The sequence below is a fragment of the Lepidochelys kempii genome, chromosome 8 (genome assembly GCF_965140285.1).
Source record: "Lepidochelys kempii isolate rLepKem1 chromosome 8, rLepKem1.hap1, whole genome shotgun sequence".
NCBI classification, from domain to species: domain Eukaryota; kingdom Metazoa; phylum Chordata; order Testudines; family Cheloniidae; genus Lepidochelys; species Lepidochelys kempii.
Genome location: NC_136387.1, coordinates 44,953,802 through 45,097,980, shown reverse-complemented (window position 1 = coordinate 45,097,980; position 144,179 = coordinate 44,953,802). Strand labels below are relative to the sequence as shown.

Below are 144,179 nucleotides of genomic sequence, written 5' to 3'. Positions count from 1 at the left end.
TTATTATGTATATGTTATGCAGGGGGTCAGAATAGAGGATCTCATAGATTCATAGATACTAAGGTCAGGAGGGACCATTATGATCATTTAGTCCAACCTCCTGAACAACGCAGGCCACAGAATCTCACCCACCCACTCCTGCGAAAAACCTTTCACCTATGTCTGAGCTACTGAAGTCCTCAAATCGTAGTTTAAAGACTTCAAGGAGCAGAGAATCCTCCAGCAAGTGACCCGTGCCGCATGCTACAGAGGTAGGCGAAAAACCTCCAGGGCCTCTTCCAATCTGCCCTGGAGGAAAATTCCTTCCCGACCCCAAATATGGCGATCAGCTAAACCCTGAGCATATGGGCAAGATTCACCAGCCAGATACCCAGGAAAGAATTTTCTGTAGTAACTCAGATCCCACCCCATCTAACATCCCATCACAGGCCATTAGGCCTATTTACCATGAATATTTAAAGATCAATTAATCACCAAAATCATGTTATCCCATCATACCATCTCCTCCATAAACTTATGGAGTTTAATCTTAAAGCCAGATAGATCTTTTGCCCCCACTGCTTCGTTGGAAAGCTATTCCAAAACTTCACTCCTCTGATGGTTAGAAATCTTTGTCTAATTTCAAGTCTAAACTTCCCAATGACCAGTTTATATCCATTTGTTCTTGTGTCCACATTGGTACTGAGCTTAAATAATTCCTCTCCCTCTCCAGTGTTTATCCCTCTGATATATTTATAGAGAGCAATCATATCTCCCCTCAACCTTCTTTTAGTTAGGCTAAACAAGCCAAGCTCCTTGAGTCTCCTTTCATAAGACAAGTTTTCCATTCCTCGGATCATCCTAGTAGCCCTTCTCTGTACCTGTTCCAGTTTGAATTCATCCTTCTTAAACATGGGAGACCAGAACTGCACACAGTATTCCAGGTGAGGTCTCACCAGTGCCTTGTATAACAGTACTAAAACCTCCTTATCTCTACTGGAAATACCCCGCCTGATGCATCCCAAGACCGCATTAGCTTTTTTTATGGCCATATCACATTGGCGGCTCATAGTCATCCTATGATCAACCAATACTCCAAGGTCCTTCTCCTCCTCCATTACTTCTAATTGATGCGTCCCCAGCTTATAACTAAAATTCTTGTTATTAATCCCTAAATGTATAACCTTACACTTCTCACTATTAAATTTCATCCTATTACTATTACTCCAGTTTACAAGGTTATCCAGATCCTCCTGTATGATATCCCAGTCCTTCTCTAAATTGGCAATACCTCCCAGCTTTGTATCATCTGCAAACTTTATTAGCACACTCCCACTTTTTGTCCCGAGGTCAGTAATAAAAAGATTAAATAAGATTGGTCCCAAAACTGATCCCTGAGGAACTCCACTGGTAACTTCCCTCTAGCCTGACAGTTCACCTTTCAGTAAGACCCGCTGTAGTCTCCCTGTTAACCAATTCCTTATCCACCTTTCAATTTTCATATTGATCCCCATCTTTTCCAATTTAACTAATAATTCCCCATGTGGCACGGTATCAAACACTTACTGAAACCTAGGTAAATTAGATCCACTGTGTTTTCTTTGTCTAAAAAATTTGTTACTTTCTCAAAGAAGGAGATCAGGTTGGTTTGGCATGATCTACCTCTGCCTTTAGAGCCATAAGTTCTTCAGTCCAATCCACTTCCCTAATTAATTTCCTTAATTTTTGAAAGTCAGCCCTTTTGAAATCAAAAACCCTAGTTGCAGATTTATTTTTGTTAATCCTTCCATTCAGTTTGAACTGAATTAGCTCATGATCACTTGAACCAAGATTATCCCCTACAACCATTTCTTCTATGAGGTCCTCACTACTCACCAAAACCAAATCTAAAATGGCATCGCCTCTTGTTGGTTCAGCAACTACTTGGTGAAGGAATCCTTCAGCTATCGCATCTAAGAAAATCTGAGCCCTATTATTATTACTAGCACTCGTCCTCCAGTCTATATCTGGGAAGTTAAAGTCTCCCATGATCACACAGTTTCCACTAGTATTTATTAAAAACATTAAAAAGGGCTCTATCCATATCCAGATTAGATCCTGGCGGTCTATAGCACACCCCAAGCACTATCCCAGGGGAGGCTCTAATAGTTTTCTTCCCCAATGTAATTTTTGCCCAGATGGACTCTGTCTTATCCATTCCATCGCTTCTTATTTCTTTACATTCTACCTCATCACTGAAATACAGTGTACTCCACCACCTTTGCCTTTATTTCAGTCTTTCCTAAACAGCACATACCCTTCAATACCTGTAGTCCAGCCATGACGACTATTCCACCATGTTTCTGTTATCTCTATAATATCTGGTTTCACTTCCTGCCCCAGTAGCTCTAGTTCCTCCATTTTGTTACCTAGGCTCCTCGCATTGGTGTACAAACATCTTAATTTTTGCTGTTTGGCCTTGCTCACATTCTGTACCCTATTAGGCACATTCATTCTACAGCCAGTATAACCTATTAGACTGGTATGTACGCTATCCTTCCTCCTTGTGTCCATTCTCCTACCCACGGCTGTATCCTTGCTTACTTCGTTTTCTTCTCTTTCAATGCTAAAATCCGGCGTGGAGATTACCTGGACATCTCCCAACCATCTCCCCCAAATTCCTAGTTTAAAGCTCTCTTAATCCGTTGTGCCAGCCTCCATCCTAGAAGTCTATTTCCTTCCCTACTCAGATGAAGTCCATCCCGAGAGAACTGTCCTCTATCCATGAATGCCTCCCAGTGGCCAAAGATCCCAAAGCCCTTCTTATAGCACCACTGCCTAAGCCATCTGTTGATAGTCATAATCTTGTCACACCTTTGTTGCCCTTCTCTAGGAACAGGCAGAATCCCACTAAAGATCACCTGAGCCTCGATTTCCTTAAGCATCTTCCCCCTCCTAGCATAGTCTCCCTTAATACTTTCTAGCGAGAATCTAGCCATATCATTTGTTCTCACATGAAGGATAATTAGGGGATTCTTTCCTGCTCCCTTTAGGATCCTTTTCAACCTCAGGTCTACAAACACCGGGACCATAACAAAGCGTGGCAGCGTATGGTCCCGGTGTTTCTATAGATTAATTAAAAGCACCTGAAGCTAATTAGAACACCTGAAGCCAGTCACCTGATAAAAACCCCCTGCTTCAATCAGCCAGGGGAAGGAGTTGGAACAGAGTGGTTTGGAGTTGGAGCAGAGAGCAGTTTGAAGGAGTTGGAGCAGAGTGCAGTTTGGAGGATTTGAAGTAGAGGAGAGTTTGGAGACGTGCCGTGGCTGGCTAGACGACCAAGACCCTAGGTAAAGAGACACCCGGCTTGTGCAGAGAGAGGGCAGAAAGCCCCACAAGCTGAAGAGCAGGAGTGGGAAGTAGCCCAGGGGAAGGAAGCACTAGTTCAAGTGGGTTGCCACTCTCCCTAGGGCCCCTGGGCTGGGACCTGGAGTAGAGGGCGGGCCCGGGTCCCTCCCTCTCCACTACCCTTCTCTGGGTTACTAGTGGAACAGTAGATACCCTAGTTCAGGGGCAGAAAACTGTGCCCTGAACCCCCCACAAGAAGAGGAAGCGTGAGACCCATCATAATCATGCCAGCAATTTGCCACATATCACACAGGTAGATGTGCAGGTGAATGAGCCCTTGATGGTGTGGCTGATGTGGTTAGGTCCTATGATGGTGTCCCTTGAATAGATATGGGGACAGAGTTGGCACCGGGGTTTGTAGCGGGGTTTGGTTCCTGGGTTGGTGTTTTTGTTGTGTGGTGTGTAGTTGCTGGTGAGTATTTGCTTCAGGTTGGGGGGCTGTCTGTAGGCAAGGACTGGCCTGTCTCCCAAGATCTGTGAGAGTGAGGGATCATCCTTCACGATAGGTTATAGATCCTTGATGATGCGCTGGAGAGGTTTTAGTTGGGGGCTGTAGGTGATGGCTAGTGGCGTTCTGTTACTTTCTTTGTTGGGCCTGTCTTGTAATAGGTGACTTCTCGGTACCCTTCTGGTTCTGTCAGTCTGCTTCTTCACTTCACCAGGTGGGTATTGCAGTTTTAAGAACGCTTGATAGAGATTCTGTAGATGTTTGTCTCTGTTGGAGGGATTGGAGTAAATGCGGTTGTATCTTAGAGCTTGGCTGTAGACAATGGATCATGTGATGTGGTCTGGATGGAAGCTGGAAGCATGTAGGTAAGTATAGCGGTCAGTAGGTTTCTGGTATAGGATGGTGTTTATGTGACGATCACTTATTAGTACTGTAGTGTCTAGGAAGTGAACCTCTTGTGTGGACTGGTCCAGGCTGAGGTTGATGGTAGGGTGAAAATCGTTGAAATCCTCAAGGGCCTCCTTCCAATGGGTCCAGGTGATGAAGATGCCATCAATGTAGCGCAAGTAGAGTAGGGATGTAAGGGGATGAGAGCTGAGGAAGCGTTGTTCTAAGTCAGCCATAAAAATCTTGGCATACTGAGGGGCCATGCTGGTACCCATAGCAGTCCTGCTGACTTGAAGGTATAAATTGTCCCCAAATCTGAAATAGTTGTGGGTGAGGACAAAGTCACAAAGTTCAGCCAACAGGTTTGATGTGATGGTATTGGGGATGCTACTCCTGATGGCTTGTAGTCCATCTTTGTGCGTCTGACTTGTATTTAAAAATGCATCTTTCTGGGAAGAGATCCGTTTACCACTAAGCCTCTTTATCAACATACAAGTTTATGGGATTTCCAAATATGTGTACTAGAAGCCAAGCCAGGAGAGAAATCAGAGTAAATGATAAAGTAAGGAACAAGTGGTGCCTCTTTAGAGGGATTGCCCTGAGAAAAGAGAAGGTGCATCATATGAATGGTATTTGGCAACACGTACCTCAAGTTCTTGATGCAATGTAGTTGTTGGTACGCATGTATGGGTCAGAGTTAAGCTTACTTGTCCATTTTGATTTCTAATTTATCCTTACATGTGAATGTAGTGACTGAAAATAGAATATACGAGAGAACCATAGAATCATAGAATATCAGGGTTGGAAGGGACCTCAGGAGGTCATCTAGTCCAACCCCCTGCTCAAAGCAGGACCAATCCCCAACTAAATCATCCCAGACAGGGATCTGTCAAGCCTGACCTTAAAAACTTCAAAGGAAGAAGATTCCACCACCTCCCTAGGTAACGCATTCCAGTATGTCATCACCCTCCTAGTGAAAAAGTTTTTCCTAATATCCAACCTAAACCTCCCCCACTGCAACTTGAGACCTTTACTCCTCGTTCTGTCATCTGCTACCACTGAGAACAGTCTGGAACCATCCTCTTTGGATCCACCTTTCAGGTAGTTGAAAGCAGCTATCAAATCCCCCCCTCATTCTTCTCTTCCGCAGACTAAACAATCCCAGTTCCCTCAGCCTCTCCTCATAAGTCATGTGTTCCAGTCCCCTAATCATTTTTGTTGCCCTCTGCTGGATTCTTTCCAATTTTTCCGCACCCTTCTTGTAGTGTGGGGCCCAAAACTGGACACAGTACCCCAAATGAGGCTTCACCAATGTCGAATAGAGGGGAACGATCACGTCCCTCGATCTGCTGGCAATGCCCGTACTTATACAGCCCCAAATGCCATTGGCCTTCTTGGCAACAACAGCACACAGCTGACTCATATCCAGCTTCTCGTCCACTGTAACCCCTAGGTCCTTTTCTGCAGAACTGCTGCCTAGCAATTTGGTCCCTAGTCTGTGGCGGTGCATTGGATTCTTCCATCCTAAGTGCAGGACTCTGTACTTGTCCTTGTTGAACCTCATCAGATTTCTTTTAGCCCAATCCTCTAATTTGTCTAGGTCCCTCTGTATCCTATCCCTACCCTCCAGCGTATCTACCTCTCCTCCCAGTTTAGTGTCATCTGCAAACTCGCTGTGGGTGCAGTCCATGCCATCCTCCAGATCATTAATGAAGATATTGAACAAAACCAGTCCCAGGACCGACCCTTGGGGCACTCCACTTGATACGGCTGCCAACTAGATATGGAGCCATTGATCACTACCTGTTGAGCCCGACAATCTAGCCAGCTTTCTATCCACCTTATAGTCCATTCATCCAGCCCATACTTCTTTAACTTGCTGGCAAGAATACTGTGGGAGACCGTGTCAAAAGCTTTGCTAAAGTCAAGGAACAACACTTCCACTGCTTTCCCCTCATCCACAGAGCCAGTTATCTTGTCATAGAAGGCAAGCAGATTAGTCAGGCATGACTTGCCCTTGGTGAATCCATGCTGACTGTTCCTGATCACTTTCCTCTCCTCTAAGTGCTTCAGAATTGATTCCTTGAGGACCTGCTCCATGATTTTTCCGGGGACGGAGGTGAGGCTGACTGGCCTGTAGTTCCTCGGATCCTCCTCCTTCCCTTTTTTAAAGATGGGCACTACATTAGCCTTTTTCCAGTCATCCGGGACCTCCCCTGATCGCCATGAGTTTTCAAAGATAATGGCCAATGGCTCTGCAATCACATCCACCAACTCCTTTAGCACTCTCAGATGCAGTGCATCCGGCCCCATGGACTTGTGCTTGTCCAGATTTTCTAAATAGTCCCGAACCACTTCTTTCTCCACAGAGGGCTGGTCACCTCCTCCCCATGCTGTGCTGCCCAGTGCAGTAGTCTGGGAGCTCACCTTGTTTGTGAAGACGGAGGCAAAAGAAGTATTGAGTACATTAGCTTTTTCCACATCCTCTGTCACTTGGTTGCCTCCCTTGTTCAGTAAGGGGCCCACACTTTCCTTGACTTTCTTCTTGTTGCTAACATACCTGAAGAAACCCTTCTTGTTACTCTTAACATCTCTTGCTAGCTGCAACTCCAAGTGTGATTTGGTCTTCCTGATTTCACTCCTGCATGCCTGAGCAATATTTTTATACTCTTCCCTGGTCGTTTGTCCAATCTTCCACTTCTTGTAAGCTTCTTTTTTGTGTTTAAGATCAGCAAGGATTTCACTGTTAAGCCAAGCTGGTCGCCTGCCATATTTACTATTCTTTGTACACATCGGGATGGTTTGTCCCTGTAACCACAATAAGGATTCTTTAAAATACAGCCAGCTCTCCTGGACTCCTTTCCCCCTCATGTTATTCTCTCAGGGGATCCTGCCCATCAGTTCAGAACAGAAATATTTATTGGCCCCTTTTGCCTTTTGCTCACTATTAACAGTTCTACCATCTCCAGCCAATAATGGCCCTATACTATTGTTAGGATTTATTTTGTTCCTAATATACTGAAAAACTCCTTATTGTCCTTAGTTCTGCCCTCCATGGATTTTTCCCTGATGTCTTTAGCTTCTCATATCAATTTTCTATGCTTTATAACTTCTAATTTACATTGACTCCTTTTTTCCATTTGTTCTATATTTCTTTTTTTATTTCTCATTGCTGCCTTTACTTTGCCATTGAATCAGGATGGGCTGTTGGCCAAAATCATCCTCTCTTGATTGTGGAATCTTAAAGGACTCACAATTTTCATTCACATTTTTATGTCTACGTTTTTCCTCCTGGTGAATTTCATTCATAATTTTCCTCAGCTTTGGAAAATTAGCCCTTTTGAAGAACCAAATTTATATATTACTGGTCAGGACCATTCTCTGCCCATATTAAACGTAATCAGGTCATGGTCTGTAGGCTACCACCAACTTCCAGTGATCAGTTACTCTTTAGCCATTATAATGAGCTCCACAATAGTTACTTCATGTTGGGTACAATACCTTCTGTGCTAGAAAATTATCATCTATAGTTTTTACTAACTCTACTGATGATTTACTACCGGCTGCATGAGATCTCTGGCCTGACTACCAAACTGCAGTGCCCCATAACAACACAACTTTTGGTTCCACCCATTATAGACAGGTGCTTAAGGAATAACTTGCCCTGCTCTTTCGTTTGATTTGACTCTCTGTGACAGACGCCCTCATCAGAACCCCCTGCTGGGTTTTGTTAGTACACATAATCCATATGTAGCCCACTGAATGCATGTGCATGAATAGACATGAACTACCTTAACACTCCAGGCTCACACCAGTTTTCTGGTGGAGTTTCCATGATCTCTTTTGTAGGGTGCAAATGAAGATTTCCTAACACCGTGAACACACTGATCTAGGCTTAAGGTGTGTGATGGAAGATTTTACTAAGAAAATACCCAGGGACTCAAACTGAACCCAAACCTGAAAACTGGGTCAGAGAGATTTCCTAAGTGAACTGTAACTGAACCCGGACCGAAAACCTCAGTCACATTGAACCCAAACTGAAAGCAAACACTAAAAGCAAAACCAGTAACCAGTTCAAAACAACAGGTTCCATGAGCAGGAGCCGAGGGAGGATCTCTCTGCTCCAACCCTACAGAGAGAACAGCAGAGACTACACTTCACAGGAAACCACTGGAGGAGATGAGAAGAGAGGGGTTCTGGGATTGGTAGGTCTCCTGTATGCCCTGGTAGAATCCTGCAAGGAAGTTCTTCTCATTTGACCAGGCCAAGAATATTTCTACTTGTAAATTTGATAATTGCAAGACTGTTATGACAGAAATACCTGCATCAAATTTAGAGCAACAGATACAAAGACATCACCCTGATGAGTGTACTGTCCTTACTCAAGAGAAGCTATCCCCAAGTGAGACAAGTTCATATAACAATTATGATAATCCAAACCCTCAGAGCAAAAACAATGAACCTGTCCTCAAAGCAATGTACTCTAGATTCTGTGTTGAAAAGCAAGATAATAAAAGTGAAGATTGAGGAGTCTACTTTACTTACTGCTTGCCTTGAATTAGTAACAGTAAATGGAAGATTCAGGCTTCCAAAAATTCTTAACCCTCTTCTTGAAGGTTTTGCAATAAACTGTCAATAATTTCTGAAAATATTCAAGACAAAATTTCTGCCCTTGCAACCCGAGTATGTCATGAAATTAAACAGGAGGCCAAGGGCAAGCTTATGTCTTTGAAAATTGATTGTACTACTCATCTTGATAGAGCCATATTAGTAGTTAATATGCAGTATACTGCAGGTGGAAAATTATCCTCAATTATACTCAAAGTCATAAGCTGTTACGGAATTTCTCTGAAACAGATCTATAGCATAACTTCTGATAAGGCGGCTAATATAGTCAAATCTGTCAACTGCATGATTGCAGATCAAGAAGAAGAGGAAAAAGAAGATGAAACTGGTGATAAGCATCAAAAAGAAAAGGAAAATAATGAGGACTTTTGTGGAAAAGAGACTCCCGGAGACGTTACACAAGACCAGCTTCAGAAGAGACAGATTTCAACATGGCAGGTGCTAATGGTGTTGCTTTGTGAGGAGTTCTCCATTCTGCTCATACCTTGCAACTTGCTGTTGCAGATGCTATGAAAGAATGCTCTGTGAACCATATAGTTGGAAAAGCATGTTTGGTTTGCCAAAGGCTTAGGAACCCAACAGTTATGGTGATTATGAAAAAGCTTAATTTTAAAAAATGAATACAAAATTGTCCAATTAGATGGTGTCATAAATATAAAGGGAAGGGTAACCACCTTTCTGTATACAGAACTATAAAATCCCTCCTGGCCAGAGGAAAAACCCTTTCACCTGTAAAGGGTTAAGAAGCTAAGATAACGTCACTGGCACCTGACCAAAATGACCAATGAGAAGACAAGATACTTTCAAAGCTGGGGGGGGAGGGACAAAGGGTCTGTCTGTCTGTGGGATGCTTTTGCTGAGAACGGACAGGAATGCTCTTCAGAACTCCTGTAGAAAGTTAGTAAGTAGTCTAGCTAGAAGTGCGCTAGATTTCCCTTTTTTTAATGGCTGGTAAAATAGCTGTGCTGAATGGAATGTATATTCCTGTTTTTGTGTCTTTTTGTAACTTACAGTTTTGCCTAGAGGGATTCTCTATGTTTTGAATCTGATTACCCTGTAAGATATTTACCATCCTGATTTAACAGAGGTGATTCTTTTACTTTTTCTTTAATTAAAATTCTTCTTTTAAGAACCTGCTTGCTTTTTCGTTCTTCTTAAGATCCAAGGGTTTGGGTCTGTGTTCACCTATGCAAATTGGTGAGGATCTTTAGCAATCCTTTCCCAGGAAAGAGGGTGTAGGGCTTGGGGGGATATTTTGGGGGAAGACGTCTCCAAGTGGGCTCTTTCCCTGTTCTTCGTTTAAAACGCTTGGTGGTGGCAGCATAGGGTTCAAGGACAAGGCAAAGTTTGTACCTTGAGGAAATTTTTAACCTAAGCTGGTAAGAATAAGCTTAGGGGTCTTTAATGGAGGTCCCCACACCTGTACCCTAGAGTTCAGAGTGGGGAATGAACCTTGACATGGTGGCAGAGTGGTGGGATCATTTTGAGATCACTTTGAGATTTTTTTTTAGATCATTTTCAACCAGAATCACAACAGGATTTTAAAAGGGTTTTGTAAAAGGGGACAGCAGCAAGCATAACAAAGGGATCTTCCTTTTGTGAGCTGGAGTTTTCTCTACCTGCAGGGAAATTCACAAGTTTTTCACAGACCTGAAGAGTTGCTTTTTTTTTTAGCTAAGAGCAGCTAGAGGGGTTTTCTGTCTATTTGCCTGGAGACAAAGGCATTAGGTTTTTTTAAAGGATTTTTCTGTAGGCTGAGAATAGCTATCAGAGAACATAGGTATCACATTACAGCACAGCAAAATTTTACAAGCCAGCTTCTTTGTGGTTTTCTTTCTAACTCTTGGGTGTAAAGTTAGTTAAAAACAGAGAGGCTACGATGACAGAAACCAAGGCAAAACACAGACTGGATTTAACCAGAATGGAGGCAGTGAAAGAGGCAGAAAAAGCCCTAGAGGCTGCCCACAGGAGAGCTATGGAGGCAAGGGGAAAAGAACTGGAGGAGAAGAAAAAAGAGAGGAAGCATGCACTGGAGATGGAGAAGGCAAAGGCTCAACAGAATATACTATCAAACCCTAGCAATCCTTCTCCAGGTACCATTTCCCATCCCAGAAAGTTCCCCACCTACAAGGCAGGTGATGATACTGAGGCCTTCTCAGAAAACTTCGAAAGGGCCTGCCTTGGGTACAGCATCTCTACAGACCAATACACGGTAGAGCTGAGGCCACAGCTCAGTGGACCCTTAGCAGAGGTGGCGGCTGAAATGCCTAAGGAACACATGAACAAGTATGAACTGTTTAAAACCAAGGCGAGAGTCAGAATGGGGCTAACACCCAAGCATTCCCATCGGCGGTTCAGAGCCCTAAGGTGGAAACCAGATGTGTCATTCACCCGACATGCCTACCACATTGTGAAACATTGGGATGCCTGGATATCAGGAGCAAGTGTTAAATCTCCAGAAGAGTTGCCCTTCCTAATGCAAATGGGGCAGTTCTTAGAGGGTGTTCCTGAGGAAATAGAAAGATACATCCTAGATGGGAAGCCCACAACTGTAATCAAGGCGGGGGAGATTGGAGCCAAATGGGTGGAGGTGGTAGAAAAGAAAAAAACTAGAAGCAGTTGGGGTGAATATCAGAAGGGGCAAACCGGAACAAAACGGGTGGAGGGAGGAAAGAGGAACAATCCTGGTCATAGTTGGAGCAGAGACCAGAAGGGACAACCTCCGACCTCACCCTATTACCGGGAACAGCCCAAGGCCCCAGCTACACACCAAGGAACACTCCAGACACCTTATCATCCTGCCACACCATTCTCCAGCAACCCACCTCACCCCAGTGACCCGTCAGCTGGACGATGTTTTAAATGTAACGAGCCGGGGCATGTAAAGGCCAACTGCCCCAAGAACCCCAACAGATTACAGTTCATTGCACTGGAATCACACCAGAGGTCCTCAGGCCCAGATGCTTCCCAGATACCCTCGGAGTTGAGGGAAACTGTGAGTGTGGGCGGAAAGAAGATCACCGTGTGGAGGGACACCAGAGCGCAAGTGTCGGCTATCCATGCTACCTTAGTGGACCCCAGTTTAATCGACCCAGAGATCCAAGTAACAATTCAACCCTTCAAGTCCAAATCTTTCAATTTGCCTACAGGCAAGTTGCCTGTCCAGTACCAGCGCTGGTCAGGAATGTGGACTTTTGCAGTCTATGATGATTATCCCATCCCCATGCTGTTGGGGGAAGACTTGGCCAATCATGTGAAGCTAGCCAAGAGGGTGGGAATGGTCACCCACAGCCAGGCTAAGCAAGCTATCATGCCTAGCTCTGTTCCAGAAACTTCTACCAGGACCCAGTCAGAGGTAATGGAACCAGACCCCATGCCAATGTCAGCAACAGCAGTAGTGGATCCAGTCCCAGAGACCCAGACAGAGCCAGTCCCACAACCAGAACTGGCGGAACAACCAGCACCAGAACCAGTGCCAGCACTGAATCCAGTGCTTGCAGCCCCAACACCAGAGGGCCCCACCGAACCTGCACTGACAGCAGCAGATAACCCTACACAAGAGGCTCAGCTGGAGCCTGAACCTCAACGTAGTGCACCAGCGGAAAGTGGTTCACAGTCAATGGAAACAGCCCCATCCCCTACATCGCTTCCAGAGGGACCAAGCCCAGATCCACAATCCAATGAGGAACTGATGTTTCCAGCATCAAGGGAACAGTTCCAGACCAAACAGGAAGCAGATGAAAGCCTCCAGAGAGCTTGGATGGCGGCACAGAGCAACCCACCACCTCTCAGCTCTTCTAATCAATCCAGGTTTGTTGCAGAAAGAGGACTTTTATACAAGAAAACTCTTTCTGGTGGACACCAGGAAGACTGGCATCCTCAGAGACAGTTGGTAGTTCCAACTCAGTACCAGGTAAAGCTAATAAGTTTACCCACGATCATCCTAGAGGCCATGCTGGGGTGAACAGAACCAAAGACCGTTTGGGAAAGTCATTCCACTGGGAGGGAATGGGCAAGGATGTTTCTACCTATGTCTGGTCTTGTGAGGTGCGCCAAAGAGTGGGAAAACCCCAAGACCAGGTCAAAGCCCCTCTACAGCCACTCCCCACATTGAGGTTCCATTTCAGCGAGTAGCTGTGGATATTCTGGGTCCTTTTCCAAAAAAGACACCCAGAGGAAAGCAGTACATACTGACTTTCATGGATTTTGCCACCCGATGGCTGGAAGCAGTAGCTCTAAGCAACACCAGGGCTAAAACCATGTGCCAGGCACTAACAGACATTTTTGCCAGGGTAGGTTGGCCCTCCGACATTCTCACAGATGCAGCAACTAATTTCCTGGCAGGAACTATGGAAAGCCTTTGGGAAGCTCATGGGATAAATCACTTGGTTGCCACCCCTTACCACCATCAAACAAATGGCATGGTGGAGAAGTTTAATGGAACTTTGGGGGCCATGATACGTAAATTCGTAAATGAGCACTCCAATGATTGGGACCTAGTGTTGCAGCAGTTGCTCCTTGCCTACAGAGCTGTACCACATCCCAGTTTAGGGTTTTCACCATTTGAACTTGTATATGGCCACGAGGTTAAGGGGCCATTACAGTTGGTGAAGCAGCAATGGGAGGGGTTTACACCTTCTCCAGGAACTAACATTCAGGACTTTGTAACCAACCTACAAAACACCCTCCGAACCTCTTTAGCCCTTGCTAAAGAAAACCTACAGGATGCTCAAAAAGAGCAAAAAGCATGGTATGATAAACATGCCAGAGAGCATTCCTTCAAAGTAGGGGACCAGGTCATGGTCTTAAAGGTGCTCCAGGCCCATAAAATGGAAGCGTCGTGGGAAGAGCCATTCACGGTCCAAGAGCGCCTGGGAGCTGTTAATTATCTCATAGCATTCCCCACTTCCAACCGAAAGCCTAAGGTGTACCATATTAATTCTCTAAATCCCTTTTATTCCAGAGAATTAAAGGTTTGTCAGTTTACAGCCCAGGGAGGAGATGACGCTGAGTGACCTGAAGGTGTCTACTATGAAGGGAAAAGTGCTGGTGGTATGGAAGAGGTGAACCTCTCCATGACCCTTGGGCGAATGCAGCGACAGCACATCAAGGAGCTGTGCACTAGCTATGCGCCGACATTCTTAGCCACCCCAAGATTGACTGAACAGGCATACCACTCCATTGACACAGGTAATGCTCACCCAATTAAAGTCCAACATTACCCGGTGTCTCCTCAAGCTAAAACTGCTATAGAACGGGAGATCCAGGATATGTTACAGATGGGTGTAATCCGCCCCTCTGACAGTGCATGGGCATCTCCAGTGGTTCTAGTTCCGAAACCAGATGGGGAGATACGTTTTTGCGTGGACTGCCATAAGCTAAATGCTGTAACTCGCCCAGACAACTATCCAATGCCACGCACAGATAAACTATTGGAGAAACTGGGATGGGCCCAGTTCATCTCTACCTTGGACTTAACCAAGGTGTACTGGCAGGTACCGCTAGATGAATCTGCCAAGGAAAGGTCAGCCTTCACCACACATGTCGGGCTGTATAATTTAATGTACTCCCTTTCGGGCTGCGGAATGCACCCGCCACCTTCCAAAGACTTGTAGATGGTCTCCTAGCGGGATTAGGAGAATATGCAGTCGCCTACCTTGATGATGTGGCCATATTTTCGGATTCCTGGGCAGAACACCTGGAACATCTACAAAAAGTCTTTGAGCGCATAAGGGAGGCAGGATTAACTGTTAAGGCTAAGAAGTATCAAATAGGCCTCAACAGAATGACTTTCCTTGGACACCAGGTGGGTCAAGGAACTATCAACCCCCTACAGGCCAAAGTGGATGCTATCCAAAAGTGGCCTGTCCCAAAGTCAAAGAAACAGGTTCAATCCTTCTTAGGCTTAGCCAGTTATTACAGGCGATTTGTACCGCAATACAGCCAAATCGCCGCCTCACTGACAGACCTAACCAAAAAGAAACAGCCAAATGCTGTTCAGTGGACTGAAGAGTGTCAGAAGGCCTTTAACCAGCTTAAAGCGACACTCATGTCTGACCCTGTGCTAAGGGCCCGAGACTTTGACAAACTGTTCCTACTAACCACAGATGCATCCGAGCATGGTGTGGGGGTAGTTTTAATGCAGGAAGGACTGGATCGAGAATTCCATCCTGTAGTGTTTCTCAGCAAGAAGCTGTCTGAGAGGGTAAGCAACTGGACAGTCAGTGAAAAAGAATGTTATGCTATTGTTTATGCTCTGGAAAAGCTAGGCCCATACATTTGGGAACAGCATTTCCACCTGCAAACCGACCATGCTGCACTACAGTGGCTTCATACTGCCACAGGAAATAAGAAAAAACTTATTCGGTGGAGTTTAGCTCTCCAAGACTTTGATTTCGACATACAACACATCTCAGGAGCTTCTAACAAAGTGGCTGATGCACTCTCCCGTGAAAGTTTCCCAGAATCAACTGGTGAAAATCGTCCTTGAGATGTGGAAAATATTGTTAGTCTTTATACACTGGTAGTATATTTAGAGGTGCATGTGTCTTATTAACTCTGTTTTCTCCTAGAGCTCCAGGAAGAAATCACAGACAGTGTTCCATCCTATCTGTGATTTGGGGGGGGTGTCATAAATATAAAGGGAAAGGTAACCACCTTTCTGTATACAGAACTATAAAATCCCTCCTGGCCAGAGGAAAAACCCTTTCACCTGTAAAGGGTTAAGAAGCTAAGATAACCTCGCTGGCACCTGACCAAAATGACCAACGAGAAGACAAGATACTTTGAAAGCTGGAGGGCGGGGGGGAACAAAGGGTCTGTCTGTCTGTGGGATGCTCCTACCGGGAACAGACAGGAATGCTCTTCAGAACTCCTGTAAAAAGTTAGTAAGTAATCTAGCTAGAAGTGCACTAGATTTCCCTTTTTTTAATGGCTGGTAAAATAGCTGTGCTGAATGGAATGTATATTCCTGTTTTTGTGTCTTTTTGTAACTTACAGTTTTGCCTAGAGGGATTCTCTATGTTTTGAATCTGATTACCCTGTAAGGTATTTACCATCCTGATTTAACAGAGGTGATTCTTTTACTTTTTCTTTAATTAAAATTCTTCTTTTAAGAACCTGCTTGCTTTTTCGTTGTTCTTAAGATCCAAGGGTTTGGGTCTGTGTTCACCTATGCAAATTGGTGAGGATCTTTATCAATCCTTTCCCAGGAAAGAGGGTGTAGGGCTTGGGGGGATATTTTGGGGGAAGACGTCTCCAAGTGGGCTCTTTCCCTGTTCTTCGTTTAAAACGCTTGGTGGTGGCAGCATAGGGTTCAAGGACAAGGCAAAGTTTGTACCTTGATGAAGTTTTTATCCTAAACTGGTAAGAATAAGCTTAAGGGGTCTTTCATGCAGGTCCCCACATCTGTACCCTAGAGTTCAGAGTGGGGAAGGAACCTTGACAGATGGCAACTTAGAACTTAAGGATACTTGCGGGGTTATGATTTAAAAATAAAATAATTTCTTCAACCCAAGACATTTATATGAGCGATGAGAAATGGAAGGCCATTAAAAATATTATGGAGGCACTAATGTCTTCTATATTAACAACAAAGGCACTTCAATCAGGACAATTTACTCTGGATGATTTTTACAGAGCCTGGCTAAATGGCCAACTCGACACATCAAAGGAGTCTTCTTCACCTTTTATTGAAATGCTGTGGCCTCAGTGAAGAACTGTAAGAAAATGTTATTGGACAATGATACATTTTGATCCTGTAATTACCTTGACCCCCAGGTACAAAAGGCTTCTCTCATATGAGGACAAATAAAAAAGTAAAATTCATCTAACTCAAACATGGGCTAATTGGGAATTACTACAATCTGATATTCCAAATGTTGAATTTACCGATTTTTCAGTCTGGACAGTCAGATAACAGCCTCTTCAAAGCATCTGAGAAGTCCAAGACGCCAGAGACAAATTTTGGTTGAAGCAAGGTCAAAAAACATATTAGTCCCTTCCTGTGTTATTTTGTTGATGAGCCTTATTTCAGTAAAAGTGAAAATATTCTTCACTACTGGGAGCAGCAAAAAATAATGAGACCTGAACTATATCAATTGGCTAACATTGTGTTTGCTCTTCCTGCTAGGTATGTCAGCACAGAAATGGGATTTTTGTGGGCTGAAATTCATTTTGTTACCATAGCGGTCAAATATGACTGACAGAGTTCTGGAGGACATTGTACTAGTGCATATAAATAAAAAAAATTTCTCCAGTGAAAGAAATATTTGTATTTGTATTCTTTTGCTAGGAGTTACAATGCAAGCATAAGAGTATGTGACATTAATCTGCAAGAAATGTATCTGAATCAGTTCAAACAGGTTACAAATGGTTGAACTAGTTACCAAAACATCATTCTAAGTTAGTGTCTGAACCGGCACTGAACCGGAGAGTTAGAAAATACTGATGAACCTGAATTAGACCTGAACCAAAATGTTTAACGGTTTGACTCATGTTTAAATAGTTACTCTGGGAGAGATGAAAAACAGCCATATTCAAATCCCTCTTTTTCTACCAATCAACAAGAAGATCAAACTTATTTTGGCCTTCTCTAGTGAAAGAAGACTTCTGGGGAATTTCCTCCTAGAAACCTAGTTTACATAGTGACCGGATGCTCTCAAAATTATCTCTATGTGCAGCCATAAATAATTTAAGACAGAGCCAAAATGGAGATTAACCATAGACTTCCCATTACATAGGTTGGATAGGACTGTTGGGAAATTGAGCTCCCAATTTGCCAAGGTAGTAATGGGGGAATATGGGCAGTCATTGAAGAAGCAAAACACAACAACTTGTGTCTGCAATACTGCCCCCTCCTGGACAGATGGGACCTACTCTGACACAAAGCTGGATGCTCCATCTCTCTTATGCTTTAGCAGCCCTAAATTGCAATCAACACCTCCAGAATGTCGTTCTTTCTAGGGACAGAACGTACTAGTGAATTTATATCTAGTGGAAGAACTGCTTAGCTATTGGACCTGATTCACTGTGTCTTTGGCCCCTGTGTAGTAATTTATACTTGCACAAAAAAGTGTAAAGGCACCACCAATTCAGGATGCTAATGCTTTACACTCTTTTTTTGCACAAGTGTAAATGACTAGACACGGGGTGGAAGGTAGTGGAGAATCAAGCTTTTTAAATGTATTTTTTACTTAGGTGCCGTTTTAAAAATTATTATTATAATTATTTTCTTGTAGCACCTCATGTCCCTAGTCATGGACCTGAACCCTGTTGTGATAGACACTGTACAAACACAGAACAAAAGACAGACCCTACCCTAACGGGTTCCCAATCTCAGTAAATATATTTCTAGGGGTATAGCTCAGAGTTCTTTTAATTAGCAGGTCAAATGAGCTTTGTAATGTAATACTTTAATATAATTAGTGTGTGAGCTCTTTCTCTGCTTCTGTACAATTGACCCATGTTTATAACTCAAAAACATAAGCACCAGTTGCCTGGTGTTGAGTGATCGGTGTCTGTGGGATGATTGTGTCTGATGGCTGGAGCAAGCCACTCTGAATATTCTCTGCCTGCGTGCGTGTAGATATAAATAACTAGTTAGATCTGCATATGAATATTTTCAGCCCTTTTTCCTTTTATATCAAAAATGCAGAGGGAAATAAGCTAATATTGAGAATTTGGTATGACTAACCCAAAAGGTCTGGGGTTTTGTTCTTTCTTCTCTGTATTACATATGATACAATTCACACCATGTCGTGGTTTGAACTGTCCGGTGTCTTGAATTCACTTTGTTTCCAAAGCGCAGCCAAAAGCAGTTTCAAGGAGTTCATTTTCTTTTGAAAGCCTGAAGTTAGCTCTAACTCACGCTGGCTGCCACGAGCCACGAGGGGCTGCAATGACCGATTGTAGGTACATCCTGGCCATTGGGGAGTAACAGAATCTACACCGGCCAGGGATTCCCCCCTTGTGCTGGGTTGATTCTTCCAGGATTAGATATGTTGGCTGCATAGCTGGAATCCATTAGTGGTACAACACAGAGCAGTCGTGCTGCACTAGAGGAGCCAGCTTTTGTGTGTGTCGTGCAAATCAGTGCCTGTGCGCACAGACAGCTCTTACCCATTTATTGTGGGTCCAATCCTGCAGCCCTCACTCCTGCCAATAGTACTTATACAAAACATCTTGTCAGGCCTGATTCCACTGGCACTAAGGCCCCTTTGGACCACTCTGGCACTGCAGAATGGCCTGATGTAAATAGAATTTACCCCCAAACTACAGCCCGTTAGGCTGTTAAACTGATGTAAATGCCAATGTGAATCAGGCCAATTGAACCCACCTGGGCCTACAATTGCAGAATCGAGCCCTCTGCCTGTGGGTGTGCACAAAGACCTGGTTTCATGCGCATATCTTGTGGGCACTGCTCATTTCAGCGAATTGCTTTAGCCACAGCTCTAGGGGCAAAGTGTAAAACATACAAGAGAAAAACAAAGCATTCGGCATTAAACCGCCTGTTGCCCCACCTCCTCCAGAAGACGTGGAAAGGCAGGTCTTCCCAGCACTGCCAGGACCTTTAGAGAGCCGAATATGTGTCCATTGCCCCGCCTGCAGCTCCTTCCTGTTCGTGAAGGCTTCAGCGCTGACCCCTCCGCCGATCGCTGCAATGCAGGGTAGTATTGTACAGGGAGAGAGGGTGCTTCTCAGATAAGCAGGTCCTAAGCCATGCAGGGTTTTACGAGGTAAGGCCAAGACCTCAGATTCGTCAGCCAGTGCAGAGCACGGAGAACAGGTGGGATGTGCTCTCTGTGTGAAGCTCAGCTGGTCTCAGGATGCCACTTCACTTTCCACTGGCATCTGTTCCTACAATCCAGGACTGGTATCTATAGCATGGGCCCCAACCAAAACAAACAGGAGAACTCAGGTCTACCACTGCTATCTGGGCACGTAGGTTCAGCTGAGCCTCTCAGGGTCTGTCTACACAGCAACTAGCCACCTGTGGCTGGCTTGTGCCAGCCAACTTGGGCTGTGGGGGGGTTTCATTGCTGTGTAGACTTACGGGCTCAGGCTGTAGGACCCTGTGAGGTGGGAGGGTCCCAGAGCTATGGCCTGAGCCTGGAGGTCTACACAGCAATGAAACAGCCCCTCAGCCCAAGCCCTGTGAGCCTGAGTCATAGAATCATAGAATATCAGGGTTGGAAGGGACCTCAGGAGATCATCTAGTCCAACCTCCTGCTCAAAGCAGGACCAGTCCCCAACTAAATCATCCCAGCCAGGGATTTGTCAAGACCTTAAAAACCTCTAAGGAAGGAGATTCACCACCTCCCTAGGTAACCCATTCTAGTGCTTCACCACCCTCCTAGTGAAAAAGTTTTTCCTAATATCCAACCTAGATCTCCCCCACTGCAACTTCAGACCATTACTCCTCGTTCTGTCATCTGCTACCACTGAGAACAGTCTAGATCCATCCTCTTTGGAACCCCCTTTCAGGTAGTTGAAAGCAGCTATCAAATCCCCCCTCATTCTTCTCTTCCGCAGACTAAACAATCCCAGTTCCCTCAGCCTCGCCTCATAAATCATGTGCTCCAGCCCCCTAATCATTTTTGTTGCCCTTCGCTGGACTCTTTCCAGCTGTCACAGCCCAGTCAGCTGGCACGGACCAGCTGTGGTATTTCTTTGCATACCCTAACAAGAGCCCTGCATTGTGAACCTGTGTCACAAACAGTGGCCACCTCCACTCAGTCATAGGCACTGATAACATCTTTGCAATCTCTTCTGGTTGGTTCCCCCCTCCATAGGTGCTGGAACTAGGGGTGCTGGGGGTGCTGCTGCAACCCCTGATTTGAAGTGGTTTCCATCATATACAGGTTTTACAGTTGGTTCAATGGCTCTCAGCACCCTGCCTATACAAATTGTTCCAGCACTCCTGGCCCCCTTCCTAACTACTGCTCCCCAAACCTAAAGTCAACTCACCCTCAATCCCCACCCTTATGCAGGGCTGCCCAATGAAATCTGGCCCAGGGTCTCTGTCCTTATTGTCAAGGTTCTCAATAGCTAAAAAGTCACCTGAAGCTAAGAAGAAGCCCGTGGTGGGCAGCCCTGCTCCCCTGGGCACTGGAGAGTATAAGAACTGGAATAGAACAGAATAGCCTGTAAACCGTGAGGACACTTGTTCAACCAGGTGAACTTGAATGGAATGTCTACATAACCTGCTTGCTGATCTCATGTGACTGGATTTCAGGTACAAATGTCACAAACTCTTTCTGTGGATTGAGAATGCAGCTTTTTTGTTTTTTTTCTGCAGATGTTTCTGAGTCATAGGAAACAGGTTTGGGATACCCAAAACAGGAGACCATGGTGATTTTCTTATAAAATATGTATAGTCTTCGTGCTTCATGACCTCATGGGTATGTTATCTGGTTAAGAGCTTTCTGGCATTCATTACGCATTAAGTATTCTTTTCCTCTTCCTTTTTGTGTGTGTGTAGTGTGGGTTTCTTTTTAAATAATGGCCTCGGCATGGAATTTTGTATGGGTGTTATTTTTCAGTGTGTTTAATAATCATCTTGTGAGAATGGATTTATCTTGAGTTCTCAGATTTCTGAGTTGCCATAAACAAAAAGCTCTTGTGATGTTTTTCATAGAATATCAGCATTGGAAGGGACCTCAGGAGGTCATCTAGTCCAACCCACTGCTCAAAGCAGGACCAATCCCCAATTTTTGGCCCAGATCCCTAAATGGCCCCCTGAAGGATTAAATTTATAACCCTAGGTTTAACAAGCCACTGCTCAAACCACTGAGCTATCCCTCCCCACTCACTGAAGACATTTAAAAAATCACAAATGCTTGCCTAAATCCAGCAGGGCCTTTACAGCTCAGCGACTGCAAAGGGAACTCTCAACATTCCAGTGTTTTTTTTTAAACACAGCTACTCCCCACTGCTGGCCCTGTGCTAATTAGTGGATTCTCCATCACTAACCATTTTTAAATCAGGATTGGCTGTTTTTCTTAAAGATCTGCTCTAGGAATTATTTTAGGGCAGTTCTCTGGCCTGTGTTATACAGGAGGTCAGACTAGCTGATCACATCAGCCTTGGAATCTTTGAATGAATTATTCCATACCCTGTCCTGCTACTTCCCAAGCTCTCAAGGCCAAGGGATGGGTTGAGAACCATCAGCTGCCAGAGGCAGGTCACACTAGAGATGCTGACTAATCCTCTTGAAAGTTAAATGAACTATGTGCAGTCTTTGTAATCAGTCTCATCTCCCTCTGCTCCTCCAGATGCTGCCTTTGGACTCTGAGGGCCCTGGGCAAGTTCTGAATTAGTCTGTTTGAATGTTACATAACCCTCAACCCTTTGAACTCTGTCTCTTTGACCTCTGTGAGCCCAGCTGACCAGTTGCAATGAAACAAGCGTACTTGATTCTGGTTAGGGATGAATACAGACCTAGCCTGTGAAGGGTCTCATCCTCCGGCTGAGAGAGCCACGTGAACAAGTGAGCATGGGGGAGTTTGGTGGGTGTGGGAATCAGGCATTTAAATTAGACCACTAAAAGCCCCCATTGTCTACTGAAAGAAAGGTTAGCCTTGGTCTTAGTCCTCAGTCACATGGCATAAACCGCAATCTAATGGTGGAGGTAAAGGACCAGCAGCAGATGAGGTGGGGAAGGGGCTACTCCAGTTACCACAGGTGCAGAATGGATGACTACTTACCTTGTGGCCAAGAGGCATCTGTCTGCAGCTGGTGCAAGCAGCTCAGGGCCTCCAGGTGGCATCTTGAGGCCAGAGTTGCTGAATTGGATATGCAAAGAAACAGAACAGCATATAGGGTCATTACTGAGCAGGCCCACTCTAGAACTGACTGCCCCAATCCACCAGCTGAGGAAGCCAGTCACATGATGGAAGGGCATGTAGGTAGAATGGAGAGTCCTCCCTTGGATGGCACCCACTGTTCTGGCCACGGCATGCACACAGAGAAGTTAGATAGCAATATAAATGCTCCTGTTAGAAGGCTGAAGCATTACATGACTATATTTCTTGGAATTCAGAACAATAAGACATAAGAACCACAAAACAGAGGGAGATAAAGCAGGCTGCTCCCTAAAGCAGTGAGGCACAACTCATCCCACCTCACTCCAGGCTACTGATTCTGATTGCACACTTCCCTACAGAGCCCCCTGCTGGCAAGCAGGACCAGGAAGCCCCTGAGAATTTAAAGAGATTGATCACAATTTTAACACAGGTTTCAGAGTAACAGCCGTGTTAGTCTGTATTCGCAAAAAGAAAAGGAGTACTTGTGGCACCTTAGAGACTAACCAATTTATTTGAGCATAAGCTTTTGTGAGCTATAGCTTCATCGGATGAAGTGAGCTGTAGTTCACGAAAGCTTATGCTCAAATAAATTGGTTAGTCTCTAAGGTGCCAAAAGTACTCCCTTTCTTTTTAATTTTAACACAATTTTCCAAACACACCACACCCACATTCTGACTGGGGTAAAGGAAACTGACAATTAATTCCTCATGCCATAAAGGGGGCACTCCAAGAGATGGGTTGTGGCTGGGAGATAAAGACAGGTTAGGGGACAGGATCATTAGAAACTTAGATAGCTGATTATGGGGTGACAGCAAGAATACACCAAAACTATTATAATGCCATTACAAAACTCAATGGCACTGCCTCATCAGGAATACTGCATTCACTTCCGGTCGTCCTACCTCAAAAAAGGATCTGACAGAAACAGGAGGGATTCAGAGACAGGCAAATGGCATCATCAGAGGCATGGGGAAACGGAAACAGAAATGTCCATGAAAGGTTGAAAAGATAGGGACTGGTTACTTTGGAGAGGAGATGAATAAGAGAGGAGGTGATAATGCTACACATAATAGCGAGTGGTGTAGTGAATGCAAATCAGGAGATTCCACTTACCTTGTCTCATAACATGGGGCTATGAAGCAGCACTGGAGAAGTGGCAAATTCAAAACTGATCAAAGCAAAGACCATTTCACACAAAGCACCATTAGTCTGTGGAACTCATTGCCACATGATATCATTAAAGCTGGGAGTTTAGCAGGATTATTAAAAGGATTGGCCCTTTATATGGCTAATAAGAATATTCAGAGGTTACAACAGTCATAATTAATTATAGAGGCTTGGAAAGGATCTAAACTCTCCTGCTGGAGGGGAAACCCCAGCCTTTAACTTATAGGAAGCAATTTCCTACGTGGAAAAGTTATTCTGTAACTGCTACCATGGGCTTTCTTGTACCTTTTGTTTTAAGCAGCTGCTAGGGGTATGGAACAGCTTCTGTATGAGGAGAGATTAATAAAACTGGGACTTTTCAGCTTGGAAAAGAGACAGCTATGATTGCGGTCTATAAAATCATCACTGGTGTGGAGAAAATAAATAAGAAAGTGCTATTTACTCCTTCTCATAACACAAGAGCTAGGGGTCACCAAATGAAATTAATAGGCAGCAGGTTTAAACCAAACAAAAGGAAGTATTTCTTCACACAACGCACAGTCAACCTGTGGAACTCTTTGCCAGAGGATGTTGTGAAGGCCAAGACTATACTAAGGTTAAAAAAAGAACTAGAAAAATTCCTGGAGGATAGGTCCATCAATGGCTATTAGCCAGGATGGGCAGGGATGGTGTCCCTAGCTCTGTTTGCCAGAAGCTGGGAATGGGTGACAGGGGATGGATCACTTGATGATTATCTGTTCTGCTCATTCCCTCTGGGGCACCTGGCATTGGCCACTGTCAGAAGACAGGCTACTGGGCTGGATGGACCTTTGGTCTGACCAGTAGGGCCATTCTTATGTTCTTATTACTGGTGGCCACTATTTAGAGACAAGACGCTGAACTAGAAGGACCCTGATCTGAATGGATATTCCTATGAGGAGCATTTCTGCTGCAGAGGACAAAAAGGGCACAGAGGGACTCATTCCACCCTCCAGCCCTGCTGTCATTTGTTTCTGGGCAGCCCTCCCCCCGGCCCCTTTGGGACAGTGCTATCTCCAAGACACTAGCCAAACAGTTGCCCACAGGCAGCATCCACCAGGGGATCAGTCAAAGTCTAAGTGCAAATGTGTGACTCCAGTTAAAAGATAAGGGTTTTCATGGAACTAGAACCCTGCCTGGGCTGTCCTTCAGCTTTGTGGGGCTCCAAGCAACACTGAGGCTACAGAGGTGGGTGAAATTTGGCCGTCAGTTGCTCCATAGTGGTAGGGGTATGCCCACCTTAACTATTCTGATGGGCCTGAGCTGTGCATTTTTGAGTCTAGGGAGAATCCCAAAACATCCACTGGTTTTACTTCTGCTTCAGACCTGCTCTGGTTCCCTGGGGGACTCACACTGAGCTCACTACAAAAAAAACAATGCTAAATCTCTGGAATGTCCCTGCCAAAGGAGGATAACCTGTAACCTTTGTCCAGAGTCCTCCTCATCCAGAAATGAGTATGAGCCACCGCCTCCATTCTCACTGTACACTCAGTTCTAGATCAAGGGATAAAGGTGACCAATTCTTCCTGGAATGTAAAATGACTCTGCTCCTTTGATAGTAACATTGAAACCTCAGGGGGATCATTAATGGACAGGAGAGAGACAAAAATTTCCACTAGACACCTGCCTCTCTCAACTGACCACAGCATGAAGACTCATGTGATTTCAGTACCATTTTGCTGGCTTTTCTTACACATGGAAGTAGTCCCATTGAAGTCATTGGGACCTAATTGCATGCTTAAATGCTTTCCTGAATCAAGTCTGTAATTCGCAAATTTTGCCCTTGCTTTTCTGTGTGTGAATTTTCTGTAAGCTGGTTGCAACATTCTCCCTTGTATTCCCTGCTCAAAACTATTTGTAATTTATTCCACAAATTTTGGTCAAAATTATGTGTAAGTGTTACGTTCAAATAGCACTCTCCAAATGAGCAGTGATGGCAATAGCTGGGCAGCTATAGTTTCTGCTCTCTGGCTGGATGATTTATGTAACTAGCTAGCAAACTGGCATCAACTGCCAGTTGCATGTCTGACCGTAATATACACATTCCACATTCTACGCTGGGTTGGTTCCCATTAAGTGTGATTCATGAGTTTTACAATCCAATTTACAAATACAGTTTATTTTTTGGCAAATATTCCAAGAATGCGAGCTAAACATTCACCACACCTGGATCTGGTGCTTGGAAACTGACCTGTGAAGGTGGAACCCTGTTTCTACAGAGCCCCAATGGGATCTGCTCGTGTGGATCAGCTGACAGGATCAGGGCCTTGTCCGTCATTCCTTATTGACCCCACAGTGATAAACTGAATTGTGTTCCGAGTCCTTGTCTCTGCGAACCACCTCTTACAGTTTATCTATTGCTAAATGATTGTAAACCTACCCTTTTGTACATTCAATGATTGTTTCCGCATAAATATCAAACTATTTCCTTGTTTTAATCCCTGAGTTTAAAATCCAGGATTGCCCACCCCGAACATTTGAACATCACGAGTCAGGTCCTAAAAAATCATAAGCCTGGTCCCCCAATCGGGAGATTTTGTTAAAAAGATTCTATTTTGTCTCGTGGTCTGTCTTCTCCTTTCTGAACTCCCCCTGCCTTCCCTCAGTGTGTGACAATGTCAGGGCTGCCGTCTTTCATACATGGACAATGAGGAACTGAAGTTGCTGCAGAACTCTCGCTGAGAATCCCAACTGAGATTGAAGCTTTCAGTTTCTCTCCTAACCCAAAATCCCAAGTAGCTAACGCTGTGCCCCCCAGCTGCACATCTGCCTGTCCCCCAGCCAATCAAGTATAGAAGCACTTGTCCAACCCCATGTCATTTCTGTGCCCCTCATCCCCACATAAATTAATTTTGTGTCTCTCCAAACCTCACGTCTGCCCCACCCTACAGAGCCACATCAGTTCTGCACCCCAGCCCCACCTCTTCTCCTCCTGCAGCTGCAGGGTCTTTTCACCTCCCTCCCCTCCTGTGAAAATGGTAGTCTGCTCCCGCAGCTCTCTCCCCTCATCAAAAACTTATGTTGGCTCCTGAGGGGAGCCAGGGAGCACTCTGTGTCCGGGAGCACGTGGGAAAGACAGCCCGTCAGAGCTGCCGGGTAGGGCTGACATGCGCGTGGCAAGATGAGCTCCAGATAAGGCCAAAATGCCTTCAGGATAGTACACCAGGCCATGCTACCCTTACAGTAAATGAGCTCATTTTAACTGTTAATGTTTTGACTTATTTTGCTCATTTAAAATGCTCTCAGCAGACATTTGCCAGTGTTGAAATGGAAGGTACTACTTCAATTTGAATAGTATTGCTGTCACATAACGAATACTGAACCTTATTGTTTCTGTAGAGGTACAGGCAGTATATATACACTGTGTGGCTGCAGCCCACATAACACAGAGACAGCTGGAAATGCGCCCACAATGGTAAATAGGTTGAGAACCACTGCTCCAGCATGTCACCTCGTGCCATGATCTAGGTCTCCAGCTGCCGAGGTCTGACCAGACCGAGAGCGTGGCTGCCCCTTCCCCTTTCATGGTTGGGTTTCATCCAGGGGGTTCTCAGGAGTGTGTATGCTGTTTCTGCTTGTCTCAATATGATGTGCAATTAAGTTCAGCTATCCTTAAGAATACATCCTAATAGTTAATAGCTCATGGTTGTCACCTATCAGGGCGGCATTCCTAAGACCCTATAGGCGACTGCTGTTACTGCTTTGACCCATACCTGAAACAAGACATGTTGGTCATTGCTTGGGAAGCAGCAGCATTGACTGCCCTCTGCTGGATGTTCAATAGAGTTCTCTCCACTAAGGAATGAGTTCCACTCAACAACCAGCAACAAATCTTGCTACCTCCTGATATGAATCAGATTCAAAACCCCATTACCAGAGCTGGGAGCCAGCCAGTCTCCCTGCTAGTCTCATATCGAGTGTTCGCTGTGCATGCACTTCCCTGACAATAGATAACAATCAGTTTAATTCTCAGAACTGCAACGGTCCCACCAAGGAAAGTGATCAACTGCTGCAATCTGCAACTGACCCATGGAGACTAAAATAAGAAACCATTTTCCCTTTACAGTACTCACGGGCCGACAACAACCCAGGATGTATCTATATCTCCCTGTTGCTTTGACTCAACTAGGTCAACCGAACTCAGTAAATGAGTGAGGGTGAATCAAGTCCTTTCTTCATGGGGTTGGTGGTTGCTTTTATTTAACCTGTAATGGTCTCCTTATCTGTTTGAGATTCAACCTGCCCTGGCTGGGTGATGATTGCGTATTCTGCTAATCCGAGCTCTAGGAGCCATCCCAGCTATTTCTAAAGTACCTATCTCTGTGCTATCTAAGCCACCATCCGATCACTGATGATTTTCAAACTAGCCTGCAGGGGTTTTTTCCCATTTCCCGGGCCCCATGCCCAAATCTCACTCCCTATCACTGTTACATTTCCTCTGCTATTCTAAAACCACCACCCCTGGCCCTAAGCTGCTGAGCAAAAAAAAAACCAACCTGCCAATGAGCAGAGCAAAAACGGCCAGCCAATCAGAGTGGAGCCAAAAGGCGAGCAGCACAACAGTGCAGCACTTCTTGGAAACAGGCACCCAGAATGACTGCCCTGCTTGACCACTCCTAGAATAAGCCTTGATGGCCAACTGTTGAATATCCCCTCCTTAGCCTCCCTAGCCCATTCATTCTCTGCTGGGTGCCACTTAGTGCCCAGTATGATGGTGGTTTATTGAAATTTAATTGGTCTAAACCCACCAACTTCTTTCAAATTTGTGCTCTTCCTGTGGTAAATCAGTAGCTTGTGGTGTCGAAATACCTTACAGTATTTGGTGTCTGGGGAGAAATAATCCCAGAAAAGTTCAGTTGCTAACATAGAAAACTCATCTGAGTACTGACGGGATATCATGCAGTCATGACACTACAGCCCAGCGATACCATCAGTACTAGTATGACTAGTTTAGAATATAAGATGGAAAAAGAAAATACATCAGACAGAAATACCCCACCCCTATATTATTTTTTAGATAATTTGGGTGTCCTGGATGTACAAAGAGTTTGCCATGAATGGCATGAGGTGGTAATGACTCCCCCATATGTCTGGAAAGGTCATTAGTAGGAATAATTCCATATCTTTCCTCATCGTGTATTTTTGACCCCTTCTCCTTTTGTCCCACCACTTTTGTTATCCATTGAGTTGGCAGTATGGTTTGGAAAGTTTCTTCTACCCTTTCCACCACTTCTAGGGCCCCTAGCTATCACTTCTGGACACGTGTATTTTTGGTATCATCGGACAATTTGAAAAAACAAACAAGACTTATTTTAAATGTCATTTAGTTAATCCTTACTGAAGATATTAAAGCTAAATGAATAAATATAGATTTCATGCCTTTTGCTCATTTTAAGGAGAAAATGTGCTTTTCATACCATTAGTAAATGGTGGTGCAAAGTCTTAATGACACAGGAATAAAGAAGAATTGCTAATACCTATATATAATATATACATGCATGCATATAATTTTCTTGATTTTTCTAATATTTTAATGATCCTTGTATGGGTAACAAACAGGCAAGAACCATGCTCTCTCTGCCATCTTCATATCAAAGCCAGTGCTCCAGACATTATCCCAATGTGTTGGGTTGTGCAACTAATACATAAAAAGAAGAGACCAAATGCATACTTCATGCACTGATCAGGAATAAGCTTTGCAGAGGATACCAAACCAGTAGGAGATGCTAATACCAGGAGGACAGAGAAATAATACAAAAGGAGTTGTTGAGATCAGAAACTTAGATCAAAAATAGCAACATGAGACTGAGCTGAAGGAATGCAAGCTAATATATCAGTGGGCAACTCATCCAAACCAGGGATAGTCAATGGGAGAGGGAAACTATGAAACCTAGCAATCAGTAATGCTGTAGCAGATGTGGATGTGATAATGGGGAAGCAAATTAGGCATGAGTTTGTAATCCAATGTGACCCCAATTCAGCAAAGTAATTAAGCCTAATTTTAAGGGCATGAGCAGTTTCACTGTCAATGGGGCGACTCTCACATGGAAGTACCTTGCAGACTTGGGGCTCCGACAAGCAAAAGAAGCTAGTGCAGTTTTGGGCTGTTACCCAGAGATAATAAAAACAGAGAATTTTTTACTCTTAAATAGCCCCAAGGTCACCCAATAGGCCAGGCTGGGAATAGAACCCAAGTGTCCTGCATGACAGTTTAGTGCTCTATCCATTAGAAGACACTACCTCGCTTTCAGGACAACCCCTTTCTTGGCACCTCATTAAAAAAGGTTAAATAGATATAGTTCAGCAAAGAGGCCTAAGAGTCTATGAATATTTGAAACTAATAAATACGAAGAAAAGGGAGGAATTTATCCGCGGGGAGACGAGGGGTTAATGCTAGAAGTGATGGGATCAAACCTGGAGAGGCTGCTCATCAAGAACTCACTGAGAGCTAGTTGCATTGGGCTGTGCCAAAAATTGTGAGAAAGTTGTTAAATCCCCTAGTATGGACTGGACAAAATTAGAACATGGACTGTAGGGAGTAACTCTGCTGTGGTGGGGGAGGGGACCCTACCAGATCTTCCCCAGCTCTAACAGCAATAATTTCATGTCTCAAACAGATGCAATTTTTCAACTCATCCTATTATGTGTACAAGGCCCTTAAGCCTCTCCCTGCTTTCTCTGCCCCTGGGTTAAGCCTAAAGATTAGAGATTTAGGCCTGGTCTATACTGGGGGGGGGGGTGATCGATCTAAGTTACGCAACTTCAACTACATGAATAACGTAGCTGAAGTTGACGTACTTAGATTGACTTACCGCGGTGTCTTCACTGCGGTGAGTCGACTGCTGTCACTTCCCCGTCGACTCTGCCTGCGCCTCTCATGGCGGTGGAGTACAGGAGTCGACGGGAGAGCGCTCGGGGGTCGACTTATTGTGTCTAGACTAGATGCGATAAATCGACCCCCGGTGGATCGATCACTGCCTGCCGATCCGGCGGGTAGTATAGACATACCCTTAGGGTTGCCAACTTGGACTGAAGCTATTCCGGGAGATTTTTTCCACAACATGACGTAATGTCCTTTTCTTAAAATCTCCTGGATTGCTTTCAATAGTCACTGGGAGATCAATGCCGATTCCGAGAGACTCCAGGCCAAACCTGGAGAGTTGGAAACCCTATAGAGACTAGACACTGGTGTCTAGTTCATTTGTGTCCAACTGGGTGACTCTGGACTTCCTTCCTTTGGGGGACACTTTTTGGAGTCTATGGAAGCTTACAGCCTTTTGGAGAGCTAATGAGGGTCTCCATAGGCAATGATCGGCAGTGCATTGAGGGGCTGGGCCTGTTTGGCTGCTGGTTTTAAAGAAGAATTGTGTTACGGTAGGTAGGGACCAGTTTATTTCTCCCCATTCCCATCTCAGTTTGCTTCCCCTGGTACCTCTGGGGGAGCTGAAGGGGACTAGCTTTGCATGGTCGCCTATTTCTGGGATGTCAAATTGGATTCAAGACAATGGGCCACATGCACCAAAGTGGGGGCAGGAAGGTATAAAGTATGCTGCTCTGTGGCAGCTAATTCCTCAACATGCTTTGCCCTGAGAGAGGGGCAGCTCCTATAGGGGTTTCACCCTAGGAGAGACGAGTTTGTGGCCAGGATCTGTATCATGAGAGACTGCACTGATGCAGCATTGACCTTGCTGTGCCCTCTTCCCACCTGCTTGTTGGGCTATACCCGCCAAGCCACTTGACACCACCAAGACCCTGGGCAGAAGTCAGCACAACTTGAGGTGGAATCTGACCCCAGGTCAGGTAGTAGGCTGCATAGGACAGAGCTTGTGAATGAAGCTGTCTGACTGAAATTGTCTGGTTGTTATTATACAGCCTTTGCATTGCAGTAGCAGGTAGAGGCCTCAGTCACAGCTCAGGGCCCCCCTGTGCTAGGTCTGCCTCTGCCCCAGAGAGCTCACAATGAAGGATATGATGGGACACAACAGATGGATGGGGTGACTGATGAGGGTGGGGAATATGAAGAAACATTAAAGTGAGCAAATTTTACAAAGCTCACCACCTACCCAGCCCCTGTTAGTTATTTTTTCTGGCTTGTACATTTTCTTTGGCTGTTTCACATGGGTATACAAGCCCATGCTAGAAAGAAATTAGGCAACGTCTTTAGCAAGAGCTCCTGCCCCTTTAAGAGGATCTTTGGGTGCTTCCATGCAGTTTTTAAGTAACCTATTTGGAGAGCAGTTACAACAGACATGGCTCCCAAGGCTAAGTACAGTAGTTAAAGATACGCTCTAGGCAGAGAGGTTTCAGATGGTCGGAAGTATGTCGTGGGTGACCATGGGTCTGTGCCCCAAGCTGTGTTTTGTGTACAGGATCTTGGAGGTGGTGTGCTGGGGGGCTGGGACTGCAACGCACTGAAATTGAATGAGTCTAGCTGCCAAACAAAAGGGCAACAGTCCCAGGGGCCTGCCCTGGCTGGGGAAAACCAGTCTGATGCAGAGGGAAAACTTCATATATAGGCCCTGGGAGAAAGGCCATTGAGCAATGTGGTAATTTGGCCCACACAAACACCAGAAGGGAGATGGGCTTTGAAAAAAGGGCATTTCACAGAGAATGGGGAGAGCAGGCTGGGTGAATCCCATTGTAGAAAGGAAACGGAGATGAGGCTGGGTCCAAAAAGTAGCCCCCCTCCCCTCGAACTTACTAAAAGAATGTAAGGTCATAGAATTTAAGGCCAGAGGAGACGACCAGATGAGATCCGCTAGACTGACCCACAGGCCACCAGCACCACCCAACCCCCGAACACTAAACCCAACAACCGAACGTAGACTGAAGGATTACAGCCCAGAGGAGATTGGACTATTATGTGCCCCAGGCAGAGAACAGGAGGGACTGAGGTGCACCAGTTCCTGAGGCCCCTGCAATGGCACGGAAATGAGGAAGTGAGATAGACCCAGGTAATCCTGGCAAGTGACCCACACCCACACGCTGCTGAGAAAGGCAAAAAAACCCCAAGGTCACAGCCAGTCAGACCTGGGGGAAATTCCTTCCTGGCCCCACACGTGGCAATCAGTTAGACCTTGAGCTTGAGAGCAAGAACCAGCCAGCCAAGCACCCAAGAGAAAGGGCGCTCAGTGCCACCTCAGAGCTTGGCCCTCTCTGTCCAATGTCCCATCTCCAGATGTGGCCATCCTTGTGAGGAAGCTGAGTCAGTTCCCTTCCTGTAACACAAGGGGGCATGTTTCAGAGTAGCAGTCATGTTAGTCTGTATCCATAAAAAGAAAAGGAGGACTTGTGGCACTTTAGAGACTAACAAATTTATTAGGGCATAAGCTTTCATGAGCTACAGCTCACTTCATCGGATGCATACAGTGGAAAATACAGTGGGGAGATTTTATATACACAGAGAACATGAAACAATGGGTGTTACCATACAGACTGGAACAAGAGTGACCAGGAAAGGTGAGCTATTACCAGCAGGAGAGCCGGGGGTGGAGTGGGAGGGCCTTTTGTAGTGATAATCAAGGTGGGCCATTTCCAGCACTTTACAAGAACAGTAGGAGAGGAAATAAACAAGGGGAAATGGTTTTACTTTGTGTAATGACCCATCCATTCCCAGTCTTTATTCAAGCCTAAGTTAATTGTATCCAGTTTGCAAATTAATTCCAATTCAGCAGTCTTTTGTTGGAGTCTGTTTTTGAAGTTTTTTTGTTGAAGAATTGCCACTTTTAGGTCTGTAATCAAGTGACCAAAGAGATGGAAGTGTTCTCCAACTGGTTTTTGAATGTTATAATTCTTGACATCTGATTTGAGTCCATTTATTCTTTTATGTAGAGACTGTCCAGTTTGGCCAATGTACATGGCAGAGGGGCATTGCTGGCACATGATGGCATATATCACATTGGTATATATGCAGGTGAACAAGTCTCTGATGGTGTGGCTGATGTGATTAGGCCCTATGATGGTGTCCCCTGAATAGATATGTGGACACAGTTGGCAACGGACTTTGTTGCAAGGATAGGTTCCTGGGTTAGTGTTTTTGTTGTGTGGTGTGTGGTTGCTGGTGGGTATTTGCTTCAGGTTGGGGGGCTGTCTGTAAGCAAGGACTGGCCTGTCTCCCAAGATCTGTGAGAGTGATGGGTCGTCCTTCAGGATAGGTACTCCAACGAGAGACTGCTGAATTGGAATTAATTTGCAAACTGGATACAATTAACTTAGGCTTGAATAAAGACTGGGAGTGGATGTGTCATTACACAAAGTAAAACTATTTCCCCATGTTTATTTCCCCTCCTACTGTTCTTGTAAAGTGCTGGAAATGGCCCACCTTGATTATCACTACAAAAGGCCCCCCCACTCCACCCCCGGCTCTCCTGCTGGTAATAGCTCACCTTTCCTGGTCACTCTTGTTCCAGTCTGTATGGTAACACCCATTGTTTCATGTTCTTTGTGTATATAAAATCTCCCCACTGTATTTTCCACTGTATGCATCCGATGAAGTGAGCTGTAGCTCATGAAAGCTTATGCTCTAATAAATTTGTTAGTTTCTAAGTTGCCACAAGTCCTCCTTTTCTTTTTACAAGGGGGCATGCCATCTATCTTAGCTTGTGGTGCCATGTACAATTACTCCAAGTATGTGTGTCAGCTGTTTGGCATTATATCACCTGAAGCTGCACCTGCATGGTAATAAGCAGCTGGCACAGCTGGTGTGTAGCACCCAGATCCTATCTAAGGGTGGGAGAATTGTGGAATTCCAACCCCAGATCAGTGAGGGCATGAGGAGGGGCACTCAGAGAGATGAGGTGCATAGAGAAAGGGGCCAATCAGCCCCATAACTGTGACATGTATGATGTGGTTACTATTGTTTAAATATATTACCATTTATTCTGCTTATGCGACAATATGTCCAGTTAGAAACAAAGGCCAAGATTTTCCAAACTGGGTGCCTAAAGTCAGGTGCCTAAAAGTCCTAATCCAGCGTTGAGAAACTCATCTTAAATCCATATTTAAGCATCTAAATAACCAGGCAGATTTTCAATAGTGCTGGGCACCAGCAGCTCCCCCTGACATTATTTCTACGGGGGAGGCCGTTGGATGCTGATTTGTCAGGCTTGCCGTAGCACTCGCAGGGTGTCTAGCTTCTCCACCTATCAAAACCTTGTGCAAGGCTCTGTGCTGGCTGAAAAGTGAGCCTGCCAGCCGGTAGGGTATGTGTTCATGTGTCCATTACATTACCCTGAGCCCCTTCCACGCTGTTGGCAGGATGTAGGTAGTTTCATTAGGACTGTAGCAGGAAGCCAGCTATAATTGGGCTAGGAAAGATTTTAGGCAGAAGCTCTATGGTGAATCAGAGAGAGAGAGAGGTGTTGGGGATATCCCTGCTCTCCTTTGGCTCCTTGTTCTTTGTTCAAGTTTGGAAGAAAGTGACTGATTCTTTGCATTGGTCCCCAGTGATTCCTGTTCCGGGTCAAGTGTGCCCCATTGAGAAAGAGAGTGGTAATAGCAATCATGTGTTTTCTGCAAAAAGAATTCAGATTGTCCAATGCACTCAAATGAGCAAATGCTTACTGGGACTGGCGCAGGTAGGCGCTTTGTTAAGACCATATTTATTTAATAAAATCAATGGTGAAAAGCTATTAATTATGTCTGGGATTATCAAAGGGACTGAAGGGATTCAGGCACCTGACTCCCATTGACTTTCCAAATGCTCCCAGCCCCTTTTGAAAATCCCCTCCCATATCAGGTTTATAGATTGCTATGATTTATTATTTGCCATAGCAGGCCGAGACCGCAGCTCCATCGTGAGGGGCACTGTACATCTATAGAACACAAAGACAGCCTCTTCCCTAACGACCTTCTCTCTCTAGTTGTAGGAGTCACCAAAGCCAGTGCTTCTGCCTCGACCCTTCCCCAGCCCAGTCCTGCCTGGCTTTCTTCTAGAGGTTTAGAGAACAGGGTCAGGATTTTTCAAAGTGATCAGTGATTCTGGGTGCCCAAACTGAGGCACCTTAGAGAGGCCTGATTTGGAGGAAATGCTGAGCACTGGCCCTCCAAAAATTAGGCCTCATTAAGGGGTCTCAAATTGGACACCTTAAATCCGAAGTCTTGGCCACCGTACATATATCCCCTTAACTGGAAATACTGTACTGGTGCTCACTCTTTGACTTCCTACTGCAATGTTTTTGGGAATAAAAACATCAAAGGTTTCTTTGGAAGCAAGCAAAAGTGATCAATGTTTCAGTGGGGATGTATTCAGATCATGAATCACAACAGGAAAACACTTGATTATCAGCCAAGGATGGGTACAGGGAGTTTGCCTATTCCCTTAACAGGGCAGAAGATAGCTGTTTATGTTGCTTTATACAGGATGGCCCTGATCTTGCATGTGTATCCACAAACATGGACTCTCTACTCCTGGGTGAAGTACCAGTGACTTGAGTTTTGGCTGCGTAAGGACTATGTAGGAACCTTTATTGATGCTCAACCTGACTAGTTAAATACTTTATACCCTGAATGCTCATGTGACATGTGAAACTATGGTGACTCGTTCTCCTGGAGAGGTCTATATATAAGTATATGGCTGAGCCCTCGCTGACTGCATTGGTAACCAGGCACTTTGTTGGGACCTCATATAGATGTTCCAGCCACTTGAGTATAAAGCTGGGGAGAACGGTTTTTTGTTTAGTTTTTTGGTTTGTTGCCAGTTCTGAAACAAATTGAGGGGAAAAATTGATTTGGGTGAAGCCGAATTGAAAAATTGTTACACATTTTGGCTCGACTTAAATGGGTTGGGGGCCAGCAGGGGTCTCTCCCTTATAACCTTTAGCCCAGTGGTTAGAGCACTCAGCTGGAATGTGAGAGACCCAGATTTGATTCCCCTCTCTCTGGCAGGTGGGGAGAAGGGATTTGAAGGCCACTTCACTGTAGCATTCCCACATGAACAAATGCATCCTCACAACACTCTGGGGAGGCAGGGAGACATTGTTATCCCCTCTTGGCAGATGGGGAACTAACACAGAGAAAAAACCAAGGGCCAGGTGCCTAGTTTCCATTGAAATCAATGTGAGTTAGGTGCCTAAATACCTCTGAAGATCTGCGCCTAAGTGACTAGTTCAGGGTGGCACAAGCAGTTTGTTGCACAGCTAAGAAATTAACCCAGACATCCTGAGTCCTGAATCACAAAGCCATGCTTCTTCAGAAATATGTTTGTGGGGGGGGCTGGAGTGAGGGCAGGGATTCCTGTGCTATGTAACTTATGCCACATGATGCCCATGCACTTTGAGTGGGGAACATTGGTTGCTGTAGCCCTGTCCATATGGTGTATGACCCTGGAGTGACCAACAAAATAGAATCTGCATAAATGCCATAACAACATGCAGCACAAATGACTAACTCCGTTCTTTGGGGGTTTTACCCACGTTTCATTTCCTTCTGTTTTCCATGAAAGCAGGCACTATGGGCACCAACATAAGATTTGTTAAAGGGAGGTGAAACATGCTTGCAGTGTTTGGAGCTGGATTACATGGAGGACAGGGCTCAGAGTTCGGGGCTCAGTATGGGCTAGGGTTCCGTTCTGGATTCAGTGAGACTGAAATCTCATAATCCAGTCTCATTGGCTTCCACCTGAAATTAAGTAAATCTCACCAGATCAACTGTTCCTGAGAGGCTTAACCTACCATGGAACACATCTGATCCAGGTCTGGGAAAAGGGCATGTTCTGCTTTTTGGATCACCCCAGGAACCTAAACGATAAGTGGGTAGAATTCAGAGCTGGGGATTCCACTCTGAATTTACCCTAACCTTCCAAAAATTGAGAAAGGGGACAGTCAGATTGGAATTTCCACCTCCAGGTTAGGTCTATCTGTAATTAGCAGCTGACTGGTAAAATATGCCACGTTCATCACAATTACAGTCTGTTATGGGGTGAAGCCTCAGCATGGGTGAGAAAGGGTCAAAGTCTAGTTTGGTACATTCTCTCCATCTGGGCGGTAATTAGAGTGTCACTTGTCAGTCAAGGAGGGTAGGACTCAAGAAGGACCAAGTGATAACTCAGCAGACACCTGGGCCTTATTAATAGGATTCAGCACATACTTCCATCAGGGGAGAAGTCGCAGGGAGAAACCAGGCTGGCTGGCTTAGATTGGGCAGAACAGTGCATGAGAGCAGAGGTGGGGAAAGGCAGTGGAACCCCAGGAAAGCATTGCACACAGGGCCCAGAGGATAGGTTGGTTCCCTGGGACTTTGGATGACACTTGGACCTTTTCTTGTTACCCTGGAAGGGGTCTAAAGTAGCTCCTTCTCAGCTGGAGGGCTGAGTGGTGCACAAAGACAGATGGCCTGAAGGGGGTGCTGTAGATGAAAAGCCCTGCAACCTCACACCCTGACAAAAGGGGGCGCTTTCAAGGGTGCGGACTCACCACTGCACAGTCCAAATGCGAAGATGACTTACATATACATCTATTAAGAACTGGATTTCACAAGAGCATCAAGAACAGTGAAAGTGACCTGTATGCAGTTTAGGAAGATACGTCATTTATATCAGCCCCATGTGAGATGTCTAGCTCCTCTGTTGAGCTACTCTGCTGTCCAGTGCTTGAATGCTACAGCTAGTCACTGAATGTAGTCTGCATTCAAGCTGGTAGGGAATTTTTTGACTAACCATGCCAATTTGTCAAAATCCCGACTGTTCACATAACAGGTTTGGTTACAACTAATCTCCCAACTCAGAACAGTTTTGGGGGGGAAAAAGTTTAGAATTTGTTCAGGATTTGTTCTGGGATTTTCAAAATGAAAAATTCCAATACAAAATCATAGATTCGTAGGATCGGAAGGGACCTCGAGGGGTCACCTAGTCCAGTCCCCTACACTCATGGCAAACAGAATTACTTTGTTTTAAAATGTAAGTGAATTAGACTGAAAAACAAAATTGAAATTGAATGTTTCAAAATTATTGAACCAAAGCGTTTCAATTGACATAAAACAAAAAAAACTATTTTGTGAAAATTTGACATTTTGATCTTTTGTCCCAGTTTGGGACAGTAAATATATATTCAAAAACATTTCCTCCCCAATTCTACTCTGCATGCTGAGGTCAGACTGAAATGGTCTACTCTCACCAACACTGAGTTGAAAAGAGTTTGAGTGACAGGGAACTAGGGACAGGAACAGAGAAGTTCTGAAGGGAAAATCCCTAGGCACAGTAAGACAAAGAGAATGTTTGCTCTGAGGTGTCAGCTGTGTTGCTATTTCACTTAACAATACAGGGAAACCCCTGAGGGAGAGGGGTGGGACATGTCCCATGTGTTTATATGTTATAGCATGTTGGGACCTGCCTGTTTATAGACCCATACACAATGGGACAAGTTTTGCTGTCAGTTCCACTGGCAAACAGCTTGAATGTCTTTACATATTGCCTGTAGCTGTGAGGCTGGGAGTACCTTCCCCAGATCTGAAGAAGAGCTCTTTGTGGCTCAAAAGCTTGTCTCTCTCACCAACAGACGTTGATCCAATAAAAGATACTATCTTCCCCACCTTGTCTCTCTAATATCCTGGGACCAACACAACTATAACAACACTGCATACGTGTCTTTCCTGAAGTCAGTGGAGTTGCTTTGGATTGGTGGAACTGAGAACACAATCTACCCCCTCACGGTTTTGACATCAATCCTGTATTCCGGCATCAAGGGTGATATTTGCACAATCACCCAGCCATGGAGGAAAGTACTAGGGACAACAGTGAATATTCTTATGTTGACAGATGTTAATGGCTGTCATTGGGGGTGGTCTTAGACCCCAAGACAACCACAGACCCCATTACAGCCAATGGGTGTCAAACATTCTCTTCCAGGCTCAAGAGAAGGAGCAATCTGTTTCATTCACAAAGAGAGATGCTGAATGCAAGTGAAGTTGAACAAGTAGAAGTTTATTAAACCCTGTGGACTGCTCCGTCCCTATGGCTGAGTTGTTTCCAGCCTGACTCCCCTATTCCCCATTTCCTTGGTATTCCCTCAATAACAGTCTCAGGGAACATGGGCCCTCTGGTTTCAATTCTATTGATCATGATATGCAGTCAAGCCCCTTCATGTCATAAAAACAGCTGCAGATAATGGTGATGACCACCCAAGGCAATAGGCCGCCTGGCAGGCCAGAGCTAGCCCAGATAGACTAACAGGAGTTACCCTGGCCTGCTAGTGCAGTGGCTTGGATGTTGGGTGCAGCACGTGTGTTGGAGAGGGAAATCAGTGGAAGGAATTGTGAGTGTGACTCTGAGAGGATGCCAAGGGACAGGGCTCCTTGAACATAGGGCTCCCTGCAGTGGCAGACCTGGGGATTTCTGAGGACTTTGCTGTGTTCTGAGACACAGGACTTTTTAGACATGCTTTCTATGATTACAAACAAGATTACACCAAGAACAGACCTAACTCCTATCACTGATTTCCCCTCCTGAGAGAAACAACCCTGCAAGGCTCCAGATACTGGCTAACTGTTTGGGCCAAAGTGGAAACAGTATGATTGGGAATACAGTTGCAGAAGAGGCCAGAACCATTGCCAAATATAACCCGTATGACTCCAGAGGCCACAGGGCAGCAATTCCAGACTAACGCCACTGTGCATGTGAAAACAAAACAATATTCTGTCCCATGGCCCAGTTGCCATCAACAGAAACGCTTCACTTACCATAGGTATTTCTCTGTCAAACAATCATTTGGATGATGCTTTTGGAGAACAAACATGATGCAGACAGATCAACATCAGATGTGATTTCGGTAATAGAACTGGCCTTGATTTTAATAATAAAAATTAAAAGATTTACCGGGTGCCAACAAGAATTCTTTACAAACCAATCATTTCTGGAAAGGCGTCAGATCTGACTCTCAGTCTCCATAGAAAACAGGGCTATGTAGTAAAAAGGGACCCTATTATGTGATGACTCATCAAATTAGAGACAAATTTTCAAGTGCAGTCCTGCTCTGAAAAGTGACTCTTTGCAATGAGCATCATGGGGTTCTGTGCTATTGCTTCTCAGGTTCAAGGTTCCCAGCTAAAACGGTGGTGTGGTTTTCCTTAGTGCCTGCCTGGCCTCTGAGAACCAAGCCCGGTTCTTTCCTCTCAGGCATCATCACGAGAGTAAAGATCCTGCAGTCCTCGGTAGGCATCTGTGCAAGGTAATGGTCTTCTCATTATGTCTCCAGTGACACGGGTGAAACCACACTGCTTTGAACGGGCTAGCTGGTGACAGAAACAGGGGCCAGCCCTTTGCTGTACTCCATGCCCCTTTCTGCACACCTGACCCTTCAATGCAGGCAACCTAAATTCTGGCCTCTCCTAACTTATGCGTGCATGACCATACAACCTTAATAATGATCTTTTCATGTAGTTGCAATATATATAAGTATACTGTATCCTATTAATATGGCACATAAACGTCCGACCCCTAGTGGCTGTAATTAAGATCTATACCAAAGGTCTCAAACTCGAGGGCCACATAAGGACTAGTTTCAGAGTAACAGCCGTGTTAGTCTGTATTCGCAAAAAGAAAAGGAATGCTTGTGGCACCTTAGAGACTAACCAATTTATTTGAGCATAAGCTTTCGTGAGCTATAGCTCACTTCATCGGATGCATAATGTGGAAAATACAGAAGATGTTTTTATACATACAGACCATGAAAAAATGGGTGTTTATCACTACAAAAGGTTTTAGCTTATCTAAAGTGATCACTCTCCTTACAATGTGTATGATAATCAAGGTGGGCCATTTCCAGCACAAATCCAGGTTTTCTCCCCCCCCCCCCCCCAAAAAAAACCCCCACTCTCCTGTTACCTGGATTTGTGCTGGAAATGGCCCACCTTGATTATTGTACACATTGTAAGGAGAGAGATCACTTTAGATAAGCTATTACCAGCAGGAGAATGAGGTGGGGGGGGGAGAGAAAACCTTTTGTAGTGATAAACACCCATTTTTTCATGGTCTGTGTGTATAAAAACATCTTCTGTATTTTCCACAGTATGCATCCGATGAAGTGAGCTGTAGCTCACAAAAGCTTATGCTCAAATAAATTGGTTAGTCTCTAAGGTGCCACAAGTCCTCCTTTTCTTTTTACATAAGGACTAGTACATTGGCCCGAAGGCCTCATCACTGAATCCTTTTCATACAACGATATAAAAGTATAGTCAAAAATGAAAAAAATGAAGAGTAATACAGTATGCGATTAAAAGTCACTGTATTAACTTTTTAAAAACTGTAATGTGAAGAGGGTTTTTAATAAAATATAAACACTCAGAACAACAAAACACACATTTACTCTTAGAATTACTTCAGTTAAAGCCCCCCCCCACCCTCAGCCCCGCCCCCACTCCATCCCCTCCATGAGGCCCCACCCCTGCCCTGCCTCTTCCCACCCCTTCCCTGCCCCCATTCCAACCCCTTCCCCAAATCCCTGCCCTGGCCCCACCTCTTCTCCGCCTCCTACCCTGAGTGCACCGCGTCCCCGCTCCTCCCCCCCTCCCTCCTGGAAAGTCCTACACACCGCCAAACAGCTGTTTGGCAGTAGGAGGTGCTGGGAGGTAGGCAGAGGAGTGGGGACATGACATGCTTGGGCGGGGAGGGGAGCTTGGCTGCCAGTGGAGTCAGCACCTATGGCTGGCTGCAGCGGCCCACGGGCCGCATGTTTGAGACCCCCGATCTACACAATAGGTTTGTCACTAAAGAAAAGGTCACGAGAAGACTACAAGTGGGAACTGGATAGAAAGGGGAAAGCAAAATGAAACGTCAGATTGATGTCTCCTTGCTACAAGAACAGTGTTCAGAGACCCATTCTGCATTGGGAAGCCTATTTTGTTAGGTTGTCTGGTTTGAGTAATATTCAAGAGAGGGATATTATGGCATCTTTGGTAGCTTGTTCCATCGCTGAATTGCTCCAATATAAGCACACAATAAAGATTCGCATTCACCAGAATCTCGTCATTGCAGAGAGTCCCGGAGAGCTCTAGATCTTCTATAGCTACAGGACTCACTCCGCCACTGAAACACAGCCATGACTGCCCTACGAGGGAGGCAGGCTAACATTGCACACTGCATAACAGTGCTGGGAGAGGATTTATGGATGGGGCAGATCCCAGTGCTCCTGAGAATCTTTAATCTCCACACAGAGGGAATGTGGGGTTTGAAGGTTCTCTCTGAACGACATACAGTCAATTTATCCAGCCCCCTTCACCATTGTGTCTCAGCACCTCACACACCTTCTGTTAATTCTCTCTAACCGTGTGCCTGGGAGGGAAGGAAAGAATATCCTCATTTTCCAGATTAGGAACAGAAGCAAAGAGACTAAAGGTGGTTTGTTCAGAAAGCCTCAGCATGGATCTAATTCTGCATCTGTTTAAGTCAACAGGCCAGTGCTGAGGGCCACAGAAAATCGGCAGCTGACCAGTCCGAGGCCGCATGGGAAGTGGGCAGCACCCGAGCCCAGCTCTCAGCACAGGGCCTTAGCAACAAGACCCCTCGACTCATCCCACTTCTGAAGGATGAAGGACTGAGTCGCACGGCCACATTGGGAAAGGCTGGGTTCAAGGCCTAGCTCTGCCACAGACTTCCAGTGGGACTCCAGGCAAATTGCTCAGGGTAAGGTTCACCAAAGCGCTCAGCGTTGGCCTGTTGACTCTGTACCAATGGGCCTATACACCACAGTCCTCATACTTAGCCAGTCAGCCATGTCCCTTGATGCTGTGATGCTACATCTTCTAATGCTTAACCTCACTTCTCCCAGCCGCACCTACTGAGTATCCCTCCACCGACGAATGGGAAAGGAAGCAAGTTTGGTCCTCTGGATCAAATCCCTTCTACATGCCTGGAGGCAGCTTTCATGTCTCCCCTACCTCTTCCCTCTAGAATGAACATGCCCAGACATGCCCGTCAAAAAGAAAACCCCCAGAATCTTCAGCACTTTTTCCCTTCCTGCTCTCATTTTGAAAGCGTGTCTATAATCTTTCATCCTCTGCCAGCAACAGGAAGTCCGATTGCCTCTGCAGTCTGGCCAAAGCACACCACAAACTGGCAGAGCAGCTCATTCTTTAGCAACAGACCCCCTTGATGCTAATCTCTCTCTCTCCTGAGAAGTCAGATCTTTCAACTAGACAGAGGGAGCTGCAGCCCAGAGCCAAATTTTCCAACTGTCAGGAGTTTTCTGACCCAGGCTCCTGGTTCGGTGCTTTATAAAGCTAGGGGTCGTCTGCAAAGTTCACAGCCCAGCTCCCTAAAGTTCTGTTCTCTGCATTTGACTCAACCCACTTCCATTTGTCAGCTGGCAGAAAACAAGTGTATGAGAAAATGTTCCTGCTTCTACCAAGCGAAGCCCCAGTCCAACAAATCACCGAGGCTGAGATTTGCAAGTAACCTGAGGGAGTTTTGCTGCCCCAGGCCCTCTGATTGTTCAACAGGCCTCTTTGCAACACCCATTCTTAAGTACTTGCTGAACTTTTCTAAGAGATGACTTATATGCGTAGTCAGTGGGACTGTTCACATGCTGAAGGTTAAGCACGTGCTTAATCGCTTTGCTGAAGCAAGGCCTGAGTCAGTGACCCTCTGTAGACATGTGTGACACCGACAGACCCCGGTCATCGGCAGGCGGGATGGAACCTGGGACCACTAGAGCTTAGTGCATGAGCAGCTCTCTTCCCCCTGAAGAACACCACACCCAGGAGGTGTGTGGGTTACATATGTATGCACCAGTGTGTGTATGCAAAAGGTGGTAAATAAACACAACAGGACTCGGTGGAACAGCAATGTTTGTTGTACTGCTACAGTGTTTTAAGGGAGGGGAGACTGTAACAAGTTACTCTAAAGGAAATGTACTGGTGAATCAATATCTGCCGGCCCAGTGGGAGAAGCGGAGTTAATGCTGTAATTCCCCTGGAGTGTAGAAAGTCATGCTTTAAAACACTCTACATTTTTGGCTTGAGGATCTGGCCTGCAGGAAATGGAGCGCGCGAATGATGGACACCACTTTCACACAGGGTTTAGAGCTGTGGTTCTTGTAAAGTTTCAGATCAACTCTGCGGGCTAGAACCTCAGCTGCTGCAAATCCACATTGTTTACACCAGCTGAGGATTTGGTCCTACAGAAACAAAAGCTTCCCTTGCACAATGAGGAAGAAGTTAAAAGAATAAGGGGGGGGGGGGAACGACCAGTAGATCAGAAAGAAGTTGGAACATGAACCCACTGTCTTAGAATAAGCCAAATTTACTTCACAAGGGAATGGCAAAGACCAGAATGTTTTGAAATGAGACTGGAAGCTGTAACAAGATTGTGGTAGCTAGCAGTTGCACATTCAGTCCCTGTGGATGGAGTAGGTGGCCACTTCTTTCCGTTTAAGATCATCAAGAAAGGAAAACATCTGCTTTGTTTTGCATACTCTCTCTGATGAGTTACCAAGGCTCAGTGTCATCTGTTATCAACTTCTGTTATGTATAGAAATGAGCTTATGCTGCAAAATATGGATTCAGCTATAATATATCAGGGCACAAAACGATCAACCCTTAGGACCTAACCTCAGCCACAACATGGGCTATCACGAGCACATCAGTGCTGTCCTTCCCTGGCTACACTGGCTTCTCAAAGAACATTGAATCAAGCCCTGGGTCCTTATCTTCAGGTGCTCAGTGGCTTGGGCCCAGGGTATCTAAAAGATGACCTAAAGCTCCAGGACGAGGACCCTGGTTGACAGCTCTGCTGTTCAGGTACTTTCTACAATAAGGGTAAAGCTTGTCTGTGCAGAAGACAGAGCTTTCTCAGGGGTGGGCTGGGACTGTGGAACAAACTCTCAGGGACTAAGGACCACCACAAACCTTCCTCTCCAAGGACAAGGTACATGTCTTCAACCTGCCTTCACTCATCTAGAGATAGCGGAGAATATAAGGAAAACCATACCATGGAATCCTACCAAACCATTACACTGCATACAGAATGCACCCCGGGGAAGGGGAAGAGAGAAAGAAGAAACCATGTGTGACAGCTGTCAGTCACGTTACTTAGTGCACCACTGGAAGGTGGTGAGTACAGTACAAGACCCTGAAGGGAATAGAATCCACATTTTTTATACCTTAAAATTCAGCTGTGTTTGGATCCAAGGGTTTGGTTCTCACCATTACAGCGATAGGTGGTAGATGTAAAATTCATGTCTAGGTCTGGGTTCAGATTTCAAACACTTCCAGAGGTTGGGGCGGGAGAGTAGAGCCAACGTTGTCAGTTGAACATATCCAGTAAAACATCTCTTTTGCCACCAGAAACAATACTGATACGTAGGGCTCTGTGTTTGTCACAGAGGTCGCGGAAGTCACGGATTCTGTAACTTCCTACGACCTCAGTGACTTTTGCAGCAGCCAGTGTGGCTGACCCCAGGGCCACCCAAGCAGGTGGCTCCAGGGCCAGCTGCTCAGGCGGCCCTGGGGACAGCCACAGTGGCCACTGCTGGAGCAGCCCCAGCCTCGGGGACAGCTGCACTGGTCGATGCTCTGGCAGCCCCTGGCAGCTGGCCCTGGGGACCACCTGAGCAGTGGTCCTGGGGGCAGCGGGAGCAGCTGCAGCTCAGTGGCTCCAAGCAGCAATCCTGGGGCATCCCCAGCCTCTGATGTTGTGGACTCCCCCCCCCCCCCCCAGCAGTGCTCCTCCCCCTAAGATTAAATCAGGGGAATTTATGGTATAAGTGATGGACAGGTCACAGGCTGTGATTTTTTTTATTGCCCGCGACCTGTCCAGGGCAGCCGTTCCCTGCAGCACACACCACTGAGAGAGAGCCCACCACTCCTTGTAGCCAGCGAGCAGGGCACCCGCCCACCATGTGGGCCAAGCCCCTCATCCAATGATTGAGCATTTCACATCAAATGAAACAGGAGAGCGCCCATCCCAGAACACCCAGCAGCCTAGTGCTCAGGGCACGTCGCTGGAGTGGATGAGACCTAGGCACAAATTCCTGCTCCAAACCAGGTGACGTGGGGACTCAAACCAGGATATCCTGTATTCCATGTGAATGCACAACCCCCTGGGTATCTGGTGTTCCAGAGAGGATGAACCCAGGGCAGCCAGCCCTAAAAATTCCTAACCTGCTTGCCCTAAGCTGTCTTTTGCACAGGTAGGGTGCATTCCTGCTGGATCAGGCCCTGAATCTAGCCTTTAGTGACTACATCATTCACCCCCGTAGACACAGGTGGATCTCCATGTTTCTGAAGGGGTCCTAGCACCAGAGTCAGCATATCCTCCTGTCATAAATATAAAGGGAAGGGTAAACCCCTTTGAAATCCCTCCTGGCCAGGGGAAAGCTCCTCTCACCTGTAAAGGGTTAAGAAGCTAAAGGTAACCTCGCTGGCACCTGACCAAAATGACCAATGAGGAGACAAGATACTTTCAAAAGCTGGGAGGAGGGAGAGAAACAAAAGGGTCTGTGTCTGTCTATATGCTGGTTTCTGCCGGGGATAGACCAGGAATGGAGTCTTAGAACTTTTAGTAAGTAATCTAGCTAGGTATGTGTTAGATTATGATTTCTTTAAATGGCTGAGAAAAGGATTGTGCTGAATAGAATAACTATTTCTGTCTGTGTATCTTTTTTGTAACTTAAGGTTTTGCCTAGAGGGGTTCTCTATGTTTTTGAATCTAATTACCCTGTAAGATATCTACCATCCTGATTTTACAGGGGGGATTTCTTTATTTCTATTTACTTCTATTTTTATTAAAAGTCTTCTTGTAAGAAACTGAATGCTTTTTCATTGTTCTCAGATCCAAGGGTTTGGGTCTATGCAAATTGGTGAGGCTTTTTATCCAACATTTCCCAGGAAAGGGGGGGTGCAAGTGTTGGGAGGATTGTTCATTGTTCTTAAGATCCAAGGGTCTGGGTCTGTAGTCACCTAGGCAAATTGGTGAGGCTTTTTACCAAACCTTGTCCAGGAAGTGGGGTGCAAGGTTTTGGGAAGTATTTTGGGGGGAAGGACGCATCCAAACAGCTCTTCCCCAGTAACCAGTATTAGTTTGGTGGTGGTAGCGGCCAGTCCAAGGACAATGGATGGAATATTTTGTACCTTGGGGAAGTTTTGACCTAAGCTGGTAAAGATAAGCTTAGGCGGTTTTTCATACAGGTCCCCACATCTGTACCCTAGAGTTCAGAGTGGGGGAGGAACCTTGACACCTCCCCTTCCGCGCCCCACCCCAAGCCCCAGAATCCCACCGTTGGGGTTGGGACCCTGTTTCAAAAGCGGTCTCTGGATTTTGTGACCCCCCCATCCCCAAAGACAAGAGCATGCTTTGGGGGGGCAGCCTTTCAAGAGGGCTCCCCACATTTCCCAACCCCACCTCCCACTGAGCCCGGGTTTGTTTGATCAAGGCCACATGTAAACCTTAATCCAGCTCTGAGAGGAGCCGCAGACAGCAATTCAGCCTGCTTCATGCATACGTCTTGCAAGAAGGGGAAACTTCAGATTATTCCCACACCCTACACTAACAACACATTGTGGTTAGGCCTCGCATTTGCGGTAGAGTTCATTTGCCTAGCACAGCACATCAGCTGCTTTGATGTCAAATGTGACGTTGGGATGTAACTTGCGTTTTCTGCTCTCAGTCTGACCCACAGTTGTTGAGTGCTGTGCACTCTGACTGTTCCCTGGAGCAAAGCTGGACTTCTCTGCGGGGCTTGACTGACTGGGGATCAGGTGGCTTTGGAGGGGTTCTGTTACATTTATCCTTGGTGCTGGATTGACAGCCCGGGGGACTGACCCTTGCACATCCACAGCACAAGAGCAGCATGGGCTGCGATGGTCAGACCCACGTGGACCCCAGCAATTTCCTCACCCCTGATGCGTGAAGGGACAGTGCCTCGGCAGTGTAGAAAGCATTGCCTAGTAGACAGGGTATTCAAGAAATGGGGATTCAAGAAACCTCTCTTCATCTCTTGGCTCAGGCACAGATGCCCTGTGTGAAGCTGGAGAAGCTGCTTAAGCTGCCCTGTGCCTCCATTTCACTATCTGTAAAGTGTGCTAGCATTTCCCTACCACAAGCCTGTGAGGATGAAAAGCCATTCATGAGACTGGGGCACTCAGAGAACACCATGATAAGGGTCATATAAATAACTGGACAGAGACAACAAACCAATAGTTTAGTGGTCCCTTATCTCCCAAATCATCCACGTGTTGCTCTGAGTGACACCTCTTTCCAGCTGACTGTACCACCAAAGAGATCCTGCTGTGGGCAAAACAGAGAGCTGCTTTTGCTGGTGAGATTGGGCTCGTGGATAATGCACCGGACTGGGACCCAGGAGATGTGGGGTCAATCCCTGGCTCTGCTACAGATTTCTGGTGTGACCTGGGCAAGTCATTTGATCTACCCTGTGCCTCAGTTCCTCATCTGTAAGTGGGAATAATGCTGCTGCTGTTGTCCGCTATTTATAGCGGATACTCTTTGGGTTGGAGCAGTGTCTCCCTAGGTGGGTGCTGAGAGCATACCACAATGGGGCCCCACTAAGGAAGAAGCAGGAACATTGCTTCCTACAAGTGGAGAGTGCGGCAAGGCTAAGCTTTTGCTTCCCAAAGTGGCAGTAGGTGGGATGCAGCAGAGAATGTGGATGGGGAATGAGAGCAGAGAAAGGATCTGCTCTCCTTCAGATGAGTTAGACAGCAGCATATGAGTGGCAAGGAGTGGGTCCTCTGATCCTTTTTGGGCAGATGCAAAGAAAGGCATCGGCAGTGGGCACATGAAGGGAATAAAATCGGGGGGCGGGGGGGGAGTGCTCCATATGGACTATAGTGGAGATGTACAGGTAGGGACAGAGACCAAGAAATTGGGTGGGGGGGGGGGGAGTGCTGAAAAAAATCCTGCTTTGAGGGTTTCTACTAATGGACACGGTGGTGCTTAAATGCTCATAGAATCATAGGACTGGAAGGGAGAGGTCATCTAGTCCAGTCCCCTACACTCAAGGCAGGACTAAGTATTATCTAGACCATCCTGGACAGGTGTTTGTCCAACCTGCTCTTAAAAATCCCCAATGATAGAGATTCCATCACCTCCCTAGGCAATTTATTCCAGTGCTTAACCACTCTGACAGTTAGGAAGTTTTTCCTAATGTCCAACCTAAACCGCCCTTGCTGCAGTTTGCTGCTTTTTGTCCTATCCTCAGAGGTTAAGAAGAACAATTTTTCTCCCTTCTCCTTGTAACAACCTTTTATGTACCTGAAAACTGTTATCATGTCCCCTCTCAGTCTTCTCTTCTCCAGACTAAACAAACCCAATTTTTTCAATCTTCCCTCATAGGTCATATTTTCTAGACTTTTAATCATTTTTGTTGCTCTTTTCTGGACTTTCTCCAATTTGTCCACATCTTTCCTGAAATGTGACACCCAGAACTGGACACAATATTCCAGTTGAGGCCTAATCAGTGCGGAGTAGAGCGGAAGAATTACAACACTCCTGCTAATACATCCCAGAATGTTTGCTTTTTTTGCAACAGCGTTACACTGTTGACTCATATTTAACTTGTGATCCACTATGACCCCCAGAACCCTTTCCACAGTACTCCTTCCTAGGCAGTCATTTCTCATTTTGTATGTGTGCAACTGATTGTTCCTTCCTAAGTGGAGTACTTTGCATTTGTCCTTATTGAATTTCATCATATTTACTTCAGACCATTTCTCCTGTTTGTCTAGATCATTTTGAATTTTAATCCTATCTTCCAAAGCACTTGCAACCCCTCCCAGCTTGGTATCGTCTGCAAACTTTATAAGTGTACTCTTTATGCCCTTATCTAAATCATTGATGAAGATATTGAACATAACTGGACCCAGAACCAATCCCTGTGGGACCTCACTCGTGACCTTTTAGCATGACTGTGAACCACTGATAACTAACTACTCTATGGGAACGATTTTCAACCAGTTATGCACCCACTTTATAGTAGCTCCATCTAGGTTGTATTTCCATAGTTTGTTTATGAGAAGATCATGTGAGACAGTATCAAAAGCCTTATGTCCAGCACTCAGGCCTGCATAATGATACGGGGCAAGTCACAATCTAATTGTGCCTCAGTTTCCCCTGCTGCAAAATGGGATTGTTGTTCCATGCTCCGAAAAGGTCAGTTATCAATTCAGATTCTATTAACATGATTAATCACATTACTGAGTTTCTCACCCCACCACTTTCATTATTTCTCTTTGAGCCAGGAGGATGTCCCTGGGGGACAGTGAATGGCTCAGGTGTGACTGAGCAATCTCATTTTGAACTCACTGCTCCTGCAGTGCTGGTCTTCCCAAAATAGAACTACAGTATTTTGTTTCTCTGAAAACCTCATTTCTTCAACCACACTTTCCAGGAACAGCACCTCAAATTTCCCAGGCTGAGTGTATGAAGATGTAGTACATTTGACATGACTGCATTCTTCCTGTGCCATTGTTACATGTATTTTATCAGGCAATGAGTGAGTTCAGGGAATTTTGTGCTGCTTGACAAAGTTGAGATGGTCTTACAGTCACGATTCAAACTGTTCACAGATTTTTAAAGCCAGAAGTCATCATTAGATCATCTAGTCTAACCTTCTGGCTGGCACAGGCTAGAGAGTTTTACCCAGTTACCCCTTTATCGAGCCCAATCGCTTCTGTTTGACTAACACAGGCCCTTATGAAAGGCATGCAGTCTTGATCTGAAGACATCAAGAGATGGAGAAGACACCACTTCCCTTGGGAGTTTGTGGTAATGATTAATCATCTTCATTGTTAAAAATGTTACTCCTGCTGGAATTCTGCACCAGCCAAATTTGTGCAGAATTAATGTTCCCCAGCACCAGAACTCGGGGAGCCACGGGGCCATGGTCCATCCACTTTTTAACAAGAGAAACATATGCACTGCGGGGAAAATGATCACAGAGGTGATGGGGGGGGCACACAGAGTCATATGCCCCTCCCACCTCAAGATTCACAGGAGAACCTTGCCAGCAGCAGCCTTTCGGTGCTGTGTGGGCAGGAAGGGATGGGAGCTGCATCTAGCTGTAGGGGGGAGGAGGGTGTATCTTTGCAGAGCTCATCCCTTCCTCCCGCCTCCCACAGCTGGAAGCAGCTCTTGTCCCTTCCTGCCCACACAGCCCTGAAAGGCAGTTAATGCCTCCAATTTGCTGCTGGCCACCATCATAACCCAGCCGCTTCCTGTCCACTGGCTGCAGTGCAGGCAGGAATGGGTTAAGCCTTAAGGTGGCATTGTGCACCAGGCCAGGAACCTGACTGCTGGGACATCAGCGACCTTGGATCCTGGCCAGAGGTAGCTCGGCAGGGGAGGGCGCCTCTTCCAGGAGGAGCAGCACCACATGTGACTGCTGCCTTGCGCACAAAGTCTAGGGGAAGGAGCAGCCCTGTGCTCCCTGGGGCCAGGACCCAGGCTGAGCAGGGGGGAGGGGGGGAATGCGCAAAGAGAGCGCTAAACCTCTGCCTGAGGGCTGCTGCAGAGCTTGAGTTCAGGCAGGAATAGGCTAGAAATCACACTCTCTTCCACCTCACCCCAGTGATGTTTAGAACTAAAGTTGTCTCCTTGTTTTGTTTATTCGTACTATAATTATACCTTAAATAGTATAATGTGGCTACATTTTGTATTTGGGTTATTTAGGTTACAGTTGTACTCTGTGGGATATGTAAGTAGTATTTTCATTCCTCTGCCACTTTGGCCTTGCCCCTCCGTGTTCCCCACAGTTCTACAAAGGCTCCAGTGCCCTTGTTCCCAGCAGAATTTTATTTTTTCCACACAGAATTTGCAATTTCCACCAAAGTGCTTCCTTTTCCTGTTGTGCACATTTCAAATGGATTAGTTACGTATCCACGTAACACGTTTGCCTGCACATGAGCGCTCCTGCTGCGTGGTGCAACGTAAAAACCTCACTCACGCTGTATAGTAGCGCTTCACTGTGAACTCCACTCTATGCATATCTGACCTGGGTGGGAGGGGATAGCTCAGTGGTTTGAGCATTGGCCTGCTAAACCCAGGGTTGCGAGTTCAATCCATTTAGGGATCTGGGGCAAAAATTGGGGATTGGTCCTGCTTTGAGCCTGGGGTTGGACTAGATGACCTCCTGAGGTCCCTTCCAACCCTGATATTCTATGACAAACAGACACAAAACAGTCCTTAGGGACACTAGAACCCTCTTAGGCCAGGTCGTTACAATACTTTTGTATAATGTATAAAATGAAATATTTATTTCAGAAGATAACTGTCAACAAAGTTACATCAAGTTCTGTATTAATATGCCTAGTAAGGACTCTATTTGTCAAAAAACATTTCCTGGCACTTTTCTGGTGTCTGTATTGTTGCAGACATACTGGCCAACATGTATTTTGAAAAAAATTACCAAAATAATTGAAACTGCCTCGGGAGAAAGGTGGTGGAAACCTGCAGTCCTTAAAAGGGAATCTAGGAACTGCCATGCTGGCTCAGACCTAAGGGCCAGTTAGTCCTGTGTCCTGGCACCATTAGCGGCCAGTGCCAGATGCTTCAAAAGTTGCGAGGATCCCTGATGCAGGCAGCTGCTTTGAAAAATTGTTGGGTCAAAACCCCCTTATGTCCAAAAAAAAAAAAAAGTTGTGATTTGTTATTTCTAACCCTACATTTATAGGATCAGTCACCCATTGACACACAGGTGTAACATGGACCCTTTCTCCATTCTCTAGGTGGCCCGTAGTCGGCTCCTGTGACCTGTCTGGTTAGTTAACTGACTTGCTCCACCAGCTACCATAGTTGCTGGGTTACTCCTCCTTCCTTTGCAGGTCTCAGCTGTGGATTCCAGGAGATGACTGGACATCTTAATCACCCTACTGAAATCTCCATTTACAATAGAAGTGAGATAAATGCATAGGCTGGAAGGAACCGTTATGGTCATTTAGTCTGATCTCCTGCATAACATGACATGTCCTAATGAAATATTTTGCCACCCATAGTTCATTTCACTCTCCTACTGTTATCAGGATGTGGTTAGAATGATCAAACTGCCCCTAAGATCTCATGCCATCATTGGTGACCTTTAATCAATAGCTCCTGCACTTCATATAGTGAATTGTATACAGGTATCACTGTCCGTGCCCTTTATCCCTTTTTTGTGAGTTGTTTAGACATAAATATGGAGAAGGTTGTAGTACAGTAACTCCTCACTTAAAGTCGTCCTGGTTAACATTGTTTTGTTGTTACATTGCTGATCAGTTAGGGAACATCCTTGTTTAAAGTTGTGCCATGCTCCCTTATAACATTGTTTGGCAGCCGTCTGCTTTGTCCACTGCTTGCAGGAAGAGCAGCCCGTTGCAGCTAGCTGGTGGGGGCTTGGAACCAGGGTGGACCAGCAGCCCCACTATCGGCTCCCCGCTCCCCTACGTTCTCTGTGCAGCAGCCGCCCAGCAGGCTATCAATTGCCGGCAGTTCAGCTGTCCCTTCCCCCACTGCCATGTGCTGCTCCTGCCCTCTGCCTTGGAGCTGCTCTCGGGAGCCTCCTGCTTTCTGTGTGGGGGTGGGGAGGTGAAGAAAAGGGGGGCTAATGTCAGGGTGTCCCTCTCCCCCCTACTTCTGCCCCCCGCTTACCCAGTTTCCATAGAGCAGGGGGTGGGGACATGACAGAGCTCAGGACCGAGGGAACATTCTGGCAGCAGGGCTGTCTCAACTTGCTGATCTACTTAAAAAGGCAATGTACTTATAGTGGAGTCAGCGTACTTAAAGGGGCAATGCGCATCTGACTCTCTCACACACAGGATGTGTGTCTCTGTCTCTGTCTACCTTGCTGTCTCCCCTCCCTCCATTTGTGCTGCCTTGTAGAGTGTGAGGCTACATTAAAAACAATGTGTTAATCCTTGAGGGCTCAGCTGTTCTGGTTCATCATTTAGCAGTAAGGCATTCCCTGAGAAATATCCCACCCTCTGACTTCACCACCTCAGCCAAGCTTCACAATCATCATTGTTGTGTACAGTATTAAATTGTTTGTTTAAAACTTATACTGTGTATAATATATAATATAGTCTTTTGTCTGGTGAAAAAATTTTCCCTGGAACCTAACCCCTCCTATTTACATTAATTCTTATTGGGAAATTGGATTCGTTTAACATCGTTTTGCTTAAAGTTGCATTTTTCAGGAACATACCTACAATGTGAAGCGAGGAATTACTCGATACAGATTCCGATCTTATGGGCCACATTCCCAGCTCGTGTAAATCAAGGCAGTTGCAGTGCCTGCAGTGGAGCTGCCAGGATCTGTCAGCAACAAAGAGTTTTATTACAAGTAATTGTGGCACACAAAGAATTTTTTGGGCATCTACAGGCTCAGTTTGTAGTGCAGATTTTAGTCAGAGTTAGGACATATGAGCTGAAATGCCTCCAGAACCCAATCTGCATTTAGAACCCCCAGAAATTCATGTTTGTTCCAAGAGTTTCACTTCCACCCTTTACAAAAAGGGGCCAGATGTGAAGTTCAAAGCCAGGATCAGATTCCAGAGACTCCACCTCCACAAAGCATGAAGGAATTTAGATCCCCAGAGAGAGGCTCCAGCTGGGTTTGGATTCTGAAAGCTTGGGGCTGGGGAGTGGTTGAGTTCAGGGTTCTGGTATCATAAGGCTGGGACCAAGCAGCAAAACTGAGAGCCACAGCTGGGTCCAGATTCCAAAGAACCAGAGAAGCCAACCATGAAGATTTGATCCAGGTTTGGATGCCAAACACACGTTAAAGTTGGGAGCAATGGGAGATCTGATCCAAGGTTTGGGTCCAGGCCTATCTCTAACATATAAAAGGCAACAAAAGAGTAGCTCAGTTCTCCCAGTACATCCTCTTTCCACCCCACAACTCTGTGCCCCTCCCAACCCAAGGCTCGTCCATCCCAAGGATCCTTCTATGCCCATCTACCAGGTGGCAGAACAGAGAGCTACCCATGAGGCCATCATTCAGGCTCATGTGCTGCCAGCTTTAGCACTAAAGCACCAGTCCTAGCACATTCTACGCTGCTAGGCCATGCCTGCATTACACATGAATTCCCACCACAGCTACCACCAGTTCAAACTGCACCAAAGGGAGCGGTCATATTCACAAGCTTCTGGTGGCTTGTGGCATTTTTATCCCCAGGTCAGCGGTCTGGAGCCCACTCCGCTTCTTCCCATTCTCAAGCAACTTCCCTCCCTGCTGCGCATCAGCTTGCTGGAGTGTAGAATTTCCACCGCTAGCTCACAGGCCATTAGTCATTTCAGTGCAGAGCGCTGGAGGGAATATGCAAGGTAGTGGAAAACAGAACTGGGGACTGGTGCTGCTGAGGGTTTTGCTGTGTTTTGGGACTTTTTCTTTCCTACCGTGGGCGTCCTGAAGATTAAAACACTGAAAAGGTCAAGAAAGCCGTCACTGTCCAAACTGGGAAGTGTTAATAGAGGCTTCTTTACTCCTACCTACAGACACCCAGATTGTTCTGGGCTAGAGAGAGCAGTAGCACCATGAGGCCTTGAGGTTTTCTGATGAAGGGCTGTTTTTTCCATAGCCTGACAGAAGGATTTTGCATCTGTTCACTGCACTATATTCTAGGTGGTACATTATATTACCGGTGATGCCGATAGTTAAGGTTACCTGATTATTTCCATTAGAAGACCCTGGTATTGGTTGCTTATAACTTTGCCAAACTTTAACCACTCTGGCTAAAATTTTCCATGTCCAATGTCGGCCTCAAGGCTGAATTTTTTATTATTATTTTTTTTGGTGGAGGGGGCCAGTTTCAGCTGAAATGGATCAGCTGGGATTGCTGGGCACTAGAGTCCCTCAGGTTGGCTGCAACTTCAGACCCAGCCACTTCACCACTTCACCTTGAATCTGCCTCAGCTCGGCTGCATCAGCCACCCCCTCACAGCCATCTACTGCCTTGAAGCTGCCTCTAGGCTAAGGCTTCAGAGAGAAATCAACAGCATACAGAACCCTTAGTATAGCCTGTGTCATGACAGAGGTACTCCCAGCAGAAAATGGAAGTCAGTCTCTTTCCTAGCTCATGCTTTGTCCAGATCCCTTATTCCAACAGTGCCACACCTTGCTCTAGGTCAGGGCGACCCCTCAGCCCGGGGGGGCATTTGGTGCTGTTCTCTTGCCCTTTCATTTCCCAGCAGGGACATTTCATTGCCCCTAAACTCAAACTGTGTACACATCATACACATTGTAAGGAAAGTTGGGGTCTTGGAAAGCTTGGTAAGACAAGCATGCTGGAGAAGGGTCTTTTGATGTAGAGACTTGGTGTTAGAGTTGATTCCAGTGAGGAAGAACACAATCCAAGATTGTTGGGAGGGACCTTTCGAGATGGAGAAATTGAATGAGGTCACTTGTGATGTATGGAAGCTCCGTGACAGGGGAGCTGTGCAAACGGTACATGTCAATAGATTGAAAGCTTACCAGGAAAGAGAGATGGTGGTGAACGTGATTGGTGCTGCTAATGAGGGAACATTTATTGCCCCTTTAGTTGATTTGGTGAGGGAGGGTAAGGAAGAGACTCCCCTGGAGTGCACTGAGATTTGGGAGAGTTTGAACCCAACCCAAAAGTGGGAGATGTTGACCCCCTTGAAATACCATAGGCAGGTATTTTCCAGCCCTCTGGGCTTAACTAACAAAACAGAGCATTGCACTAAAACTACAGAGCCATGCCCTGCCACTAGCAGAGCATACTGTGCCGAAGGAGAAAGGCAAAGACAGATGCAGGGGGAGGTGGAAAGTGTGCTAGATATGGGGGTGCTTGTGAAAAACCCCATGGCATCTCCTGTCATGATGATACTTAAAATGGATAAAACCCCGAGATAGATTTTAGAAGGGTAAAAACCATCACCCAACCTGTCCCCACACCCTGGATAGAGAACCTACTGGATCTGTCAGGGGATGAAAAACTCATAAGTACTTGAGATTTGACTTGCAAGACTGGCAAATTCCCTTAGATGTGGATGCCCAGGAAAAGTCAGCTTGCCTAGTTGAATCTGGCCTATATGAGTTTAATGTAATACCTTTTGGATTAGTTAACGTAGGGGCTACCAGTCAGAGGCTTGTCAGTGAAGTGCTGCAGGGTTTACAGACCTCCGCAGGCCCAGGCATAGACAACTCTCTTATCTCTAGCTACTCCCGGCAAGACCACCTGAACCATATGGCAATCATATTGCAGAGGCTTAGAGAAGCCAACCTCACTGCCAAACTGACCAAATGCAAGAGGGGGGTGGGGGGCGCGCTCAGGAAGCTTTTTTGGGCCCAGTGTGGGCAGTGGGTTGGTTTGTCTGGAGCCTTTAAAAGTAGAAGCCATTTGAAATTGGCCTGCCCCACAAACCAACAAGCAGGTTCAACCCTTTATTGGTCTGGCCAGTTCTTACCCGAGGTTTATAAAAGGATTTAGTGACATTGTGGCCCCCATAACAGACCTTACCAAAAAAAGGGGAAGCCAGACAGGGTGGTATGGACCCAGGCCTGTAAGAACAGCTTCAAGGACATGCCTTCTTGAGTAAAAGACTGGCCCCCAGTGAACAGAACAATGTTGTCATTGGGCGGGAATGTTATGCCATAGTATAAAGAAAAGGAGTACTTGTGGCACCTTAGAGACTAACAAATTTATTTGAGCATAAGCTTTCGTGAGCTACAGCTCACTTCATCAGATGCATTCAGTGGTTTGAATGCATCCGATGAAGTGAGCTGTAGCTCACGAAAGCTTATGACTGTTAGGTGAGAAAAGCTAAACAGGAGGCAGTTATTCCAACCGAACCAAAGTCAGGCTAAGAGAGGCTGCTGGGAAAGTCTCTGAAAATAGAATGAAGGAATATTTGTTTAAGTTACAGAGAGTGAGAAAAAAGGGGAGGCCTGCATTCCTGCATTTTTGTACCAGATGTGCTGGGAACAGTCCTTGAGATACAGAGGCGCTGTTTTCCAGTCCCTGCTCTTGTGTTATGTCTGTTTTAACTCCTCGTCTCCTGGTTGACACCCATACCGATAAGAAAGTTAGTGAAGCACTACGATTTGCTAAAAGTTATCTATAATAAGGGGGTAGAAGTGCATGCATAATAGAAAAAGAGGATTTTAACTAACATGGGGGGGGCGCGTGGGCTGCTTTATGAAATAAATTTGTGATGCGACGGGACTGTCTATAAAAACCTATTAGTTTTACTTAGAGGCTGCTGGTTCTCTTTGGAGACGAGCTGCTCTCTACTGCTCTCTACTGTGTGCACTCTTCAATAAAGAGCTTTGAGTTCGGACCTTGCTGATGTTGCCTGTCTCTCTCCGGTCAGACAACGAACCGTGCCGTCTGGAGTTCGAGTCCTCGACATGCTCAAATACATTTGTAAGTCTACTTGCCACAAGTCCTCCTTTTCTTTTTGTGGATACAGACTAACGCGGCTGCTACTCTGAAACATGCCATAGTAAGTTAAGCAATTTAAACTTTTGCTGTACAATCAACTTAATGTTCTGACAGACCACTCCCCACTGATATGGTTGCACCAAGGTAAAGGCACCAATTCCAAATTATTATCCTGGAGGTTAGCTCTGCAAGAGAATGACATGGAAATAATCCATATCAAAGGGAAAGAAAAGGTAGTGTCAAGAAGAGGGGCACCCTGAGGCATATTCAGGAGTGTTGGTGACATCCCTTCGTATACCATTTTTGCATTGGGGATGTGATGCTGACAAATCAGGTGCCAGCTCATGCCAAGGCCCTCCATGTCTGAACTGAACACTGGCAAATACATGGTTGGAATGAGTCCAGCTCACCTGTGTGTTAGCATTGTTAAAATACCTATTAGAGTTATGAAAATGTGTTTAATGTTATAGACTTCATTGCATGCTTGCAAATTGCTGCCTGCATTAATCTCGCTTAGAACCATCGGTATCCTGTGTGATAAGGTAATATTTAAGTATTTGCATTGTAAATCTCCATAGCAGTGGAAGTCACTAGAGAGGAGAGAGACATTAATGTGAAATGCTGGCCTACAACAAAAGGTATTACATCCTGCCCCCACAGACAAGGCCCATCAACACCCGACCAGCTATTGTGAAACATCAAAGAGGACAGGAGGCTTGGCTGATTGCTTTCTCTCCCCTCCCCTCCACTGAAGAGAAGACATTTAAGTGAATTCCTCCCGTCAGATGAGCTGGCAGCTCACACAAGGGGAAAAGGGAAATAAAAATGCCTGACAATGAGAAACTGCATTTTCATGCTGCTTGAACTCCGAGGGGTGAGGATTACTTATCTTAAACAAAAGATCCCCAGTGTTTAGCCGGGGTTAGCCCTAAAGGACACATTGAGCTTGCTGATTATAGAAGCTTCTATTACTTTTTGAAATTTAAGATTGGAACTATTTGTGTCTATGTTTACCTGCTTTAACCTTGTAAATTACTATTTCCTTTTCCTAGTTAATAAATCTTTAGATAATTTATTACAGGATTGGTTACAAGTGTTGGCTTTGGTGGGAGACCTAAGGTGCAATTGATCTGGGGTAAGTGGCTGGTCCTTTGAATATTGTTTGTGATTCTTGGTGTAAGGGACCATCTATCGCAAAGGCAGGCCTGCCTAGGTGCCAGGACAGATCAGAGTGACTCAGAGGGCTGCCTCTGACTCCATGTTAAGGCTGTTATAATGCCTGAGTAGTTTACACTTGATCATCGGGTGATTAAATCTAAGTATAGAGCTCACAGCCAATTGGGGTGTGTGCCCTGTTTCCTGACAATCTGCCCTGAGGTTGGTGTCCACGCTCTGGAGTCACTGCAGGACAGCTTGACAAGGATAACTCAGTACTCCAAGGCTTCCTCTCCCTGGACCCACTAGATCAAACCCTGGCTGGACCTAACTAATTTTGCTGTGACATGATTGTAGTCAGATCCATGGTATTTACTGCGGGGAGATTTTTCAGGCAGACCTTGAAACCCAGGTTTTCCATGGGCTTGAAAACCCTCTTTTGGATTCAGCTGACCTTTAGGGTAATGTGAAAGCGAATCTCTGCTTAACTTCTTGTTTTTAATTGAGTCTCTCACCCTTTGCTTTGTAAACTGAAGCAAACTGACCTGTAGGGCTGAAAGCAGCAACCAGCTGAGTTCCACCTCTGCCTCCCAGAGGTGAGAGGGAAACATCAAGTTTCCTGCTTCTGCCATGATGACAGCAGGAAATCAGCTGGTAAATAACAGCTTGAGGGGTAGGTGTGGAGAGCTGACTTATCATATACTTGCACTTATTAGGGAAAGATTGCAAATATCTCTCTTCCCCTATGTTGCATGTCATCTTAGTTTATAAAGCTATTTGGGGTGGGTGGGTACTGGATCTCGCTATATCGATATAGTAGGTATTTGGCTGGGTTGGGTTATATCGATATAGGGCTTGGTTGAGGTTGGAGGAGGGGTGCCCCGGCCACGGCAGATCCAGGCTGGGGCTGAATTTGGGCTGGGGGCGTTCCTTGACTGCCTGCGCCGTGCTAAATAGGCTGCTGCACAGCTTACAGAGACCTTAGCCCAGGACTGTGAGTCACCCTGTTACCCCCTATTCCAGCGTGAGGGAGACTTGCCTGTGCTGGCTGGGTGTTCGCTCCCTACCACCACCACCATCCTTTCAGCTACTCAAGCGCTCTCCTCTGGGCTATGACAGACTTGTCTTCGCCTTGCAGGTTATCAATAGGTGCACCCCAGACCCAGAGTCCCTTTGAATTGTTCTGCAATATCCAGGCCCAGACACTAGCCACTCACAGACATGCCAAATCCTCTGTCCACAACGGAGTAGTGTACCTCAGTTTACCATTTTTACCTTCAACCATCACTCTTGTGTAGCACACAGCACTGTAAAAGAAAAGGAGGGTTATTTAAGAAAAAATAGTTAACTAGAAATGAGAGAGTGATGGAAACAAATGGTTACAATGCAAACCAGAATCACAAAATGCAAAGTAGAATGTACACTTATTAACAGTTCCCTTTCCTATCTAAGAAATTGTTTCTCCCCACCTGTCCCCTCAAAATCCAGTCTGTTGCAGAGCTGGCTGGCTTATCTGGATCCAAACTTTCTCCCCCCATGTCTCCTCAGTGAAAGGATATAGGGTGCTTTCCCTACCCTCAGTTACATTGAACAGCTGCATTTATTCAAAGGCAGGGTGATTCTGCCTGTTGTCATGTTCTTTTCATCTCCAAGCAGTTTTGATTGCAACTGTCTGATGGTTTTCCACTGAAAGTCTTGGGATGAGACAATGCTAGATCACTGAGCCTTGCATTCCATCACTGGCTAAACACGGTGGGGTGACAGCTCCCTCCTGCCTGGTTGGGCCATCACCAAGACACATCACCAAGACAAGTCACACATTGGTGACTAAGTTTTATTCCAAATCCATAAAGCACACTGTCAGTATAAATACATTATTCCTTAAATTATACCCATACATACATCTCTCCCTAATTTATGAATCTTGGCAAGTTACAAGCTTTCTGTAGATATTTTGTACATTCTTGATGGATGAAAATCCCATAAGACATGGGCTTGTTATAGTGAGTTTGTCAGGTCTGAGATGAGTTGTTTGCAAACAACAAGGGACCCTGGGCCAATGGGTCTCTGTCTCTGTTAGCCATCCTGCTGTAAAAGTCCAGTGGGAACAAGGCAGTGTAGTTTTATTCTAAGGCCAACCAGAGGTGGGCAGTTAATAGTGCTGATCTCCCCTACCTACTTTGCTGTAAAAACTGCAGGTGCCTTGCCTCACTAGGGTTTTACAGCAAGAGAACTATCACTTCAGCTACCTCACTGTAAACCCCACCACCACCTTTCTGGCAATGGGGACGTGGTCAAAGCCAGGGGCTGAGCTTGCTGCAGTTCACTCAGGGAGCTGCCCTGCTGTGGGTGGGCCTGCAGTTTCCACGGCAGCTGCCTCAGAGGGAATTTACCTTGTGTGTCTGTCTCTCTGGGAGGATGTCATGTTGTCCCCACGCACTTTCCTGGCATCTCTCCCGGCCAGTGCCTACATGTGCAGACTGGAGTCCTAAGAGCTTTAGTGTGGGAGAGCCTGGGGCTCCATTTCCAGAACTCCCACAGAACTAGGAAAGCCCTGGCTGTCCCTTTCCCCACACCAGTTATGGGGAGACCACCACCAAACCCAGGGGGGATTGGCTTCTCAGCCAGCTGCCCAGCTAGTCCATAAGCCAAAGGGGAACTACTCCCCACCCCTCGAACAACATGCCACAGGCTGACCAGCCTGCTAGCACCGGTGCTGGAAACAGCCTCAGTAGAACTGGGGCTGGCAGAAGGGTTGTCCTATCCGAGCCATTGAGGGAAGCCTCCATGAGATGCTGGGGTGGAGAGAAGAGAGTCTGGGCTTATGGCTGGCATGGGGGAGACAGGTGCTATGGGCAGCATCCCCGCGGATGCCGATGGGAAGTCAGTGAAAAGGAAATATTGTCTCAGTCTGAGCCCTACTGTGCTGTCACTTCAGGATGATTGTGGAGGCCAATATCGCACCGGGGGGAGTGGAGAGGCAGGAAAGCAGATAAACAGGGTATGGGCGCTGAACCCAAATCCTTTCCATGGAGAGGTGGTTGGTGCCACCAGCCCGGTGCTCCTATTTACCGTGGCTGAGGAACTATTCATGCCATCTGCACGGTAGGACAGCACAGCGGTGGGAGAAATGTAGACAAAGGTCATTGAGGTGAACGCCTCTTTATCAAAAATGGGGAACACTTTCTGCAATTTCATCTCCGCAGTTTCCACCCCCAAAACATAACATTTTTGCTTCACGATCATGATTTTTCTTCTGTTTTCACAGTGAACTAACCTGGCCTGAAAACCGGCTCACCAAACATGGCCCTATTTTGCCTGAAATATTCAGAAAAACAAAACTAGCTTTGACAACAAAAAGCAGAAATGGTCACATTTTGAGTTCTGTAACACAGATTTCATAGGTTGGAGGCCCGAAGGGCTCATTATGATCAGCTAGTCTTGACCTTAACACAGGACGTAGGATTTAACACAGGGATTCCTGCATAGCTTCTGGCTGAGCTACAGCAGATCTTTTAAGAAGATGTCCAGCCCTGGTGTAAAGGCTCCAAATGATGGAATACCCACTGCATCACTAGTAAATTGTTCCAGTTAATATTTCAGTACTCCTCAGTGAACTGATCAGAGAAAGAACCAGTCTGTACTTCTGCTGCCCTACCATTTAACAAGCAGGGCCTGTATTCTAGCTCATTCTCAGCATTTTACAGTCCAGGTTTTGAAACCAAAACACAACGATACCTTCACACCCCAGCCCACAGGAATGCAAGAGAAGGGAAGTCCCAGAGCTAATTCCTAGAAGTTATTAGAATTTACGACGTGTGCTCTGGCGCCACCTCTTGGCCATTTGAGCTACTACATCGAGAGCACAGCATGAGAGACCTGGAAGAAAGGGCCATTTGGGCTTTTTTGGCAAGTTTGGCACTGTAAAGGGTGAGGGTGGGACACACAGCGGGCATCTCACTGTCCTGTCCTCAAAGTTGTATCATGCTCACGCTGACTATCAGATCTGAGTTGGGAAGGAATTTCTGCCAGGTCAGATTGGCAGGAACCATAGCAATTTTTTGCCTGGCTCTGAGGGATGGGTCACCTGCTGGGTTCCCTAGCCATATCTGACCTAATCAATGCCCTGCCTATGCAGGGGCCTTGGAGCACTCCAGTCTTTCCTGTTTTCTGCCTGCAGCCACAACAGTTTAGTCTCCTGAGGACTAAAGTCTTTGGGCCTGCACTGTGGGGCTGGCTGGGTTTGGCTCTCTGCTCCAGGCGTTGCAACCTCTGGGGCTGCAGCACTGCTCAGGTTTGGCCCCGCCCCGCTGACAGGACCAAATTTGTGTGAGTGGAGTTGTGACCTGGTTCATGGGATTGCAGGGCCACTCACTCAAATCTTGCCTACCCGGACTCCCATTGTCATGACAACTGGGCCAAACCAGAGTGGAGTTGGGACCCCAGAGGTTGCAGTGCCTGGAGCAGGGAGTGAGCCCAGCCAGCCCTGTGGGACAAGGAGCCACAGGAGCTGCCATGTGACTGTTTAAAACATTGGGTTCCTAATCCACAGGTTGAGAAACCCTGACCTAACCTATCCCCCTGCACTGTGGCAGGACTAAGTATACCTAGTCCATCCCTGACAGGTGCTTGTCTATCTATCCAGTCCAATATACAATTTCCACTATGTTATCACAGCTAGTATTATCCAGTCTGATTTTAAAAGTCCTCCACAAAGCTTTTACTATTACCCGGGGAGCCTATTCAGTCAGCCATATTTTCAGAAGCAGGGACTGTATCCTGGACACCAGTGACTCTGTAAAAGACTAATAGGCCATAGTAGGTAACCAAACAAACATTGTAACCTCATCAGGGCAATCTTTTCATTATATGTCTGTCCAGTGTCTAGCACAATGGGGTTCAGCTCTGTGGAGGAGGTGCCTAGGTGCCACCCATCCCTGCAGATAAATAATAACGATCTCCTAGTTTGATACTGTGGAAAAAAATTGCTAATCCGATCGCTGGCTGTATAAGCAGGGGAATAGGGAGTAGGAATAGGGAGGTGATATTCCTTTGAATACAGCATTGATCAGAGAGCATCATGTCTATGCCCCACAGAGGATTTTGAAAAATTGGAGAGGGTTTAGAGAAGAGCTACAAGGATGATTTGTGGCCTGACAAACAAGCCTTACAGCATAGAATGAGGGAGCTCAATCTGTTTTACCAAAGAGGAGGTTAAGAGATGGCTGTATTACGGTCTACAAGATATCTGATTTTAGGCATCTTGTTAGTCTAGCAGGCAAAGGCATAACAAAACCCCATGGCTGGAAGCTGAAGTTAGAAAAATTCAAATTGAAACTAAGAAACATTCACCGCAAAGGTAGTTAGCCATTAGAAGATATTCTGATGGGATGTGATATATAAAGGCACTGTTACTTGGAGTTTTTCAAACCGAGACTGGATATCTTTCAAAAAGATGTATGTCTAGCTCAACCAGAAGTTATCAGGTTCCTGTACTGTGCAACAAAATAATTCCCTTGTTGGCAGAAATTACTAAGTGACATTCTCTGGCCTGTGTTTTGCAAGAGATCAAACTAGATGATCAGAATGGTCTCATCTGCCTTATTATTTAGTGTTACACAGTGTAGTCATGGTGATGCATCAGATGAAGTGAGCCGTAGCTCACGAAAGCTTATGCTCAAATAAATTGGTTAGTCTCTAAGGTGCCACAAATCCTCCTTTTCTTTTTGCGAATACAGACTAACACGGCTGTTACTCTGAAACCTATCATACCCTGCCTTGATCCCACAAGACTCTGACCTCTGCTATGGAAAGTGACTAAGGGCTGTATGCACAAGGCAAGGCTGCTCATACTTTGTATAATGTTGCATACTCTGTTGTGAGAGAGTAGAAGATCTGGAGAAAGTTATGACCCCAATTTTTTTGACCTCTGTTGTTAACTTCCCCTCAGAGTGATTTGTTTGCAGTGTTGGTATAGGTGTGTTGGTGCCAGGATATGAGACACACAAGGTGGGTGGGTTTATATCTTCTTAGGCCAACTTTGGTTGGTGAAAGAAACAAGCCCTCTAGCTCCACAGGTCTGAAGAAGTGCTCTGGGGAGCTCAAAAGCATGTCTCTCTCACCAAAGTTGGTCCAATAAAAAGATATTACCCCCCACCACCACTTTTTCTCTCCCAGTGTGAGTTGATATTCCTGGAGCAATGACAAACAAGGACCCATTAGAAAATTAGCCACGTTATTAGACTTTTTGATTGCAAACAATTTCAAAACTGAAAGCAAGTCAGAGAGGAAGTTTAATTGTGGAGTAGCAACAAAAATTCAGGCTGGAAGGACTTGGAGCGATGCAAATCAGAGTCCTGCTGCACAGGGGTCAGTGTGGGGGACACAGAAGTACTCTGTCTTTGCCTGTTCTTCAAGACAGCTCTCCATAAGGGTGTCTGGGTGCATTGTGTGGGAGGTATTACTTTAAGTGTGTGTTTCCTGTGTTGCATAAGTTTGTGGTTTGGCTTCGGGTAATGCGAACATTCTTTTTAGGGATACAAAGGGAGAGCCTTCCTGAAGGCTTTATTACTTTCTAGTGCCCAATTTCTGGTGATTCAGCAGCAGCCTTAGCAAAGCTTTTGGGAAGTGAATAGTGTAGTTAAGCACAGAGATGAGAGTCACTAAACCCAGAAGGCCTTTTATCCAGCCTTTACCACAGAGTCACTGTGTGACCTGGGGCAAGTCACTTAACCTCTTTGTGCCCCATTCTCCACCACCGGTAACAGGGGGATAACACTGTGGAAAATGCTGTCGGGGCTAAGTATGATCATTCCTCGGTCTCTTCAGCATTATTCATGGGACTTGAACTAGCAGGACTCTTCAGTCTGTCATACTTGCTTAAAAAGGTGGCTAACATCACCGCTCATGGCCCCTGTGAAAAAGCTGGTGTGGGTTCAACTCTGCAGTAGACTCCTCACAACCGGAAGGAGAATTGAGCTCCATATAATTTTGTTGAGACATTTTTCTTTTAAGCAGCCTGGCTGAATCGTTCATCCGCCCCCTGCGTCATGGGCGCCTTGTAGAAGTTCAAATCAAAACAGATAAAAATTCAGCTTTGCTGGACAACTGGCTTCCTCTCAGCCTGGAGTTTGGCTATCTTTGAGCATTACAGCTGCTAGGTTAAGGTATGAGTAAGACTCACACGTCAAAAAAGAAAATTTTCCTTGAGTGGGTTTTTTTTGTTTTTTTACATGAGATCTCAGTCCCACGTATTCCTTTCTTTGCTGGGGAATCTTGACTAGGTGCTCTAAAGGCCTGCATAGTCATGTGATAACTGTTACGGCATTGTGAACACCAGCTCTCCCTCCCCCCGCCTTCAGGGAAGGGGATGCAAAAGTGCTGGATTTAGGTATTCTGTCAAGAAAGCAACAGTATCTTCATCCGTAGGCCCTGCTGGCATGTGGGTAGGTTCCACTCTCCGTTAGCCAAAGGAGGGAAAAGTGGCTCCTTGAATCTTTGCCAGTCTTTGACATCTAGAAGTGAAAAAAGATTGATCAGGGCAGACCAATCTGGAAGCAGCAGCTTGAATCCCACTTTTGGCTGCCATTTGATTTAGGATTTTCCTTTCTGTAGTAAGTTGCTGGCAACAGCACTGGTGACCATGCTGAAACTTTGCAACAGTCTTCAAATTTACCTTTGCTTAAACCCCAAGTCTTCTTTTAAAGTTTGCATTACCTGTGGCAGTTCCCAGCTCCTGCAATGAGACAGGCAGTGGGGGCGTGAATGCATGTTCCCAGAACAGCCTAGACTAGGCCTCTGCCTATGGACAAAAAAAAAACAGCCTCTTCCCTCAACCTCCCTGAAGAAGCTGGCTGTGCAATCTATGGGATGGGATGGAGTCTCACTGCTTGGGGGATGGGAACTGGGACAGGACAGAATATCCGGAGGTGGGCACAAGACAGGAGGCAGGCAAATGGTGCTACGGGCAGCAAGTGGCTGTTTCTAAATGTTGGAGAGCAAAATAGTCTTCCTCAGAATAGCTCCAAGGCACAGGAGCTACCTTCTCCCAAGAGTAGCTGCTCTCCAGTGTTAGGCCCCACTTTCCTCCCACAGGGCTCTGGCTTCCCCCTCCACTTCTAAATTAAACCTCACGCTTAAATCTTCCCTCTTCACGTCTTTTACATTCTAACCTTTAAACACACCGTGATGCAGAGGAATCTACACTATGAAATTAGGTTGATATTATAGAAGTTGATTTTGAGAAATAGATTTTATACAGTCGATTGCGTATGTCCACACTAAGCACATTAAGTCGGTGAAGTGCATCCTCACTACTATGGTTAGCATCGACTTACGGAGCGGTGCACTGGGGGTAGCTATCTCACAGTTCCCGCAGTCTCCGCCACTCATTGGAATTCTGGGGTAAGCTCCCAATGCCTGATGGGGCAAAAACATTGTCACAGGTGGTTTTTGTACACATGTAGTCAGTCACCCCTCCCTCCATGAAAGCAACGTCAGACAATCGTTTCGCGCCTTTTTTCCGGGCCGACGCCATACTGCTTTCAGCAGACAGTACAGTAGGACTGCTAACTGTCGTCATCCACCGCTTCTGCTGCAACTCTGCTCTGTTGCTATTGTCTCAATAGTGAATTTCTCCATGTTGTCCGTCATGGGTTCCCGGGTACATGTATTCTTCCTTGGGAAATATGCGCAGTGCTAACCATCGTCCTCCACTGCTTCAACTCTGCTCTCATGAATCCACCTCGCAGGTCCTCTCATTGTTCTCTATATCTAGCCTCATGGCATCCGTCATCAGCCACCGCTTCCGCTGTAACTCTGCTCTCCTGCAGACGCCATACCACAGCAAGCATGGAGCCCACTCAGATCACTGCGGCAGTTATGAGCATTGTAAACACCTTGTGCATTAACCTGCAGAATGTGCAGAACCAGAACCCGCAAAAGCAGGCGAGGAGGCGACAGCAGCGCAGTGACGAGAGTGATGAGGCCATGGACACAGACTTCTCTCAAAGTACGGGCCCCAGCAATTTGGACATCCTGATGGCAATGGGGCAGGCTCATGCTGTGGAACGCTGATTCTGGGCTCAGGAAACAAGCAGACTGGTAGGACTGCATAGTGTTGCGGGTCTGGGATGATTCCCAGTGGCTGCAAAACTTTCGCATGCATAAGGGCGTTCATAAGTTCTTTCATGGAACTTTGTGACTTGCTTTCCCCTGCCCTAAAGCGCAAGAATACCAAGATGAGAGCAGCCCTCACAGTTCACAAGCAAGTGGCGATAGCCCTCTGGAAGCTTGCAACTCCAAACAGATACCGGTCAGTCGGAAATCAATTTGGAGTGGGCAAACCTACTGTGGGGGCTGCTGTGATCCAAGTAGTCAGTGCAATCAGTGAACTGCTGCTATCAAGGGTAGTGACTCTGGGAAATGTGCAGGTCATAGTGGATGGCTTTGCTGCAATGGGATTCCCTACCTGTAGTAGGGTGATAGACAGAACGCATATCCTTATCTTGGGACCAGACCACCTTGGCAGCCAGTATGTAAACCACAAGGGGTACTTTTCAGTGGTGCTGCAAGCACTGGTGGATCACAAGGGACGTTTCACCGACATCAACGTGGGGTGGCCGGGAAAGGTACATGATGCTCACATCTTCAGGAACTCTGGTCGGTTTGAACAGCTGCAGGAAGGGACTTACTTCCCTGTAAGCCAACTGCCTTCTCCCCTTCGATCACTGCTTGCAGAGGCAATAAAGTCATTGTGTTTCAAAATCATGCATTCTTTATTAATTCATCACACAAATAGGGGAATAACTGCCACGGTAGCGTGAGAAAGGTGGGGGAGGAGGGAAGCACCGGGTGGGGTGGTGGATGAGGGGAGGAGGGAAGGACAAGGCCACACTGCACTTCAAAACTTATTGAATGCCAGCTTTCTGTTGCCTGGGCAGTCCTCTGGGGTTGAGTGGTTGGGTGCCCAGAGCCCCCACCGTGTTCTTGGGCATCTGGGTGAGGAGGCTATGGAACTTGGGGAGGAGGGCGGGCAGTTACACAGGGGCTGCAGTGGCGGTCTGTGCTCCTGCTGCCTTTCCTGCAGCTCTACCAGACGCCAGAGCATATCAGTTTGATCCTCTAATAGCCTCAGTATTGCATCCTGCCTCCTCTCCTCACGCTGCCGCCACCTCTCCTCTTACTCCCGCAACCTCTCATTTTGCTCGTCCCTCCTGTCCTCGCATTCATTTTCTGCTTTCCTGGACTCTGCCGTTCTTTGCCTCCGTGCATTCTGCTGAGCTCTTTCAGTGCGGGAGGACTGCATGAGCTCAGAGAACATTTCATCGCCAGTGCGTTTTTTTTGCCTTCTTATCTGCGCTAGCCTCTGGGATGGAGATGATAGGGGAATCGTTGAAACATTTGCAGCTGCGGGAGGAAAAAAAGGGAGAGTAGTATTTAAAGAGACACATTTTAGAGAACAATGGGTAGACTCTTTCACAGTGAATCAAGCTGTTAACACATTATATAGCACATGTGCTTTCGGTACAAGGTCGCATTTTGCCTCTTATATTGAGGGCCTGCCAGTTTGGTGTGAGAGATCACACACGCAGGGCTGGGCAACAGAATTTGGCTTGCAGGCAGCCATGGTAAGCCACAGTCTTTCGGCTTCTTCAACCTTCATAACATGTGGGAATGGTTTCAAACAGCAGTGCCCTCCTTTCCCATACCAAGTACCCGTTGCGTTGGCCATTTAAAAGGAGGGGTTGCAGTTTTCGAGTTAAAGTGCAGCACAAACCCAACTAACCCCCCCCTTCCCCGCCCCCCGACACCACCCAATTCTCTGGGATGATCGCTTCACCCCTCCTCCCACCACAAGACTAGTATCAGGGAAGATCCCTGCCAGCCAAATACAAACAGCTCAGTGTGAATGCCCCCCCCCACCATCGCGTGGCTAAAAGCGGGGATGATTTTTCAGCCACAGGCAAACAGCCCAGTAGGAATGGGGCCGCCTCTGAATGTCCCCTTAATAATGTCCCTGGAGGATTTCCGCTCCATCCCCAGACGTGTTAATAGACTTTTCCAGTACTGTACTGGCTGCAAATGCATACCAAGTCTTCTGGTCAAATTAATCACTACACACGCTTGCTTTGAAACCATGTATTATATTTACAAAGGTACACTCACCAGAGGTCCCTTCTCTGCCTTCTAGGTCCAGGAGCCCACCTTGGCAGGGTATTGGCTCCAGGGTGATAAACAGTTCCTGGCTGTCAGGGAGAACGGTTTCTCTGCTTGCCTGTTGTGTGCTATCCTCCTCCTCGTCCTCCTCATCCCCAAAATCCTCATCCTTGTTGCGTGAGACTCCCACTTTGCAGGTTTCCATGGACAGGTGTGGAGGAGTGGTAGGGGAACCCCATAGAATTGCATGTAGCTCATCATAGAAGCGGCATGTCTGGGGCTCTGACCCAGAGCGGCCATTTGCCTCTTTGGTAGGCTTGCCTGAGCTCCTTAATTTTCATGCGGCACTGCTGCGGGTCCGTTATAGCCTCTGTCCATCATGCTCTTGGAGATTTTTTCAAATATATTGGCATTTCGTCTTTTGTAATGGAGTTCTGATAGCATGGATTCATCTCCTCATACAGCGATCAGATCCAGTACCTCCCGTTCGGTCCATGCTGGAGCTCTTTTGCGATTCTGGGACTGCATGGTCATCTGTGCTGATGAGCTCTGCATGGTCACCTGTGCTGATGAGCTCGCCATGCTGGCCAAACAGGAAATTAAATTCAAAAGTTCCCGGTGTTTTTCCTAGTGCATCTGAGCTTTGGCTAGTGCATCTGAGTTGAAAGTGCTGTCCAGAGCGTTCACAATGGAGCACTATGGGATAGCTCTTGGAGGCCAATACCGTCAAACTGCGTCCACGCTACCCCAAATTTGACCCGGTGACGTTGATTTCAGTGCTAATCCCCTCGTCGGGGAGGAGTACAGAAACTGACTTTAAGAGACCTTTAAGTCGACAAAAATGGCTTCATTGTGTGGATGGGTGCAGAGTTAAATCGATCTAATGCTGCTAAATTCAACCTAAACTCGTACTATAGACCAGGGGCTATGAAAAGGACTTTGCATTTATTTCAGCAACACAGCAGCATTCTGATATGATAGACTCCTGTGTGAAGAGGTGACTGAACAACATTCAGTACAAGAAGGGGTGGGCAAAGAAACAAATTTGACCTTTGGGCCTTCCCTCAGAGGTAGCCAAAAGACCACTGGGTTCCAACCAATCAAGTGCCATTTTGAGCCACGTTCTTGAAATTTGGGAAATTCCTTTATTGTGGGTTGCTGATGAGAGAAATAACTCCAAATTTGACAACTGTCATAAGTCACAATAAAAGTCGCCATTAACAGTTCCCAGACATGATAGTTTGCTCCTTCCAAGGGTGGTCACATTGAGTACATAGCTTCCAGTTTGGAAAAACGATACTGCTCAAGGTCACCAGTTCCGTTTATTGGATAGCAGCCAGACAATTGCTGACGGTGAATGAATGTGCCAGTGCTGACAGCCAAGTCCACCCAAACGATAGACTACTGTCAGCTAGTGGCAATAGCTACTCACCCCAACACCTTCCAAGAGAATGCACTTGTGGGTGACCCCTGTCACAACCAAACCAAGGACGGGTGAGGCCACAAAGGGAGGGAGGGCCAGTATGGAGGCAGGGCTATGAGGATGTGCCACAGGTACTGTAATAAAATAATACCACGTAACTGTTCTCTAGCACTTTTCATCAGTAGATGTAAAATCCCGTTACAAAAAGGTGGTCAGTACCATCACCCCCATTTTACAGATGGGGAAATGGAGGCATTTCCTTAATCCAGCCCCGTGTGGCCGGTTTCCTTTAACATCGAATAGGTTACACAGCACTGGAGAATAAAAGGTTCTGCACAGCATATACATGGCATGCACTTCATATAAACACACACAAATGCATATTTCATTTTAGCACTAGGCATTTTTATTTAAAAATGTATGACACTTTAGAGGCTGCTTATTAAAATTTCTAGCAAACACTTAATGTTTTCATTCCATACCATAAGCATTATGACTAGCTGGGAAATCCCCTGCCCCCATCCCAAACCCAGTAGTACTTCGGGTGCCCTGCTGATCTCACTAGTATACATTGTAAGTATTATAGCTCAGTCTTGGTTTTAAGCATTGCCTTCTAAAACTAGTGGATTTCAAACTGGTGGGGTTGTAAGGCTCATTCTGCTACATACACGGGAATTAAGAAAAAACAGGTGTTGGGAAGAGACGGGGCGAAAAAAAATCTGTGTCCTGTTGCAGATTTCACATGTACTCAGACACTGCTGGGCTTTAGGAGGCTGTGAAGCTGCTACTGCATGGTCCATGCTACCAGTGACCAAGTGCTTTGCTAGGTCCCTCATGCTGCTTCTTCCTTCACCACCATCTCCTGGAATTGGCTTCATAACTCACTAGGGCCCTTCTCATCCTGAACCACTGGATACAAACTGCAGCCGCCACCCTTACTACCCCTAACACCATGGCATGTGGTACACTTCCTCCCACTCACCTGGGAAGCTTCAGAAAAACGGGAAGTACCGACTAATGGGGGGGCCACCTAGCTACATTAGTGACCCTCCAGAACCATCACCTATTGTTTGTTAAGGGGATTCCCTGGAAGCATAGGCAAACTGATAGGTCAGTGATTGGGTGGGAGGGATCTGAGCCCCTCACCAATTATAGGGAAGGCAGCCAGAGAAGAGACGGAGACTGGCTCTGTGTTCTGAGTACACTAGTGAAACAAATTATAGCTGCCCCAGTACAAGCGTGTTCTGAAGAGGGGAAAAGAAGTGGGTACAGGGAGCCCTTTAAGGTACGCCTACACGGGAGCTGGAGGTGTAATTTCCAGCTTGAGCAGACATACCTGCGTTGGCTCTGACTGAGTTAGCACGCTAGCCACAGAAGTGTAGCCCCCGCAGCAGCAGTGGCTAGCCGCCCTGAGGACAATCCCACCTGAAATGCTAGGGATGTACTTGGGGCAGCAAGACTTCTATTTTTAGTGCACTGGTGCAAGGATGTTTCCTCCAGCTGGAAATGACACCTTCCAGTTCCAGTGTAGACATCCCCTCAGCCTCTCCTCCTAGCACTGCATTACAGGAAGCTGCCATAGTCCAGTTTTCTGAATAGGTAAAACAGCACCGATTTGGGTACATGGAGCTTCAGCCCTAAACACAGTCCAGTCCAGCCCAGCCACCAGTTTGAAAGATTGATTCTATACTTCAGTGTGTTTTAAACTGCTTTCTCCTCTCAGCACACACACGTAGTTCTCCCTCCAGCCTCAAACAGGCTTCCAACAGTAATACCCACTACAGAAACCTATTAACTCTCCAGAGGAGAGCTCCATACATACCTTCTATTCAGAAAAAAGGGGTGACCTGTCAGCTCATGTATCTCAGGACAACTCTATAAAGTTATGAAGAAGCCAAACCCATACTGAGAGCCCTACCAAGCCAGAATACAATAGTTCATTCCAATACATAGGATGGGATTTTCCCCCTCTTTACACCATTGTATCATCACTGGCTCAAACTGAGCTGCTCCGTATTTACACTTGTGTCAGAGAGCCGGATCAGAGCATTGCGTTTTGCAGGGCGTCAGTACATTCATTGGGTTTTTTTGGATAAAACAAAGAAATCATTTGTTCATATTGCTCTGACTATTCCTCCTATTGGCTCCCAGAGCGGCTACCTCTTACTCCAGAGCTGGACAGTACCTAGACTGTGAAAGCAGGACTTCTCCATTACAGAGCAGGCAGGATGGGTATCTGCATCGGAGAATACTACTTTCAAAAACAGACTTTACTACACATTTCAGTGTATTCTAAATCTCTCACACAGCTGCCCTGTACATACCCTTGTGCTTTGCAGTACACAGCAGTTCAGAGAATTTGCCAGAACAGGCCCTTCCATTTGTGTGTCACAGTCCAGATCCAGAAGTGGAGGTTGCCAGGGTATAAATGGAGGGCCACGTGGGCACTATATTCATCTTCACTTGGGTGTCTTGACTCCCCAGAAGTCCAATTCAGCTCCCAATGAAATCAAGGGAAAGACTCACACTGAGCTCATGGAAAGCTGGATCAAGCCCTGGGTACTAAGAGAGACTGCTTTGCCAGCTTCATACACACTCTGAACATACCTTGGTAAGCTATATACTAGTGTGATTACACCACAGACACTCTCAGAGCACAGCCTTTTCCAATACAAATACTTGTCACAGCAGGGCACCTGCACTCTTGGCCTGCCCCAAAGCCCAGGGAGGTCAATGGCTTTGGATCAGCCCCTTTGACAAGTGCAACATCCCATACTCCTTCCAACTCTTTCTGTAGTCTGTGCCTCCCCCGCCACTGGACAATGGCAGGATCTGGGTTCTCCCTGGTGACACTGACTGGGTGCAGAGAGTGAGAACACATGACAACCGTTCTGGCAGTGGGGAGCGGACTTCTCCCCTTCACAGGGAAGTCCTAGTTACACCAAAGGAAAAGTACTTTGCCACAGGCATGTTTCTTCACTTGGATTTTAAGCACAGAGGTACAGGCTGCAACCCGGACAGTCACTGGCGAGCGTGAGGAATAGTCATGCACTCTGTCAGGCCCTCTAGGGCATTAGGCTTTTTGCCAGCACAGATCCATCGCACCCACTAAACAAAAATGTGGATCAGTCTTCCTTAAAACTAAATAGTTCCTTCTCCCCCTACCACTCACATTTTTCCCTACACAGGACACAAAGTCTAACTTCCATTCCCTTTCAAATGCAGTTGGAGCAGTGCAGCCCCAAGCAGTCAGAGTAACCCAGAGTTGGGTTGACTCTATGGCTTCACAGTAGCAAACAAGATGTACTACCCTTGGGTCACATTTCCATAGGAAAAGGTTACACATTACACATTTCTGCCTTGAAATGCTGACACGATGATGCAAGATTCACAACTGTTTTCAAACCAGCAAAGCCGAGGAGACCCCCGTTACTGAGTTCACGAAACGACAGCCTGCCTCAGCGCCGGCCATCCTCACTTTAGCACAGCAGCAGCCCTTCCTTTGCTGCCAAGCGCTGGCGATGGATTTTGTCTTGCTGCAGCTCCTCATGGTTTGGATGCCAAAGTTTCATGATGATTCTCTCAATGTTTAGCGCGTAGACGGTGTGTGCTGGAACAACCTCTCTGTGCACCTGCGGGGGAGCGGGAGTTACACGTTAGAAAACATTGTTAGCCAGATGCTATCACGCTCACTCCCCCATTTCTAAAATAAGATGCATCTAGTACATTTACTGTAACTATAGAATAAGCTGATGAGGGGGTCCTCAGGGGCAACAAAAGCATGTTGCTTTGTGTTTCTAACTTGCCAACATTGACACACACCCAGAAGAGACCACCTGCACTGAAGCCACCCACTCAGGATAAGCACAGGGAAATAGATAGTCTTGCAACATGCTCATAAGGGTCAAACTCAGGAAGCTAATTCCAGAGTCAAGAGTCTTCCTGCTGAGAATGCTTGGTCTCACCAGCCCCAAGCCATGCAAACCCAGGGACGGACACCTCGAGCAGCCCAGCTGGTAATAAGTACCTGCATGGAACACAGAGAAAAGAGGGATTTATATGGCAACTCAGTGTGCTGTATTTCTGCCAGAATCTCCATCAATCGAATGCAGGGAGGGGGGCTGTGACCACCTGTAACCTGTGCATAATCCCAAGGTGAGCACCTATGAGCTAACGCATAATGCGCTTGCAGCTACAGTGGTAATATTTACCCAGCTAGCGGGGCCAATCCAGAGTCCCTGCCAAATACTCTAGGCAGCTCCATATATAGCCATAGATTTAAGAAGAAAACAAGGAAACAGCCTGTTTAAACAAACAAGCAGTGGGGAGGGAGTGAAATCAGGTCAGTCTCCAAGTACATATTACAGAGCAGACACAATCAGCTCTGACTAGCAGTCTCTTCTCAGGAAAGCATCTCCCTAAGCCATGCTGCAATGGAACGTGAATGGTTACCTGTAATGCCTCAAAAAGGTCGTACATGTTCACAGGAGGGAGAGTAGCTGGTAAAGTATTCCCAGAACATGCTAAGAGGAGAGCCGCCTGCTGCTCAGCATCGTCAGGAGCGGGATGGGAGGCTAGATTCTGACCTGCGGAAGGTGCCACGCAGGTAGGAGGACTGTAAAGAAAGGGACATTAAAGACATTCCAGTCACTAAAGAAGCTCCCATTTGGGGAAATATCAGGGCAGTAGCTTGGCTCCTGAACTTTATTTTTCACTCAGAGCTGGCTCAGGCCTTGTCTGGATACCAAAGTTACACTGGTTTCACTAAAAATCAGCTTTTAAAAAGGGACCAAGTTAAAATGGCGCAAAGCCGTGTGGCCACACTTAAACTGGTTTACGTTACTTTTAACTTGGTCACTTTATTGCAGACAGGCTGCTGGCATTCTTACATGACTAATCTCCAGCCAGAACAGATCCCAAGGCTGTGTTTACACTAGGTAAAGAGTTGCAGCAAACTAAAAACAAATACATCTTGGTTAAACTATGTATTAGTTGCAACTCTTCAAATGGCAATGGTGCCTTCTAAGGCTTTTTGCTTTGTGAGGTCACAGCCAAAATGCCACTGCTCCCCAGCAGCCAGAGACAGCATGCTTAGTCCTAAGCATAAAAAACGCTGTGGTATAGTGCATTGCTGTTTGGGTTTCAGAGATTACAAGAGACAAAATGTGTTCTGGAGATTAGCTATTAAAAAGACCCTGATATCTCAGGATTGAAAACATAAAGGAGCCCACTGTGGCCCACGTGTCTGGCAGAGATAAGGCAGGAACAAACGGAGTCTTTATCTGCAAGGTGGTGAAGGTAAAACCAAAAAGATCACCTGAAGCTCTGGGACAAAGGCTGTGGCTGACAGCGCTGCTCCCAAGCCGGAGCAGTCCTAGTCCTATTTTTGGCCCCCTACCTCCCTGCAGTTGAAATAATTTACATATGCAAAACCCATCACTTGCATGCAGAAGTGATGGACTCCACCCTGCTCCCAGCAGAACAAAAACCAAACCAAACTGCCGACCGATCAGAAGCGGAGCAAAACAAAGCAGAGTGGTACAGCAGTTCAGTGCCCCAGACAACTGCCCAGCTCACCCGCCCCTGGAACTGCCTCTGCTCCCAAGGCACAATGGCGCTGTCCACCACAAGGGTAGTGCTTTGCTGTGCAGAGACTGAGCTTTGCTGGGGGCCAGCCTGAGACCGCAAAACAAATTTTTAAAGAATATAAGAACTGCCTTGACCCTCATCAGCTTCTGCTCCAAGTGCAGGTGCAATTTTCTGACCTCACCTTCAGCAAAAAGCAAACGGAGCAGAAAGAAAACAAATAAATATAAATTATTTAAAAGACCTTAACATCATTTTCCGTTGGAGAATTAAAAAAGGGAGTCCCATATGTGACAGAGGCTAGTCATGTTACTTTGTGCACTCCTGGAAGGTGCTCAGATAGCACAGTGATGAGGGAGGTATAAGATTGGAATGGAATACAAACAAAACACTGGATGCTGAATCCACCCCAAGGGGCCAGCCCTGGTTTCTTACGAACGCTTCCTAAGGAAGGAATAACTGACCAATTAAACAGAATTCCAAGTTTCAGCTTTCTAAACTACTGGACTGTCCCCCTCCAGGAGGGTAGTACAAACGGATTGGGGATTCTGTGGGTTACCATCCATGGCTTGCACCTCTGGCAATTCCAATCTCTCTGTCATCACAAGCTGCATGCTCTATTTACTGTAGTAGAGAGAGAGTCTAGAGCATTAGGCCTCGTGCAAGACCTGAGGCCCAAGCCAGAGGCTGTGAACCAAAGTCAGGCAATGTACTGGAGTACTGTGTCCAGTTTTGGGCCCCACACTACAAGAAGGATATGGATAAATTGGAGAGAGTCCAGCGAAGGGCAACAAAAATGATTAGGGGTCTGGAACACATGACTTATGAGGATAGGCTGAGGGAACTGGGATTGTTTAGTCTGCGGAAGAGAAGAATGAGGGGGGATTTGATAGCTGCTTTCAACTACCTGAGAGGTGGTTCCAAAGAGGGTGGTTCTAGACTATTCAGTGGTAGAAGATGACAGGTCAAGGAGTAGTGGTCTCAAGTTGCAGTGGGGGAGGTTTAGATTGGATATTAGGAAAAACTTTTTCACTAGGAGGGTGGTGAAACACTGGAATGCGTTACCTAGGAAGGTGGTAGAATCTCCTTCCTTAGAAGTTTTTAAGGTCAGGCTTGACAAAGCTCTGGCTGGGATGATTTAATTGGGGATTGGTCCTGCTTTGAGCAGGACGTTGGACTAGATGACCTCCTGAGGTCCCTTCCAACCCTGATATTCTATGATTCTACGATACTGAAGCAAATGCCTATAAGTTCAGTGTCCAGTACATGAACTTGGCACAGGTACTGCTAACATTGCTAAAACACACTGAATATATAAACACATTCCAGCAGACTAGCACAACAGATGATTTGACAGAAGTGATCAACAGGGATGTTTTATCTGAAACATCAGGACAAAGGTACAAGGGGTGGCAACAAACGTCATCAAACACACAAGGTGGTACGTAAGTTGTTTATCCCAGATTGTTTGTCTCAGTCTATAAATGTTGGGGTACCTCACCTTAACCCTTTTCCAGCCTCAGGGGCAACAGAGAGTCCCACTGCTGACTGAGTTCTTGTCACTCAGCACTCCTGTTTTACTGTACCTGTAGACACTGATCTGGGAAGCTAGTACTGTGTCTTGAGGGCAATAAACCTGGCTGAATGCCTTTACCACTGACCTGAGTCTGGTCTTTCTGGGTCTGCTGAGCCAGGTACCTGTGCAGAGTTTGGACAACACATGGAGAGAGCACCTATGCATGCCAAAAATGGCCTCACACCAGGGATGTTGTGAAGATTAGTTATAGATAAGGCTGCGTGTCTGTCATGAAGGTCACAGAAGTCACGGATACCGTGACTTGTGCAGCGGCTGGCACCGGGGCTGCCCAAGCAGATCAGGCAGCCCCTGGGCCAACTGCACTGGCAGTTGCTGGGGCAGTTTGGGTGTGGGAGGGAGCTCAGGGCTGGGGTGCAGGGTAGCGCTTACCTCGGGGGGGTGGGGGTGGGCCTCCCCAGAAGTGACTGGCATGTCCCTGCAGCTCTTAGACGGAGGGGCTGGGGGCTCCACGCACTACCCACGCTCACAGGCACCGCCCCTGCAGCTCCCATTGGCTGCCAATGGGAACTGTAGCTCATGGCAGAGGCAGTGCAGGGAGCTGCAGGAACACACGCAGCTGAGTAGGGAGCCTACCAGACCCGCCAACCCTCCCCCGCCCAGCACCAGCAGGGGTCCTGGGCCCAAGTTTTAGTTAGGGGTATATAGTACAAGTCATGGACAGGCCATGGGCCATGAATTTTTGTTTACTGCCCAAGACCTGTCCATGACTTTTAGTAAAAGTACCCATGACTAAAGCATAGCCTTAGTTATAGATCGTCAAGCCTGTACCCTGGGACCAGTGCATAATTAGTCTTAAAATACAATTCAGTACATTATCCAATCCAATTTAAATGTTTCCAGTAATGGGCTTTCCTCCCTTCCCTTGGCAGTTAATGTACAGAAAAGGCTTTGAGATCCCTGGATGAAAGGTACTTCAGATGTACACAGCATTATTAGGGCTTGAAAAATTCATTTGCCAGCAGGGAACAGGAAATTTTCCCTGTGGAGAGGGAGTGGGATGGGGGAAAAGCATAATCTTCTGCAGAATTTACTCTTTCATGCAAAACAAAACAAAACACCACTCCTTATGCTGAGAAGATAACCTTCCAGATATGAACTGTACAGTCTTCCTGAGTCTGCAGACAGATGCAAAATTACTGCTGCTGCTGCTCATAGCCTTCCCAAGAGGCTGCAGCAGGAGACTGAAATCAAAATCATTGCTGATAATTTTACTGCTGACCAAAAGAGTTCTGCACAGTAGCCACGAGTCAGTATCTTTGTCAATTCCACACTGTAGCTATCTGGGAAAGCTATAGGCAACAACAAAGGTGGACACTGGAGCTATCCACATGGGAGTAGGACCCAAAGAGAGGCTGGGAAAGTGGTAGAGCCCGGAGAACAGGGAAGGGAAATAGTGGCCCACCCCTTCGCTATTCTTCACAAGTCAGAAGATCGTAGGGGCATGGCGTATTCTTATCTCATCTTAAGGTTTTATACAGGTGAAAGCTGCTTCTCCCTTCCAGCAGCAAGAGGTAGTTGGAAGGGGGAGGGTAAGAGTCTGTGTACTTCAAATCAAACACTCGCCTACTAACCAGAGGCTTATATGAAAAACTGAGTCCTCAGACTGGATCTAGAGAGAACACCCAAACAGGAATTCCAGCGTCCTCACCTGCTAGGAATCAGTGGTAAGGGACACAGACTTCTCACCAGGGCACTTATGCTAAACCCCAAGTCCTTCCCCTCTGCCCAGTAGGGACAGTCCTCTGGCACATCTGCAGTTTCTGAATATTAAATATTACCACTAAGTTTTCTCCAGGGGTTTAAAAAAAAAAATGGATCAGTATGCTCAGTCTCCTACACCAACTACTTATTGACTATGTTTAGAACAAGGTAGCTCCATGAGAGCTCGCTTACCATTCAATTAGATTATTATAGGCAACAACACTGTTCTTCAGGTAAGGCTGTGGATTAACATTGCTTCCGAAGGCGTATTTGAAATGACCATCTCTCAGGCGATAGGCTTTCCTCCTGGATACTACAGATGCCAGAATATCCTTAAGGTGATTCTGTAATGACAAATGTTACCTTTACCATTTGTGGAGCACGCTCTCAATATTGTCACATAGGCCTGTTTATCCCTTCCACCTAGATACCGCTGCAATCAGTGCATCACAAATGCCATTGGTCATATATAGAGGCAGTTTCATAACTATTCATTTTAGACTATTAACTGGTGGATTCTGTTGTATGGATAGCTTCCATTATTAGAAGTACAATCCGGCAATGTTATTTTAAAGGAAGTGCATTCAGTAGAAGATGATACAAATAGCACCCCCCTGCATCACATATCTGGAAAAGAATGTATTTTATAGTTTTTTACTGAATCTGGAAAAAAAAAAATCAAGATAGCCCTGAAAAAAAACAGATCTCCAACCCAGATAAAAATCCTAGTGCCTCAGGAGGGCAACCCAAACAAAACAAAGCCAGCATGCTGATTTCCTTGCTATCACAAGTTCATATGTTTCTCTTCCTGATTTATTTCTGCAAACCAGTAGGGTACCAAACGTCAGGGGCGCCTGCCTTCAGACAGCAGGATTGGTGTAAATTTCTTTACCCTATTTGTACACAAAGCAGAACAAGCACAGTAAACAGAGCACTATGTGCACTTGTCTGTGAACTGAAACTCACAGCTCTAATTTGAGATCTCCTGGTACCAACCTTAAACATGTCTCTTAAATGTCAGGAAATTCCCACCACTAACTAGCACACTGTGGTAGAGGACAAGAAAGGGTTTCATAATCAGCATCAGAGAGTGCATGTGCATAGGAATATTGCACTTAAAGCTATTCTGAAAGCCACACTATGCTTTTATTAAGGGCTGGCCTTACTTCTGAGGTGAAACAGCTGGAGAGGGATGTACAGGGGTGAAAAGAACAAGCAGAAAGTTGCTCCCACATCTGGTCCTATTGATGGATGGGGAGATCAGACTGGCCTCTGAGTCTGCTGTGTAAGCACCCAGAAGCACAAGTCTTAAGTAGTTGCTTGCATTGCTTGGGCCTGATCTTGAAAGATGCTAATAGCCACAACTCCCATAGAAGACAATGGAAATTACATGTAATCAGCACTTCAGGTTTAGGCACTATATGATTTATCTACCTTGCTTGAGCTTCAAGAGCAGACAAGTTTTACAATAGCTTGACGTGCCTAAAAAGGGACTGTTCAAAACTAATCTTGTGGCCTCTGGATATAAATCTGGAGTATAAACCGCTGCTAGTAATGGAATATACATTTTAAAAATCCATCATAGTTAAAGAAGTCTTTTATTTTAAAAGCTGAAGGTCAAACGTTTTCAAACTCAGCTTCTAAAATTGTGCCTACAATTTTTCACTCTGAGTTTCTGCAAATTATATTTTTGTATGCACAAATACAAGATCCTTTACGTGTGCCAAGACTATGATCTGAAGTGCTGCAGGAATAACTTTCGGTGCCAGTTTGGGAGGCACCTATGAAACACATGGCATGGATTCTCATAAGTCACCTGTAAATATAGTGAAGCTAGTTTCCTCTCACACACTGTTGTGCCTCACCATATACAAAGCCTTTTATTAGTAGCATAATCAAAACCACATTGTTGGTTTGTTTTTTCTAACCTGCACAGCATAGACAATAGCCGTCACTGCCTCTTCGGTGACATTGTCCAGCCCGTGCTCATATGCAGTCACTATCATCCTTCCTTCTAGCTGGCCCCGCGTGGGAAGCATCATTGTATGGGAACACAGCTTCAAATCATCATCTTCTTGAGGATCCTTTGCCACAAACTGCTGGGCTCCAGACAATGGATTCTGAGGCTGGAATCGGTGCTATCAGACAAACACACTTTTCATTTAAAAACTACTAATTCCAGCAGTGAGTACGGTTTTCAGGGGAGATGTGAAATTGAGGTCCTGAATTTACATGGTCATTAAACAAGGCACTCTTCATAACAGAATAAGGATTTTAAGCATAGCCGCCTAGTTGAGTTCCAACTTTGGTTATTATATTCTGCCTGTCTTACATTTACCTGGACAAGGTGAGTGAGGTAATATCTTTTATGGGACCACTTCTGTTGGTGAGAGAGACAAACTTCTGAGCCACACAGAACCGAAAGTTTGTCTCTCATATCAACAGAAATTGGTCCAATAAAAGATACGACCTCACCCACCTGGTCTCTCTAATATCATGGGACCAACACGGCTACAACTACACTTCAATTTACCTTACCTTTTCAACTTAACATTGCTGTGTGCTGCTAAACAGCTGGCTGTTTCCCCTCAGAAAGAGCTGTTTTTCAGTCACCCCAAAATATCAGATGCTTAATTAGTTAATGTTTATACAGATATCCTCAGATAGAGGGGGTTATAAAAGCTTTATACAAAACTACAAAGGATAACCATATATCTAACCAATGTTTACTTAAATATGATTGAAAAAAATATTACCACTAATGAGTGGGAAGTTGTTCTGCTAATTTTGAGCACTTCAGCTTTCATTTGGTTGCAAAGATATAACCTTCAAAATGTAACTGATTCTGCAAACAGAAAACATATGTCTTTGGAAAGCAGAAGCAAAGTGCAATTAACATGAAATCTGGTAATTTCACAGCTGTTACTTGGACCTTCCTGGGTAGCAATGAAATTGTGTCAATTTCATGCTGTTGAGGATACTAATAGCAGGGACAGGCACAGAAGTTATTCATGGGGCGGGGGGGGGGGAGGAGGAGGAGGAGGATAGAGTAGAAGACACTTCTTTTCCCCTTCTCTCCTTGCAGCAGAGAGGTAGTCCTTTTGAGAGATCGAGTGGAGCATTAACAGAAATCTCCTCTCTCAGCAGTATTTTGGTGTCAGCTGAACATCGCTGAACATCTTAACTCTAATGGGATTATTAACTTCACTACTTGTAAATAATCCTATCCAAAATTCATCCTGATAAAACCTTAATACAGTACTACTCTATCATACATTCCTGAAAAAAAATGCATATGTACAGTATATATACACATTCACATTTTTTAAACCCACCAAGTTTTAAGTCCACCACCAGACATATGTATTACTCAGTTAACCAGATTCTCATCATTGCTTAGCGCGAAAAGATTACTGTGAATTTTTATAAATGAAGATACTACAGATTATCTGAATAGCAGCTTCTATGCATTGCTGTTACAGTCTTGGCCAAAACTGGGTGAATAGTAAGAAATATTGTCTGAATCATTGTGGCAATTTCTAAATATAATTCTACTTCCACTGGGTTCACAACTCTTTAAGACCACTGTCTGTAAAGAATATTACAGTGCCAGATTATACCAGTGTCAGATTTATTCTCCGGTGTTTATGGGCCCAATTCTCACTCACACTAATGCTCTTTATACCACTCTGGCAGTGTAAAACAGTCTCCAAGTGGGCCCACCTTACAGACCCTTTAGAATGTCAGAGTAATATAAAAGGGGATTAGTGTAAATGAGAACCTAGTCCTAGGCGTTTCTCCCCTAACCCCACGGGGAAAAGCCTAGGCAGAGAAGAGGCACTCTGAAGTATTTTCCCTTAAGAAACTTGGAGCCCTCTAAGAGTGGTCTGTTTAAAAGAAAGTGTTGCACCCATCCAGACATCCCAAAGCAATATGGAGTTGGCTAGCCCAACCAGGATCACGCAGCAAGTCAATTTGAGAAGAAGAGGCAAGCATAATGGTAACTATAATATATGGAACGATGACCTTTTGCTTCATGAAGCACTTAGCTTTTTAAAGTCAACAAGAGATCAGGGGCAGCATGAAATTATAAATATCTGGACTGAAAGAGACTTGTCTGGTAATTACACTTGAATACTTATTGCTTTAATAAAAATGCTTCTGCTGGAATGAAGTGAAGCATCTTAGCCATCCCAGCTAACAAAGGGGCCATTTACTGCTCACAAGTTGCCAGCTCTTCATTTCTAGAGTGTTTAGCAGAGTGGAGACCCTTTGCAGAATATAAACTTACATCAAACTTCTGCCGAACAGAAGAAAACTTTTTCTTTCCTTTGGGTTTTCCAGGTTTAGCTGCAGAGCCACCCGTCCACGGCAGAGGCCCAGGACCCTCTGAAAATAGGAGAGAAGGGAAAAAAGCGGAGAGAGGAAGGTCACTCCAATTTTTAGCCAATATAATTTAGTTCATACAGTTAACAACAAGACAAAACCCACAAGGTTCTGATACCTCTGAAGAGCACTTCCATACTTTCCAATTTAAGTGTATGTACCACTTCTATTTTACACTATTTGGCTTGTTACTATTCTCGACTACTAAAACCATGTATCTGAGCAATAATTCTATTACTTCAGAGGGAAATTATCTGAACAATATTGTGCCTTTCTTGCAACATGTTTTTAAACTGCAATAGATGCATGAGGCTATCACAAAGGCACATATATATAATGGCTAGACAACACTACACCTACCTAAAAGGACATGGCAGGCACTGTATTGGTGGATGACTTCTGAAGACGTTTATTAAGCAGTACATCAAGGATTGTATGACTTCAGATACTTGAGAAGCATAGTTAAAGTCCGAGCCTGCAGAGTTCCAAGTGACTCCTGAGAGGTGCTGAGCATCCTCATCTCCTATAAAAGCCACTGGAAGCTGAGACTGCTCTGACCCTCACAGAATTGGATCCTAATTCTTCAGGCACATCCTGTATTTGCTATTATGCAAATTACAAAATCATATACAGAGAAAAGCTAGATGTGTGTTCACTGGGTTTTAGTGATGATAATGACCCTGAAAGTTCTAGAGTCTCCAGACTATTCAACATATTTCACAGAGCTATCTCACATGACATGAGTCTGACCAAGGAATTAGTGGTTGGAATTCCCGTTTGTAATCCTGTAGTGGTATACAAATGTCTACACCCAGAAAGAGCTTTTCATTTTAAAAACAATGACCTAAACTTTTGAGAACAACAGTATGTGGGGAAACATCTTAGAGAACTCAAATTATATTGAGGGATGGAAAAATAACAGACATTGCATTGTCTGTTAATGGATCCTTTATATACCTAGGATTTCATATGTTCTTACTTACCCTGAGAAATAGCTGCCCCAAGGAGTAAGAGCTCCATATAGAAGCTCAAAAACACAAGGATTTCTTGACATAGCAGTCCCTACACTACTGACGCCAAGGAGTTCATAACAATGGTGTTGATTTGGAAGAACTACTAATAAGAGAATAAAATGTATTTTAAAAACAATTTTCTACACCCAAATCATTTCATATTGCCCCACCCCCCAAAAAATATTTTTTAAACAAAAGGAAGTCACCAACTGAAGTTATATATACAATTCTTAAACCAAGCTGGGGTTGCACACTCAAAGACTAGAAGTTTCTCTCTATGCAACACATCAGAGCAACCTTAACTCTTCTAGTAGAAGGGGAGGGAAAAGAGTAGAGCATTTCAGGGAAACTATGAAGACAGAACGAAGTTGCTCAGGGCCATGGACGCAGAGGTTTTTGTAGGCAGGATGAAGAAAGGGGTGATGCGCATCATTCAGGCCCTCTCAGTAGCACCCCGTCCCACTTCTCCACACACACACGCAGCTCAGCAGACACTTCCTATATGCTTAAAGTGTTTAAATGTGTTATTGTTTAAACATTAAAAGTAGCACTGGGATGAACTGTGCTGCTAGGCCCTCCTCTAGCAAAGCAGTTAAGCACATGCTTAACTTTAAGCACATGAAGAGTCCCATTGTATCTCATGTGTTTAATGATAGATTCTTTAAGGTGCTTTAAGTACTTTCCATATTTCAGATGAGACTTAAAACCAAGGTCCTGATCATATGTGGTTCTTAAAGATCCCATGACATTCTTTTTAAGAGTAGGGATCTTAGAGTCAGCATCCTGGCCACATTCCAACTCTAGGAATTATGGTCAGCCTAAATAAATTCCCTCTACAGTTTCAGTTCTAAAAAGGTACTCTTCAGGTTCAGTTGTGTAGCACTGTTGTGTTCTACTTGACAGTTGCCATACGTCATCCCCAGAAATGGCTGCATTTCACTAGCAGAGTCATCCTGGACTATAGTTCGTAAGTCATTTTGAAACGAGAGGGATTGTGTAAGCATAATATAGATATATCTTTTATTGAAAAGATTGTTTGACATTCTGGAGTTTTGTAAGAAACATGCTGTGTCAGGACATGACAATTAGCCTTTCAATATCCGGTGCCTGGCAGGTATTCAAGTCCTATTAAGGCAACAACAAAGTTCAATTTGAAGTTTATGTGCTAACTTGCTGAAAGGTAAATTTGCAGCAACATATTGCTCCAATGCTTGGGGCCAGATCCAAATACCCTTACTCACAACTGAACATATCAGATGCCACAAGTGGAGGACAACTTTGTGGAGTACGGTGCAACCCAGCGTGAGTGAGGGTATCAGAGTCTGGCCCACTGGATCTTACTGAAGTCAGTGCAAGTCTTTCCATTGACTTTAATAAGTACTAGATCAGGCTCTTAATAAACAAATGTCATATTCATCCTTAAAAGGGCAAGGGAGTATGAAAAAGTTGAAGAAGAAACAGAGACCCAGAAAGCAGACAGAGAGCTAGCAACTGTGTGGAACTGACGGAAGGAGGAGGAAGGACCAAGTGAAACCAGTTGCAACAAGGATGGTTGTTATATATTACATCACACCAGAAGGTGTAGCCAAGCAGCCCACTTGGATACTGCTCAGGAGTTAGCTACTTGTATTTCCATTGCCACTGCTGGCCAGACCAATATTACAGACTTTATACCACATACCCTTGGCAAGGGGAGTCCTGCAGAGTAGTATCTCCTACTGAAATGTTCACAGAATCTTGTGCACCAGCTCCCACTCCATTATTTTTGGGGGAGGGGCTATGGAGAAGGTTTGATCTGATGGATTTTTTCATTCACCGGTAGTACTATCAGGCACCTGCCCTGCCCCCAGTTTGAGAGTGGCTGAGAGTGCAGCTCCCACTAAAGAACAAAGATTGGGATTGCTTCCTGTGAGGTAAGGGCTACCAGCCCTTTCATGATAATCTGTCTAATATGCAGCCAATCCGCTCCTTTATGTTTACTCTGCAAACATCTGCACCCCCAGTGCTGTTCAGGGAAATAACATTGCCCCTCCTTCAGGCTTTCGGTATCGTGCTGTGATCATTTTGTTTTATTAAACAAAATAAAAATTCAGAAAGGTAAATGATTTACCACACATTTCACATGATAGCCAATAAAATTATGCAATTTTGCAACTTTTAGCTTGTCAAAGAGCAGAGCAGACAATATAAAATCGGACAATATCACACAGACACGCTAGGGTGGGGTTAACAATTCTGTGATCGTTATTTGATGACAGGGAAGTTAGTACAAATGGTGTTTAAAGACGTGTCAGAAACCAAGGAAAGCTTTTAGCATTTCAAAGTTATGTTGGGGGAATTTGGCAGCTCTGGAAAAATCTTTGAAAGGTTTTACCCCTGAAGTCCACGCATTTGTATTTCCTAGCCAAGGGGAGGACAAACTTTTTGGCCAGACGGCCACATCGGGGTGCAAAACTGTATGGAGGGCCGGGTAGGGAAGTCTGTGCCCTCGCCACCCAAACAGCCTGGCCCCCACCCCCTATCAGAACGGCCGACCCAGCCAACCCCCTGACTCCTTGTCCCCTGACTGCTCCCTCCCGGGACCCCACCCCCCAAACCATGCACCCGGGGACCCCACTGCCTATCTTACCCCTCCTGCTCCCTGTCCCCTTATTGCCCCCCCAAGGCCCTTAACCACACCCCCACCCCCTGACAGGCCCCCCAGGACCCCACTCCCTATCCAACCCCCACTGTTCCCTGTCCCCAACTGCCCCCCAGGACCTCCTGTCCCTTATCCAACCCCCCGGCTCCCCTACCATGCAGCTCAGAGCAGCAAAAGCTCGCAGCCCCGCCGCCCGCCAGAGCCAGCCGGGCTGCCAGCATGGCTGCGGGGGAGGAGAGACAGCAGGGGAGGGGCCGGGGGCTAACCTCCCCAGCCAGGAGCTCAAGTGTCGGGCAGGATGGTCCCATGGGCCATAGTTTTCCCACCTCTGTCCTAGCCCATACAGGGTATGTGGCATTCCTTCTGATTCAGAAGAACTGGGCTGTTTCTGTCTCTGCGCCACACCTCAGAATATGGAGCATGAATGTACCAGAAGAGTAATGCCAATACTCAGTCCACTCCGGCTATTTCTTCCCAGACCTTAGAAGGTTAGAGAGCAGCCTCTTGGGTCCCTGCTAGATAGCCCAACCTCTCAACCTGGATTAAGAGAAAGTATTCCAGATTTAAAATTAAGAAATCCTAACCCTAACTGAAAAGGAGTACTTGTGGCACCTTAGAGACTAACAAATTTATTTGAGCATAAGCTTTCGTGAGCTACAGCTCACTTCATCGGATGCTCAAATAGATCTGTTAGTCTCTAAGGTGCCACAAGCACTCCTTTTCTTTTTGCGAATACAGACTAACACTGGCTGCTACTCTGAAACCTAACCCTAACTAGGCTCTGGCCCTGGTTTTTAATAATGGTTCTAGGGACAAGAGAAAGCCACAGCCTGACTGCAGCTCCATATATGCATGATTGATTTCGGAGCAGAAATTGGAGTGAGTAGCGCATTAAACTCCAAAAATGCCAAGGCTTTCTAATGTAGGATGACAGGAGAGAGAGTGGCGTGGAATAATTCAGGGGGGGTGGGGTGTTCCATATATGAAATTTTTGATTAAGCTTAGAGAAGAAGATATTTATAAACTACCAGATATTTATGGTTTATTTGGGACGTATGTACACTGGCAATGAGAGGCACAATCACTTTTGCCCAAGAAGGCCTGGCCAGGTTGAAGATTTGCCACATTACCTACTATTATGTAGGTATTATAGATGTTTTTCCTCAAAAGTTATCTCCAATCTTGGCCCTGAAACCTTTTGCATCATTAACTCAAGGATTAGTATGGTTGTTATCGAGCAGTATTATTTCAGTTATACAGCCAGTTGTCCTATTTGCCCACTCAGCAAAAATAAGAGACACTGAAATTAATGCTCTTTATGATGTAAATAAATCAATTTACTTCGAACGCCTCTAATTTTGTTTCTGCATTTTGTTTATGAGCTATTTTAAAGATGTCAGTTGAATTTAGGAGAAAGGTTGAATGTGGTTTTTTGTATTTTGATCATTTTAAAATTTATAATTGTTTCACGGAACATCATGGCTAACTGCTAAATCTGAGTTTGTTGGGTGCTGCTGTTTAATTCAGGATGTGCTAATTTCTCTAGGATTTTCTAGTGTTTATCAAGGATCTCAGAGCAGTTACTCTTTTACCTACTTAGCATGTAGGCTAGTCATAGTTTGGCTTCTATAGTATTCCTAGAACATTTTCTTTACTTCTCTCACCCCTAGCAGACAAACCTGTTTTATTCCTACAAGCCTGCACCATTGTCTCAGTGTTCCCAGGGGCAGAGAGAAAAGAAGCTGAATATGAAAAACAAGAATTTCATCATCACCACAGATATCCAGCTGGTTATGCTACTGCCACATAGGATCCTGAAGAACCTCCATAGTATTTTCCAGGAGGGCTGAATCTGATTTAGAATTCAGTCAGTAAATATGATCATCAGGCATTTGGATATCACTATCTGATTTCCTAATGTTTCCAGACAATTACAGCAATGTCAGCTGAAGGCTTATCCTTTCAACACATCAATCCTGTTTTCTCCACTGTCATTTGGATGTTTAGTTATGGAACTTGGGGCTTCACATTGCCAAGCTTATTTTCTCTTGCAGTTACAGAGGTCACCTTCTGACTGTGTAAAATCCCCAAGCAGATCTCTGGGTTAAGGTGTTCCTTGGGCCAGTGTTCTTGAACATACAGGTTCCCTTCACATAGTCATCCTATTCAACAAAAGTAGGCAAGTAATCCCAACCCCTATTCAGCCAAACACATATTTAACTTTAAGTACATGCTTACATTCTGTTGAAGCTGATGGGCCTTAAAGTTAAGGATTTAAGCACCTGCTTAGTGTTTTGCTACTATGAGGGGGAGTTTCTACAACTTAATATTTTGTTTCCAGTTTTAATCTTTCCTCTTAATTTTCTTGAGCCTTGTGCCCTTAGAATACCTTTTAACACACAGTATTCTAGCACTTAATCATGAGGTTCATATTAAAGGCTTCAAGTATCGGGGCACTGAAGTAATGAACCTCATCTATGTGATGGGCTCTACTGTTCACCCACTCATTGACAGCTACTTCCTCCTGAATTCTCTTGCTTTGTGCTGCACAGACCACCTCAGGCTTTGCCATTTTTCATTATTCTTTCCACAGGTCTGTTACTATACCTATACACTGGGCTTGCATTCTTCTGACCTATAGCCTTGGATGACCTGTCACAAGCCACGTATCATAGGGCTAGGTTAGCATTTGGATGGGAGACAGAACATGCAAGTGCTCTTCACTTCGTAGAATAAGCCAATATTCTAGTAGGTGTAGAAGGTAACACGGTGTTCTTTTGTAGAAGGCATAAGACTGAACTGTAAGCATTGAGAATCTTTAGAAACACAAAGTAAGGAAGTCTTGAGCAGGTCAGAAATTAAGAGAGTGTGGGTAAAATGAGTGAGCATGGGATACCATGAGGAAAAACAGTAGTAAAGAAAAAGAAAAGAGCCACAGCTCTTCAAAAACGCAGTAGTCTTCTGTCAGGGTTCCCTCCCCAATCTGAACTCTGGGGTACAGATGTGGGGACCTGAATGAAAGACCCCCTAATCTTATATTCCACCAGCTTAGGTTAAAAACTTCCCCAAGGCACAAATTCCTTTCCTTGTCCTTGGACGGGACTGCTGCCACCACCAAGCGATTTAAACAAACATTCAGAGAGGGGCCACTTGGAGCCCTATTCCCCCCCAAAATATCCACCCAAGCTCCTTCACCCCCTTTCCTGGGGAGGCTTGAGAATAATATACTAACCAATTGGTTTAATGTGAGCACAGACCAAACCCTGGTTTTTTTAGGACACTGAAAATCAATCAGGTTTTTAAAGAATTTTATTTTAAAAAAAAAAAAAGTAAAAGAATCACACCTACAAAATCAGGATGGAAGGTAGCTTTACAGGGTAAATAAAAAGATTTAAAACACAGAGGATTCCCCTCTGACTTTGCTTTCCAGTTACATACCTCTTAGCATAGGGAAAATTCACAAGCTAAAACAAAAGATAATCTAACACGGGGTCCCCAACGTAGTGCCCGTGAGCGCAATGGCACCCGCTGGGGCAGTTGTGTGCACCGGAGAACCACCCGCCGAAATGCTACTGAAAAGCACTGCCATTTCTAGGAGGCATTTCAACGGCGACCCTTCTTGCCGCTGCCGTGTCTCGGCGGCATGTCGGCGGCGGGGTGTCTGGCATCTGCCAGAGTCTTCTGGGAATAGGCATATGCTATCCCCACAGAAAGGTTGGGGGACCACTGATCTAACATATTTTCTTGGTTTGCTTACAATTTTTGTAATCTTAGATGGTCCTTTCAGGTATGTTTTTAGGAGATGATTTTTCCTGCCCCGGTCTCTCTCTCTCTCTGTCAGAGAGGGAACAAACAAAAAAGAACATAAACAAAACCTCCCCCCTCTCGCCCCAGATTTGAAAGCATTTTCTGGTCAGGTGCCAACTAGGTTAATTGAACTAATTAACCCCTTACAGGTAAGGGGATTCTGTACCTCTGGCCAGGAGGGATTTTATGTTACCGTCTTTTTACTAAGCAAGATAGGTTACCAAGAGCACATCATACAGAGCCGTAATTCTTTGCATTAATTCTTTGCATTAATTCAGACTTTAAGACAGCAGCAAGGTCAAGATTTCAGTTCTTATCCTCAAAAAAGCCTTTATAGAAGTAACCCCAGCTACGCTGTGGGACTGCCCCTCACTCTTTTCAGTCATGACAGCAGAATTCCACAGCAACTGGGAACCTCAAAAGTGACAGAGGAGACAGTTTGCTCAGCAGGTTGATACAAGTGTGGAACACAAGCCTGGAAGCAATCAACAATACCAGACCTCCCTGCTGTCAGATTGAAGCATAAAACCTCTCTCTCTAACCTGCCTTTTCCAACAACTTAAAAAAAAAAAAAAAGATTAGTGAATAGGGAAAAAGCCAGAAGTTCTCTAAAAATAAATTCATTAGAATTCGCAAGGCACTTCGAGATGATGAGTACAGTTGTACTGCCTGCATAGACAGACGATATGATTCCATGTGTTGTTACTAAGCCCTTCTGCCACCATTCCCTTATCAGGTTTTATGCAAACAGGTTAATATAATGTTAAGCCTGGAGATTTTAAATTTGCAACAATATCAGCAGATCCAAGGAGGCTTGAGCAACATTAACTGCTCCTTTAAGCACGTGCGTTACCACGCATAAATCCACACAGCCAGGCCATATGTGGTAGTTGTCATCTAGTGTAATATTAAGGAACTGCATCTCTTTCCATAACTAGAGGTGCTTAGAAGTAGCATTATAAGTGACAGCATGTGTTCATTTTACTAATTTCTAGAGCACAGTTTATACTTATTGCACACATTGAAGGGAGCAGTATTAGCACATGGGAAACTTTAACGACTACTCTTGTGCAGTTCAAGATTTGCCAATGTCACATTGGCAGGGTTTTGTGACAACCGATCCACTGTGGAGCTAGCCGCGCTTCTAGCCTTGTTAACAAAAGCAACAAGCTGAGAAAGAGAACAGAGCTGCTTCTCTCCAGGCTTGCACTGCTTTGCCATAGGGGCAGAGTACAGTCAAACCCCAGCAAAAGGAAGGCGGTGGCATTTGAGACTTTTCCAACACACACACACACACAGTGTACAGCAGCAAGAGCAGAGAAAGGAAAAGAAATGTACTAACAGATGAAGCTACAAAGATATGTGTTACAGAAAAGAACCCACCCATTCTGTTTATTTCTTTCATTTTATTTTCTTGGCCAGAATAGAGAAGGACAAATGCTTAGGAGAATCTCTCTGATCACTCTCTTCTCTTTTCAGTTGTCGCTTTATTCCCATCTCTTTCTTTCTCACACATTTCTTCTTTTCACCTCTCCTCCTTTCTTTGGAGGCAAATGGGACATGGTCAACCCATCCCTGTCTGTCAGACTTGTTGGCCCTTAAACCAAAACACGTTGCCACCTCTGAATAATTAATAAAAAAAAAAAAAAAAAAAAAAGTTATCCAGTCTCAGGTGTAGATGACTATAGCTCCAAGTCTTTGTTAGCCCAAGATTACTGAAAAAGAAATTGGGGCCCTATAGAAGCCAGGATTAGCTAAAAAACAACTAATTGCTTAGTTCATCAAGATGGATCAGAGACACTATAAACTGAATGTACACTTCAGTAGGATTTCCCTCCCAGGGAGAAAACACAAGCATGTGAAAGCAAAAACACAAGTAGTTTTTGAAAGTCTTCCTAGGAACAAAAACACTGAAGGAGGCAATTTCCATAAGCTAAGTACTCTCAGGGGGTCTAACAAGAATCTTCCCTGAAATTGGCAATCTGGAACAGAATGTGAGCAGCTCTACATTAATTAATTATTAATACAGAGTACTCATGTGATGCTTTGTCTGTCTAGGTACAGCCTGTCGCTGTAGTATCCAAGTGCCTCCCAACTTTTTATGGATTTATCCTCACATCACTCCTACAAGGTGGAGAAGTGTTTTCCCCAGCTGTAAAATGGGGATAAGAGGCACTGAGAAATGAAGGACCAGATTTTTAAAGTGTGCTTGTTCAGCACCCAGCAGCTCCTATTGTTCTCAGTGGGAGCTGTCAAGTGCTGTGCAAACCCTTGTTAAAAATCTGGCCACTCATTTAGGTGCCTAAACAGGAGTGGAGATCCCCTCCCAACCAGAGCCTGAGCCCTACCTGAGCAACGTTACATATGACAACATCTGTATCACTCTTGGGAAATGGAACCCAGACCTGCCCAGTCCCAGTTCACTACTTTGTCCTTTTTTAAAAGATAGTCGGGCTGTGGTTAAGTCTGTCCGGTTTTATTCAGAAAGTTTAGATTATAAAACAAACCAAGTGCAATGTATTTGCTGCAGCCATCCCAATGTTAAAAACCCAAGAAGCAGCAGAAGTTACATGGAGAACTTTTGGTGTTTGGTTAGCCAGGTTTGATTGCATTATGCAGTCAGCATAAACAATACAGCAGGCTCAGCACAACACCCTAAAATGCCGGTCTCTGAACTTTCTAGCAGTCTCAAACTCGTATTCTAATTTGCAGTTTGAATCACTTTCACTCAAAGGGTCTTGTGACTAAAGTTACTGGTCCATCCTTTCAAGATGCATTCTGGTGTCAGCAATACTGAAACTCACTAGACACCACAGACAAGCGTAACACCAGACATAATGTGATAGCTGCAGGGACTTAATAGAAGTATATTAAATTCATTGGCATCATTTTAATTAAGACTTTACAACTACGAGCTTCCTGTCATCCCCTCTACTCTGGAGGCAGGACAAAAACACACACACACCCTGGGCGCCCCATCATCTCAGGCATTGGCACCCTGACAGCAGGATTGTCTGGCTATGTAGACTCCCTCCTCAGGCCCTACGCTACCAGCACTCCCAGCTATCTTCAAGACACCACTGGCTTCCTGAGGAAACTACAATCCATCGGTGATCTTCCTGAAAACACCATCCTAGCCACTATGGACGTAGAAGCCCTCTACACCAACATTCCACACAAAGATGGACTACAAGCTGTCAGGAATAGTATCCCCAATAATGTCATGGCAAACCTAGTGGCTGAACTTTGTGACTTTGTCCTCCCCCATAACTATTTCACATTCAGGGACAATGCATACCTTCAAATCAACAGCACTGCTATGGGTACCCGCATGGCCCCACAGGATGCCAACATTTTTATGGCTGACTTAGGGGACGAGAGCTGAGGAAGCGTTGTTCTAACGCCCCTACTCTACTTGCGCTATATTGATGACATCTTCATCATCTGGACCCATGGAAAAGAAGCCCTTGAGGAATTCCACCATGATTTCAACAATTTCCATCCCACCATCAACCTCAGCCTGGACCAGTCCACACAAGAGATCCACTTCCAGGACACTACAGTGCTAATAAACAATGGTCACAAACACCACCCTATACCGGAAACCTACTAACCGCTATTCCTACCTACATGCCTCCAGCTTTCACCCTGACCACACCACACGATCCATCTTCTACAGCCAAGCTCTGCGATACAACCGCATTTGCTCCAACCCCTCAGACAGAGACAAACACTTACAAGATCTCTATCAAGCATTCTTACAACTAAAATACCCACTTGTGGAAGTGAAGAAACAGATTGATAGAGCCAGAAGAGTTCCCATAAGTCACCTACTACAGGACAGGCCTAACAAAGAAAATAACAGAACGCCACTAGCCATCACCTTCAGCCCCCAACTAAAACCTCTCCAACGCATTAAGGATCTACAACCGATCCTGAAGGATGACCCAACACTCTCACAAATCTTGGGAGACAGCCCAGTCCTTGCCTACAGACAGCCCCCCAACCTGAAGTGAATACTCACCAGCAACCACATACCACACAACAGAACCACTAACCCAGGAACCTATCCTTGCAACAAAGCCCGTTGCCAACTGTGCCCACATATCTATTCAGGGGACACCATCACAGGGCCTAATAACATCAGCCACACTATCAGAGGCTCGTTCACCTGCACATCCACCAATGTGATATATGCCATCATGTGCCAGCAATGCCCCTCTGCCATGTACATTGGTCAAACTGGACAGTCTCTACGTAAAAGAATAAATGGACACAAATCAGATGTCAAGAATTATACCATTCATAAACCAGTCGGAGAACACTTCAATCTCTCTGGTCACTCGATCTCAGACCTAAAGGTCGCAATATTAAAACAAAAAAAACTTCAAATCCAGACTCCAGCGAGAAACTGTTGAATTGGAATTCATTTGCAAATTGGATACAATTAACTTAGGCTTGAATAGAAACTGGGAGTGACTAAGTCATTATGCAAGGTAACCTATTTCCCCTTGTTTTTTCCTACCCCCCCCCCCCCGACGTTCCTGTTAAACCCTGGATTTGTGCTGGAAATGGCCCACCTTGATTATCATACACATTGTAAGGAGAGTGGTCACTTTAGATAAGCTATTACCAGCAGGAGAGTGGGTGGGAGGAGGTATTTTTTCATGCTTTGTGTGTATATAAAAAAATCTTCTACACTTTCCACAGCATGCATCCGATGAAGTGAGCTGTAGCTCACGAAAGCTTATGCTCAGATAAATTGGTTAGTCTCTAAGGTGCCACATGTACTCCTTTTCTTTTTGCGAATACAGACTAACACGGCTGTTACTCTGAAACCACACACACACACCACTCTGAAACCTTTCTCCTAGTGCTGCCTCCCTCCGTGACTCAGAGTTTCCATCTTCCTGACGAAAGGCTCAGTCTCCTTTTAAAACCTGTCAACATCATTCTCGCATCATGCCAAGCAGATCGCTGGAGAACACAGAGCAAAACCTCCCTTCACTCAGCCCTGCAGGTTGGTGGGGCACAGAGCACACCACCTTACAGAACTCACAGTCAAAGAAGCAGGAGACTAGAAATCAAACCTTGATCTCTTGCGTGGCAATACAGAGCACTAGTCTCTAGTTAAGTGTATGAAATCCTTATTTTGTATTACAGATGATTTATATTACAATAGTAATAAGGCCTCAGTCAGGATCCCCACTGTGTCATACGGCACCTAGTTCATAGTAAGAGACAACATACAATTTAAGACTAAATAAATCACAGCATTTAACTTAAAAACAAAGCCCAACACAAACACTTCCCAGGGTTGTGCTGTATGATTTAAAAAAAAAAAAAAAAAAAACACACTACACTAATTTTTTGTTCTCTTACCTGGTGCAGAAACCAGGATTTGGCATCGGGTGAGAATAGCCAGGAGGAAATCATTGTGAGAATGGACTGCAAAAAAGATAGTTCACTCAGACAGACGCTAGGAAAGAAAAATGTTACTTGAAGACAGATTCACATTAGCAACATGGCAGGCAAAGTCCAAAGGCAGACACTTGAAGCTACCTTATAAAGTGATTTTGTTTACACTTTCCACAGCCATGTCTTCCCATTCATTCCATGGGCTGCATACACCTCCCAATTGATATCCTTTACATAGGTTTTTAGCCTCTCTATGAAATAAGAACCTTCTCCTTTGCAGCTCCTAATCTCAGCAGTGGTAAGATAATGTGGCCCAAGAGAGGAGGCAAGTTCTAGACAAGCAGCGGGAGTTATGTAGTCACACTTCATGTGGCTGCATCGGTGTGTAGCAAGCAGCAACTAACCCAGAATGTGGTATTTTGAGAAATATGGGAAGACAGAAAAAGGGACACTCCCAGAGACTCTCTTACCGTTATCTTGGGTGAGGAGTCTACGAGCTTCCAGATCAAACTCTTCTTTACTGATCTTTTGTTTGAACCAAAGTTTCAAGTTTGCCCAGTATCTGTGCATGGGAGAGAGAACATTAAGCACTGTAAACAACATTGCTTTGCCTACTATATCTATTCCTTTTCTCCCATTTCTTAAATGGACAGTCATGTAGTTCAGATCCAACATGTAGCTTTTTGTATCATATTAGAAAAATCTAATAAGAAACAATGTTTTAGTATAACTTCAGTGAAAACAGAGAGGGTTGCATAAGAATGGCCCTACTGGGTCAGACCAAAGCTCCATCTAGCCTAGTATCCGGTATTCCAACAGAGGCCAATGCCAGGTGCCCCAAACGGAATGAACAGAACAGATAATCACCAAGTGATCCATCCCGTCGCCCATTCCCAGCTTCTGGCAAACAGAGGCTGGGGACACCATCCCTACCCATTTTGGCTAATAGCCTTCATGAACTTAATTCTTTTTTGAACCCTGTTATAGACTTTGCCTTCACAACGTGACCTTTGGTTTGACCTAATATGGCCGCTCTTATGTTCTTAGGGGATAAAATGTAATAGTCATGCATTTAGGGACTAACAATAAGAATGTTTAATATAAGCTGGGGGTGTATCAGTTGGAAGCAACAGAGATGGAGAAAGACCTGGATGTATTGGTTGATCAAAGATGACTATGAGCTGCCAATGTGATGCAGCTGTGAAAAAGGATAATGCAATCCTAGCATAGATCAGGCGAGCTATTTCCAGTAGAGGTAGGGTAGTGTTATTACCATTATACAAGGCAGCGAGACCTCACCTGGAGTACTTTGTGCAATTTGTCTCCCATGTTTAAGACAGATTAATTCAAAGTGGAACAGGTACAGAGAAGGCCTACTATTAGAGGAAAGGAAAACCTAACTTACGAGAAGAAACTTAAAGGACCTTGGCTTAAGGACCCGATTGCCTTCTATGATGCAGAAACTGGCTCTGTGGATATGGGGAAAGCGATGGACGCGATAGATCTTGACTTCAGCAAAGCTTCTGATATGGTCTTCCATAGTATTCTTGCCAGCAAATTAAAGAATTATGGATTGGATGAATGGACTATAAGGTGAATAGAAAGCTGGCTAGATCGTCGGGCTCAACAGGTAGTGATCAACTGCTCAATGTCTAGTTAGCAGCTAGTATCAAGGGGTCAGTCCTGGGGCCGGTTTTGTTCAACATCTTCATTAATGATCTGGATGATGGGATGGGCTGCACCCTCGGCAAGTTTGTGGATGACACTAAACTGTGGGGAGAGGTAGATATGCTGGAGGGAAGGGATAGGGTCCAGAGTGACCTAGATAAATTGGAGGATTGGGCCAAAAGAAATCTGATGAGGTTCAACAAGGACAAGTGCAGAGTCCTGCACTTAGGATGGTAAGAATCCCATGCACTGCTACAGGCTGGGGACCGACTGGCTAAGCGGCAGTTCTGCAGAAAAGGACCGGGGGATTACAAGTGGATGAGAAGCTGGATATGAGTCAACTGTGTGCCCTTGTTGCCAAGAAGAATAACGGCATATTGGACTGCATTAGGAGAAGCATTGCCAGCAGATTGAGGGAAGTGATTATTCCCCTCTCTTCGGCACTGGTAAGGCCACGTCTGGAGTATTGCGTCCAGTTTTGAGCCCCCCACTACAGAAAGGATGTGGGCAAATTGGAAAAAGTCCAGAGGAGGGAAATGAAAATGATTAGGGAGCTGGGGCACATGACTTAGGAAGAGAAACTGAGGGAACTGGGCTTATTTAGTCTGCAAAAGAGCAGAGTGAGGGGGGATATGATAGCAGCTTTCAACTACCTGAAGGTGGGGTCCAAAGAGAATGGAGCTAGGCTGTTCTCAGTGGTGGCATATGACAGGACAAGAAGCAATGGTCTCAAGTTGCAGTGGGGGATATCTAGGTTGGATATTAGGAAATATTATTTCACTAGTAGGGTGGTGAAGCACTGGAATGGGTTACCAAGAGAGGTGGTAGAATCTCCATCCTTAGAGGTTTTTAAGGCCTGGCTTGACAAAAGGGGGGGAGAAAATAGGATTGCTCTCTATAAATTAGGGCTGCCAAGCGATTAAACGCGTGATGAAACAGTAACAGAATACCATTTAAATATTTTTGATGTTTTCTACATTTTCAAATATATTGATTTCAGTTACAACACAGAATACAAAGTGTACAGTGCTCACTTTATATTTATTTTTAATACAAATATTTGTGCTCTAAAAAAGAAATAGTATTTTTCAATTCACCTAATACAAGTACTGTAATGCAACCTCTATCATAAAAATTGAACTTACAAATGTAGACTTACGTACAAAAAAATAACTGCACTCAAAAACAAAACAATGTAAAATTTTAGAGCCTAAAAGTCCACTCAGTCCTACTACTAGTTCAGCCAATCGCTCAGACAAAACAAGTTTGTTTACATTTGCAGGAGATAATGCCGCCCGCTTCTTGTTTACAATGTCACCTGAAAGTGAGAAGAGGTGTTCGCATGGCACTGTTGTAGCCGGCGTTGCAAGATATTTACACGCCAGATTTGCTAAAGATTCATATGTCCCTTCATCTTCTTAAAAGAACTACACTCTGATGCAGAAACTACAGAACCCAAACCACCAAAAAAGAAAATCAACCTTCTGCTGGTAGCATCTCACTCAGATGATGAAAGTGAACATACGTCGGTGTGCACTGCTTTGGATTGTCATCAGCATAGATGCATGTCCTCTGGAATGGTGGTTGAAGATGAAGGGACATACGAATGTTTAGCATATCTGGCATGTAAACACCTTGCAATGCCAGCTACAAAAGTACCATGCGAATGGCTGTTCTCACTTTCAGGTGACATTGTAAATAAGAAGCCAGCAGCATTATCCCTCGTAAATGTAAACAAACTTGTTTCTCTTCGTGACTGGCTGAATAAGAAGTAGGACTGAGTGGACTTGTAGGCGCTAAAGTTTTACTTTGTTTTATTTTGGAGTACAGTTATATAACAAAAAAATTAAAAAAAAACCCTACATTTGTAAGTTGCACTTTCACAATAAAGAGATTGCACACCAGTACTTGTATAAGGTGAATTGAAAAATAGTATTTCTTTTATCATTTTTACAATGTAAATATTTGTAATAAAAAATAATGTAACATTAGCACTGGACACTTGGTATTCTGTGTTGCAACAGAAATCAATATATTTGAAAATGTAGAAAAACATACGAAAATATTTAATAAATTTCAATTGGTATTCTATTGTTTAACAGTGTGATTAAAACGGCAATTAACCATGATTAATTTTTTGGGGTTAATCGTGTGAGTTAACTGCAATTAATTGACAGCCCTACTATAAATACATCTGAGGGATAAACACCAGGGAAGGAGAGGAGTTATTTAAGTTAGTTGCCAATGTTGGCACAAGAACAAATAGGTATCAACCAGCCATCAATAAGATGATGCTAGAAATTTGACAAAGCTTTCTAACCATCAGAGGAGTGAAGTTCTGGAACAGCCTTCTAAGAGAAGTAGTGGGGACAAAAAAAACTTAACTTGTTTCAAGACTCAGCTTGATAAGTTTATAGAGGGAATGGTGTGACGAGGTTTCCTAAAACAGCATATGGCCCACCCACAACTGCTTTTAGCAAACATCTCCAATGTCCAGAGATGGAACATTAGATGGGGAGGACTCTGAGTTGCTACACAGAATTCTTTCCCAGGTGTCTGCCTAGTGGGTCTCACCCACATAATCAGTCTCACTAGTCACCATATTTGGGGTTGGGAAGAAATCCCCACCCCCACCCCCCGGACAGGTTGGCAGAGAACTTGGGGGTTTTTCACCTTTCTCTGTTGTGTGGCGTATGGGTCTCCTGCCAGTTTGAACTAGAAAAATGGTGGATTCTCTAATTTGAAGTCTTTAAATCAAGATTTGAGGACTTCAGTAACTCAGCCAGAGGTTATGGGCTGATTACAAGAGTGGATGGATGAGGTTCTGTGGCCTGTGATGTGCAGAAGTTCAGACTAGATGATCATGATGGTCCCTTCTGGCCTTAAAGTCTATAAATTTAGGTGTAGTTGAGTTAAGAACATACAAATGGCCATACTGGGTCAGGTCAATAGTCCATCTAGCCAAGGATCCCCATCTTCTGATAGTGCCGGTGCCAGATGCTTCAGAGTGAATGAACAGAACAGTGCAATTTATAGTAAATCATCCATCTTCCAGCCCCAGCTTCTGGCAGTCAGAGGTTTAGGGATACCCAGAGCACAGGATTGCAACCCTGACTATGTTGGCTAATAGCCATTGATGGACCTATCCTCCAGGAACTTCTTTAATTCTTTTTTGAACCCCATTATAATTTTGGCCTTCACAACATCCCCTGACAATGAGCCTCACCAGTTGACTATGCACTGTGTGAAGTAGTGCTTCCTTATGTTGGTTTTAAACCTACTGCCTATTAATTTCTTTGGGTGACCCCTACTTCTTCTGTTATGTCAAGGGGTAAATAAGACTCCCCTATTCACTTTCTCCATACCAATCGTAACTCCCCCGCCACCTTGGAAAAGAGATGACTAAACTGAATAATCCCTGTCTTTTAAATCTCTCCCCACATGGAAACTGTTCCAGATCCCTAATTATTTCTGTTGCCCTTCTCTGTTCTCCAATTCTAAATACATCTTTTTTGCAATGGGGCAACCAGAACTGCACATAGTAATCCATAGAGTTATATTGTGGCATTATGATATTTTCTGTTTTATTAGCTATCCCTTTCCTTGTGGTTCCTAACATTGTTAGCTTTTTTGCCTGCCACTGCACATTGAGCAAATGTTTTCAGAGAACTATCCACAATGAGTCCAAGGTCTCTTTGTTGCGTTTCAGCCATGTTTTTCACTTGCAGGCTTCAAATTTATCAGAAAACCTTGAACACCCCACCACCACCACACACACTTTTTATAGAAGGCGAATGGCTTCCAAATACCCGTAAGGCTACCCATACTACAGGTTTTTCTTTGTTTCGTCATTAATAACGTCAAGTTGTTTCAAGATTATGTTATTTGAATCCATTTAAGGGCCGGTTTGTGCTGACTGGAAAATGGGAGTAGAAACTTTTAAAAACAGGTAGGAAAACTGTTTTCCTCCGAATTATCCATTTTGCCCTTTGCAAACATTTATACATGCCACCAAACACTTGTACTAATGTCAATCACTCATTAGCACAATGATTTAATGACAAGTCAGTCCTGAATGTAGTTATGCAGCAGCAAAGCCAACAGAGGAAGCACAAATACATTAATGCAAAGAATCCTATATATTAACATGCTACTGCTGAATATAACAGTCATACAAATGTACTCCTAGAATACTAGGTGGTGAGAGTAGCACCATTAGGAAGGTAATTTGTTCATATTTGAGATCAGAGTTTATATTTTACATAGGATCTCAATAATACTTAGCTACAGCACCAAGAGCTCTTAACATCTGTGCGCATTCTTAATACACATTCCTTGACAGGTACCTCCACTAGTTTCTATATTTCTTTAAAGTTTCTCATTCACTGGAATGGTGGTTCTCTTCAAAGAGAAGGCATTTAAAATTCAGAAGACTTTTCCACTAGTTTCAGCATTGAAGGTTAAAACCTGTATGTTGGGTAAACACTCAGGCAATTCAGAAATCTACAAATCATGAGCCCTGCTATTTGTAAACATGGCTTAGTGCCAGAAACTTAGTAATAAATCTGGACCACAGCCAGCAGATTTTACTCTGGCAGGGACAACAAATGGATTTAATAGCAGACAGTACATTTGTTCAGGATAATAAAACATTCAATTTAAAAGGGCATGTAGGTCACATTCATTGTGTCAATTAATGCATGGTTTTTGAAGGCCAGGAAAGGTTTCCACCTTGCTGTCACATCAACTTAATCTTAAGGGCTGTTCAGAGATTCCAAGACAGAGCCAAAACATCTCCTTAGTGGAAGAAGAGGATGGGAGAAGGGAGTATAGCATCTGATCAAGCCAGCTGACTATCCAAATATAAAGCAGAGAAATATAGGCATTTACTTACTTTTTAGAGTCCTAGTACTGCCTTAAACCTCTGTTTCCCTCTCAGATAAAGATGCAGAGGGAAGCAGAGTAGGCCTCCATCCCACCACCAACATTATTACAGCATGCATGTGTAGCGCCTTACTATCCTCCCCTAACCCCACAGATCCCTACTCCTGTTCCTAAATGATTCAGTCACCATGACAGCAATTATACTTTGTGACTCTGCTGATAAGCACAGGGAATGCCAGGATAGTTAATGCTGTTTCAGCAACAATAAGTGTGGGGGGGGGGGGAGGAAAGGAATGAGATGTCTGTGTTTTCAAATACTGTTGAATCAAACCTATTGTTTTTTAAATCTACATAGGAGAGGGGAGACAAACACTTCCTGTGGCTGTTTCCAGATCCTTCCCCCCCCCCACCCCTGCCTATATCCTTCCGTTAAATGGATAGATTTTTTGCAGAGCAGACACTGCAGAGCAGCATACATCCCATTTCATGTGTTTCATCCCAGGCAGTTTGGTGGACAGGAAATAAGCAGAGAGGTGGGCCAAAAAGCATAGAGTCCTTAAGGTGATCATATCTCCCAGTCATAGTTACGATCATAAATCATTTTAAAAACATTTCTCCTTTTTCCCATGCTCAATTCAAACTAAAACATTGTGGTGAATGATGTAAACTTTAAAGGCACATTTGAGGGAAAAGGAAAAGTGCTCTGGTAAACAATCGACTCATCAAATGAATATATAACAGAATTGGCCACTGTTAGATCAACGGGATTTGAAAAACCCTGATGAATAGGAAGCTTTTCCTGACAAGAGGGGATGAGAAACAGCTGTGCTCCACTAACTAAGGGATACAATGTGGCTTACTGGTAGAGTGCATTGGACTAGGACCCAGGAGACCTAGTTCTATTCCCAGCTCTCCCAATGGTCAGCTGGGTGAATGAGCAAGTCACTTCACAGGTCTGTGCCCAGTTTCCCCCACTATAAAATGGAGTTAATTATACTGATCTCTGCTCTAAAATGCAGAAAAATAGAACCTTAATGGCTGAAACCCACTTCTTATAAGTTGAGGTTATGAAGATAAACATAATATAATAGAATGAGTTGTCACCCTGAGTCTGCAGACAGTCTACTACCTATGCTGCTGCCCATAGCACCCCAGAACAGCAATAGAATGAAATTGACAAAACTAGGGTCAGTTTGACTCACAGAAGAGACAAGCACTGGAGTTATCCATAAGGCAAGATGCCCTCAAAACTGAGATTTAGAGTAGCAGATACCTGCCTTCAAAGTCAGGTGCCTGTGACATAGGATGAAAGGTAGAAGAAAAAAAACTGCTTTCCCCCTTCTAGCATCTAGAGGAGGCAAAAGATATGGCATTAGGGTTTATAACATGCCAAGTAGCACAGAAGATGGAGCATCTGAAGATGGATGATGAGAACTGTGCTTCTGTGTTCTCTAGATCAGTGCTTCTCAAGCTATCGGATGTGTGGGACCGGCCATTTTTTTTTCCCCCAATGTGCACGCGGACCGGCAGCCGATGGCTCGCAGACCGGCACTGGTCCAGGGACCACCACTTTGAATAGCACTACTCTAGATTGTACAGGTACACCTACACCTCATCCCCCTGCTCCCATCTTTGATACCAGCTTCTGGTTAATACTGGTGTTAACCTTTCAATGCTATAGTATGACCATTAACACTTTCTCCCTGAATCTCCATCAGACACGTCCCTCATCTGCGCTATGCTCCCCCTTTGATAGCCCAAGCTTTCATGCGCTAGAGCAATGCCAGCTTCTGAGACTCAGGCCAAACATGAACCATGAACTGAAATTAGTGATTATGATCATTCATTCTGAGTGACATTATTTCCCTGTAGGTGAAAGCATTTAAGAACTATTTCAACAAATTCTTATTTGCCACCATGATCTAACAACAAATGTGTTAGAAGCAAACCGCAGCACTCTAACATCCAGAGTTGATGCCCGCCATTAATAACACTACCTAGCTCTCACAGAGTGCTTTACGAGGGACGGAAATATCATTTTCAGCGTTTTGCTGATGGGAAAATGAAGGCACAAAGGTGTGAAGTGACTTGACCAGGGTCAAAATAACCCAGTGGAAGAACCAGAGACAGAACCCATTTGAACCAATTCAGTTTCTGTTATATTGCTTATAAACAGAAGTCTTTAATTTTTTATTTAAGTTTATTATGGGGGAAATGGGAAAACAATTACATAGCACTAAGTTTAGCATAGGCAAAGGCACATGAACTAACTGGTCCATTCTACTCATACAGAATCCTTGCAAATTTCTAAATGTACTTTAAGTAAAAGACCAAGAGAACAACCAGTTCTCATCTTGCTTACTAGCTGTTTAGTTTAAGCAGACGGGAAAGGAGGCATCTTTAATTAAACAGGCAGACCTTAAATGACCTAGTTAAGCGCCATGTGTGTTAAAAGTGTGGGCCTACAATTTCTCATGGTGGAACAGGATGTTTCGGTGCAAACGCAGAGGGTGAAAAAAGCTTGCCTCTCTGCATGAAGACCAGTTCATCTAAAGTAAACAAGAGAGCAGCAGGAGTCAGCAGGTCCCTTCCGGCTACATTTGCCAGCTTTTTGCTAAATCCAGAGTTTTAACTGGATAGAATTAAACCGGACAGGCTGGTGGGAGAAGAGACAGAGGCTGCTACTTCATCACTTCCCCTGATCTCTTACTGCCCCTCAAAGGCCCGAGCACGGGGTGAACCGGACCCGTTATTAAGCTAGGCCTGCAAAGCTCAAGCTTCCTGTCAATGAATGAAGAGATGCTGCTTAGATGAATAGACTGCGAGGCAGCGCTGTGACCGCCTAGCGCAGGCCGCGGAGCTGCCCCACGCCACTGCCTAGGCCGATCTGACAGACCGAGCGGCCAGGCGGGATTTCAAAATGGCCCGAGACGGCGACGCCACAGGGCCTCGGGGCGCCGGTTCCCGCGGTTGGTTCCCCTGTCAGACACCGCTCCCTTCCAAACGCCGGCCCACGCCCTCCGCGCGGCGAGGCGCGGGCACCCATGAGCAGGCTCCCGCCCCCGCTCGCCCGCCCGCGCGGCCCGAAGCGCGAGGCCGGTGTCCGCCGCCCCGCCCCGCCCCGCCCCCACCAGGCCAGGACGTCAGCCCCTGCGGGCCGGGGGCTGCCAGTTGTCCTAGGCAAAGTCGAGGCCGCGGGGCGACCAGCGACTGGGACACGCTCCAGGCTGAGCCCCTCGGCCCAGGAGCGGCCTCCACCGGGCGGCAGGCCCCGCTCCCCCGGGACCGGGCAGAAACCGAGGCCAGGGCTCGGCGGACCTAGCCGGGCTGCGTGTGCGGGGCGCAGGGTGGCCGGGAGCGGGCCCCACTCACTGCTTCACGTTCTCGCCTAGCGCCTCGCTCAGGTTCTTCTTGGCCACCTCCAGCTCGCTCACGTACGTCGCCATGGCTCCCTCCGGCGCCTGGCCGCCCTTCCGCGCCGCTCTACGCGGTAACCACAGCATCAACTAACTCGTGCACTGCGACTGTGTCGCTTCTCCTCCTACCTCCGCTGCTTATTTGTTTCACAGCTCCCGGCCGCGCCGCTTCTTCTAGAGGAGGTCGGGGCCGGTCACGTGACGTCCGTCGCCAGTGGTGGTCGAGTGGGAGGAGTAGTGTGTCACTGTCAGATGCTTCAAAAAGAAAAGGAGGACTTGTGGCACCTTAGAGGCCAACCAATTTATTTGAGCATAAGCTTTCCTGAGCTACAGCTCACTTCAAGGAACGCATCCGATGAAGTGAGCTGTAGCTCATGAACGCTCATGCTCAAATAAACTGGTTAGTCTCTAAGGTGCCACAAGTACTCCTTTTCTTTTTGCGAATACAGACTAACACAGCTGCTACTCTGAAACCTGTCAGATGCTTCAGTTCCCCAGGTGCCAAGAGGAAGAGGTGGGGGAGCGCCAGCAGTCAGCGCTGCGGGGTGGGCCCGGGGGGTGGGTGGGTCAGTATCATGCAGGGCTTGTGGGGCCCTAGCAGGGCAAGATAGAGGTGGTCACGTGGGATCAGTTTTGTGAGTCAAGAAGCAGCAACCTGAGGGTGGGAGAGTTTGAGGAGTCATGGTTACCCCCTCCCTCCCCCAGTGCTTGGGGAGATAGGGGCCATGTGCACTGTGTGTGGAGAGAGAAGGTTGAGGTCGTCTCTCACGGCACAGTCTCATGGGCACAGAAGGTGCATTGCACTGCATGGGTGCCCTGAGTAGGCTCATGGATTCACTGTGTGTGAAATCGTCTCTCCCAGAAACCTTCATTGTAGGTCTGAGTAAATCATCCACCACATAGGATGGACTTAGCCCACATGAGGTATTTATTTGAATCCCAGTGCAAATTCAGAAGCTGCAGAATGCAAGCTATGGTTTAAAAGAAAATTGTCTAATGCCTCATATCATTGTTCACAAATTGTTACAATGATCCAGCGTATACTTAAACAGCCCTGGGCCCAAATCCTGATTTCAGTGCTCAGCAGCTGACTAGATTTAGCCCTTTGTCGTTTTACATAAATTCTCTTCAGTCTAAAGTCTGCATTTTTCTAATTTTGGCCCCAGTCCTGCAAATAATCCTCACTATTCATATAATAGGGTGAGGTCTAAATTAACTTTAACACTCAAGAAAAAGATCTTGGCAGTAATTGTGGATAGTTCTCTGCAAACATCTGCTCAATGTTCTGCAGCAGCTAAAAAAAGCTAACAGAATACCTATTCGGAAAGGGATAGCTAATAAAACAGAAAATATCATTATGCCACTATATAAATGCATGGTATGGCCATATGTTGAATACTGCATGCAGTTCTGGTCGCCCCAGCTGAAAAAAGATATATTGGAATTGGAAAAGGTTCAGAAAAGGGCAACAAAAATATTAGGGGTATGAAACGGCTGCCATATGAGGAGAGATTAAAAAGACCAGACTGTTCAGTTTACAAAGGAGACCTAAGAGAGGATATGAGAGAAATCTATAAAATCATGAATGGTGTGGAGAAACTGAATAAGGACATGTTATTTGCATCCTACACAACACAAGAACTAGGAATCACTCAATGAAATTAGTAGGCAGGAGGTTTAAAACAAAAGGAAATAGTTCACACAATGCACAGTCAACCTGTGGAACTCATTGCCATGGGATATTGTCAAGGCCAACAGTATAACTGGATTAAAAATATAAAGAATTGGATAAATTCCTGGAGCATAGGTCCATCAATGGCTATTATCCAAGATTGTCAGGGACACAACCCTATAGTCTGGATGTCCCTAAACTTCCAGCTACCAGAAGCTGGGACTGAATGACAGGGATGTATCACTTGAAATTGCCCTGTTCTTTTCGTTCCCTCTGAAACATCTGGCACTGGCCACTATCAGAGACTGGATACTGGGCTATTCACTGGTTTGATCCACTCCTGTGGTTATTCTTATGTTCTAAAGCCACACATGCATAACTTTACACACATTTCTGCAATGGGCCTGCTCATATGAGTAAAATTACACACATGCTTGGGCTCTGATCCTGCAAATTCTTTTCTAGCCACCAGTACATTATATGTTTAAGGAGCAACTTTTTTCCTTGTGCAGACAGCTGCACCTCTGGCCAGTAATACTATCCTAAGAGCTTTTCTCAGAGAAGCTGATACAAAAAGTTGTATTAATAGAGTATGTTTTTATAAAATGCTGCTTTTTTATTATTCTTTTTCATGTTGCTTGCTTATCCTCATACTGTCTTAATAAAGGTTAGTTTCTATTTAGAGTTAATTGTTCTGTCTTTAAAATAGTATTAAACTATTTCCTTAATGTTTGAGAACTGGGTTATGGAAGTGATGTTTGCATGTTATTGGTGTGATTCCTATTTGTATTTTGGGTAGTGGCCTAGAAGCCCTAACCAAGGGCTAGATCACTTGTTCCCAAACTGGGGGGTGTGGAAGAACATCGAGGGGGGGGGAGGCGGGGAGGCACACCAGGATCTGGGCGGGCCGACACGGAGGGCAGGAGGGAGTGCCACCCAGAACTCTGGGTTCCACTCTGCCCCCAGCCCTGACTCAGCCCCAGCTTGGGCTCCAGCCCTGGCCCTCTCCCAGCCCCCCAGCCTCCTGCCTCAGCTCCAGGCTTCCAATCATGGTGGGGGGTGCGCACAGGTTCCATTACCGTTAATGGGGGGGCGTGATGGAAAATGTTGGGGACCACTAGGCTAGATGCGACCCCAACACGTGACAAGAGACAGCCCCTGTTTCGAGGGCTTGCACGCTAGACACACAGAGTGACGTGACTTGCCAGGGGCCGAGCCGGGATTGGAACCCAGGCGTCCTAGCCCCGGGGCCGCTGCTCTAGCCACTAGCTGCGCACCTTGCAAGGCGCGATCTGCTCCTTCCGCTACAAATCAGTGGCCGCCCCGCCTGCGGCAACCGGGCCCCGCCCCCTGCAGGAGGCTGTATCGGCTGCCGCCGCCGCCGCAGTTCCAGCACGTCGCCCGCGGGGAGTCAGGCCGACAGCCATGCCGGGACTGCTGCTGGGGGACGAGGCCCCCAACTTCGAGGTGGACACCACGCACGGCCGCATCCGCTTCCACGACTTCCTGGGAGACTCGTGAGTGGCGCCGGCCGTGTCGGGGGGGCCCGGGGTAGGGGACAGAGACCCCCACCGCCCCGGCTTTCGAGGTCTGCGGGGGTGGGCTGGCTTCTCTTCCTTCTCTCTCTAGGCGGAGCTATAGGGTTAAGAGGCTTTGGGGGGGTTCCTCTCTCCTTCTCTCTGGGGGGTTATAGGGCTAGGAGGTGAGGGGGAAGAAGTGGCTGGGCTCTTTTCCTCTCTGGCGGGGAGGGGATAATGGCTGACTGTTTGTTTCTGCAACATTTCTTACAAATCCTAAATGTTGGGACTAAGCTGTCTGGCAATCCCTTGACGTTTGAAAGAGGTATTTCCATAGTAAGACTCCTATAGGCCAGTATTTTCACAGTCGACAGCTCCATGCGTAACGTACCTTCCTGGGGAACTCTGCATAGGACCGCTAGACTGTCTGTTGTTCATCAGTGGAACACAGCAAGTACAGTAGTTAAAAGGGGACTGAGGATTTAGCTCACCATAGTTACTATTCAGTCTAAAGCGCATGTGTCTTCCATAACGCTAATAGGGAGCATGCTGTAGTGTGAAATACAAAGGGCTGTGCCCACGTTGCCAGAACATATGTTATCAGGCCAGTTGCTCAGTCTCCGAGGATGACACTTACTGGTATGAACCAGTGTGGGATTTGGAAAGAACAGGATCCCATGTAGGCTTTGAAACAGCTGAGTCATTTCTGACCTTGTGTCAACAAGCTCTAATATTTCATGTCCGATTACTCATATTAAATAACAAAAAAGGCAAACAGATCAGACAATGGAACTTGGAAACAAATCTGTATCTTTATACCCCATTTCCCCAAGGGGGACGTATAAAAGACTGTTAACTTTCATGCTATCTGTAGAACAACCTCAGCCCCCAAAGCAGTGTGACTGAAATAAAAAGACGCTGCTGTGCCAGTTTGTTCAATATCTAATGTCCAATGTTTGTTCATCTGAAATTATAGTAACAGTCATTTCAGATGCGTTTTATGGGTCTGGGATGACGGCAGTTTCCTGGTAGGGCATTAAAAGGCAGCAATTTTTCAACATAATCTGGTGGCATGAAATTAAAGAAGATTTGAGAGAGTAAGTAGAGGAACTATGCTGCTGGAGACAGTTCGCATAGCACCATGCGCTGTCAGGTGCCCTGAATGGTGGAATAAAAGGAAACGTATTAGATTTGGTAGTGAAGGAAGTAGGGATAGTAAAAAGATGAAATCTCTACACTGGGTAGGGCCACCGTTGTGTGACTTGATTTGAGCTGGAGAAGCCACTGTGATTGACTGTCACTGGACTGCTGCTGGTCCCTTAGTGGAGTTTGATGGCAGCACAAAAGCCAGCCCTGCAGAAGGGGATGGTTTTGAAATGGTCTGTGCTCATGTATTCCATGAGGAAACAGTCTGTTGCCGTAGTGCCCAAAGCTTGCCACCTGAGGGCCAAATATATTATTTCAAAAGGGCAGCAGACAGCCAAGGGGAGGGACAGGACTATGGGAATGCTCCTGACGCTGCTCCTTGGGCTGTGGGAGACTGGTGGGAGGCCATGCACCACATTTCCCTCAGGTAGCAGCAGGACTGATGCAGAGGCTCAGGGCACAGCTTAGGGTATTTGCTTTCCATTCATAATCAAACAAATGTTCTGCTTATCACAATTGCCCTCCAGGGTCACAGACTAGGCACCACTGCTCTAGCACTCATCGCAGGATACTGGGAATCAAACTGGGTTCTCTTTATTCTATCACACCCTTCCTGTGACTTGACTTCCCAGAGCTTCAGTGTCCTTATCTGTGACATGTGTGCTACCTCTTAGGGGTATGATCTCAGTTCATTATTGTATTTGCAGTACTTTGGCCTGGTCTACACTAGAATATTAGGGTTTAACTACATCCGTCAATGGTGTGAGAAACCTACACCCCTGAGCAGTGGTGTTATGCCGACCTAAATCCCCAGGTAGACAATGCTCAGTCGTTGAAAGAATGCTTGGGGAGGTGGATTACCTGCATCTACAGAGGTAGTGTCTACACTGAAATGCCACAGCAGCGCAGGTGTATTGCTGTAGCATTTTAAGTGTAGATAAGCCCTTTGAGTTCCTTGCATGGAAGGCATTGTTGAGGAGCAAAGTTTTCTGTAAACTTGGGTTGTCGTTTTTTATCCCAAGATTAGCAACGGTGGAGTGAATTGATTCCATTCCAAGCCCAATCTCTAGACAAAACTTAGCAATGCTTAGTATATTTCAAAGCACTTTACAAGGGAGGGATAAGACCATTATCCTATGTTATAGGTAGGCGGTGCTGGTGGAAATGAAGCGCACAGAGTTCATCTAAGTAGCGGGGGAAGTAAATTTAAAAAAATCCAGATTCCTTTGGGACTAGGGTTCACATTTACATATCAGAATAATTTACCTGGCTTCTGTCAGATACAAATGGGTGTCCTGTCAGCTGACTGAGCTTGGGGGATGGAACAGACTGAGGTTTGCTATACTGGTCTCGTTTGGATGTGTAGGATGGTGGCTTTTGGATGCAGTCAGATCTAAAAATCCCTCTATTTTAAAAAAACAAACAAACAAAAAAAACCCTGTTATTGAGGATCAAGACACCGGCCAGGAGCCCCAGCTAGTCTGTCTGTGTGTGTGTGTGTGTGCGCGCCAGAGAAGGGAATATCCATAAAATCAGATTCCTGTAAATGCACCACTCTTCAAAATCCATTGCTGGGTTTCTAGGCACAGTCATGGGTTTTCGTAATCCTCAGCCTGTTACCCTCTGTACATGCAGTTCAGCATTTGACCTTTGGAGGTATTCCTACTGGACTACAAACTATTTGAGCATAGTTCATTCTGCACCACTCAGTCAGCTAAATAAGCAAAGAAAGTAGAGCTGTCAATTAATTGCAGTTAACTCATGCAATTAACTCCAAAAAAAATTAATTTGGATGTTTTTGTACATTTTCATATCGATACCTCTATCCCGATATAACGCGGTCCTCAGGAGCCAAAAAAATCTTACCGTCTTGTAGGTGAGACCGCGTTGTATCGGAGTAGGGAGAGGAACCGCTCCCCGCCCCAGCTCACCTCTGCTCTGCCTCCGTCTCCTTCCCTGAGCGTGCCGCCGCTGCTCCACTTCTCCCTCCCTTCCAGGCTTGCCGCGCCAATCAACTGTTTGGCACGGGAAGCCTGGAATGGAGGGGGGAGAAGCAGAGTGGCGGTGGCGCGCTCAGGAGAGGAGGCGGAGGCGAGCTGGGGCGGGGAATGGTTCCTCTGCCCCCCCTTACTTTCTGCACCCCCCCCACTCACCTCCACTCCGCCTCTTCCCACAAGCACCCCACAGCGCCGCTTCTCCCCCCTCCCAGGCTGATTGGCCTGGCAAGCCTGGGAGGGGGGAGAAGCAGAGCTGCAGCGTGCTCAGGGGAGGAGGCAGAGCAGAGGTGAGCTGGGGCGGGGGGGCCATGGCAAGTAATGGGGGGGAGGTGCAGAGGAACTGCTTGCGGTAATACAAATTTAGATATAACAAGGTAAAGCAGCCCCGCTCCCCGGAGCACTACTTTACCACGTTCTATCCAAATTCACGTTGTATCGGACCGCATTATGTCAGGGTAGAGGTGTATTGTATTCTGTGTTGTAACTGAAATCAAAGTGTATATATTTGATTATAAATATTTGCACTGTAAAATGATAAACAAGAAATTAGTATTTTTTCAGTTCACCTCATACAGGTACTGTAGTGCAATCTCTTTGTCATGAAAGTGTAATTTTAGAGCCTACAGGTCCACTCAGTCCTCCTACTTGTTCAGCCAATTGCTAAGATAAAAAAGTTTGTTTACATTTACAGGAGATAATGCTGCCCCTCTTCTCACTGTCTGGTGACACTATAAATAAGAACAGGTTTTTGCATGGCACTTTTTTAGCCAGCATTATTTATGTGCCAGATGTGCTGAAGATTCATGTGCCCCTTCATGCTTTGGCCACTGTTCCAGAGGATGTGCTTCCATGCTGCTACTCGTAAAAAAAAAATGCATTAATTAAATTTGTGACCCAGTTATCCCCCAAGGAGTTTAATGTCCCCTGCTCTGTGTTTTACCTGCATTCTGCCATATATTTCATGTTCTGGCAGTCTCGGATGATGACCCAGCACGTGTTCTTCATTTTAAGAACACTTTCACTGCAGATTTGACAAAACGCAAAGAAGGTACCAATGTGAGATTTCTAAAGATAGCTACAGCACTCGACCCAAGATTTAAGAATCTGAGAGGGATGACATGTGGCGCATGCTTTCAGAAGTCTTAAAAGAGCAACACTCTGATGCAGAAACTACAGAACCCGAACCACCAAAAAAGAAAATCAACCTTCTGCTGATGGCATCTGACTCAGATGATGAAAATGAACATGTTTTGGTCTGCACTGCTTTGGATCATTACTGAGCGGAACCCATCATCAGCATGGATGTGTGTCCCCTGGAATGGTGGTTGAAGCATGAAGGGACATAATAAATCTTTAGCATCTGGCACATAAATATCTTGCAACGCCGGCTACAATAGTACCATGAGTACACCTATTCTCACTTTCTGGTGACGTAAATGAGAAGTGGGCAGCATTATCTCCTGAAAATGTAAACAAATTTGTTTGTCTGAGTGATTGGCTGAACAAGAAGTAGGACTGAGGGGACTTCTAGGCTCTAAAATTTTACATTGTTTTGTTTGAGTGCACTTTTTTGTACGTAATTCTACATTTGTAAGTTGTACTTTCATGATAAAGTTATTGCACTACAGTATTTGTATTAGGTGAATTGAAAAATACTATTCTTTACAGTGCAAATACTTTTAATAAAAAATAAATATAAAGTGAGCACTGTACACTTTGCATTGTGTTGTAACTGAAATAAATATATTTGAAAATGTAGAAAACCTCCAAAAATAGTTAAACTATCATAGAATACCATCTATTTAACAGTGTGATTAATCATGAGACAGCCCTAAAAGGAAGTGCAATTGGGAGTTACTTTCAATTTTACGTTGCTCCCCATGGCATATTTTGAAAATTAGCAAGTCTATAATAGCCAAATTTGGCAGATTTTCTGCCTTATCTCTACAACAGTTTTGAGTTTTTATATTTCAGTGTTGTTACAAGTAGCTGGGTAGTTTTCACCAGATAATATACAGTAATAAAAAGGTGCAAAGCCATAAACTCCCCTAACTACCATGCTCATCACACAGTAATTCAGATCTATGAGCTAAACTGTAACTTGTTTTGTCCCTGGGTAAACACTGCTGGTGCAGATCAAATAAGGTGGAGGCTGCACAGGCTAGTGTGGACTAATGTGTTTCATGTCTACTGTGGGTCAAGTAAAAAAAATGCTGTGTGGCAAGTACTGTATGTATCTGGGGTCAGGATTTTTCTTAGAGAAACTTGATGTTGGGATTACTAATGAGCTCACGGCATGAGGTCCTGTCACTTTTAGCCGTTATGGAGATCCCAGTTACCTAGCTAAAAGTGTTCTAAGAAATGCTTACTTCTTCCTTTTTAATTATTGAGTCATACTTACAGAAAGTTCTTCATCTCTGAAGACTCTTTGTAATAGTGCTTATGTGGGTTGTTTCCCCATTTATTTATTTATTTACTTATTTATTTTAAAACGGTCCTTCCCAGCTTATCAATGGGGAGGTGATGTGGCCTGGTGGATAGAGCAATGGACTGGGATGCAGGAGACCCCCCTCACCCCACCCCACTGGCCTGATAGGTGAGCGTGGACAAGTCATGTCCCCTCTGCATGCCTCAGTTTGCCCATCTGTAAAAGAGGTTCAGGTATACTGACCACCTTTATAAAGCACTTTAATATCTACTGATAAAAAGTACTATGTAAGAGCTAGGTATTATTTATCACACCAGAACCTAGAGCCATCACGGCACATAGCTGCTAACTACTACTATTCTGAGGTTCAGTATAACAAACTAGGCCAGGACAAGACCCAGCACCTTATTTTGAAGGGGTGTCCCCATCTAGAGGTGACTGACCAGATGAAAACTACACAGAAGGTAATAATTGAGGTTGTAAAATATCAGTGACCCTTTCAGGATGTTAATTCAGGTGACTTAGTAGCGGAGTCTTGTTCCAGTGGCACTAAAAAGGTCTAACGAGTATACTGTATACATCGGCATTAACTTTATGGTGATTCTACTTGACAAAGAAATGCAACGTTTGTCCTGGAGGATGGGAGTGGAAGTGGCAGCCACTGGAGACAAATCACTTTAAAGTTTTTTAGTTTATTATCTTTTGATATGATGACATGTGAACTGTGGGCATCATTAAGCTAATGTGGAGAGGCAAAACAGGGAGATGAGAATGAAGAGTGAGGATTGGGGAGAAGAGTTCTAAAAGCCTGAAGGGTCATTCTGCAAGATTTGCTTCACCTCAGCCTCTTACAGTGATGGAGACACAAGGAGGATCTCTTAAAGGAATTCCTTGCTCAATTGATGAGGAGATGAACAGTGCACTTAATTCCTGAGGCCAGCAAGCTTAAAATACCATCTGCAGCTAGGTATTTCTCCGTGTGTCTAACAGATTCCTAATCAGAATCTGGGCTCATTCTGTTGCTGTTCTCCATTCTGTTCCCTTTCAGATGGGGCATCCTCTTCTCTCATCCCCGTGACTTCACTCCCGTCTGCACCACTGAGCTGGGTCGAGCAGCAAAGCTGGCCCCTGAGTTCAAAAAGCGCAACGTTAAAATGATAGCCCTCTCTATTGATGACGTTAGTGACCATCTCGCCTGGAGTAAGGTATGCTGGGGGTGAAGAGTTGGCAGCAGGGAACTCTGTGAGGGAGCCCTGAATAACTGCCTGTATTATTACTAGCATGCAGAAGGGTTGGTCTTGCTTTGTAACATAAGCACACTAATGGAATAAAGCCACTGACTGACTGACAGACATACACTCGTTGCCAATACATATGGTAGGTGTAGTATACACCACATTAATGGGTATGTGTATGGTATTAAAATATAAATAGATGTGTGTTGGAAAGTTATGTTAACTGAATGTACTCTGCTCTCCCTTCAGTTCTGTACACCCATACCAAGTATCCCACAACACTGCAAAGCTGAAGGCAACTTTGTCATTAGAAAACAGGAAGCCTATCAAAGCCACAATACACGAAAGGCATATGCTAGCGCAGGTTAGGTTGTACCTCTACACCCAACTAGTTTGGGATGTAGTATTTAAACAGCTAAGAAAGGAACAGAACAACAAGTTAAGGAACTGGTGGGTTGGATTTTTAATTAAGTATAAAGAGTCTTGAAACTTGTAAAAATCACACTGTAAATACTACCAGCTGACATTCATGACTTTGAAGCACACCTTTTACATAATGTGAACATGCTGCGAGAATTTGCTTCCCGGAACGAAGGTACTTCTGTCCCTTTTTCATATTGTGCTGCTTTGTATTTAGACAATAAATGTGGCTAAATTCAGTCTCTAGAACATTTTTAAGAACAAACTGTCAGTGTAGTTAAACAATTGGCCAGGCTACACCTTTTCGTCACTACTCTACCTCCACCCCAGGTTCTGGGTCTCAGAAATCTTTGCTGCTTGTAGGGTTTTTTTTGTTTGTTTTGACTCTCTCCCATGCCTGATCAGTGGGCTCAGTATTTTGATCAGAGTGCAGATATTTGTAATTTTATTAGAGGATATGACTCAGCTGGCTCAGCTCTGCCCTGTCTATCCCTCACCTTTTCTTTTCGTTCTTGAAGTGGTTGATTGTCAAGCTTTGAAGCTAAGGCTCTGCCTCCACCATATGGAAAGGAGTATGGCTTTGTATTAGTCACTTCCTTAATGCTGCCTTAATCACTCTTGTTATAGTCCAGTGTTCATGGCATCCTAATCATTCTTGCAGCACAAAATTCCTTCAAATTAGGAGCTAGGCAGGAGGGAGTTTCCTAATGTGTATGGGAACAAAATGATGCCCTCAGAGAAAAGTCAGCAATTGCTGAGACCTGCAGGTTAGACTGAGAAAAGGGTTGTGGTTGATAGCCACCTGAACGTGCACTCCCAATGTGGTGCCTGGTCAAGAGAGCTGAAATTATCCTTTGCGGCGTAAGTTGGAAAATGAGTGTGAATAGGGAAGTGGTGTTATGTCTGTATAGGACTATAGTGAGACCATTACTGAAATATTGTGCACCGTGCTAGTATCAATACTTCAGAAAAGATGTGGAAATATTGGACAGGGTTTAGAAAAGAGCTACGAGTGATTTCAGGTCTGGAAAATGTGCTTTTTAATGAGCTTTGACGTTCAATCTACTTATCAAAGAGAAGACTAAAGGTGCTTTGATCATCTTCTGGAAGTCCCTACAGCGAGAAGGTTTATCTAAGAGAGGACTCTAATCCACAGGACAAAAGGCAGAACAAGATTCTGTGTCTGGAAGTGGGAGGCCGGAGAAGTTCAGACTAGAAATGCAGTGCAAATGTTTGAGGGAGGCTAACTATTGGAACAACTTACCAAGGGATGTGGTAGCTTCTGTGTCACTTGAAGTCTTAAAGAAAGATTGGATGTTTCCTTTTTGAAAGCTCTGTTCTAGTTCAATCAGAAGTTACACGCTTGAGGCAGGAATTACTATGTGAAAGTCTATGGCCTGTTATGCAGGCGGTCAGACTAAGATCATAATCCTTGCTTTAAAATCTATGAATAACTTCTCCTCTCAGCTCTTGTGAACACATTTCAATCCTGACTTGCAATAACCCCAGCTCTTCCAGTCCTCCGTCCCCACAGAGTTCTACCAATGCAGCTGAATATTGGTCTCCAGCAGTCACTGCTGTTCTGTTCGTGGGTGGCTCTAGCAAATGTTGCCAATTCTCATGAACTGGGAGATTGTCTCACTGTTGAAGCAGCCTATAGATGTACAGCATTATAGAAAACTTTGAAATGTCTGTTTAATGTGCACAAGATTCCACTGGAAACTAGAGATTAGGCTTCAAAATGGTTCCTAAAAGGAAAATGAACTAGGATTTGAATCAGACTGCTCAGTTTTAGCATCCTGGTAGGGATGGTGTGAGTCATAAACAGCAGCTGACTCTAAGACAATGGCATGACACCTTCACCAGTTGGTTAATGTGAGTTTGAGAGTAGAGGGTCACACTGGGACTATGAGCTTTTGAAGTAAGTGGAAAAGAGCCCTGCTGCATCAGAGACAGGATTAGTGAGGGAGAGATGATAAAACACCAGTGGGATGCTCCAGTGGGTTACAGCTCTTTCTTGTTAGCATCTAACTTACGAAGTATGGAAGGCTGTTCTTAACAGAAGCAAAGACAACTGATTGATTTTGGAATCATCTTTCTACATTTGATACTGGAGACAATCTACATGTCTATGTTCCTCTGGTCATTAAACTGTTGAAATGCCAGGATAGATCCCAGGAGAACTAGAGAAGTGATTAGGGTAATGCTGGAGACCCAGAGCACTGAACTGGGATGATCACAATTCAGCTCGTCTGTAAGCAACAAGCCAGGAGCAAAGCACCAAGAGACCCCTGCTCAGTTGTTGAACACAGCAGACAGCTTTAATGACCAGAGATAGCAAACTGGTTTGTAGATGAAAGCTGGTCATCATCTGTCTAGACAAAGGCAGACTGCATGAAATCCTAGACTGAGGCCTATGAAGTAAGGATTGCCCTTTAAATTGCAGCTTCTTTCGTAACTAGATCTAACAAAAAGGAGATTAGAGAAGGAGCATAATTTAGCTAAAGAGTCAGTTTTCTCAATCTGTGCTGCTATTGTCCAGCAAACTTTTCTCTTTGGATTAACCATAGAAGTGTCGGGCTGGAAGGGACCTCAAGAAGTTATTTATTTCAGCCCCCCTGCGCTGAGGCAGGACCAAGTAAACCTAGACCCTCTGACAGGTGTTTTTCCAGTCTGTTCTTAAAAACCTCCAACGATGGGGATTCCACAACCTCCCTTGGTAACCTGTTCCGATACTGAGTTATCCTTAGTTAGGAAGTGTTTCCTGATATCTGACCAAAATCTCCCTTGCTGCAGATTAAGCCCATTACTGCTTGTCCTACCTTCAGTGGATTTGGACAACAATCGATCACCATCCTATTTATAACAGCCCTTAAATTAAGCTCTGAAATAGGCTTCCAAGGGAGGCAGTGGAATCCCCATCATTGGAGGCTTTTAAGAACTGGTTGGACAAACCCCTGTCAGGGACGGTCTAGGTTTACTTGGTCTTGCCACAGCATATGGGGCTGGACTTGATGACTTTTCAAGGTCCTGTCCAGCCCCATGTTAATTCATTAATGCTTATGAAGAGCTTTGTGATAACTGGAGAAGAAGCGCTGAAGTTATATAAATTATGGTTCAACTTGCTATACAGTCAGTGTCCCATTTTATATATGCAGAAGTGACGTTTCCCTCTTGTACCAACGGAGCTTGTTCTCTAGTAGTCTAATGTCAGTGGCATCAGTCAGGTTATAACTTGCCTACCCACTCACAAGCTGTAGTAGTCTTTATATGCAGTCAGTGAAAACATATTTTCATCTTTCAATTAAGTGATCAGAAGGAAAATTTCAGTATTTGATGTTCTGCTGATGTAAGCAAGTGATAAATAGCTTTCAGAAAGTGAGATCTTCACTCCCCAAGCTAAATGATCACTGCAGTGATCACCAACATCTGATGCTATTATTACCTTAGCAGGCATCGATGGTCCTGTTTTTCATTGCTGTCTCAGCCCAACTACCCTCAGCATCTTCAGGTGAGAAAAGCCTACTGCCATTCGCTTCACTGACACCGGCTTATTTTAACTTGGACAGAGGGAAATACCAGTGTATAGGGGAGCTGAAAGAGCCTTGGATTGTTTCACTGCATTGAAAGGTGAAGATTGCAGTTACTTTTTATGAAGCTCTGTGGCAGTAGGGGAGAGACTGGAATGACTTAGCTTCTCAGAAGTCATAACTAAATCCTGTGGATTCTTCCTCCAGGCTCAGCTTTTCCTGAATGAAGACACTTGATTGATCCAGAGTTATGTATCTGATGGGTCACTTAAAGCATTTTGAACCTCTGAACTGTTTAGCGGTGGTTCTGTCTTAGATATTGCTGCTTCTGTGCTGCTTCTCCTCTTTGTTTTACTCTCATTTAGGGGTATTTGCATGAAAAGGATTGGCTCCTTCTGGAGCAGATCTCTCAAAACAAATAATCATGCTAATAATCTTTCAATAAACAGGTGAGGAAAGGAAAAATATCATGGAATTATTTCTGGGAAGCATCAACAGCTCTAAACTGGATACATTTCAGGGGCTGTAATAGAAACAAGAATATTTACCTATATCAAAACAGTGGAGATGGCTATAGTGGAGTTTAATTTTGTTTTTCAGTTTTGATGGAGAGACTTTGAAGCTTTGTGGAATGATGCGGGATAATGCTGCATGCCTATGAATCCATCTAGCAGCTTCCTTTTATTGGTTCATTACGTTAGTGATGGGCTGCCTGGATCTAGAAATGGGTGAGACCTCTTTCCAGGCAAGCCGGTGCATTTATTGTCAAATTAGCCCTTGCTCTCTGAATGCCAAACACAGTGTAAGTTGTAATGCAGGAAGCTGCCCCTGCTAGACTGGACTGCAGCCACCAAATCATTTTCTTGAAGCTTTTTCTGGACTCCTGCCACGTGCCTCGTAGACTTAGATGAAAGTCCAGAATGCCATGTCTTCATCCACTAAACCGCTCGCTGCACATCACACCAGGCTATAGAGTAAACTTAGATCTCAGGACTTTGCTGCTAAAAATAAACTGGAGAAACTGGCAGTTGTGCACTTTACCCTCCAGACTTCCCGTGAAGCCAGTTCACTTTTTTTCATACAGAATTTCATGAGGTGCCTGGGGATTTACAATGGTTCAGAAAAGCCACAATCCTTTAATTAAAAGAGAATAATCCAGTCCAAAGACTGACCGACAGCGCAACACCAAACAGGGACTAGCGCAGCCAGTACCTTGCTGATGACTCTTGTGGTGAGAGGGTATGAAAGGCCAGAGGAAAGCTAGGACTTGGTTTAGGCACCCTGTCAGACTCTAAATTTGGAGACTCTCTTGCTCTGGATTGAACAGTCCGTTCAGTGAGCTTTCTAGATCCCTTTATAGAGCAGCACTCTGTTTAGACTCACAGACTTGATGATCATCTAACCTGACCTACTGCACATTGCAGGCCACAGACCCTCCCCCACCCACTCCTGTAACAGACCCCTAATCTCTGGCTGAGTTACTGACGTTCTCAAATCGTGGTTTAAAGACTTCAAAGTTCAAATTACAAAGAATCCACAATTTACTTTTCCCTCCAACAGAAACAACTCAGCAAATTAAACACCAATTTGTGAAATGTTTGTCAACCTGAATCTGTGCTGCTTTGTCTGAAGGATTTCACCCAGCTCTACTCCTAGCACATTTCTGTTTTACTGCACCCACAACAAGTGTGTGTGGTTTGTTTGTTTGTTTTTTTTAATTTTAGTTTTTTTAAAAGTAAAAACATCAAACGGAACACTGTTTGTGAAACAAAATGTTAGATTCTGGTCAAACTTGAATTTTTTTTAACTTCAGTTCATCAAAAAAAAAAAACAACAACCCAAACCAACTTGCATTTTGTTTTGGGTGAAACCAAAACAACGCTCCACCTTGTTTAGCCACCAAACCAGAAAAACCCAAACCCAATTATTCACACAGCTCTAGCTAGGAGGCTGCAGTAGAGATAAAGATTATTTCAGCCCCCAAAAGCTCACAGCTTAATTCTATACAAGATATAAATAGTAGTAACAAGACATCTGTCTAATTGTATAAAATATTGTTGCCATGCTGTGGGAATTGTAGAAGTCTTAGAGTAGCATAAAGAGAATATAGAGAGGCTTTTCCAGACTCATTAGGAGTTGAGTGGTAACAAACAAATTTAAAATATCCTTGAGGAATTAGCACCGCATTAGGTTTATGGCAATAAAGAGTTGGCTGTGACACATAACCAAAGGATCAGTCTTCACATAGATACTGATATTGTGTGGGAGACTCCGATGAAAACGGGAGAAATAGTTCAGTGCTGGTAGCAAGAGAGCTGCTGTTCTGGGAAAACATGGTCTGTTTGCCTCAGACTTTTTGCTGTTCTACAAACTATAATTGGCACAGTGGCTCTGCTCTTACTATGCTGCGTAAACACTAAGCAAGTCACTACAAACTATATAAATACATTTTTAAATGGGACTTGGAAAGGACTTGACAGACAGGGGAACCCAGGCCCACCCTCTACTCCAGGTTCCAGCTCAGGGACCCTCCAGCCAGCAATCAAAGTCTGTTCCCTTCTAAGCTTCACTGCCTTTCCCTGAGCCCTCTCCTACCTTCCTCTCTCTCTCTCTCTCTCTGGGTTTTCCAGCCCAAACACACTTCCGCTCTCCCAGGGAGTGACTGCAGTCCCCTTTCTGCTGTGAATTTCCTGCCTTTATAACCCCAATCTAGCTGATTCCTCCTTAGCTGGCCTCCCTCACTCAGTCAGGGGATTACTTAGCCATCTCTCAGCTGCCAGCCTGTTGGGTTAATTAGCCCCCTTCTTTGTCTTCATTAACCCTTTCAGGGCAAGCATGAGCTGAACACCCCATCACAGCCAGGCCTGGAAGATAAGTTGTTCTTACGGGTTCCTAATAGTCTCCTTGTTCACCTGTCTTTTCCATTCCAAAACCTTAAAACTTGCTTTTTAAAAATAGCCTTGTTCACTCTGCTGCCTTGAAGTCCCAAGAGCTGTCTGTGCCCGGTTCCAGAGGGGGCAGAGAGTCCATGGAAAATAGAAATGGAACTGTTAAGGCCCTGTCCATGCTGGTAGTGAAATTGTATCAGGGAGATAACTGTACATTAGTGACCTGGAAAACTTGAGTTAATAATAGCTGTGTTTGGAGCGCACTGCCCAGGCAAACTGTGCACCACTGAGCTATTTTAAACCTGCCCTGAAAATTAGACTGACGGCCTTGGTTAATGCTAGGTGGGGTGGATACGGTATAATTTTTTCCCAGCAAATGTGCATTGCATTTTCCATTCGAATCTGACTTGGTCTGCATTCTCTCTTGTGTTTTTTACCCTCTCCAGCCAGTACTGAGGATAGTCAGGTAACTTGTCCTGGGTGTCATTGCTGGATCTAGGCCTTGACTAGAGAGCAAAGTTCCATCCATTAAAGAACAGGGGCCGAACGTATCCTTGATCTAAGTGGTGCAACTGTTACTGACATCGGCATGTGTTGTACCGGCTTACCCCAGGTCTAAATTTGACTCTAGCTGTGTGTAATGGGACCTTTTTAATTCTCAGAGGTGCGGAATCGCATGTACTGAACGATTCACATCCATTATCAGTGAGCGCTCTTTATCTGAGCTCCAATTCAAACACTTTGCCCAAAATATGGGGTCTTTCAGCACATATTGTAAGTGTGATATTGATTGATGTTGCATTGTACTACTTAAAACTAGGGCTGTCAAGTGATTAACAGCGCGATTAATCTTTTTAAACAACAAGAGAATACCATTTATTTTAAATATGTTAATTTCAATTACAACATAATAGAAAGTGTACAGTACTCACTTTATATTTAGTTTTGATTACAAATATTTGCACTGTAAAAAACAAAAAAAATATTTTTCAGTTCATCTCATACAAGTACTGTAGTGCAGTCTCTTTACCATGAAAGTGGAACTTACAAATGTAGAATTATGTACAAAAACAACCCTGCATTCAAAAATAAAACAATGTGAAACTTTAGCGCTTACAAGTCCACTCAGTCCTACTTCTTGTTCAGCCAATCATTCAGACAAACAAGGTTGGTTACAATTTGCAGGAGAGAATGCTGCCTGCTTCTTCTTTACAATGTCACCTGAAAGTGAGAATGGGTGTTTGAATGGCACTGTTGTAGCCGGCATTGCAAGGCATTTACGTGCCCATATGCTAAACATTTGTCATAAGTTCAGTTATGTACCCCCAAAAAAATCTGCATTTCTAAGTTACGCTTCCATGATAAAGGGATTACACTTCAGTACTTGTATGAGGTGAATTGAAAAATACTATTTCTTTTATCATTTTTACAGTGCATATATTTGTAATAAAAAATAATAATATAAAGTGAGCAGTGTGCACTTCGTATTCTGTGTTGTAATTGAAATTAATATTGAAAATGTAGAAAAAAATCCAAAAATATTGAATAAATTTCAGTTGGTATTCTATTGTTATAAGTGCGATTAATCATGATTAATTTTTGAGTTAATCTTGTGAGTTAACTGCGATTAATTGACATGCCTACGTAAAACGTAACTTTCTTCATATAAAAAGAAAAGGAGGACTTGTGGCCCCTTGGAGACTAACAAATTTATTTGAGCATAAGCTTTCGTGAGCTACAGCTCACTTAGCTCACGAAAGCTTATGCTCAAATAAATTGGTTAGTCTCTAAGGTGCCACAAGTCCTCCTTTTCTTTTTGCGAATACAGACTAAAAACACAGCTGCTACTCTGAAACCTTTCTTTATATAGTGTTTGTAACAGAGGTTAAAGTGCTTCAGTCATTTGTACTATATGTACTACAACTTCTGTTGTAGGCCCTGCTGACATGAAGGAATTCAGTGTCTTCTGTCCATATTGATAAACAGAGTTTGTTTGTAATGTTGTTCTTCACAGTGGACTCCCCCAACAGAATAAAATCTGGTCCTTGGAAGCACAAGTCCATTCTGCCTACTGCTTTAGTGCTCATACAGAGTATTCAATTTCTCCCTCCAGTCCCTTTACACCCGGACAAGGGCACATTCAACTGTACTAAAAGGGGGCAAATTCAAAACTGATCAGGTGAAATACACAATTTAATCTCATTGTGTATCTTGCTGGCAGAGGAAGTTGTTGAGACCAAGCCTGGGGTAAGATTTAGAAGAGATGAGATGTGGATACAAAGGCTATCCAGAGCTGTTATAATCACTGCTAACATTTTTGGAAGGAATATTAAACTTTTCTAGCTTTGGAACTTATGTCGGTCTCTCAACTATTAGACTAGGGCATGACCTAACATGGGGGCAGATTATCTCACATCTGCTATGGTGGGGTGTGTACCCCTTCCTCTGAAGCATCTGGGTTCTGGCCCCTGTCAGTATACTGGACTAATTGGACCTCTGCTCTGATCCAGTTTGGCCAACCCTCTGTTCCTTTGGTTGGTGCCTCAAGGTTCTTTCTATACTATTCTTCCCCTCCCCAGGGAAAGTTCTGTAAAGGAAAATAGGAGTCATGATCTTGGGTAAGAGACTGTAATGATCCTAAATCTAGTCCCTTGGTGCCGGCTGTACCTCCCCAGGCTGCTCCCCACTGCCTGCATGCCACTGACTGATGGGGTTTGGCAAGTACAGGAAAGAAAATGTCCTCTCCTCTTGCAACAGTAGTGCACGTTAATTGCAGAGTAACATCAGAGCACTGAACGGCAGCCTCACTGGCAAGGAAAGCCCACAGCGGAGTGTGACTGAGTTATACAGGATGAGCAAGTGACCCATAAAGCTCCTTGCACATCCTACAATGAACACCAACCTGTACTTAAAGGCAGTGATCATCACAGTAAACCATCTCTTGTGACAGAGCTCTGATCGGTGCTGGGGGAGGCATTTCCTTGTCTCTGTACAAACTACAGTGAGGCTATCGCTTAAAAATGGTAGAAACCAAAGGTAGAAACCAGGTACACAGTCAGTGTGGTGGTGGCGGGTGATGGGAGAGGGAGCAAGTACCTGTAATTGTAAAAGTGAAAGAAGTTCTCTCTACACTGTAGCCCTGTTCCTCCACACATCTGCCCTCTTGTCCTCTGCTAATGTCACTCCCAATGGGTAATTACAGCACTGAGAATCGAATTCAAAATCTTGTTTAGAAAAGAATCCCCACCCCAGAAATCTAAGGTTGCCTGAGCCACGAATCCTCATTGCCTTGGCCCAGGAGTACCATGTTAATCCATACATTGAAATCTGGAGGTGTCGCTCGTAAAATTGGAGCGGATTTCTCTTTTCCCCCCTCCCCTTTTGATCTGAGTCTTCAGAAAGTGCTGAGCATGCCTGTGCTTTCTCTCCCCTCCTGCTACAGGACATCAATGCTTACAATGGTGATGAGCCCACAGAGAAGCTCCCCTTTCCCATAATTGCCGATGCAAAGCGGGACCTTTCAATCCAGCTGGGCATGTTGGACCCAGACGAGCGGGACAAGGATGGCATGCCGCTGACGGCGCGTGTGGTGAGCACAGGCTGCATGTGGGGCAGTAGTGTAGACCAGGCGTGGGCATGAATAGGGTTGGATGACATGGGGCCTAAGCCCCTGGTGCCTTGTCTATACTAGCACACTACCCCCGTGCAGCAGCCTAAGTAACCAGTCCATTGCATACGAGTGACTAGAGTAACTGACTGGCTGGAGAATGGAGCAGATCTTCAAAGCAATTCAATGAATCCTGTCCCGCTGAGGTTTGCCGGGGGGGGGGGGGTTGGGTGGGTGATCCCTCTCCTAGCTATAGCTACCCTCAGTTGGGTAGGGAGACAGATGAGGGAGACTATCCGGGAGCCAGTTGCTTCTGCCTCCCAACTACGTGTTAGTTTGCTGATCCTGCGCTCCTTTGTCCTGCTGAGAGTGTGACGAGATCGGTAACACTCTTTGTCTGGGATCTCAAATGGGCAAGGAGTAGAACTAAACAGGGGCAGAGGGCCTCTGTGGATGCCTAAAATTTGTTTTGTGACGTTCCTTCTCCCCTCCAGCACCAACATTAAAAGACCATTATTGTCCCCTTTCAAGGTAGGGACCCACAGAGGGAGGTGGTGGTAATGCTCCACACAGTAAAATAAACCACACACCTGAAATATTAGATACTGCATAAGAGTAGATGGCCGTTTTTCCTTTGTATGTGGCTGCATCTTTCCTCTACAAGAGATGAGGCTGTTTTATAATAAACATAGTGCCATCAATGTAAATAACACTTGTTCTGTCCTAAATGCTTACAGTCTAAAACGGACAGGACCCACAACTGCCTTTCAGAAGAGGGAGAGTATAGGGATTATGGGTAGGAAGGATGGTCCTGCTTTTGAGCAGGGGATTGGACTAGATGACCTCCTGAGGTCTCTTCCAACCCAAAGGCCTGGTCTACAGTAGTGCGGGGATTGATCTAAGTTACACCACTTCAGTTACATGAGTAAAGTAGCTGAAGTTAACGTACTTAGATCTACTTACCGCGGTGTCTTCACTGCGGTAAGTCGACGGCTGACTCTCTCCCGTTGACTCCGCCTGCGCCTCTCCCTCTGATGGAGTACCAGAGTCAACAGGAAAGTGCTTGGCTGTCGATTGTGTCTAGTATAGACACGACAAATCGACCCTCCCCCCCTCCATCCCCCTCCCCGCTGGATCGATTGCTGTCCATTGATCCAGCAGGTATTGTAGACAAGCCCTAATAATCCATGATTCTATGGAGCAGGAATTGCTTTGAAGGAGGCAGTGTGGTGGTTGATGGATGAGGGAAACTATCCATATTGGAATACCTGTCTCACTGAAATGTGGCTTACCTGACACTGTTAAATGCTTGTAGCTGATATAAATTCAGGTTACTCTTCTATTCAGATTCCCAGAGTAGCTCCTTATGTCTCTCTGCTGTTCAGGTGTTTGTTTTCGGCCCAGATAAGAAGCTGAAACTGTCAATCCTCTACCCAGCAACCACTGGCAGAAACTTCGATGAGATCCTAAGAGTAGTGGATTCCCTACAGCTGACTGCAAAGAACAAGGTTGCTACCCCAGTGGACTGGAAGGTAAATATCTATAGAGCTACAACCCAGTGCTGTAGGGCAGTTCTGGGTGTAGAGAAGGACCATTCCTAGAGCCTCTGCCCATTCTCAGGACAAGGTGAAGTTAGGTAGTTATCATACAGAGGATGTGTTAAGAGACGTGGATCGTGAGAATCCCTGCAATCCTGGGACATGCTAAGGGCACTCCTTGAGGCTGAGAAATAGAGCTGGCTGGGAGAATTCTGACTAATGTTTCATCGGAATTTTCTGATTTGGCAAAATCAGACTTTTGTTGCAACAGTCCAATTTCATCGACGTTGCGATGGAATCCAGGCATGCAGACTGCCCCAGGGCTGGGACTCCATTCCCTGGGGTGGAGAATTTGAGTTTTAATTCCTAACCAGAGCAAACCAGATCTCAAAATAGCGCAATCCTCCATGAAACGGAATTATCTTTCTCCACACAGCTCTGCTGAAAGGCACTGTCCACATTGCGCTCGTTAAGAGTCATACGTGGCTGGTTTAATGATAAGTTCTTTCCTCCTGTTATCAGTGTGGGCTCTGCAAGGCTAGGGCAGAATGAGCTGGATTCTGCTCCTGCTTGTGCATGATAAGCAGAATTGTTGTGCCAATTGCAGAGCCCAGTGCTGCCCTGGTTTCAGAAAAAAACTCTCTTGCAAACAAACCATCTGGAGTCCTCCAGAGCCCACAAAGGAGTTTTGTCTGTCTTAATCTGAGAAAGGAGACCCATGTCCTACAGAAGTTGACCATTCTGATGCTTGCATACGTTATCTGTATCAAAGAGAAGTCTCGTTTGATCCATGGTATCTTATAGACCCATCTAGGTCACTTTTCCTAACGGAAAAATCTTCATAGCTTTTCATGATTAAACTAAACAACTCTCTCCTGTCGTGCATAACACTGGGTAGACTCTCTTTTCATCCTAATTATGAAGCACTCTCTTTAAAACCCAGCTGAGTACCACTATGTGTAACTGCTGCCTTATTAAAGTGAGATCTTCTGGTGCAGGTAAAATCCACCATCTGGCTATGGGCATCCTTCTGACTTGTTATCATCTTAATGAACTGGCTAGAGTTCATCACTGGCCTTGGACTTGGGACTGCTTAAGGATAATAGAGCTGTACTACTCATGGAGTGTTGCTTTTAGCTTTAGTAGAGGCTGACGTCTTAGAACTCCGATCCTCCTGCTTCAGTCCTCACTGCTGCTGTGAAATGCCCTGTAGTTGGGGAGTGTGGTAAAAGTCTCAGTAGACACTGGGTTAGTTACTTGGTGTTACAGCATCAGCTAAGCTTCCAAAAAGAACTCATGACTTTGGCTGAGCTTCCACCTCCCGACTCTTCAGTTTTGCACTGGTGATGCGGGAGTTCCCTGTGCATTCATACAAAGAGCATGGTTTTTATACCGCTCCTATTGCTGGGGTGTTCATAAAGGATCAAAGGGAAAGGTTTTCTTTGCTGCTTCTCCGGGCCTGAGGTGTGTGGCTTTGTGGAAGAGTTATTTTGAGGGGAATTCACAAAAGCTGGGGCGCTTAATGGAAATGCTACCCTCTCTGGGAAGATTTAGGTGATGTCTACACAAGCACTCACTGCCGTATAACTTATGTCACTTGGGTGTGAAAAAGTCACCCCCTTGAGCGACATAAGTGACATGGACCTAAGCGCCGGTGTGGGTAGTGTGATGTCTGTGGGAGAGCTTCTCCCGCTCACACAGCTACCATGCTCGTGAGGGGAGGGGGGAGTAGTTAAGCCGACAGAGCTCCCTCCCATCGGCTTAGAGTGCTTACAGTGGCGCAGCTCAACTTTTCTAGCCCGGGGTCAGCTTCCTCCTTGTGAGCAGATCAGTGGTGATGACCAGGTGAGTTGTATTGTCGCGTAGGAACTGCTCAGCAAGCTGGTGTAACGTGTTCCCCGGTTGGGAGAGAAGTAGCAGGCAAAGGTGTAAAGATGAAGTCCCCCTATTTTCCCTTTACATCCTTCTGTAAGTTACTTATCTGGCTGCACCTCCTTCCTTTGCTGCTGCAGTGTTACATGTCTTGTGCACCGGCTGACTGCTGAATTGGTCCAAGTTACATTACTGATGCCTGTCTCGTGCATACCCCATCTTCGTTCAAGTCATTGCTGAATATGTCCCAGAGGCTTCATGGCAGCCAGATGTCTTGCTGCACATCTGAATATGGCACAATGGGCTCAAGCATATATTCATTTTCCACTCCTGCCTCGGCGGGGGTAACACCTCTTTTGTAACTGGTGAAGTTTAACGCTGGTGTGGAGGATGGCATGTGCACATCAGTGTATACGGTGACTAAGGCCTTAATGAAAGGGGGGGTCCGGGAGGTTAAAATCTCGCTTCTTAGCACGGGAACCTTGTAGAGTCCCTCGATTTCTCTGCTTCACTAAAATATTCCCTGTTTCTTACCAGCGTGGAGACCGTGTCATGGTTATTCCCAGCGTGCCAGAGGATGAGGCCAAAAAGCTGTTTCCTGAAGGAATCTTCACCAAGGAACTCCCGTCAGGCAAGAAGTATCTCCGTTACACCCCGCAACCTTAGAGCAAGTCGCTGCCAGCAGAGATACCAGACTGCCGATCATGTGGTTTTTAGCAGAGCCGTTCACCTTGGGATGGGAAGGGCAGACAGAGGCTGCTCCAGGGAGTAGTTGTCAGACCAGTTAAACTGACAGCTGCCGTGCCTGGTGTTAGCTTCTCAGGGAGCCATCCTGGGGCTGGCTCAGAGTTGATTAGAGTCATGGCAGATGCTGGTTCTGGTAAGCCATGTGATCAGCAGCCTTGTATTATCTGCTTGAAACCAGCTGGGCAGCAGCAGTACAATATGAAATTCTTGATTATTCATCTACTTGGTACTCACTCTCCACACACCTTTATAGCTAGAAAACTGAAATGTGCTTCTCCACTGGAAACTGCTAATATATGGAAGAGGATGATGGATTTGTAATAGTGATGAACGCTTGTTCTCATGGGTCTCTCCTATTTTAATATTGGTGCTGGGGCAGGATGGAAACACTTCATGCTTCAAAAGAAAGATCCCATCCTACAATGAGACGCACCCCTGCAAATAATGATTCACAATGTGACAAAGATTATCAAAGTAGCTACAGCTGGGCTGTGAGAATTGCTGAATAAGCAGCCAAAATTGGATGGGGTGGTAGCTCATGGAATTGTCCAAGCTGCCATGTGCCTTTAGAACTAAAATTACTCTAACTTGTTAATCAAAAACTTGCCTTTGACAAGTTTGTTACCAAAGCCGATGCTGCATTAGAGGAGCTGTAGGCGCATCTGTAGTGACATGGCTTTATTGTAGACCTGTCTTTCTCATGGGGTTTTTTGCTTAGATAGTTGACGATTTTTTCTTTTGGGAGGGGGGAGTTCAACAAATAAAGCAGCATTTACCAGAAGTATGTGTAGTGTGTTTTATCTCCCCCTTACCTCAGCATGCCAACACGCACCATTAGTGCTCAAAATACATTAATAACATAGCCTTGCCTGGTAGAGTTGTGCAATGGGGACTTCCACAGGTAGCCAGAGCTCTGGATTCATGCCAGCATGGTAGTATTTGTCATCCTAATAAAACTTTGTAAATGAAGCAATTATCTCAAAATACAGGAGCCTCAACAAAAGCAAATAATAGGATTATCTTTACACGTCATACCTTTGTACCCTTACTTTCTGTATCTAGCTGAACCTACCCTCTTGTTTGCCCTGGGGAGATGCTGTATTCATTTCCATGGAGTATAAGGGCCAAAAGAGCCAAAGGTGTTAACATGACCTGGAAGCTGTCCAACTTTAAACAGTTTTAAATAAAGAGGGGGTGGGGTTTGGAAACCAGAGACTTCAGCCTGCATAGTTCATGGCAAACAGAAACAAATGCTAAAGCCTGGAGAGTCATTGATGGGGATACACAAGAGAAAAGGAGCTAAAACAAGTCATAAAGCACTTACCCTGAAAAGATTCTGTAAATCAAAGTTAGAATTTGGTTATCAAATTCACATTTAAAGAGCGATGATACCAGTTAGTCTTATTTCATCAGACCTCCCTTCTTGGGGGCTGGGCAAGAGGGGGGAAGGGCTTGTTTTGTTGCTCAGTTGCAAGATGTTAAGAATGGTCACCTTTCCTAATCGACAAACAGAGAAGCACAAAGGGGAGAGGCAGCGTAGTAAAGATGGAGGAAATACAGCTTTGTTGATGTTCCCAGAGCTACAGGCAGCAGGTCAGCTACAGCCAGATGCTCTGGTCTGGCCCGTCAGTCATGATAGCAGTTACCCTGGCTCATCTTCTGGTCTGGGGTCTGGGACATCATCTGGCTGGTCTGGTCCCTCTCTACTGGTCTCTCTCAGGCTGGGCAGAGCTGGATAGGGTATCTCATCACAGTGTGCTGATGCCAGGTGGTACAGATGACCTTAGGATCACATGGAAAGCAGAGAAAGGATAGGAGGGAAAATAGTGGGGCGGGCAGGGAAGACAGAGTAGGATCTTGGGTCTCCAGCAGGAGTTTTGATTCATGTGGTCAGGAAGCCCAGATCACAGTGCGGTTGCATCATGATGCAATGACTCAGCAACCCTGGGCAAAGGACGAGAGTCCTGGTGTGGGAGCCTGATGGCCTTCCCCCTCCTCCAGGCATCCCTTGGTTGATCTGCCCCCAAAAGCCTCTTTCAAAGGGACTCAATAAAGGGGTGATGGGCAGAATAGTCCAGCCTCTTTTTTTCTTACCAATTAGGCCTAACTGCTGACATGCTGAGTTCAGTCTGTTACCTTCCAGGCCCACGTTTTTTGTTTACTCAACACAGTCCTTGAGTTGTATGACAGAGCCCCTTGTGGGCAGAGGAACTCAGCCCATTCTTCACTTTTACACGGTTTCATAGAACAGGCTTTGTTGGCCTTGTTGCCTTTTCCCATCAGTGTTTTTCATGTGATTGGAACACTGATAATCTGGCTCCACTTTCCCTGCTGTTGAGCTCACAATTAGGGTAAATTTATGGCCCAGTTGGTATAACAGCTGTTTTTTGCAAACTAGAAATGTACAGCACTTTTCATACCCAAGCCCTGGACACATGGGCTTTGACCCCATGATCTCTAGCCTCAGAAGCAGGAGCCCTACCCCTGTTGTCAGGCCTCCACAGCGCACAGCTCTTCATACATTTAAAATGATGCATTTCATGCCAGGGAAGACACCTTTCACTTTTCATAACCAGTATGTGTGTGTCCAGAACAGAGCCCACAGCCTCCCCTAGCCCGCAGTCATGCCCTACACCAGCAACTCAGCCTTACGTTTCTCACGGAAAGAAATGTGTGAATTGGTTACAAAGAGCCTCTTAGCTGGGGGTAAAAGTTTCCTGTCACTTTGACTGCCAGAGCATCTTTGGGATAGCAACTTGTGATCTTTGCCACCCTGAGTCCAGTGCCTCAGCCTTGGAGCAAAGACTTTGTCAATTATGCATGAAGTGGCCAGGGCCAAAATCTATCCCCATTACTGCAGGAACGAGCGGTTCAGCTGGCACCTCGAACCTGCAAAGCCAGAACTGGCCCTGCTCATGGAGCATGCTGCCTTTTCCTGTTCTAGGAGAGGTCTGCCAACTGGGGCAGGTATTTTCACCATGTGAGAGACAGTTTGCAATTGGCAATTCTTGCAACCCACATAGACCACATCCTTGCCAGAAATGCAAGACCTAACTGGCACATGGGGCTTGGGTTCACTACTTGCCAAGGGAGGATTGCTGCATGCTACTCAAAACTTTCACCTGAGATGTTATTTCGCCACGTTTGTGTTGCACAACCATCCTGTCTGTGCATGTCAGGCACGGAGCCTGTGACTGCCTGTGCCCTGGGATGCGTTTTATCCAGCACGTACTCTAGATTCTGCAGACTCAAAACCTGTATTTAAAACAAAGTCTCTTCATGGCAGGGATGTGAAGAAACCCTGCCAAGTGCAGTGTTGCCCCAGCATGACACTGCTTAGTGATGTGTAGGCTGAGTCATGTTTGTCTCCTGAGGAGGTGCTGACTCTTAACTCCAATGACACGTTGAAGGGCAAATTTCCACATAATTTAGATGTGCAGCTGTGCACCTGCTTTGTGCACACAAGTCCAGTAATTGTGTATGTACAGAGGGCAGAGATAGCACTGGGCCTACATGTCCTGCCTCTCTCCCCACTGAATGCAACTAACGTTACTAACCAGAAGTTGCGTTGCTGTGTTGAGGCAGCCCTCTCTGCTGCTCTTGGGGCAGAGCTCCTATCAGCAGTGGGAAATGTGCTGTAGATGGCCAAGTAATACTCTAACTTTGTCATCCTGGCCCCTGCTTTAGGACGGTACTTTGAATCTCCCTGGAGAGTAGGCCAGGGGTGTCAAATGCAGCCCACTTCTCCAGGCCAGGCCACCTGCCCTCTAGAGCTCACCCGGAAGTAGGCAGGTCTAGCGTGTATCTTAACAGCTCTTGAGCAAGTTTAGCAAGGCCTGGCTAGAAAGTGAGAAGGTGTGTGAGGGGGCTATCTTATTACGTCACCCCTCTTGCCTGTCTAATATGGGACCAACACAGCTACAAAGCCACTGCCTGTTCCCAAGCGTCCTCTAGGGTATCCCTAGCAGTATTTTGAGGGCACTATTCCAAGAGCCAGTTGAAACTTTTCCAAGTTATTTCCCCCTCAAAATGAGATTTTTTTTGCCGTATTTGTTGACGTCAAATTTTTGGCACCTTTTCAGAGTTTTTTTAAAATGATCCATTTGTTACTGATTGAAAATGGGGTTCAAGCCTGGCCGCTGCTTGCAAGGGGCTGTCAAATCAGCCAAGCTCACCAGGCCATGAAACATGTTCTAGCCGTGCCCTGTGTGAGAAGGGGTGGTACAGACCCAGGGAATCCTGCACCAGAGCCTCTCCAGCTGCCCTCTTCAGGCCCATGTAAGTCCCCCTTTGTGCTACCAGAGCAGCTTAAAGTTTTTGTGCCAGGATCTGGCCCCAGGTATCTGATGAAAGGCGATACACACTCATTAAGCATTGTGGCTGTCCCCTACAGCCTGGCTCCCTATTTGCCCTCCCATGGCAGTCCTGCTGCCAGTGGTCCCAGCCCTCTCTCCCCAAAGCTGGTGTTTGGCCCTTGCTGACCAGGGTAGAGATGGGGCAGGTGGGGGAAGGTGTTTACTGAGCTGCCTCTCATTTTAGAGCTGGCCTGGAGCACTTCTATCTCTAGATCGTAAGAGGAAAACAAGAAAACTAAATTAGTTCACCTGCAAGACAGAGCCTGAGCCTGCAACTCCCCTGAGCTGCCTGGGGGTAGTAAGGTTGGAGTCTCATCAGGGAATAAAGAGAATTGGCCCAAGCTGGATAATAATGAATTTATCTGGTTCTCTTCATGTTTGCCTTAAAAAGGAGGAGTTTCACCAGTTGGGAAACTGAGGCACAGAGCAGGGAAGTGACTTGCCCAAGGTCACCCAGGAGAACAGGGGCAGAGCTGGAACTAGAACTTATGGATCATGAGGGTTCAGGACTCTTATCAGCAAGGCCAGAGGTGGGCAAACTATGGCCCGCGGGCCACATCTGGCCAACGGGACCATTCTGCCCGGCCCCAGAGCTCCTGGCCCGGTAGGATAGCCCCCAGCCCCTCCCCTGCTGTTCCCCCTCCCTCACAGCCTCAGCTCATTGCGCCACCGTGTGGGAAGCGCTCTGGGCGGCGGGGCTGCAAGCTTCTGCAGGGCAGAGTGGCAGCGTGGCTGCCAGATATGCTGCTCTGAGCCACATGGTAAAGGGGCCAGGGGGTTGGATAAGGGGCAGGGGGTCCCGGGGGGGCAGTCAGGGGACAGGGAGCAGGGGGCAGTTGGATGGGGAAGAGGTTCGGGGGTGCAGTTGGGATGGGGAACGGGGCGGTTGGATAGGGCAGAGGTTCTGGGGGGGCAGGGGACGGGGAACTGGGGGGGGAGGATTAGATAGGGGGTGGGGTCCCAGGAGGGGCAGTCAGAGGACAAGGAGCGGGGGTGGGGGTTGGAAGGGTGGGGGGTTCTGAGGGGGGCAGGCAGGGGACGGGAAGTGGGAGGGGGCGGATAGGGGTCGGGGACCAGGCTGTTTGGGGAGGCACAGCCTTCCCTATCTGGCCCTCCATTCAGTTTCGCACCCCGATGTGGACCTCGGGCCAAAAAGTTTGCCCACCCCTGCGCTAGGCCACACTGCCTCCCGTGATCTTATATTGGCTCAGCACCACCTAAACTTGAGGATGCCAGCCAGGCAATATTCTGGAAAGCATCGTTCTGGGGGCTCCTTGGGCTTTTCAGAGCTGTATCCCAGAGGCAGCTGCTGCTGTCCCGGCGGTTCTACCCATTCATCAGGGAACAGCTTCAGGTCTCAAACTCCTAAACTGCATTCCCAGCAGTATCCAGGCGATGGCACCAGCGTAACACAGATGCTGCCTAGGCCAGGTTTAGTTGGGAGGTGGGACTCGATTGCTTTTAAAATTCTACTGATTTTACCATGTTCCCCTACTTAGCTAAAAAGCATTTCAGAGTTCCTTCTTTTCCTCTTGTGTAGTGCTAACATTTGCCTGTTACGATGGTCCGTGTATTTTTAAATGGCGTTTGTATTACAAAAAATAATACAACAATAATTTCTTGGTGTTCATCAGGCTTGGGCCCCTTGTTAATCCAACTACAGTATCGGAACTTGAATTCTCTCTTTATATGTCCATAGGCTATGAGATGTAAATCCTTCAGATCTGGCTTTGGTAGAGCCAACATTTCCCAGTTACAGAAAAAATAGCTGCAAGACCCTGATCCTTGCACCAGAGCAGAGAAAGATTTTGGGGGGAAGGGGAACTCAGCCCTATTACAAACATTTGAGTGACAGGCCTAGGATACGTAGTTCAAAGCACTGGTCCATAAAGGGTGGACCAGTTTGAACCAGTTGATTGTCCTTTTTAGCCAAGCCCTTAATAAAGCACAAAGGTTCCTTCAATTCTTTTGGAAAGGCTCCTTTGCAGTGTTTTCAGTTCCTTTCATGCCTCGCTGTGACATTTTCAACAGAGTGAGGAAAACCAGCTAACCGGAGCCAGGAGTACAGAACATACACAGAATCATAGAGCCACAGGGTGAGAAGGGAAAGCAAGGGTCAGCTAGTCTAACCCCCTCCCAAGATGCAGGATATGTACATGCTTCACTTGAAGCCCATGAGCAGTGAGTCCCATTGACTATGATTGAAAAACTCATGTACTTAAAGCTATTTATGTAAATCTGTTTCTGGACTAAAGCTTACAATTTTTAAGGTGTAATTTCTTTTCTGGATCAAACTGGAGAGGCACCTTGCCCTTCGAAATCAAGAGACCTATGGCCCAGATTCAAACCCGTTGTTAGCCACCAGACCTTAATGGATTGCAGTGGAGCCCTGCCAATTTACAGCAGCTGAGGATCTGGCCTTTGATATCTGACTGGTCTAGGTTTTCTAGGTGACTTTTTGAGTGCAATGCAAGCAAACTGAGACAATGTTAAAATTCCCCAGAATTCAGAGTTATCTGCCCTCTGGACAATTCCAGAGCCAGAAAACTGCTTCAAAACTAGGTGTAGAAGATTTCACATTTCTTTTCAAGGGCACCAGCATTCGGAGAAGATATGTCTTAGTGGGATGTAGCTGGGATGCTTACAAATTTTTGCCTCCAGTCAATATAAAGTTAAATGGACTGTATATGAGGCGTAAAGGCGGGGAGCAGAGGAAAGATAAAGGAGAGTCACTTCTAGTGGTAAAGGGGAGAGGGGAGGATCTTGCTTCTTGGTGTTAACTGAAAGGCCACTAGAGAAATAGTGGCAAAGAAAAAATTAAATCAAAGCATAGTTAGTCGGAGTATTCTCATGGCTGAATGGTCTGTTGCAGGAATTGAGCCTAAGACCAGGCTAGAAGAACATACAGGCCCTTTAGCTGGAGAAGTAAAGGGTCATCACTAGGGGCTGCCACGGAGGGAAATGGGGAATGACAGTGGGTTAGGTGTGGGGGAGAGGGAAAAAGTCATTTATTTGTGGTAGGGGGCACTGAGAGTCTGTGCCGGGGAGTTAGTCACATGCCCTGATGTCCCCCTCCATCTTAGACACAGACATTAAGTGTGTTCCCTAGCCACATCAGTGCCAGCAGTGGGATCAGAACCCAAATTCTGTATGCACAATCCCCGGTTCTAAGGCACTGCTCATCCCCCTGCACCTCTGCAGATTCTCAGAGTTCCACTTGAGGGAGACAGAAACCTCTGGGTAGGTCCAGCGGGGAGTCTGGCAAGCAGAAAATCAGTGTCAGGGGGTGGGTGAGCCAAGCAGATTCCAGGACAGGCCCTTTCTGCTGGCTGAGCTCCCAGTTCCATTCCTCCCCACAGTGGGAACACACCTGCACCATCACTTAAAGGCCCAGTACAGAATAGGTGCCCATTTGAAGTGCATTATTGGCCCCCTGAGAGTCCTTTCAGCTGGGAATAGGACCTAGGAAGTCACCCCTTTGGGCCTAGCTTCAAAATGGAATCTTTAGAGGAGCCCACAAGCTCAGGAAGTTAGCCTAGTCCTGACAGTAAGCATCACCTAACACTTACTCAAGTCAAATTCCATCTCCCATCATGCTGCCCAGCCCCTGGCTGCAGAGTTTCTCGCAGTCTGCTCTGGAATTGCACTCCCTTTACCAATTCCTGTTCTAAAACACTGATAAAATCCTATAAAAAGACCATGTTTAGTTGGAATAAAGTTGAGAGAACACAGCAGTTACATAAAGGTGAAAAAATGACAGGAGTGCAGAAATTACCACAAAACCACAGCATTACAAACCCAGAACATTCAGAATTAAGGTTACACTTAAAAGAAATCCAAACATGTGACAGTCCTGAAGTTAAAATCGGGCAGGGAGCAGTTTGAGATTTTGAAAAATTGGGCCATAAAGTCACAATCTCAAATTTTTGCAAACTGATAAGCCCAAACCAAATTTGGATGGGGGGTCAATGGAAACATTTTGTTTTGACAATTTTGAGATGTTTTGGCATTATTTTGACCTTTTGTGTGGAGGAGGAGGAGGAATGGTTAATTTCTATTTAAAATAACTAAAATTTCAAAATTTGAAAGTTTAATTTTTTTGGTTTGAAAAGTGCTAAACTGTGATAATTTAACATATCTAAGCTTCCACCCCCCCTCCCCTCCCCCAGTTATCAAATCAAGAGTGGCAATAAAACTGACCTGTTCCTGTGAACTGTTTTGGTTTTGAATAATCTGCATTTTTCTGAAGAAAAAGTATTTTATCCCAACCAGCTCTACTGGAAATGAAGTTAGGACCCCAATAGCCTTAACTCTGCCCTGTAGTGACACCATGCAATAACCATACACTTCTGATTATGAAAGTTACTTTGTTTTTGTCCCAGATTACTGGAAGAAAGACACAAGGGTGTCGTTCATATTCCTCCCCCCACAACCACCCCCCATGTTGCCACCACAAGGCAGGTTTAAAGGTTATTTTGATGCCTGAACTGTTGACCTTTTCTTTCTCCTGGCCAGGGGTTTTTCAGTTAGACGTGGACAATTATCTCAGAACTGCAGCAATGCAAAAACAGTCACAACCACTGCCTAGAACCTCTCATGCCCAAATCCAGAACATCAGGCCATTATCCCCAGAGTCATACTGCTTCCTCCCCACTCCCCTCAAAAAGGAATTGTGACTCACACACTGGGTGTTATTTCAGAGTGTGCAGGACCTTTGTTTTCACAAGCAACTGGAGTACTGGGTGGGCACGGCAATGCAGGAACTCAGATTCAAAGCATAAAATATTATGAGACCAGCGTGACATTTTGGGGTTTCATGTGTGTAGCATTGAAAAATACCTAGAAATCATAGAGGATGCAAATGGAGTTTGAAAGACACCTTTCCTTTGCACATCCAAACTGATGATTGTCAGGAAAAAGAGCCAGCAAACTGCTAAAGCCGTCGTCTACAGGCATCTCCCTGCGTCAAAAGATCTGCAGTCGAATGCCCTTCAATTTCCCATGGAAAGAAATTTATAAACAGCCATGAGGTGTCCTCTCTGAAACTGAACAGCGGCCAAAGTGATATGCAGAGGTCACACACCCCCAAAACACAGTCAGCACTAGATGCATGTTCACTGCTCTCTCACTGAAAAGCGTTTGGGAAGCAGGCATGACATATTAACCAGGAAAGACATATTTGTATTTGCACTGCAGACAAGTACTTGGAAGAAATGACAAACACAGCAAGTCCATCCATCATCATCACAACTGCACCCAGCCCCAGGTTACCATCTTACCCATGAGACCAACCTTCTTTACAGGATGAGCCTCCTTCAAATGAGAGCTTATGTCAAGCAGGGGTAGATCTAAAGGGCCAGAGAAACACAGCTATCTAAGATCTAAGTCCAAGTGGATGGCCAAGTAGCTTGGGGTTAGCTCTGGTAGAAAAACTAGGTGAGGCAATCCCAGCTGCTTCCTACTAGGAGCCATTCTCCCATTTGTACACAGCTCCTTGGGCTGTTTCAGTCTCTCGTGTATTTCATTGCCTTGTCTGGTTTCTTGCAGACTAACATTATATGTCACTAGAAGTGAATCAGTTCCTCCTTGCCTCTCCCTAGTCAGGCCAACAGCAGATCGCAGAGGCCAAAACAAGCTCTTTTCTTGGGCGGTCAAGGTGTTGGTTCCAGGAGTCAGTGAGCCATTACATGCTGAAAGGAGAGTGGCCTGGATTCAGGGCCTGGAGCACAGCAGGGAACATGGGAGCAAGTAGTGCATGAGCAAAGGGCAAGCAAGGAAGAACAGTGGGTTTGGCAGCTGACTCTGAAAGTGAGTGGTGGGGAGGAATTTGAAAAGCCAAGCACATAATGCATATTCATCCATATGCAAATTAGGGTATTAAGAGATTTGCATAAATTTTCCAGATTGCTGGACCTTCTGCCGTCACAAGGATAAGCTCTGACCCAGCAGGTCTTTTCCATCTCTCATTGCTAAGATGAGCCGTGCAATATCCCAGTGGGCCCAGCCGGAGGCAGCGCACACAGACCCCAAGCTGCTGTTTACATATCTGAGAACACTGTCTATTTGGTATCTGTTCAGTCCCTCACTCAGGCTCTGGTGACATTCGATGCGCAGGAGACGTTTTATAATGAAGATGAAGCCTTTCCCCACCTAGGGCTCTTCTTGATTTTGTTCACGTATGTTGCAAGACCCGCCCTCGCTCATGTGACTAACAGCTTAAGACCAGGGGGAATGTGACC

The 144,179-nt window shown here is 45.4% G+C and overlaps 2 protein-coding genes across 3 annotated transcripts; one reads left to right on the top strand and one right to left on the bottom strand.

The window, feature by feature from the left end:
• Nucleotides 1–73,254: 73,254 nt before the first annotated feature.
• On the bottom strand, nt 73,255–109,210 carry TADA1 (transcriptional adaptor 1). Of its 2 annotated transcripts, XM_073356307.2 has the most exons (8): nt 108,945–109,210; nt 99,491–99,582; nt 98,985–99,050; nt 86,047–86,144; nt 83,684–83,893; nt 81,948–82,099; nt 77,324–77,486; nt 73,255–76,503 (listed from the first exon to the last, which is right to left on the bottom strand). In XM_073356307.2, exons 1-8 carry the CDS (start codon nt 109,073–109,075, stop codon nt 76,351–76,353), a joined length of 1,065 nt encoding a protein of 354 aa, XP_073212408.1. In that variant the 5' UTR covers nt 109,076–109,210; the 3' UTR covers nt 73,255–76,350. The 2 variants fall into 2 exon arrangements, with proteins under 2 accessions (XP_073212408.1, XP_073212409.1); XM_073356308.2 differs by lacking the exon at nt 98,985–99,050.
• A 2,807-nt stretch (nt 109,211–112,017) lies between these two features.
• PRDX6 (peroxiredoxin 6) lies at nt 112,018–134,366 on the top strand. The gene is made up of 5 exons (XM_073356306.1): nt 112,018–112,177; nt 118,797–118,953; nt 129,264–129,410; nt 130,814–130,960; nt 133,376–134,366. Exons 1-5 carry the CDS (start codon nt 112,086–112,088, stop codon nt 133,502–133,504), a joined length of 672 nt encoding a protein of 223 aa, XP_073212407.1. The 5' UTR covers nt 112,018–112,085; the 3' UTR covers nt 133,505–134,366.
• The last annotated feature ends 9,813 nt before the right edge of the window (nt 134,367–144,179 follow it).

Excerpts from the sequence above, each read along its gene's own strand:
- TADA1 (XM_073356307.2), bottom strand. The coding sequence starts at position 109,075 with ATGCTGTGGTTACCGCGTAGAGCGGCGCGGAAGGGCGGCCAGGCGCCG. Across the intron at positions 83,894-86,046 it reads CTGTTCGGCAGAAGTTTGAT|CACCGATTCCAGCCTCAGAA; the intron begins GTAAGTTTATAT and ends TTTGTCTGATAG. Across the intron at positions 76,504-77,323 it reads ACCTTTTTGAGGCATTACAG|GTGCACAGAGAGGTTGTTCC; the intron begins GTAACCATTCAC and ends GCTCCCCCGCAG.
- PRDX6 (XM_073356306.1), top strand. The coding sequence starts at position 112,086 with ATGCCGGGACTGCTGCTGGGGGACGAGGCCCCCAACTTCGAGGTGGAC. Across the intron at positions 112,178-118,796 it reads CACGACTTCCTGGGAGACTC|ATGGGGCATCCTCTTCTCTC; the intron begins GTGAGTGGCGCC and ends GTTCCCTTTCAG. Across the intron at positions 129,411-130,813 it reads TGCCGCTGACGGCGCGTGTG|GTGTTTGTTTTCGGCCCAGA; the intron begins GTGAGCACAGGC and ends TCTGCTGTTCAG.